The 144,179-nt window shown below is 49.6% G+C and overlaps 1 protein-coding gene across 3 annotated transcripts; it reads left to right on the top strand.

Annotated features, from left to right (window-relative positions):
- Positions 1-69,713: 69,713 nt before the first annotated feature.
- Positions 69,714-129,715, top strand: LMCD1 (LIM and cysteine rich domains 1). Of its 3 annotated transcripts, none has more exons than XM_059077752.2 (6): positions 69,714-70,208; positions 100,851-100,939; positions 107,612-107,867; positions 114,292-114,621; positions 126,974-127,189; positions 128,953-129,715. In XM_059077752.2, the coding sequence occupies exons 1-6, from the start codon at positions 70,167-70,169 to the stop codon at positions 129,109-129,111; spliced, it is 1,092 nt and encodes a 363-aa protein (XP_058933735.1). In that variant the 5' UTR covers positions 69,714-70,166; the 3' UTR covers positions 129,112-129,715. The 3 variants fall into 3 exon arrangements, with proteins under 3 accessions (XP_058933735.1, XP_066899673.1, XP_066899674.1); XM_067043572.1 differs by having other exon boundaries at positions 69,809-70,208; positions 128,911-129,715; XM_067043573.1 differs by lacking the exons at positions 126,974-127,189; positions 128,953-129,715 and adding an exon at positions 123,973-124,294 and having other exon boundaries at positions 69,810-70,208.
- Positions 129,716-144,179: the final 14,464 nt, after the last annotated feature.

Raw genomic sequence — 144,179 nt, 5'->3', positions numbered from 1 at the left:
AAATATCATTTACAGCAGACATTACTCCATTATCGAGCAATGCTCCCCTCTTAAATGCAAGCGATTTTTCTCACCTCAAGATTTCAATTTAAAATGTACACGAAGGTGCAATTTTGTTAAGCGAAGGCCGTGAATTCAAAGGTATTGCCACAGTGCCACCTGGTGGTGGATGCTGACTCTGCACATTTTTCTCCTGACTCAGCGTGGGTATAAGGAGGAAAGGGACTCTCGCACCTCAGATTACAAAGTGTGTGACATACGCGATCTTATTCGAGATGCAATGGTTTGACATGGGTAATATTATTCCCGTGTCACGGAGGCTGAGAGAAGGGAAGGGACAAACGTTGATTGATACCTAATACGGACTGTACTACGTAAGGCCTTTTGAATCATTTTTCTTGTTTGATACTTGAAATAATCTCGGGATATTGACACCACCCTCATGTGAAGAAGCAGATTTGCAAACGCGCACCGTGATGCTCAGTGTCTTGTCAGACACCTAGTCAATGGACGTTTGGATCCGGGAACGCTGGCCTCTGAGCCTGTTTCCACTGGATTGTACAGCAGCGCTAAACAGCTTCCCTAAGTTTTCCAAGCCAGTAAATGTCAGAGACAAAACCAAAGCCCCCGACTTCTGGCTCCGAGGTTAACTCATTCTATAAACATTTACTGAGTGCCTACTCTATGCCAGAGATTGTCCTGGATACCGGGACATCCCTGTGACCCGTATCTATCATTGTGTTCTTTCTACAGCCCCAGAAAGCCAGTCATTGCCTTTTCTTTCAAAATGTGACCAACACATCAAAATCCAGCAGGCTCTAGTCAACTCTGGATAATACTTTCATCCACTCATTCATTCATCCAACGAAGTCATCAAACTAAATTTCACTGTGGGCAAAAGCAAAAGGAGTCTCTGCCATCATGGAGCTTACAGCTCAGTTGGGGAGACAGATATTAATCAAATAATCACAATAAAATGTAAAATACCCATCGTGGCAGAGTTGTGGGTAGGAGAGAGGTGGTGGATAAGGGCATATAATAGGGAGAGTTGACAGTCCAGATCATCAGGAAGGCATGAGGAAGCCAAAAGGATAAGTAGGAGTTATGGAGGCAAAGAGGAGAGGAGAGAATTCCAGGCGGAGGAACCTGCATGTGCAAAGGCCCTGAGGTACTTGACGGATATGTATCATCCTAAATACAAAACTCCTTTCCACCAGGCTTCTGCCTGACATCAGAAAATAGAAGTACATTCTACCGACCTCAGATGCACTCAGCAAACCTGAGAAAATTGAAACAATCCCAAAACGCCCATTTTGTAACTATCAACTAATTAGAAGAGCCTCAAATTTGTGTACTACTTTCAAGTTCCAAAACACTTTTACGCCTAGATTATGTTTACTCTTTCCCAAAGAGACACGTATGGTTATTCTTGCACACACAGAGGAGAGGGAGGCCCAGAAAAGCCAAATGCACTGTCCACATGAGCCAGAAGCCCTCACAAAACTTCACAATCCCAATCCAATTATGTTTTCACCACACTTCCTGGTGTTAAATGACAATGTAACTGACTCCATGGTCACTGCTAATTTACCAGGCTGCAATCTGAGAGTAACCATTTGACAACTAAATCAAAATTAATTCTGACTTTCACATGATTAATGTTCTTAGCTTTCTAGACAACAATTTTGTTACACGTAATTCACTGGTCAGCAGTACTTCGGTTAATATTATGGTCTAAAAAACAGATACCAGTCTCATGTCTTCTTGGCTATCTTATCAACACTCAACTGGGGAATTTAATCAACTGATCGATTTCAAACGAGTTTAGTTAATTTTTTCCACTGAATTGCTAATTCTTTAAAGGGTTTTTAGCAAATTGATCAGTTACGTGAGAGTTGGGAAGATATAACAGGATAAATCAATTAACTTTAAACTTAGTAGGAGAGTGGGAAAGGAGGGAAGAAAAGCTGTCCTTTGGATCCCACAGATAAAATTCAAACCCGTGGTAAACTGCATTCACCAAAATAGCTACCAGAAAAAAGCAAACCCTGTCATTCATTTATTTGTGCACGCACACATGCATTTATACCTTCTTTCAGTCATTATCATTAATTTTGTATCTACTAAGTGCCAGACCCGGGCCAAGTAGGATGGTACAGAAATGATTAAGAGGAGGGTACAATACAAGAGTATGCCAACTACCAATTTATTGCCTTTCAGCTCCAAATCCATCTTTCACTGCCAGCTCGGTGAAAGTATCTTCCGAAGATGATAAGATGCTAACTTTTGTCAGTAGAGGGCGCTGGAGAAACACTGCAAGAAGAAGAGGCTTCTCTTTCCACTCCCATGCTTTTCCATTTGCTTCTTCTGGTTTCTACCAAGAGCTGCTGCCAGCAAGCAGTGTTTGGGGCGGCGGCGGAGGGGTGGATGGGTGGGCGGGGAACAGCCAGTGACTCTCATCCCCACCAAGTTTCAGTGACACCTCCAGGATGGATCTCCAGGGAGTCCCAAGCACCCAGCAGTCAGCTCCCAGCCTCAGCCCATCTGCACCTGGAAGGGGTTTCTCCTGCCTGCTGGTCTCTGCCTCTCCTCCTGTTGTTTCCTGCTTGCCCTGCACCTGTAGACACCCCCCCACACACACACCCCCGCCCAGAGAACATCCCCCCACAGTGGCTGCAGGGAAGGGGGTCCACCTTTTCTCATCATGTCCCTTCCTTCAGACTCTCCCTTGGCCCTACGGTATTCTTTGGGGGTCTCTTTACTCCTCTCTCGATAATCTCTGATATAGGCAATAATTCTTTTACCAGTGGTGATCAAGCAGGGGTCACTTTCAGACCAAGGGACAGTGGTGATTGTCTAGACATGTTTTCAGTGGTCACAACAGGGGAAGGAGGAAGCAGTGTTCCCGGCAGCCAGTGTGCAGAGGCCAGGGACGCTGCTAAACATCCTCAGGGCAGAGACATTCCCCTGAATTCAGGATATTATCCAGCCCCCAATATCAACAGTTGCTGAAGCTGAGCAACCCTGCTTCGTGGTCAGCTCTCCTTGTGGAGACGACTGTGTGGGTTTTTTTTCTCCTCCTGGACAGTAACTGATGCAGAGGTTGAGAAAGAAATGCAGAGAGATAAATTAAATCAGACCCTGGAACGTCTCCTCACCAGACTTTTGTCTTAGCAGCTCTGGCTTCCCTAAAGAACCCTGCTATGTTTTCAATTGTATTGTTTGACCTGTCGTTGCTGATGGAATGAGAAAAAACACAAGTGCTGTAGGAGAAAAAGAGGAGTCCTGGGAAATTTCTTTTCCCTTTAGCTTGGCATGGAATTTTCTTACTGATGAATGGGGAACACATACTCCACACACCTCACCTGCTATTCCCTGCCGAAAACAGATGGTGGGAACAGTGCATTAAGGACACCACGAGATGGCAGCTCAGGTGCTCATTAACAAAGAGAATTTAAACATGAAATACTAGAGCACAAAATCACCTCCTATCAGAGTGAGAAGGGCATTGAAAGACCACCAGTCCAATGGTTCCCAAATCAGGAGGAAAATCAGAGACATCTGGAGATTTTCTGAAGAATACAGCTTCTGGGGCCCCAGCCCATAATGATTAAAGCAGAGTCCCCGGGAGGCAAGAGAGTCTAAGGCTTTCATTTTAAACAGAGCCACTGCTGGCCTATACGGCACCTTTATGAAAAGCAGAAAAGGCATTGTTCTCTGCACCAGGTACATGACTTGGCAGGTGGAGAATCTGGGTGTTAGTCCCCTCCCATCTTCTCAGGCAAGTTCACTTGTGCAGTGCACAACCTGCACAACTCTACGTGGGAGGCCTGATTTGCAAAACGAAGAAACTGAGGCCCACAGGATTCAATTTCATTCTTTTGCTAATTTATTCTCTGGCCCATTCATTCACTCGACCATTGAGCACTTGATACAGGCCAAACTCTGTGGGAATAAGATGAATAAGACATGGCCTCTACCCTCAGGGAATGTACAGTCCATCTGGAAAACAACTTGAACAAACTGCTTTTGCGTATGTTATTGCATCAGATCATCCAACAACATAGAGAGGTAGGGAGTAGTATTATGATCCCCGTTGGACAGGCTGAGAAACAGAGGGTACGAGATGTGCAAACTCACACACAAAATCCGGTCCTGGGATGGAATCAGATCCCAGACCCTCAAATCTCAGGGGAGTTCTTGTCCCTTAATTCAATGTTGCCTGCTCTAGGAAGCCACGGCGTTGCCCCAGATCCCAGCCTCGCACACAGCCTATCCCCCAAAGGTGGGCTGTCAGGAGTCATTTTCTTCCCTAGTCTCACATCTTTGGGCTTTCTCCCTGATGAGGGAGACCTGTCTGTCAGATAGACATCCACGCACACGGATGCCCTCTCAGTTCCAATGACTGGATCTGAGAAGGAATGAGAAACTGCAGGGGAAGGTGGGACCATGTGAAGGTAGAGTAAATGGATCTCCTGTTCCTGGAAAACGTACCCAGGGTTCATCTCTCCTCTAACAATTAAGTTTTTTCTTCACGGCGCTAATCACTAGACGACACTAACGCTTAACTCTGGATTTGCTCCTGCCGTACAAATGTCAGTGACTGGAGGATTGGGATTTGCCTGTCTTTTTCGGCTGCACCTCCCGGAAGGAGGACAGTATCTGGCTCATAGAAAACACGGGCTGAATAAATGCATGAAGGAAGGAAGGAAGGAAGGAAGGAACACAGTTTATAGAGCTCATGAAGCCCGGCCAACCAAACCTTTATCTGCCTTCAGGAGAAAAGCCAAAAGCAACGTGACTTTGTAATTTCAACAAGAAGCCATAAAACCCTCTATCTTTAATAACGCAGTGTCTTCTTTGTCAGCAAACTTGAGTATTTCCCTTCCAAACCCGTACGTTTATAGTTAAGACATTTTTTTGCTTCACCGTCAGTAAAGGAATTTTCTTCAAGTGGCACTAGCCAGTTTATGGTCTCTTTCTTTTTATGTGAACAGTTAAAAAAAAAAAAAATCCATCTCGTCATCTTGTGCCACCCAACGGTCCAGAAGAAACCATCCAAATCCAGTGTGGACAGGCTGAACACCATGCTCGGGATGCGTCGCAGGGCCACAAGATGCTAGAGGTGGGAGAAGTCTTACAGAGCGTGTGCGTCAGTCGCAGGTTCCCAAGGGTGCAGGGACTGCAGGCCGGACCGGTTAAAGGAATTACTGAACACCACACGGCAAGGCGGTGTCAGGGCTGGGACCAGACCACAGCCGTCACTGACGGTTCATTTCTTCTGTCAAGGTGATCAGATCAACTACACTTCAATAAAAATTTTTTAAAGATAAAAATAGGTTAAAATCAATACATAAAAATTTTTAAAAGATTATTAGAAACAGAATCACAGCATCGGGCACCTGTGACGCCAACCTGCACGTTCACGGAGCAATGAGAAAAGGAAAATGTGGCTCTAATGCAGCTGCCCTATCTCCATCTCTAGTCTCACTACCCAGCTCTGGGAGGAATGGGTGTGACTTGAAGTTGAATGTGTCAGGGAGGTTTCGCGGCCTACAAACTGCAAACTCGAAGCCTCGTGGCTTAAAGAAGTGACCATCTATATACGGCACATGGCTCTATGGGTTGGCAACCTGGGTTGGACTCAGCTGGAAGATTCTCCTGGCCTCAGTTCACTCGTGAATCAGCCATCAGTGGCTGGTTATAGGAAGCCCCGTTTCTGGGGGCAGCTGGTATATCCGCTGCGGTGATCACAGAGATCGGGCTGCGCGTCTGTCATCCCCTGGCAAACTAGCTGCGCTTGTCAACACGGCAGTGGCGGGGTTGTGAGGAAGAGAGAAAGCCTGTGGGGCCTCTTGAGGCCTAGGCTGGAGCTGGCAGGCCCCTCCTCCCAGTATTCCACTGGTATGTCAGACCACAGGCAGCCTACCTTCAGGGGCAAAGACAAGACTCCACCTCTTTATGGGTGGAGCTTAAAGTCACATTGCCAAGGCATGGGGGCGAGGCAGGAATGAATTAGGGACCGCTTTTGCAATCTCCCATGTCAACCAACAAGGTGAACACACCCCTCCCCCACTGCCCTAGAGTCTGGCGCACCCTGCTTGACAAGAATCTCCCAGCCAATCAGGACATTCATGCACATCCTTATTGAGTATAAGCTCACGTCACTAGTAAGAGATAGTAAGAGGACACGATACTTGAAAGGGAGAAAGTCGGGGAAGCTGGGTGCCCAGAGCTACCTTCAATAGTTACGTTACACGCAGGAAGTTTACTTAAACAGTAGTTAAGTGTGTGGGTCCTGGAGACACGAGCCTGGGTTTGAACCTCAGGGTGACCATGTGCCAGCTGTGTGAGCCCACACGAATTACTGAACCTCTCCAGGCATCAGTTTCCCCGTCTGCAGAATGCGATGACCATCACCATATGATTTCACAAGTCTGGAGTGCAGAGTGGGCGGAGAAACGCACGGGCCTCACACACAGGAGGCACCATAAACACTGCTGACCATCAGCTTTCCTATGACTGTAACAGAGGAAGAGACAGACTTTCTCTCCCGCACCCCTGGCGTTTTTGTCTTCTGGGTCCAGGCAGAATTTGGTGCCTTGCAGCTCTACCGTCCACAAAGGGGCGAGGCCTCGGGGGAGCAGGAGAGGGCAGTGGCGCAGCCCAGGAGAGCAATCAGATATCCCAACCCTAGAGGATGGAAGAGAAGACGGCACTGGCCTCCCTCCCGTGCTGCAGCCTCAGAGGGGGCAGGACCCCCCAAAAGGTATAATGGGTAGAGACGGGGGGTCCACCCTAAGCTCTATGGCATTCAGACCCGCACAAAAGGTCCCAGGAGAAACCAGCCCCCGAGAGGCCTGGGGGACCACGGCAGCCAGGAGCGAGACCGAAGAGGCCTTCCCGCGTCCTCTGGGCCACCGGAATCCCACGGGCCCCTCACACAAGCCTGAGGATGGCGAGGGGCTGCTCGAAACATCAACCAGTCTGAAGCTCTTGCCCTTTCTGACAAGTGGGGGAAGGGCCAAGGCAGACTGATTTGGTTTAGAAACACAGAGAACGTGGATTGTTTCTGGTGTCGTCTTCTCCCCAGCTCCCCTCTCCCTCCTCCCCCTCCTTCTTTTTCTTCTTGTGATATTGGCGCATGAGTCCATTTCAGCCGCCCACAGGGCACAAGCTCAGCTAACAAACAAACGCCCCTGCGGCTGAGGTACCAGCTAAGGACCACGGCGAGGCTCCAAGGCATCTCTGGGCGTCTTCTACCAGGGCCACGGCCAGGCCACACCCAACACAGCAAGAGAAAGCCGAGGCCACACACCCACTGGTCCCGCTTCAGGGGGCAGCGCCCTCGGGCCACATGGGGACAGAACGGGCTGAGAGGCAACAGAGAGGTCCCGTGCGAGACCTGTGTTTGGGGGTCAGGGAGTCCAAACCTCAGCTCTGCCCTTTGCCCACATCAGCCTCCACTCCGGGCTCACCTTCTGTCCAGTGGAGACTGAATCCACCTCGAAGGACCAGAGGGAGAACTAACTAGGAGAATTCATGTCAGGAAGTTGGCCCATCGGGGCTTGTGATAAACCCCATGGGTCTCTAAGTAGAAGTGAGTCCCGGTGCCGGGGTGAGCAGAGCTCCGTCCTCTGCGCCCCCTTCCGGAAACCGGACTCACTCCCAGCACAACCTCCACCCCTTGGCTTGCAGACCCGCCTCCCCAACAAACTGCACTCTCACCCTGAGGCCTGGATACAGTAGGTGCTCAGGAAGTGGCAAAAAAAGTCAAGGAACAAATGCTCATCTGTCAGTCCAGGATTTCAAGTTCATCGCCTACAAACAGAAAATGTTTATTTGGGGATCACCCCCTCCAGCTTCACAGGGTTGATGTGATGGTCAAAAGAGAGGACGTCCAGAAGGGCACGGACCTGGGGGCCCTGGGATTTCCCAATAAATGGCAGCTATTATTATGAACTATTCATCATTCATTTTTAACGCCATTTTCAATGCTGTTGTGAATTAACATTGTCACTATGAATATCGTTGCCCCCTCCCTTTCACACCTCACTCCCACCCCTTTTGTGCACATTATTAACCTCACATCCTGGTGTTCAGGACATAAAGACGCACCTTCGGTACACAGAGGTCAAGTAAAATTGACCCTCAGCTTCTAATTCCTTAGTGTTTTTATCTACAAAATAGAGATAATAAATGGTTGGAAGGCTTGGTCATAACATATGGGAGTGCCCAGGAGAGCACTGCAAACGTGTCCGCTCTCAGCATCTGGATGATCCTTTTTAATCACTGGGACTCACCCACCAGGTACCGCCTTCCACGTCCCTGGGTTTCACTGACGGGCAAGCCCTCCTCTCTGGGCAGTGGCTCTGTGACTCCCTGTCCCACCTCGTTTTGCTTTTCCATTATTAAAATAAGCCGGGCTCGGTCACCCAGTAGAACCCTAAGGTCCCCCACGATCTCTCGCGAGGCTGGCAGCGTCTGGGCCAGCCGTGGGCACAAGTGGAGCAGGAAGAGAAGTGCCGAGATCGTGGGGTGTGATGGGGAGGTGGGGATGGCCAGCAGGGACCAGTTCCAGGAGTCCCAGAGCGAAGGGGCTGGGAACCACCTGGAAGGGTGTATAACCGAAGAAAGGAAAACTGGCGCAGTACCTTGGAAATAACCATTCTCTGGAAAAGTCGCAGGCTGATCTGACTCAATTTTGCCGGAAACATCTTTCTGGCCTGGGGGGGAGTTTTCAAAGCCCTTGAAGGCATGTCTCAGCTTTCTTTTGCTGACTGGCTCCTAAGAGGACTTCACCAATCTTCTCAACATCACCAGGGCAAATTTCCTGGACTCCAGCTCTGATTTTTGTTTTTCAGGTTTGAGTAGGAACTAACGCTCCCTCCCAGGCTTGCACCCATCAGCCCCTTGAGCCCCTCCCCGAAGCAGCTGGCTGCCACCCTGAAGGAGGCATGGTCATAAATCCATCAAGAGCCCCCTGCCAGGGGCTTCCCTGGTGGCGCAGTGGTTGAGAATCCGCCTGCCGATGCAGGGGACACGGGTTCGTGCCCCGGTCCGGGAAGATCCCACATGCCGCGGAGCGGCTGGGCCCGTGAGCCATGGCCGCTGAGCCTGCGCGTCCGGAGCCTGTGCTTTGCAACGGGAGAGGCCACAACAGTGAGAGGCCCGCATTTCACAAAAAAAAAAAAAAAAAAGAGCCCCCTGCCGAGCGGGAGCAGCTTTTCACAAGAAGGAAATTAAGGCACTACATTCTGCTTCAAAATGAGAAAATTCTCATTATCAAAAAGCATACCGTTTGTTTTAATTTTCATTCGTTAATTTGTTCTTGTTAACTGTTAAATAAAACGAGATGCAGCAGATTCCCTCCACCTTCTTTCACAACACCTAGTTATTCCACTGGGTATTAAAATCATAGCCTCTGCACTCAAGGTTACAAGGCCACAAAAACCCACCAGTCTCAGGTAACATGAGACATCAACATCTCCTAGCTTCAGTTCCTGGAGATGCACGTTTATCTATGAGGGATGATTAAATATCTTAACAAACACATCATGCGTTCTATGTGCAAGGCACTGCTCAAAACGCTTACAAGCACTAATTCCTGTAACCCCTGTAATAACCCTACGAGATCACTGTTATTAGGATTAGTCACCTTTTGCAGATGATGAAAGCAAAGCACAGAGAGGTCGAGTTACTGACCCAAGGTCACACAGCTGGTCAGCAGCAGAACAGGATTAAAACGCAGGCAGCCTGGCTGGCTACAACATTTGTGCGCGTCGCCACTACACTATGCTGCAGATATTGTAACTAGAACTTTCCACTACACCTGGGAAAATGTGAATGAATGGCCACCAGGTCAAATGGTGAAATCTACCATCTCAAGATACCAAGGTCTGAGCGACCCCTAGTGGCCACTCTGAGGTAGCACTACCTCAAAATTGGGCTTAGCCTTGAACCTGGGGTTGACCCCTGTTCTTGATCTTGGCTGAGTGACTTCACACCTCTAAGCCTCAGCTGCTGCTGCTGCTGCTGCTGTTGAGGATTAAAAGCATAAAACCTGCACAGCATTTAGAGCAGTGCCTGGTGCAACTGAAGAGTTCAATAAATATCGGCCCCCATCTTACTCTCACCTTGCAGATGAGAACAGAGACACGCAGAGGACTCTGCCAGAGCAGAGCCACGCTCGTGCGTCCGGGGCCAAATCAGATCCACGTGGCCAGCAGGTGGTCGTAGGGCAGCTGTGGGTCCATTTTACCACAGGCTCTTCCTGCCCCACCAGCTGGGATACCCGCTTGTTCTAATGACACATCAGGGCTCTTCCCTGAAGGCACCCCGGAAACCCATCAGAGAGGAAAGGGATTTGGAATCGCAGCCTCGGCCCACAAGCCCTGCCCTGGCAGCTCCTTATGAAAACAGTCTCCCCTCACACGCCAGTGTGCTCACGGGTGCTGGCTTATTTCAAGGTAGAGCTGCGGCCAGCGCCGTGAGGGCTCGAGAAAGAAAATGGGAACCAACAAGGGAGAGATGGTCCCAAAGGCAAGCAGACAGCCAGCGATCGAGAGAACTTATCGCTCGGCAAGCCGGACACCAAACTCAAGCGGGTCTGCTGAAGTCCGAAGCATTTATCTTGAAGGCTGAGATGCAGTGGGTGTGCTGAGAGAACAAGTTCGCATTTCAAAGGCGTCTCGAGGAGAAGTGGTACCTGGCCTGCCAACAAGGTCTCTGAAGGTTTGTCACCTCTCAGCATCCAGCAAAACAATCACTTTATAAAGGCGGCTTGACTCTGTCAGAGGCTCCGTTGGGTGACGTGGGGCATTTTCTCACGCTTGCCCCCCAGAAACCCCGCGAGTCTCTCCACCCACGTGTTAGACGTCAGCGGGTCACCCCAGCAGGAAATCAGATGGTGACCAGAGGCTGGTCAGTCACCCCTCCCTCCCCGGTACATTTCTACAAGGCCAACTTATCCATTAGGCATAAGAGGCAATACTTTTAGGGGACCTTGAACATGCTTTAACTTTTTTTAAAGAAAAAATGAATTTTTAGGGTGAAGAAAATATTTCACTATAGGATGTTAATATGTTTGTCTTTATGCCAACATATTTTTTTTTCCTTAATGGAGGAAGGGACCAGTGGCAGTGAAAGTGCCTGGTCCCATGACCTGGGTTAATCCAAAGGCCATATGGACATAAAAAGTGATGCTTAAAAGGACAAAGCTTTCACTTTGAAACGTTAAAGTGTCCCAGGAAGCAGCAAGCTGATGGAGAAATGGCCCTCGGCTACTCAGGGTCAGGGCCCCTGCTCCCAATTCCTTGGTTTTCTTGAGCTCGTCAACGCCCCCTCACGTGAAGGCTGGTGCCACGTGGTGCCTGCGACTCAGGCTTCGGGACAGTGGGTGTCCAGCTTCGGCATTACCTGATCTGACTAGAAAGCTTAGCTGCTGTCTCACTAATCCTTTCAGACAAAGGGCTTCTTGAAGCTTCTAAAAGCACCATGGGTCTGTTTCTGTTTTGTAAATAAGTTCATTTGTATCATCTTTTTAGATTCTACATAGAAGTGATATCGTATGACATTCGTTCTTCTCTCTCTGACTTATTTCACTTAGTATGATCATCACAGGTCCATCCACGTTGCTGCGGGTGACACTGTTTCATTCCTTTTTATAGCCGAGTAAGATTCCACTGTACATGTGTATAACTTCTTCTTTATCCATTCGTCTGTCGATGGACATCTAGGTTGCTCCCATGCCCTGGCTATTGTAAACAGTGCTGCAGTGAACACTGGGGTGCATGTATCTTTTCGAATTATAGTTTTCTCCAGATATATGCCCAGGAGAGGGATTGCTGGATCATATGGCAGCTCTATGTTCAGTTTTGAGGACTCTCCATACTGTTCTCCATAGTGGCTGCACCAATTTACATTCCCACCAACAGTGCAGGAGGGTTCCCTTTTCTCCACACTGTCTCTAACAATTTACTGTTTGCAGACTTTCTGACGATGGCAATTCTGACCGGTGTGAGGTGGAACCTCACTGTAGTTTTGATCTGCATTTCTCTAATAATTATCGATGTTGAACATCTTTTCAGGTGCTTTTTGGCCATGAACTTATTTACAAAACAGAAGCAGACTCACAGACTTCGAAAACAACTTATGGTTACCAAACGGGAAGGGGGGGGGTGGTGGGCGGTAAATCAGGAGGTTGAGATTAACATACACACACTACTATATATAAAATAGATAATTACCAAGGACCTACTGTATAGCACAGGGAACTCTACTCAATACTCTGTAATGACCTATATAGATAAAGAATCTGACAAAGAATGGATATACGTATATGTATAACTGAACCACTTTGCTATACACCCGAAACTAACACAACGTTGTAAATCGACAATACCCCAACATAAAATAAAAATTAAATTTAAAAAAGACAAAATAAAACAAAAGCACCGCAGGCTGCCAGTTCATGAGCCCACAGGACAGCGTGGGGCTGTCCCCGTGGCCACCTGCTCAGCAACAGGTGCGTGTGTGCACGGCTCGGCGGGGACAGGACACGCCACCCAGAGGCGAGGCGGCGAGGGGACACCCAGAGCCCACGCCTGCCTCCAGTAAGTGGACGCTCCCGACAGACAGTCTCCAAAAAGAGCTGGCCAAATCAGCATGTGCCCACGTGGGGATGGGAGGGAGAAAGGAAGGAAGGAAGGAAGGAAGGGGGAGAGAGGCGAGAAAGGGAACAAAGGTGGAGCTGGGGGAGGGGAAGAGGAGGAGGGAGGGGACGCGGCGCAGGCGCCGGGCTCGGGATGAGACGGGGACGAGAGGGGCAGGAGCAGGTTAAGAGGGGCGCTGACGCCGCTCTGGCTGGCCCCGATGCTCGGCCAGCAAGTGAAAATGCGACCTGCTGCTGAGCAGCTTCTGCTGCCCCTGTGGTCCCTTCCGCTGCCGCGAGCTGTCTTGTTTCCCAGACAGAGGTGGCTTCAGGAGGAAAAACTCCGGCCTGTGGCTAAATAAACACAGGCAGGAGCGCCGAGTGGGACCAATATGAACCGAGGTCCGGGGCAGAGAGGGAGACGGAGGCCCTGGCAACGGCGCAAGGGGGTCCTGAGTCCCAGGGAGCAGAATAAAGTTAAGCGTTAGACCAACCAGGGCCCCTTCCTGCTGCAGCAATTGGGCACCAGGGACCCTAACAGCAGAGAGGAGGCCAGTCAACTCCTTCCGGTTTCTCCAGGAAACAGCAGCTGGAGTCTCTCCTCCTCCAGGAAGCCATCCCTGAATGCCTCGCCCTTAATAATATTTTCCTCCACCATTTGCCTTCCCTGCTGCTTACATATAACACTTTTAGGCACTGCGCAGAGCACGGGGATTTGGAGACAACACGGTAGTAAGATACGAATAATAACAGTGATCATTACTGGTGACCCAGTATATGCGTGAAGCACTCACCCTGTGCCACGCTCCTCGACAAGCCCTGTACACACTGTCTCAGCCAATTTTCACCACACACGACACAGGGACTCTGAAAATCCCCATCTCAGTGGTGGGAAGATAAGGAAACTGAGGCGCCAAGGAGCCAAGCATCTTTGCCAAGGTCACAACCAGTGGGTAAGGAAGCCAGGATTCAAACCCTGAATCTGACCCTAGCACTAGACACAGTGAAAAAGAAAGGCAAGGACACGGGCCACGTGTCAGTTCAACAGAGAACACACGTGGGCGCAGGCGTACATCACGCCTCATTTAAGCGTGATGAGAATTCTGCCAAGCCGGTACTCTTGTCCCAATTTTACAGATAATAAAACTAAAGGACAAAGAACGTATTCACTGTTGTGATCGTAAGAATCACTATCATTAGTCAAGTGCTTGCCATACGGCGGGTGTTGTACTAAATGCTCATACAGATTAATTCAGTAGATTTCACTGATTCTCACGTGCCATCACTGATCAGATGAATCATTAACTTAAAAGGAAAAATACTGCCAATTATCATAGTAAGACTTGTTATGGGTGGAATCGTGTGCTCCCCAAATTGCTATATTGAAATCCTAACCCCCTGGACCTCAGAAGGTGGCCTTATTTGGAAACAGGGTCACTGCAGATGGAGTCAGTTAACATGAGGTCACGATGAAGTCCAGGGGGCCCCTGATCCAGTAGGACTGGTGTCCACGGGAAGAGACCACCGTGTGAGGAGACAGACGTGTACAGGGAGAACACAATGTGAAGACTGGACTTAACGCTGCTACAAGCCAAGGAAGTATCAGGAGCTGGGAGAGCCGCCTGGAACAGATCCGCCCTCCAGCCTCCAGAGGGAGGGCGGCCTGCCAACACCCTGGTCTAGGACTTCTACCCTCCTGAGCAGGGAGAGAACACAGTTCTGTGGTTTAAGCCCCTCAATTTGTTGCACTTTGTTGCAGCAGCAGCCCTAACACATTAAGACAACACTGCTGCCTGGGAGAGGCACACGAATTATGAGATACTGAGATGTCAGCCGTCCAATCGTGAAATAAGATAGTTCGGTCTTCAAAACAAACCCACAAGTTACCTCCAACTTACGGATGGAGCAATCCAGGCACTAAGTACCTTACCCAAGGTTCGTGTTATGCACTGGTGGAGCCGGGACGGAATTCCCCATAGCTGCACGCACGCACGCACACCCCCCTCTAGATTTATGCTTAGGTCCTCAAGTTGTAGACCATTCACAATCACTGCCAAAGTTCCATCCCCGAAGAGGGAGGGCCATCCGCCCAAGGGCAGTGTTCACCGAGCATCCCTTTCCTAACCTCTGCGGCCAAAGCCAAACCCAAGCTTGCTCGGTGCTCAGGCTGCTGTGGGCCTGCACCTTCACCTCTTCATCGAGTCGTGGGGACTCTCCAGCCGCGCCCTGGTACACTTCTAGCCATCACGCATCACATGGGAACGGAGGCCTCCTCGAGGCACCCAGCAGGGATGCTGACCGAGGCCACGGCTCGCCCTCTCTGCACAACGAGTGGGACACAAAGTCCCCAGAAGGTTTCTGAAGTCTCCCGGGGGGCCTGGGGGACATCTGTGTCATGGCCGGGCAACCCTACTGAGTTCTGGGCACGCCTTTCAGTCCCTTCGTCATGTTCCCTATGTGCTTTCGGTTCTGAAAAGCATCTTGAGAGAAGGGCATTTTTAACACCCCTCAGAGATACTCCATTTAAGGACGAATAATTCCAGGGCTTTTGTTAAGAATGCATGAGAGGGACTTCCCTCGTGGTCCAGTGGGTAAGAATCCACGCTCCCAATGCAGGGGGCCCGGGTTTGAGCCCTGGTCAGGGAACTAGATTCCACACGCACGCCACAACTAAGACATGGTGCAGCCTAAATACATAAATAAATGTTAAAAGAAAAAAGAGAGAGAGAGAGAGTTCACGATGAAGTGCCAGGGCCCCACGCACACAAGGGGGTCAGAAATTGGCATTCACCAGTCTGCCCGCAGGAAGGTGGGCTGGCTCTGTTTGTTCCCTGCAGGATCCCTGATCCCAGCCCAGAGCCTTGCACACAGCAAGCACGCAATAAACCTCACAGAATTAATGAATGGGGAGAGTCTCTGTCTCAGAGGTTTTCCACAGTCCCCTTGCTGTGTCTAAGATTTTGTCATTATAAATTCATTCCTTGAGACTTAAATAAAAAGTCACCTAGTAAAACGCACAATTCCCAGGAAAAGACAAACCTTCAGCACTGAGGAGTTACCCTCTTAGCCAGGATCAAGTCAAACATCCTACAAGAAGACAGAGGGAAGAAAGAAGAATCAAGGGTGCAAGAAAACAGAAGCCTAAACAGAGAAGGAGACGGACACAGCCTTTATGGGGCACCTCCTACGTGACAGGGCCTCTCCAGGCAGCCTTCCGACATTTAAGGTGACCAACCATTTCCTGGACTGCCTGGGTTTCTAGGATGCAGGACTTTCAGGGCTAAAATCAGGAAAGTCCCAGGCAAACGGGGGCAAGTCTGTCACCCCACTTTCACGATCTCCTTTTATCCTCACAGTGGTCCTATGACGTAGACAGACGCTAGATGCCCCAATTAACAGATGAAGAAACTGAGGCTCAGACAGGTAAGTCTCGCCTAAAATCATACAGGAAGTCAACTGTCTGGGCAAAATTTAAATCAAGACTCCTCTGGTTTCAGAGACCAAGCTTACCCAGTCAGACCACGCCATGAAATCCAACTGACTTCATACTCGATTCAAATATCTTTTCAGCCTCCAAATACTTCAAGGGCAATGAAGCCCGGCTCGCCAACCTCTGATAATTCCCTAGACCAGAATGGAGCCAGGTTCCATGCCGGGCACGGAGCAAGTCTTAGATAAATACCTGTCGCGTGAATGAATGAAGACGCAGTTGGTATACCTGGGTCCGCCCCCCACCACCACTCCAACCTGCACCGTCAGCTACTCTCTTGGGTCTCCGCTTCCCAGAGGGGTTCTGAGATGGAAGTGGATTTTGACTGGGCAAGGAGGAGACGGGGAGGAGGGCCCGGGAGGGTGGAAAGGCAGGAACCGGGGCAGGGAGATGGGGCAGGGGGTGTGAGGCAACCGGATGAGACTGCAGAAGACGGTCTGCGTCAGAGCGAAGGAAGGGCCCAGGGGACAGAAGGCTCTGGATGCCCAGGGGGATGGAGACAGAGGAAAGCAGCAGACGCCTACTCACGTTCACTTTTTCTCTTTATTTTTCAATTTCTCTTTCTGTATGCTCTTCAACAAAAATAACACATTCCTGAAGGAGGACACATAAATGTCTAAGTACCACCCCTGCACTACTGGGGCTTTTCGGGGTTTTTCACAGCTGGGACATAGTAAAAAAAAAAAAAAAAAAAAAAAAAAAAAAAAAAAAAAAACACCTGGAAATCACTACATTTAGCATAGGGGAGCCTATTTTTTTTTTTTTTAAGTAGGGAAGTGAAGCGGTCCAAGTACCTACCATAACCTCCTATTCCCCTGGGCTTTACACACCCCGAAAATACATTTTCCTTTCCCTCCAATGATCCAGTTACTTACTTTGCTATGCTGTCTCAGGTTGCACAAGCCATAGATTTGTGTCCGTTCTGATTACTGCTGAAATACATATCAGCTGGGGGATAATCTGAAGGCCAGTTCCAACTGGATGAAAATATTACCCATCTCAAGTGCCAAGGGAAGGGACATTCTCTGCATTCATGACTCTTGGGTCTAAAACCGAACAAGGGTATTAAAAAATAAAGTGTCATCTAGAACGCGCTGTGCGCCCACTGTACGCTGGTGCCGAGAACAGAGAGGAGCAAGAAGGCGGGGGGAGGGGTGTCTCGCTGCTGAATGGCAGACACGGGCATGTGAATGAATTTCTACAATATTCCACGTAACGAGGGCCTGGTAGGTACTGCATTTTCAATAAATAGTTTCAACTAAATGAGAAGACGAATGGAGAGCAAAAATAAAGAGAAATAAGAACTGTCTGGAAACCCCAGAGGAGCAAGTGCCCAGCGTGGCAGGGGCAGAGCAGGGCTGATCCGTGCAGCGGGTGGCTGTGCGTGGCGACGTACGAAGGATGACCTTGCCCGGCTGCAGAGAGCACGGATCACAGGGCTCCAGGCAGAGGGGACACTCAGCCTCCCGGCATGGGAACCTTAGCTCTGCTCCTCCTGGCAAAGCCCCTCCGGAGAAGAGGGGATGGGACGGACCAGTTCGGTTTGACTGCTGAGGAACGTTTGCCGGGAAGATGCTGCCTGACTCCACAGAGATGGAGGGACGAAGACAGGAGACAAAGGGATGGCGGGGGCGGGCGGCTGGGGAAAAGAGCGGGGAGGGAAGAACAAATCTGAGGGTTCGCACTCAGTTTTGACAACTACCTCATCCAACCACTAGGGGGGGGTCACCAAACGCAAAATCTGCTCGAAACAGGGCTAACGAGGCCAGGGAATCTCGATCCTAAAAAAATTCCTGAACTAAGTCCCAGAGAAGTCTTAAAGCTACGGAACGCTATACCCAGGTCACTCGAGGTCAAGGAGGACTGATTTTCCTAACGATGCCAAAGGAGATGCCACAACTCTAGGGTCCGGCGTCTGCATCTCAGGTACACAGGGTCTCAGTGAAGCCCCTGGAGATCCTGAGGGGCAGGGCCACTACTAGCCCACTTTACAGGTGACAACGCTGAGAGGCTCTTAGCGACTCAAGTGCACACAGCTAGGAAGTGCCTCAACTGGGACTGAACCCAGGTCTGTCCGAGTTTCCACGTGGGCTCTTTCACCTGTACGATGACATGCACCCCAGGGACGTGACGCGTCGTCGCCAGCACAGTGCGTCACCGGGCTCGAGCACTTCTTTAATTCACTAACTCCATCTTTCTAACACAGTCTCTCTCCTTGATTTTACAACAGCTAATCGGTAGAGCGGGCGGGGGGGGGGTGGTAGCTTGGAGGACCCCAAACGGCAGAGCTTTTATTTATTTAACTTCTGACATACGTGTATGCGTTGCACTTTATTGGGGGAAACGGGGGGGGGGCGGGGCGTGCGTACGTTTTTAAAATCAACCTATTTACCTTCCCCATGCTGTCCGAGTGGGATAACATTCATCTGTGTGGTGTGCTGTCTGATACAGGAAGTAGATGAGAATTCAGATCGAAAGAGAGAAACGGCACGTAAAAGGCCTGGGAAGCTCAGTGAGGTTCACGCTTTACCACTCACACGTCACAAGTCGAGGGAGAACAAGAGTTTGGAGTGGAGCGGGATCCCGCGCATTTCCTGGGAGCCACGGGAGTGGCCAAGGCACGCCTCTGTCCCTTCAGGACTGGTTCCCACAGGGAAGACCTCGAAGTGAGTAATCACGATACAACACACCCAGGGCTCCATTTGAGACACACGCAAAGCGGAGGGAGAAAAAGAAGAGGCTTGCAGGGAATGACATTAGGAACCATGGGATCCGGGTTTACAAGATGCACAGAAGTTCAGGTACACAGAAGGGGATGCCGATCAACAGGAAGGGCAGGTGCAAAGGCACACAAGGTCAAGGGCATGACAAGTTCACAGGATGGCAAAAGTCTGGGGGGGGGCAGGGGCACTAGACTTGGTGCCACCAGTTGCTGAGAACCTGAAACGTGACTGGTCCAAACTGAGACGTGCTGCGTGTAGAATCCAGAGCAGATTTTGAAGATTCAGTGGAACCAGAGAAAGCAGAAGACCTCATTAATATTTTTATATTGTTTGCCTGTCGAAGTAATACTATTTGGGATGTACTGAGTTAAATAAATAAAATATACTACGGAAATGAATTTTGCCTGCTTATCTTTACTATTTTAATGTCGCTACTAGAAAACTCGAGATGGCAGATGCAGCTTGCCTTGTCCCTGGACAGTGCTGGACTCATTCGAGCATGAGGGCATCCAATGCCATCACAAAGGGGTCGGGGCTCATCTAGTAGCAAAAGGGAATCACCAGAGGTTTGCAGCAGAGGAGCGATTCAATACACTGAGGGTTTAGAAACACCGTGCGCGGGTGTAGACCGGAGGGGGAAAGCCATGGTCTGGGAGCCGTCACAGTTTCCTAAATCAGGAATGCCCAGATCTGAAGAAGGCAGAGAAGGGAAACTTGGGAGAGCTATTCAGGAGGAGAGAAAACCCCTGGCAGGTAAACTTCAGATGACTGCACCGTGAAAAGACACACGATGCAATTACGGTCCTCCGGAGGAAAATCCTTTCTCATCACCCAATCACATCATCAAACCTCCCTGGCTGATGTCCAACACAAAGCTGAGAAGATAGTTTTCAGGGCAAAGGAAAATACAGCCGGATGCTTAAGAGCAGGACCTAACCCACTTTCCTTGTTAAGGATCCAAGAGAAAACTGCGACCCCATTAGTCCCCAGAGAGCAACGCCTAACAGTGCACTCTTTTATACCTCCCTTCAAGGCTGCTGAGAGGAAAGTCCGTTACCATGGAAACAGGCCCAGCCAGGAAGCCCAGTGGAGCAAACACAGACAGTCTCACGACCTGCTGTGTCCACAGAGCCGACCAGTTGGTAAATATTACACCAGACACATACCAGAGACCCAAAGCAAACAGTAAGTCATCCCAACGCTGTGCTGGAAGAGTTCCAGGAAGAAATGTTGAACTTGGAAGCCCTGTGGCTTGGTTCCCAGGCTACAAAGGACCATCTTGCAATACAACGGGGCTGGTGATGGGGCATCCTGACAATTTACTATAGTTAGAGTGAGTATCTTGTAGCATGTAGCCATCCCAGACTAGAGGTACTGATGGCAAGAGAGATGCCAAGGTATTCTATACAGAAGGAGGAAATGAGTGGGCAAGTTACTTCCCCTTTCTGGCAGACTCAGTTATGCTTACCTGTAAAATGGGTATAACCTACATATCACAGGATCACTGGCAGCACGTGTGGAGACAAAATAGGCTAATGAGAAAAATGTGTAGCTGGCATATAGTAGGTGCTTAATAATACATGTTAGCTTCACTTCCCACTCCAGTGTATCCATATAATGCGTGGCATCTAGAACTAAAGAAAGTCTCTGTATCGTCTGCACGCTATATCAAGTATGGGATTATCACTTCCCTCACTTTAGAAACAATATTTCTCTTAAGGAAGCCTCAAGCTGCCTTAGCTTTCTCAGTACCTACCACTGAATAAAAGCACAAAGTGATTTTTTTTCCTTTTTTTTTACATCAACTGCAGCTCAGCCACATGTCCTGCATTTTCTACTGACATAACTGAAGATTCGGATTCAAGTCCTGGACTTGTCAACCATCCCAGTTAATCCCATTTATTAGACTGAGGCCAAAGCTCTAGCCCAAGAAGATCATTTAAAAGCTGTCATCTGTTATAGAGAACAAACTGTGGGTGCTAGTGGGGAGGGGGGAGGGGCAATTCAGGGGTGGGAGAGTAGGAGGTACAAACTATTAGGTGTAAGATCCACTCAAGGGTGTATTGTGTAACACAAGGAATATGGCCAATATTTTGTACTAACTAAATGTAAAGTAACCTTTAAAAACTGTGTTACAAATTTGAAAAACCTTTATTAATAGAAAAACATTTTATATTTTTTTAAAAAGCTGTCATCTGTCCTCAAAGAGCTGTCTGGAGCAGTGTTTTTCAAAACGTGGTCTCCTAATCCCCTGAACCAGAATTAACGGAGGCGACTGTTTAAAATGCAGGTTCCTAGGCCCCATGCAAAAAACAAAGAACACCCCCTTTTTTGGAGAGGAAGAACTTTATCGGAGGCACGGAAGAGACAAATCCTGGGAAAAAAATTCCAGGTCAATGTCTCCTAGGAAGATGATGTCTCCTGAAGCAACAGATTGTTCTGTAGCCAACGGCCAGTGAAGTGAAGAAAGAGGCTCTCCTCGAGGGGACTGTTGACTCTTCTAGTTAACGAATCCAAGAAACGCTGGAATGACAGGAAACTGTGAAACAAATCTATGCGAAGGTTGGAAAGAGGGAGAAGGTGGAGGTTTAGAAACAAGGAGAAGTGATCTTGGTCTAGCAGAGTTTCCTACTCCATTCTGAGTCTACGGACACTTTCTATTTCTTGGTTTAGTATTATCATGTCATAAAATGTAACCGATTAATCACTGCGTCCGTTAAGAGTCTTTCATCAGAAGCTACAGAAACTGATTCAGGTTAACTTCATCAGAGAAGAAATATATTAAAGGATGTGGGGCGACTCATAAAGTCAGAGGAGAAAAGTGGGAGGAAAGGAAGAGCCCTCAAAAAGCCAGAAACCAGGGCATCTATGAGCATCTAAGGTAGCAAGAAAGGAGCCAGGCCCAGTCTCTTCAGGAGACAGCATTCTTGGTTAATCAACCCCAAACACATATGCTCTTGCTCCATTCAGCAAAACTCCTGGGAGGGAGAGTCTGGCTCCAATGTGCCCCAGCCAGGGGATGGCAGACCCTCCTGACCAGTGGATTTTGCACACCCAGCCCGAGACATCTGACACTGTCTGGAGACATTCCGAGGCATCCACGGGTTGTCACCCTAGGGATCTGCTAAATAACCTACAATGCACAGGACAGCCCCCTACAGCAAAGAACCCCCCTCCTCAAACACCAGGAGTGTCAAGGTTGAGAAACCCTGATCTTGACTGACTGGTCCAACAGGAACGCCAAAGGGACATGTCCTTAATGGAGAGTTGAGGGTGTAGTGGCCACACCCGCCGCCGTCCGCTCCACCCAGATCCCCTGAGTCCCTTCGGCCATTTCTCTTTTCCCCTTGCCCAGCATGGCTGCTTCCACCTCCCACCTGCAACCTTCTGCAAAGGACAGTCCTCGGATTGTTGGACTCACCTGTAGGCTCAGAAAGCTGAGAGTGCCTGGGAATTTCCGTCTCCCATGACGACCCTTAGCTGGGGTGGGAGGGGTAGGAAAACCCAGCTCTCTTACCTCAAGTGAGGTGCAATTTACACCCCAGAGCACCCACAGGATCAGGCTGAGGTTGGGACCTTACTTGCTTGGTACTTTCTACTTCCCCACTGTCTTCCAGGGTCTCCTGGGAACACTTTCATAACAACTCATTTGTACCCAAATCCCCTCTCAGGTTTTGCTTTCAGGGAACCTGGCCTAAGACAAGATGCGTTACCAAAAGAAAGGGCGGGAAAGACTGTCAGACAGTCAAAAACAACAGCGATCTACCAGGAGCCCTCCTGCAGAGGTTTCCAGCTCTCCCCTCGCTACATGACAGGTTACTGGGTGGCCAGGGATCAAGTGCGTGAGCTTTGCAGTCAAACCTGGGTTTAAACCCTGATTTTCCTATTGTGTGGCTTGAAATGAGTCGTTACCTCGATTTTTCTCTTTGCATCTGTAAAATGGGCATAATGTTAATACCTACTCACAGGGTGGTCTTGAGGATTAAAAGGAAGATGAAGTGTTTATTCTGACGTGGAATCCTTTATGAATGTTCGTTAAAGGCAGCAGCTATGGTTACTAATAATCAGACCAAGAATCTTTAATTTACAGAACAATGAAAGCTATTCCTTTAAATTAATTACACCTAAAGAAATTCACCTTTGAATGGGAATCCAGAAAGTGAGGATTTGTAGAAAGGTAAGCGAGACCCTTACCATTTGTGAAGTAATGAGTGCCTTTATCTTATTGGTTTTATTTATAAGGTACACGGTAGCCTTTTCACAGTCAGTAATAGTTTAGAGAGAGAGAGAAAGAGAAACAGAGGTGGGGGGGGAGGGGGAAGGGAGGGAGGGAAGGAGGGAAGAAGGGAAGGAGGAAGAAAAGGTCTCAGAATCTCAATTAGCTAAGAAGCATTGCCCAGAAACTGACCCAACCTTGATGGAATTCCAACGGGTGGGTTGCAGGCCATCTGTTACCTACAATTACATCTTCATCTTCACGAGCAGAACCAGAGACTTAAGGCTCCAAGACACTTTCTAATAACGAATAGCAGGTTGCCACTTTCTGATCATTACGGGTACACACAACAAAATCACCGCCGCCGCAAGGCACCAGGCATCATCCGTGCAGACGGCTGAAGACGCAGCCAGCGTGTCCAGGCGGGAAGAGGAGATTATGTAGAGGGAGAATGATGATGGTTACTCACAGAAATGAGGTGGGGGAAAGCAGGGCAGAAACCCAAGTGTGGACCCCTGAGGAGCTAAATTGTTAGGTCCCTGTGTAAATCAGGGCACCTGAGGGGTAAGGTTGCGACAGGTGCCTTATGAATGGAATATAAGAGATCACGAGTCTGCCGCTAAGAACATGAGATATTGGCAAGCAGCAGAGAGGAGCAAAGCAGAGTAAGCAATCTGCATGACCTGCAAACAAAGCCTTTTCCAGTGGACTGAAATCAAACCGAGGATATTAAGAGAGCTTGAGAAGAGGGGCAGAAAACTGGTCTCAGTGCAGGAAGGGAAGAGGGTTCTCAAACCCCTTGTGTGTCTGCCTTCTTCGCAGCTTGTCTGGTAATGACATTAAGGGCCCCCTCGTGAGATTACCAGGATGCCTTCTGCTAGGGCTACGGGCACTGTCTGATGCAGCAGCCACTCGCCACATGCGGCTATGAAATAGGTATTATTTAAAATCAAATTAAGTTGAAAATTCAGGTCTTCAGTTCCACTGGCTTCTAATCCCAGCTCAGGGAACTTGGTTTAGGCAAGTCCCATGCCCCCACCTCAGAGGCCCCAACGGAAAAAAAAGGGGGAGCTGATGAGAAGCCTGCGGGGACCTCTTGCGGCTGAGGTGCTCTCTGCTCTGGGTCTGTCTTGGATGAACTCAGGAGGAACCCCATATTAGGTGATCGGTAGACCACGGAAACCTACAAATCCAAGCAGCACGTGGCTCCGCAGACCCAGAGCTGTGCTGCCCAGATCCACCTCGGGGAGGAATTTGCTTTCTCTGGCTCCTGGCTCTTGGGGGTCCGCCTCAGCTGCAGAGCACTGTACCCCCAAGCTCCGGCCTCCTGGGAGCAGCCCGTGACTGAGAGAGGTGGGGCGTAAAGGCCTGGCCCTTTCTCCATCACAGGGGACACCTCCTGAGTCCCCAGAGACTCGAGGCGGCTCGGGGGGGCCTACAGAGTCGTTCAGCTTTCCTCCCGGCCATTCCTGCTTCCTGCCCACCCTTTCCCTGGTGTTGGCCCCAGAGAAAGGTCATGGGCACTCATCAACATCTCCGAGCCTGCGGCCCCAAAACCCCAGCCTGCGGCAAACGGAACAGTGTGCGAGGCAAGGCAAAGTCAGACAAGTTGGACGAACGGACTCTGGGAGGTTCGGTAAGATAACGGCACCAATAAATAACGACTGTAACAGCTGGCGGCCACAGGGCACTCACCAAGCTCCAGGCGCTACTCCAGGCGCTTCACGCGCGTTCACACGTTCAACGCCCATCACGACCCAGCGAACTCGGTGCCGTCGTCACAGATCAGGAAACTGAGGTACAGAGAAAGCGCACAGCCGGGAAGGAAGCCGGCAGGGCCCGAGCCCAGGCAGGCTGGCTCCAGAGCGCGTGCTCCTAAGCAGCAGCTGGTCACTACTCTTACTGCTGGTCTTAGCTCACTGGCCTCCCTGGGCTTCACTTTCTTGGTCTGTGACACTTGCTTCGTGATCCCTGGCCACGATGAGCTCCTGGGGCTGGGTCCCCTTCTCACCGTGTCCACGGTCGCCCAAGGCCAGACATGGAGTCGGGCCCGGCACCCAAAGGCCACTGCTGCCTCCACCCCCGACGCTCTTGGCACCCCTCTGGTCTGCCCCCAGAGAAAGGGAGGTAGAGGAGGACCAGAAGAAGGGCTCTGACCCTGCTCCCTGCTCCTTCGGGGCACGAGAAGCTGCTCCAGAAACCCCAGCCCGCCCAGGTGCCATGCCTCCTCTCCCAGCATCGCAAGGTAGAACAGGTAAACGGCTAGGGAAAGTCTGCTGTGTCCGGGTCTCTCTCTTCCCCTCTCTCTCACAGACACGCACACACACACACACACACACACACACACACACACACACACACAATGTGAAGCGGGACTTTCTCCACCCTGGCACCTAAAATGTGCCAGGCACTATACTAAGAGCTTTTCACCTGTCCAGGTCTTTAACCCTACAACAGAGGTGGAAACCGAGGCTCAGAGAGGGGAAGTCACTCTCCCAAGGGCACAAAGTGGGCAAGTGTCAGAAGAACGATTTACACCCAAGCAGCCTCCGGCACCAATGCTTCTGGTCTCCGATGAGGCAGAGGCCTCAGGACCCCCAGTGGTGTTTATTCAAAGTAAAGAGGCCGCCCCCGAGCTGCACCCCAGCCCCAGACACACCCGGACTCCTGCAAAGAAGCAGGAGAGTAAGGGGGGGGGTAAAGGAGAGAGAAGGAGGGAAGGGGGGAGAGGGAGAGGGGAAAAGGAAGGAGACAGGGAGGGAGAGACAGACAGATGGCTGGAATTGTCAGCCAGCGGTGCCCACAAGGGAGGAACTACATCGGCTGCTTCTCCACTCTGACACCTGACCAGGCAACGGCTGAGTTATCCCTTACTTTTGCAGAGAAGGGAGACACCTGAAGAGAGAGAAGGCAGGCAGAGGGCTGGGACTGGAGGACAAGGATACACGGGCTTCCGGGTGGTTAGGAGGGCGCTAGGACCTGGTATACGCACTTCACACTTGCAGTGACTCGCTGGACCCCGGCAACGGCTCCACGACACAGACGCTTTATAATCCCCATTTCACAGGTAAGAAAAGTGAGGCATACAAGGGTTAACTGATTCCCCGACAGTCACAGAGCCAGTAAGTGTTCCCTTGAGCCTCCTCTCTAATTAGTTAACCACCTTCAGTTTCCAGGACTGTGACTCTCCACGCAGCACGGAGCCCGGCAGCGCTGGCCCACGGAGGGATGGGAGGCGCACAGCCCCGTGTGTCAGAAGGCCTGGTCTCCGTCCCATTTCTGCCCCTCGCAAATTCACATCTCGGGCACGTTCCTTCCTCTCTCTCTGCCTATGCGTCCCCATTTCTAAAATGAAACGATTGACTTAAACGATGAGCTACTGTGGTAACAGTAATAGAAGAAGTACTACAAGTATCACTAGTAGTAACATTAAAAGTACACAGTAGTAACACAACACTGCAAATCAACTATACGTCAATTTTTTTAAGTACATCATAGTAGAAGTAGTAGGTGCAGTAAGAGAAGAAGGAACAGTCAACACAACAGTACTAGAAGTACTATTGATAGAAGCAGGAGTATAATTAGTAAAATAAGTAGTGGTAATAGAAGTGGTGGTAGAACTTACGGCAGTAACCGATGAAGGAGGAGGAGGAGAAAAAGATGATCAGTAGTGATAAAGGAGGTAGTACTAATGGAAGAAATCACAGTAACAGTGGCAGTCATAGCAACAGAGGTTGTAGTAGTAGTGGAGACAGATTAGTAGTAAAAGAAATCGCGGTAGTAACAGAAGAAGTCATAGTAGTAGTTGTAATGAAAGAAGTAACAGTAGCGACAGACTAGTGGTCATCAAAGGAGTCACTGAGGAAGAGGAGGAGTAAACCTACCGACCCTGACCGGCAACCTCCTCTGCACCAGGCACTGTGTGTCTCGGACACTCACTCCTAACATCTCTCCTTAGGTGCCTGCCTATCCTTATGTCCATTTTACAGACGGGAAAACTGAGACTTGGAGATGTCAGCCTGGGCGAGGAGGTGGTAGGGTTTTTGGACTGTTCAGTCTGATGTGCCTCCCGTCACCCAAGCGCCTCCGCCAGGCCAGTCTCCCTCTCTAAGGCCCCACACACAGTGCTCCAGAGGCAGCGGCTGGGTCCTTTTGGCTGTTACGATGCTCGTTCCAGAAGTTTTGCTCCGTCTCAAGACCTGGCTGCCTCGCCCTCGGAATGAGAGGGGAACTCAGCACCACCCTCCCTCAGAGAAGGCCCTTCAGGACGATTTTCCGTGGGGCGCCCTCTTCGGTTGCTGGGAGGGTCTGCATGAGACCGGCTGCCACCCAACAATCTGTTGACGTTTCCTTTTTAAAGAACATAACATACATTCTTGGGCTGCACTCAAACATTCCTACATTCTGGTGTGCTGGGTTGTTTTTTTTTTTTTTTTAACTATTTATGGACAAACATAATAGTTGGAAATGCTGGGTGGAAGCCCCGAGTTCTCTCTTCCTCTGTGTTGAAGGGCAGCGAACGTCACCCCACAATCACCCTATAGGAGGGACACTCCCTCTCCAGCCCCAGTTTGAAGGAAGGGCACCAAGCTTCATAATAATAACAGAGAATATAAATTGAGCATTTAGTGTAATTCAGATGCTGTGGAAAACATTTCATATGCTTTTTTAAATTTAATCTTCACCATAACCTATGAGATAGAGTATTGCCATCAGCCCCATTTTACAGGTGGTGAAACTAAAGTTCTCAAGCATTAAGAACATCTCCCAAGGTCACAAGTAAGTACCAGAGGAGGGCTCTTAAAACACAGGTCTGTTTGAATCCAAAGCAGGACTCCCACACTGACTGGGAATAGCTGAAATTAACCAGCTGAGGGAATTTAAGTAACTACAGAAAGACTAACCCACCAAAAAACAGTCATCAGAGGCCACTGCCAATACCCACGAAGTAAGACTGGGGATGGGGTTGGTTCTGGGAATAGCTTCACAATTATTCACTCATTCATTGTTTATTCAACAAACATGTACTGATCACCTTTTGCCCAAGCAAAGCCCTAGGAACTAGGCATATAGGGGCAACCAAGCTGAGCAGGAGACACAAATCAGTAGACAATTACAACTCAACGGCAGAAATGAAACACTTAGGTTAACAGAAAGGGACTACAGCAATCTGGGAGGGGACCTGATACAGACTAGGAGGAGGGAGGGTACAGTCAAGGAAGACTTCCTGGAGGAGGTGACAGCAAACTGCTATTTGAAGGACAAACAGAAGGCCGCCAGGTGAGTGAGGCTGGCTATGGAAATAGTGTCCTAGGCAGAGAGAATGGCAAGCCTGGAGGAAACAGAGAGGGAGGCGAGAACGGGGAACTGCAGACCCGGTAGATGGACGGTGGCAACAGAGGCCTTGGCCTTGGGGGCTGGGTCATAAGAGCCAGTAAACTCACGCAACGGAGAACTAAGTCTCCTAGCTGTGGCTCCAACTCCAAGCTCAGCCAGCTACTCTCTTGTTATCATTGGCTTCCCATGTAGGTTTGTCTGTAGAGAGAGAACGTCCAAACAGGAGCTACATTTCAAATGCAAAGTGAAAAATGGACTCCGCAATTCTTACTTATGGGTCTCAAAGCAAATCTGGTTATCACCAGGAAGTCAGTCCCCCGGGCCCAGTCTCCCGAGTGTCCAAGCTCACATAATGAAAACCCAGACGTAGAACATGGTGCCTTCCACAAGATCGAAACAGACATTTCTCCAAAGAACACATACAGATGGCCAACAGGCACATGAAAACATGCTCAACATCACTAGTCATCAGGGAAACGCAAATCAAAACTGCAATGAGATATTACCTCACACTGGTCAGAATGGCCATCATCAAAAAGTCTACAAACAGTAAACGTTGAAGAGGGTGTAGACTAAAAGGAACCCTCCTACACTGCTGGTGGGAATGTAAATTGATACAGCCACTACAGAGAGCAGTATGGAGGGTCCTGAAAAAACTAAAAATAGAGTTACCATACGACCCAGCAATTCCACTCCCGAGCATATATCTGGAGAAAACTATAATTCAGAAAGATAGATGCGGGCTTCCCTGGTGGCGCAGTGGTTGGGAGTCTGCCTGCCGATGCAGGGGACACGGGTTCGTGCCCCGGTCCAGGAAGATCCCACATTCCGCGGAGCGGCTGGGCCCGTGAGCCGTGGCCGCTGAGCCTGCGCTCCGCAACGAGAGGCCACAACAGGGAGAGGCCCGCGTACCACAAAAAAAAAAAAAAAAAAAAAAAAAAAGATGCACGCACCCCTATGTTCACAGCAGCACTATTTACAACAGCTAGGACATGGAAGCAACCTAAGCATCCACTGACAGAGGAATGGATTAAGAAGATGTGGCATATATACATACGATGAAATATTAGCCACAAAAAAGAACGAAATGATACCATTTGCAGCAACATGGATGGACCTAGAGATTATCATTCTATGTGAAGTAAGCCAAAGACAAATATCATATGATACCACTTATATGTGGAATCTAAACAAAACTGATACAAGTGAAATTATTTACAAAACAGAAATAGACTCACAGACATACAACACAAACTTATGGTTACCAAAGCGGAAAGCGGAGGCAGGGATAAACTGGGAGTTTGGGATTAAAATATACACACAACTACCTATGGAATAGATAACCAACAAGGACCTACTGTAGAGCGCTGGGAACAATACTCGGTCTTGTGATAACCTGTAACAGAAAGGACTTTTGAGAAGGATGTGTACATACGCACACGTATAACTGGGTCACTTGGCTAGAGACCTGAAACTAACACAACACTGTAAATCAACTATATTCCAATAAAATTTTTTTTTTAAAAAAAAAGCACACGGTACCCTCACTCTCCACGGGCCCACCTGGTCGGGCACACTGCTGCCAATTCGTGCACCACTGTTTACGGAGCATCTGCACCTGTCAGAATCCTTTCGAGTGTGAGCAACAGAAAACCCAATCCAACGCCTTCAACGATAAGGCCACTTATTATTTCACCCACCGGGAAGTTCAGGGGACCCCGAGTTAATTCAGTAGCGCAGCGATGTCATTCCGTGGCAGGTCTTCACCCCCCGATTTGTGCTCTGCCATCGTCTCACTACGGCTCTTACTGACTGACGTGGAAATAATATTCATCAGAAGAAAAGGGACTTTTCCGGCCCTGCTGTTACTCCCCAAGGCGCCCCCTCCCCAGATGATTTCCCTTCATATTTCACTGACCAGAAATTGGTCACGTGCCCCTTAAAATTTGGCAAAAGTTGGTTAAACAGAAAAAATAGAAAGAAAGATTTGCGTGGGCTACATCCGTCACAGGGAATGGAGAAAGTGCCACCATGCCTGGCGCGCAGCTCTATGGAGAAGGGCAAGAGTGGAGAATTAGGGCACTCTGCCAGCCGGGAAAGGTGGGGGTGGGTGAGAGACGGATAAGGGTCATAGTCTGCCGCAGCGACCGCGCCCCTGGCGCACAGCAGGAGCTCCACACGTTTCCTGAATGAGGACAAGGAACAGGCAGATCGACATGGTTACCAGACGGGTAGCAACAGAGCAGCTGCGGACACGTCTTCAACGCAACGCTTGGAGTTGAAAGCAACAGGAACCCAATCCAAAAAAAGGCTCAGAGAACATTAATTGTATGAATCGGTCCTCATCATTGAGAAGTCAGAGACTGTACTGGCTTCAAGACATGGCTGGCTCCAGGTATTCAAATAATATTTTTAGGAATCTGTCTCAGCTCGTCTCTGGACTCCGCTTTTCACAAGATGCAGCTTCAGGCCCAAGTACCCCCAGTTCAACAACCCCAAGAGAGAGGGGGCCATCTTCCCCACCCTTCCAGCCCAAGTCCCTGATCTGACACTCAATGGCCTGGCTCAGGCCATGCGTCAACCCGGACCCAAACCCTGTGGCCAGAGGGCGCTGACTGGTCAGCTCCAGCCACGTGTCCAGCAGATCTGGGTCACGTGACTGGCTCTCTTGGGCATTTTCCAATGTTCCTCACAGCTTCCACCTAAGTTTTCTCTGGCAGGTAGGAAACAAGTGACCAGTCTGTGCCTTTCAATACTCTCCTCTCCAAGCTGAACAACAAAAATTACTTCCAAGAATCATTCCAAACCAAGAGCCAGGTAGGTGGCTGGGAAAGGAAGTTCATGTTTAACTAGTGGAAACTGACAGTCTTCAAATGATCTCAGTGGTAAAAACCTCACTCAGCCTAGGTTTGAAAAGGGAACACTTGGGTCATTATTAATGAAGTTTGTTTTTCATCGCCCCAGCGAAGAGACAGGGGGAAGTATAACTGATGCCATTTGGTTAAAATGTGGCAATTCAATCACTGGCAGATTTGTTCAGAGGGGCGAGGGTGGGGACGGGGCCAGAGCAGAACCCAGCAGGCACATGTGAACAGTGCGGGGCCTAAGGAATAATCCAAGCTGCCTGTCTTGGAAAAGGACTTGGACTGAACAGGTTAACATGTCAGTGGGTTTTATGCAGCTCAGAACCCACAATCAGTGCGCTAATTTCAGGGGAATTTCCAAAATGGGGCCGTCCTGCGCGAGCCTGTAAGAGGCATCAAGCGGCCCGGTGATCACGTGACAAACGTAAGAACACATGGCAACGTAGGTTTGGTTGGGACATATTCTTCGCCCCAATTTTCCCACCGAGAGGCCTGTGCCCTGGCTGACCTCCTCCCCAGATGCCCTTCCCCGTGACCTCTGCATGGCTGGCTCACACTTGGTCTTCACATCTCAACGTAAATGTCACGTCGTTGCGGAGGCCTGACCACAGGACCGATTTCCCACAGTGCCACGTGCATCCCCAGCATCTTGGCAGCTGATGCGTCTGTGGTCTACTGGCGTGTTCGTAGACCTGCGTTATGTCCTGGCTTAAGGATGGGCCCGTACGGGCAGAGCCCTGTCCAGTCTTGGTCACCATTACGTGGCCAGTATCCCAACCGGCGACTGGCACTCAAGATATGTGTTGAAAAGATGAATGAACTACCTCTGGCCCTGTCCCCCGACACTTAGCCCAGACAGGGGCCATGGCTGCCTCACTGCTCCTCTGTCCCCTCTGCCTTCTCACCCTCGCCTACGCTGTTCCCTACGGGGTGGGCACGTCCTGCCCACTCTCACGTCCTTGGCCAAGCTCATGAATCTTGGCTCCCGTGCTTTACTAGCTATGGGTACTCAGGAAAAGGGTTCATTTTTCTGGGCCTCGGTTTCCTCATCTGAACAATGGCGGTCAGAAGAGCATCAGCTAACAGAATTCCTGGGAGGGCTGAACGGGGTCAAGTACACAGAAAACGAAAGGTCCAGCCCTAGAACCTCACCCCACTGTTTTGGGATTCTAGCATTAATCACAGCTATCCGTCCGTGTGTGTACCAACAGGCTGTGAATTCTTCAAAGAGGGAAAGACATGCAGTTTCTCTTTGTATTCTCCAGTCTTGCATTTTGCCTCAAACACAGTAGGTGCTCGATAAACGTTTTTCGAATTAAATTGGGTGCCATTCCAACATGACCCAGGCATTCTAGTGGCTTCTGTACTCCTTGACCTTCAGCTCTCCAGAGAAGGCAAACCCATACAGCTCATGGCTGTAGCAAAACTTTAAGAAGAGAGGCTGCCAGCCATGAGAAAGTCAGTTTGCCCTGCATTCCCCACGTCAGACAGAACTGTTTTCAGTCAAACGTCTAGTCTGTGCACTCTGCCCTCCAAACCCACTTTTATTAGGGTGATCGCACAGGACGAGCAGGAAATAACATTTGGCTGCTACCTGGGCCTCTCATCTCTCTCTGAAATGCATGCATCTTCACATCCACTTCTCAAGCAGAGGTCTGTTCCCCCCTCCCCCAGAACTTCCCAGAAAACACAAGACCTAATGCCCTAGCCTTTTGCTGCCTCAAATAGCAAACCCTTCTCTTCTCCAGCCTCAAGGGTTGTGTCAATTTTAAGATCCTAACTACAGGGCCACACAGGAGCCAGACATGGTAACAAAACATTATTTGCTTCCCTGGTTTTTGGTGCGTTCGACAGGAGCCTTACAACCCCCAGAGACCCAAGACTCTGAAAATTCGTGTCCCAGCCCCTAACTTGACCACTCACCTGGGCACTGATCATTTTGTCAGACACCTAAGGTGGCTCCAGCATCTCATTCCAAGCTCTGACTCCACTCTTTCTCCAACGTTATGAATGTGCTTCTTTTTTAAAACACATTTTTCTGGGAAAGATCTGTACGCCCTCACTGCAGTCTTGCAGATTTCACCGGAGCATAATATGCCCCCGAAAAAGTCAACCACCACTGACTAACATCTGCAGTGCGTACCCTTAACAGGGAAGCAACAAGAGACGCTACATCATCCCAAGATGGTACTGCTGTTGAGAGGGGAATGTGGTGATGGATGTGAGACCGCGGACGTGCCTTCCGGAAACCATCCTTCATTCAGCAAGTCGTCGTTTACTTGGAATATCTGTTCCACGGATTTAAGGCATGTTTTCTCATTCAATAGGAAAATGGAAGGAATAGGTCGAGACCTTTCATTTTTCTCATTCCTGTCATATAAACATGAAGAAACGGCCCTCTCTAAAAATGCTACTAAGTTAGGGCAGCCCGGGGATATTTCAAGCCTGCATTCTGGCCATTTCTCTGTTTTATGTGGCTTCCTGCTCTCACATCTGATGAAAATAGCTCTTTCCATGGCAACACTGCATAGAGATATGGTAGGTTTGGGTTTCTGTTAAGCAATACTGTTTATCTTGAAACTGAACTCAATTCTCCCCCTTTTTCTCTCACTCCACAATCACACCAGTCTTGGCAGACTCTTGAGAGCATGTGAGGACACAACTTTACCAAGGGATTGTAGTTCTTTCTCTAGTCCCCCGGACAACATTAATCCTGTGTACCTGTAAGTAGGTTTCAGTTTTGAGCGCTAGAGTTCAAGATCTTAGCTTGATGTTCAAGACCATTTACAACTGGCCCTGCCTGCTTCTATATTTTCATATCCTAACAGCGCCTACATTTTACAGTACATGTTAACGATGCCAAGCTGCTTATGTGGGACCCAAACGTACCCGGACTTTCACAGCCAGGTCACCACTGCACTACAGTCGAAGTTCAACATATCACCTTCTCCCACACATACACATGCTTACACACACATACACACAAAAACAGAGACACACAAACCCATCCCCTAGAGCACTCAGACCATAAAGTGTAATTTTACTGACGGTCTGTGGAGAGAAGACTGAAGAAGGGGATAAGGCTGTGCACCGTTTGGCCAATGTCCTTTAACAATTCCTCCTAAAATATTTTCTCAAAATCCCTTTCCCTAAGACAACTGTCAACTGTCTCTCTCCCCTCTTGACGCAGAAACTGTTCTCCAATTGAAGTTAACTCTTTCTCCTCATCCCACCCTCAGCTCAAATATCGATGGAACAAAAAAGGGGCTGAGGGGCTTCCCTGGTGGCGCAGTGATCGAGAGTCCGCCTGCCGCTGCGGGGATCACGGGTTCGTGCCCCGGTCCGGGAGGATCCCACGTGCCGCGGAGCGGCTGGGCCCGTGAGCCATGGCCGCTGAGCCTGCGCGTCCGGAGCCTGTGCTCCGCAACGGGAGAGGCCCCAACAAGGAGAGGCCCGTGTACCGCAAAAAAAAATTTTTAAAAAGAAAAGGGGCTGAGAGGTTGAAACCAGATCATTAGGCACACCCTGATGACCCAGCATTCCGGGGGAGTCCCGGGCTGCGGCGCGCTCCATTCACTCACCGTGCAAAGTTTACAAACATACCAGACAGCTCTGGCTCTGTGAGTACACATGCCACACCCTCTTCCCGGCATGCGCTTCCCACGTTGCCTGTCTGATGAGCCATTCAAGGTTTCAAGACCCAGGACAAGAATCGCCACTTCTGAGACACCTTGGGGATTTCAGACTTGCTTCCTCATCCAAAGGAAAAAATGGAAGTCCAGAGCTGACCACTCTGACTTAGCACTGTTACACAATCCTTGGGTTCTGCACCTGTTGGCACACCCTTTTGCCCTATTGCGCCACCAATTCCTTCAAAAAGAAGTCTTCCTATCTGAATGTCAGCTCAGCACAGTGCCTGGTACTTAGTATATGCTCAGTAAACGTGTGTCAGGTGGAATTTTACTTTTACCACATAGCTGGGAGTTAAGTGGAGTGGACGTATATAAAAACAGGAATCCTAGGCAGATTCCTTCTCCTTTCTGAGCCACGGGGTATGCTGAACGCATTCTCTAAGCACTCCCCCTGCATTAATTCATTCAATCATCACAATAATCCTATGAAGTAAATGTTATCATCATCCACATTTCACAGATGATAAAGATGAAATTTAAAATTTCCCTATTGCAGATTTTTAATAGTGTTCAAAATACCTGTTGTCTACCCCTTATATAATCCTATAGAGGAGGATTATATACCCATGCATGGGTATGTGACCTACTTTGTCCTATGAAAACTAAGACGGGAGGCGTGTCATCTCCAAAGCTTTAAGAACCAGCACGTGGTTCCCCCTCTTCTCCCTCCGTCCTATGAACGGCCTGCATCCTGTCACTCTGGGTCCCAGAGTGAAGAGGATGTGAAACAGAAATGCAGCTGACCGCTGTGGCCAGACAGGACAAGCAAGTCCGATTTTGTAAGCCACTAAGATTTGGGGGTCATTTGTCACCTCAGCATAACTTAGCCTAAAACTCACTAACGAACTCCACAAACCTGGAAAAAAGCTTCCATGTTCCCATGTAAAAGAGACGAACATCCACCTAGCCACATAAACTATAAACCTGGAATTTATCTCTGCTACCTCTTCTTCCCCCACCCCCCGACAAAAAACCACCTTTCAAGTCCTGTCAACACGCTTCCTAACTCTCCCTGGGATGGAATGTCTTCTATTTCCCCCTTCATCTGCAATGCCACCATCTCGGGTCAGGTCACCATCATTCTCTCCCCATGGCTGTTGAAAAGATGCATCTGAACTCCCCGGCCCCGCGCTCCGCCCACCTGTCCCTCCTTCCACACTGTCCTATAAGGACGGCATCAATCATGTCACCGTGGTGCTTGGAAACCTCCAATGCCTCCGCCCCCACCCCACCCCCCGCCTCATTCTCGGGAGACAGAGCAACATCCTTAACCGGGAGACAAGTCCCTCCATGACGTGGCTCCTCCCCCCGCCGCCCCCCCCCCCACCCCGTCTCAGCTTATGCCTCCCCGCTACTTAATCTCACTGGTCCAGCCACTCTGCCCTCCTTTCCACCCTGAGACGCGCCTGTTGTCTTCGACCTTCAGGCCTTGCACATGCTGTTCCTTCTACCTGGGGTTCTCTCTGCACTTCAGCCATCATTCTCCATCGTGCTACCCAAACGTCACTTCCGGGCTTCCCTGGTGGCGCGGTGGTTGAGAGTCCGCCTGCCGATGCGGAGGACGCGGGTTCGTGCCCCGGTCCGGGAGGATCCCGCGTGCCGAGCGGCGGCTGGGCCCGTGAGCCGTGGCCGCTGAGCCTGCGCGTCCGGAGCCTGAGCTCCTCAATGGGAGAGGCCCCGACAGTGAGAGGCCCGTGTACCACAAAAACAAAACAAAACAAAACAAAACAAAAAAACAACGTCACTTCCTTGGGGAAGCCTCCCATGGCCCCCATCATTGGGCAAACAGCCCTTTATTAAGGGTTTTCACTGGACCATATACTTCCCTTATATACTACTTTTCACAGTTGCAGTTTTCAATGTATTTATAGGATTGTTTTCTGAAGCCGCCTCCCCAACTAGACCATGTTAATGAGGGTCATGCCAAATTCGCCTTTTAACCTGGACACCCAACAATTTCTGAAACATGGAAGGTGCTCAAATGACAAGTGATGAGTGAAGGAGTGAATAAACACGGGAAGCGGAAACCCTTTCCATTTGGACATTCTAGGGTTCCTTGCAGCGCCTGAAAAATAACACGGGCTTGCTTTCCCTCTCAAGCCGGAAAAAGAGCAACCCTTTCCATTCAATTTGTTGGGTCAGGAAATCCCAGACACCACAGTGGTAATATTTTTGTCCGTGCTTCCAATGGTACTTTCTCATGTAATCTCATCCGCTTAGCCCTCCGGCCATGAAAATAAGAAGTTAAATTCAGGCCTGCTCTGGACGCTGGCTCTGGACCGAAAGCCAAGACGTGAACGTGAGTAGTGACAAGCAGGGCTGTCTCTCTGCGGTCTCGAAGTTAACTTGGTCATAAGCTGAAATGGACTCTGCCTGTTTGGGGAATGGGTTACAGATGGTGACCAGAAATGGAGCAATTGCTGACATTTTCCCTCAAGAATAAGCCAGAGCTCGGGGGCGCCCCTGGGGGGTGGACTGAGCGGTTCCACATGAACAGTATCAGAGGGCCACGGTGTGGCCCCTGTATTCTCCTAGCCACCGACGGTGACACTGGCCGAGCTACTGCTCTTACTGACGGCGCCCAGAGGGAGGAGGGAGGGGCCAGCTGCCAGAAGATGCTCTGTAGCTGGCAAGGCTCGATTTGGTTCACAGAGTTCCACTCTGAGTCCTAGAAAGTACAGCCTTCAAGAGCTGTGCAGACCTTCACACAACAGGTTAGCCCAAGCATGAGCAGCATGCTAGGATGAAAAGAACCAAGGCTCCCCCATGTTCGTGGGTTCAAGTCCCAGCATAGCTACTTCCCATAATGTACAGCTGGGCAGCTCACTGCATTTCTCTGAGCCTTAGTATCTTCGTCGGTTGAATGGGAAGCACGGCAAGGATAATTCTCTCTACCTCTGGGACAAGTGAACGCACGTGAAGCACCTAGCAGGTAGAAGGTACTCAATAAACATCCGCACCTTCTCTCCATCCCTAACCCTTCTGCCAAGTACGCAGCAAAGTCGAAGCTTCAGCGTGTACCTAAATAATTAAGACAGCAATTCTTTGAACCTCATACTCTCATCTTTAACGGAGAGAGTGAAAATTTTTAGTTCCTTTAGAAGTATGACAATTGGGGGGGACTTAATGCAACCCACTGGAACACTGCAGAAATGAGTGCATATGAAGAAGGATCTCTCCTTCCGTCACAGAAACAATTACATCAACGTCTGTCTCTTCCTGAGTGTCTCCCAGGGGTCAGACACTGAACTGAGCGACTGGTATCCCTGCCGGAGGTGTGACCTTGGGTAAATCACCCATCTAGGCCTCCATGGCATCCACTGTAGAATAAAGATCAGAGGGATACCTTCATCATAAGGTTGCTTTGAAGTGAAATATTCTCTTGCACTTAGGTCAGCTCATAACTGTATGCATGTTAAGCATGCAGTAAATGGCAGATACTGCTTTCACTAGGAAACACACAGGAGCCAATATGCTGCTCCACGAGCAGACTGTGTACATTTCTTCCCAACTCTGTGCTTAGGGCCCTCACATAGATAGCCTGGAGTCAGCTATAGGGGGTGTATTTACTCCAAAGAAATCAGCAAACTACAAATGAGGGCTCTTTATTTTCAGAGAACTCGTCATCAACTATCTACCAGCACCCCACTCGAATTATGCTTTCTGTTTTACCGGTAAAGAAAACAATGCTTCTGAAGAATTTTTAAGTGACTTACCCAAGGTCACACAGCCAGTAAATGGCAGAGTTGGGGATTCAATCAATTCCATGTGACACCAAATCTCACATTTTTTCCCCATAATAAACGTGCTAACATCTAAAGTAAAGGAAGAGGAATCAACTTGCGTTTTTAACAGGTTCCTTATACATCCTGAGGGTCTTCAAGACAACTGCAACGTCTGACTTATTGTTTTTAATGTAGCAAACACCTTTACACCATTTACTTTTATTCTGCAACGGTGCTTCACAAGTGTGAATTCATTAAATTCAACGAGGTTGGTTTTATTATTGTCCCACTTTACAGATGAGATAACCGAGGCAGAGGGAAGCTAAGCAACTTGTTCAGAGTGATGTAGCGGAACAGGGATTCAACCCAGATACTCTAACTCCAGAATCTGTGTCCTTGGCCATGACGGAGACTATGCTTCTATGTTAACAGGAAGCACTGGCTTCAAGCTGCGGCACAAAAGCTGTTCCAATCCTTTGCCCTGGGAATTCAGCGGCCCTTTCCATTTTCCTCCTTGAAGCACAGTGGAAATATTTATGGATGTCCCACAGCCACACCACGGGGGCAGAAGTCAGTTTGCACAAGGGCCTAGCATGTGGAACTCTTCAGTCAGTGAAGTTCTAGTTATTTCTTGAGGTTCCACTTTGGAGCAAGCCCTCACGCGGGTGAGAGCGGACGGCTGGAGCCTCTGAGTGGGCAGCCAGAGGTAGTGCGTGGGAAAGATCTCCATCACCTCCTAAACTTACTTACTTCCTTACTTATCTGTTTCGCTGCGCCGGGTCTTAGCTGCAGCATGCGGGATCTTCACTGCCACTTGCAGGATCTCTAGTTGTGGTGTGCCGGATATAGTTCCCCGACCAGGGATGAAACCCAGGCCCCCTGCACTGGGAGCGTGGAGTCTTAACCACTGGACCGCCAGGGAAGTCCGTCCTCAACTTTTTATTATAGGAATTTTCGAACAAAGGGGAAAGGTGGAGGGAGGGCTAAATTAGGAGCTTGGGATTAACACATATGCACTACTATATATAACATAGATAATCAACAAGGACCTACTGTATAGCACAGGGAACTCTACTCAACCTATAATGGAAAGGAATCTGGAAGAGAATGGATATATGGATATGTATAACTGAACCACTTTGCTGAATATCTGAAACTAATACAACACTGTAAATCAACTATAATATAAAATAAAAATTAAATTTAAAAAATTTTTTTAATGTTCAAACATTCACAAAGCTAAAGAAACTGATCATTTTCAATTCGAGGACTGATTTCTTTACTGACTGAAAAACCAGAGCATGTTCGACTCACGTGTTTCTAAGGTAAATGAGGCAAGTCCAAATGTATTCCAATTCCCATCGTTGCTCCCCAGGTCCACGGCTGTGACCTTAGCCCAAGCTGAAGGTCTCACTGCCTGGAAAACTGAGGTAGAGTCCTAAAAGGTCTACAGTCTCCCATGCCTGCTGCCCTAAACTCTGCTCCCTTTAAAGCAACCACAGTGAGCTTCATAAAGTATAGATTACGTTACGTAACATTCCTACTGAAGGCCCCTCAGTGGCTGCCCATCATTCAAGAATCAAATCCAAACTTCTGCCACGGCCCTTAAGACCCCACGAGATCAGCCCGCAGCCAATATCCTCAACCTGACCTCCCACCAGCTCCAGCCAATGGGCTTTCTTTCAGTTCCTCAAACAGGACAAGTTCCTTGGAACCACAACACAGGGCCTTTGCACTTGCTCTTTCCCTACCTTAATTTTTTTTTCCAAATGGTGATATGGCTGGTTCCTTGCCATCATTCAAGGCTCAACTCAGACACCACTTCCTCAGAGCACCTTGCTAGATCACCCCCATTTAAAGCACTCCTCTGGCATGTTCTAGTCACTTGCTTATGCATTTCTTGTTTAATTGTTTATTGGTGCTCTCCGCTAGCTGGAATGCAAACTGCATGAGAGCAGAGACTTTGTCAAGTTCACAACTGTCTCCCCAGTGCCTGGAACAGTGCCCAGGGGCTGTGTGATCAATATTTGTTGATGAACTAACAATACATGACGAAAATGAAATATGCAAGGGTGATGGGCTCCCACTCCTACGATTACACAGCGTCATGTAAGGCTCCACCTCAGGGCTGCCCTGGTGGCACAGTGGTTAAGAATCCGCCTGCCAATGCAGGGGACACGGGTTCGAGCCCTGGTCCGGGAAGATCCCACATGCCGCGGAGCAACTAAGCCCGTGTGCCGCAACTACTGAGCCTGCGCTCTAGAGCCCGCGTGCCACGACTACCGGAGCCCGTGCTCCACAACAAGAGAAGCCATCGCAATGAGAAGCCCGCGCACTGCAACAAAGAGCAGCCCCTGCTCGACGGAACTAGAGAAAGCCCACACGCAGCAACAAAGACACAACGCAGCCAAAAATAAATAAATTAATTAATTTTTAAAAAGAGAAAGTGTCCACCTCAGCCGACCGGCGTGAGAGAAGCTCCCTCTCTGTTGTTGGCTGCAACGCTGTGAAACAGACAGGGGAGAGTCATGTGGCAAGGGGCCCTCCAGAAACTGAGAGGGGTCCCCAGAAAAAAGCCAGAGAGGAAACGGGAACCTCAGTCCTACAACCAAACTGGATGGATTCTGCTAGCCAGCCAAGGGAGCTCAGAGGTGATTCCTTCCCCAGCTGAGCCTCTGATGAGACCACAGCCCTGGCTGGCACCTGGACTGCTGGTTGATAAGACTAAGTGGGGGACCCAGCTAAGCTGTGCCTGGACTCCAAACCCACAGAAGCTTTGAGGTAATGAACCCCTGTCTTGTTCTAAATCACTAAATTTCTGGTAGATGGTTTCACGGCAATAGAAAACTAATACAAAGGCGATTAAAGTCATTCAGTCACTTACAGAAACAAAGGTGCCTTCACTAAAGGTGCCTTCTGCACTCAGGCCAAATCGGAAGCAATTAGAATTTACAGAGCCTGCAATCAAGAAAATAAAGAATATGATGCTTTTATTTACTACTTCAGAGACAAAATTTGTAAACCAATGGCCAATATGGTTGTGATGTCCTCTGGTAGTTAGCATTAAACTAAGAAAAATGTCCCCATGGGCTTGTGTTCTGGAGCAGCAGGGAAAGGAGAGACTTATTGCACTCCCCAGCCAGGGCTGGGGGCAAGAAAGTCCCAAAGGAGGATGTGATGTACGTTGTGGCCAAGAACACAGCCGACTGAGACCCTGAGGTCTACAGGAAAAAGAAGACAGAAAACTTTTTGCTGTGCACAACACGCACCCCAATTATACAGGGGTGCTTCACCATAGAGGAGCCACTGCTGGGCCCCAGGGTAGAAGCTGCCCCCTCTTTCATCTCTCTGTCTCTCTGGGAACCGGCTAGAAACATCTTCAGATCACTGACTTGCTCAGGGAGGAGCTTAAGGACACGCTGGGGCACCCATCATCTTGGTCACCGTGCACTCCCGCCCAGGAGGCTGACCTGGGCTCACTGGGAGCTAAATGATGGTGCTGAACCAGCGCCAGCACTGGGTTGATTCTGAGCATGAGCTGGGTTTTAGGTCCAACCACTTCCCGAACTCCTGGGTAAATTTCATGACACACCTGTTCCGGTCCCATGGGGATCACCGTCATCCCGCAGAAGTCACTACAGTCAGCACCCTGTGATGGCTGACGCCAGGCACCAAACGTACACGGCGGAGCGCAGAAGCAAAAAAGGCAAACCGCCATAACCAGAACCAAGGGACCCTCCTGGGACACTGTCTTCATACTGACTAGTGATCTGCATCGAAAACATGGAGTGTTTTCCTCCAGGAGGCTGTGACTCAGCTGCCAGGCAGTGACGTGTGTGTGTGGTGGGCACACTCCAGCCACACAGGTACCCTGGGTACTAGCATCCTCTAGGGGCAAAGAGAAGGGGGACACATGTCAAGGCGTTAGGGAGCAGGAGGAGGACTGAGGAGCTCTCTGGGAAGAAAAGGGGGCACAGAGTCAAGAGGGAGGTGAATGGGAATGAAGGACAAAGGTGCTGAAAGAGGACTGGCAGGAAATCGGAGGGGAGAGGAATGCGCATCCCTGGCCTGCGGTCACAACCACGTCCCTTGGGAAGCGGTCCTCGCGGCGTAGTCCCTTCATGAACGGCATCAGCATTACCCGGAAATTTGTTGAAAGTACAAATTCTCTACTACCAGAAATTCTGGGAGCAGAGTGCAGCAGTCTGTGTGAACAAGCTCTCCAGGTGATTCTGATAAATGAAGTTTGAGGACCACGGCTCTTAGTTACCCAATGCCCTCACACTGCCTTCAGGCTCCAAATCTCTGCCACATCTGGAGGATAAATGGGCTCTTTGTTCTTCTCACCCTCCCTCGTGTAACTGTATGGGCCCTATCTGCCAGGCCTTCCCATCACTACTCCCCCTGGAAATAAGCCACCTAATTCATACTCAGGTGTTAATGGTTGTCACAGATTGAATTATCAGCCCCAGTTCTTCACCCCTCCCTGCATTGGGTGCCGTCTGCAATGAAGCCATGCCATTCCTCCACAAAAGGCACATTATATAACCCTCTCCCTTTTCTTTGGGCTTCGTCACGTGACTTGCTTTGGCCAACAAGACGTTAGCAGATGTGATACAATAAGGGGCTTGAAATGTGCTTCTGCAGTGGAGCTTACCCTCTGACGCCTCTGCCATCCCCATGAGATGGGCTCCCCCAGGGACACACGGCCCCCTCAGCCTGATCCCAGAATGAAGCCACGTGGAGCACAGCCAACCCAGCACAGCCTAAGCCAATGCACAGACAGAGGAGCAAAATCCTTCTTGTTCTAAGGTTCTGGGTTTATTTCTTATCCAGCAGCAGCTGACCAGTACATTGCACATCAGTGGATTTTGGTGCTAGTCACCTGGCTGATCTGTTTCACCTACGACTTGAGCCTCCTGAAACCCCAGTGTCCTACGGCACAGTAGGACTTTCAGGCCCTTGAAGGGAGACAGTAGGGAATAAATTTTTAAGAGGACCAGTTTGGTCGATGGCAGCTCTCCGCTTCTCTCAAGCAGACTGTGAGCAGGGCTGCCCTGCAAGACGCCACTGGGTCAGACGATGAGGAAGATACATAAGGCAGAGTGGGAAACAAGACTGGACGGAGAGACAGGGGTGAGTTTGAACGGAAAAAGAGACCGCGGGTTAGAGAGAGAAGGTGGTGACCAGCAACAAGCATCATGTTAAAGGCTCACCATGTCCCACTGCTGAGGGCCCCCAAAGGGAGTCTGTAAGTCTCGCAGCTCCAGGCAAACCCATCTTCCCCTGTCCCTGCCTCCGACCGGGCTTCCCCGTCACCTGGCCCTTGCTTAGCACGCCCGGTTGCAGCCGTGCCCGCTGAGAGGCAGCATCCTGTAGGTGGGAGGCGGCCGGGCACTGCCTGTATTGCGAGGACTGTTCACTCTGGAAGCCAGGAACTCCCAGCCGGAGGCTTAGACGGCAATAATTGGTCCTGAAGTGTTCTCTCCGCTGGGGTCACAGCACTAAACCGCCACACGGGCTCTCAGAGCTGCCCAGGAGCTCACATGGTGAGGGGGGCGGCCCGTGGAACATGCTAGCTGCCACAGGACCACCCCGGCCACGTGGGAAAGGCTGGGGCTCCCCTCGGTCGGCGTCACACACCACCTCCCCACACGGCGAACGATCCTCGCCACGGGCGCGGCGGTGGCCTCCGGCCCGTAAGTCAGACTCTGTCAAGAGGGGAAACAGTTTAACAAGCGCTCCCTGCAGAGCCAGGGGCGGGCGCCTGGCGGCCTCCCACACCGGGCTGCCGGTGTCCGAGACAGGCCGTGAGCACTCTCTCTTCTCTACCCCAGGGAATTCAGCTGCCTCGTCCCGGGACATCAGCCACCGCCCCGCCCCCCGGCACAGGGATAAGAGGTGACCCGGCTTCTCAGAAAGCGAGGGAGGTTAGGGGCGCCGCCGCCCGCTGGGCACACGCTTTGTGCCAGGCGCCGCGCCAAGCGGTTTTCATAAACTGCTTTCATCCCCGTCTTCCCTCTGCGAGGCGGTGCCCTCACCCCCCACTTTACAGACGAGAAGGCTAAAACTCAGGGAGCTAAGGTCGCGTAGCTGTTAAGTGGACAGCCAGGGATGGACTCCAGACTGAGCGAGAGGCCACCACTGGCATTCTTGCTGTAACGCACTACAGGCGCTTGTCTGCTGTGTTAATAATCATTTCACTGTTAACTCCCTGAGGACGAAGACTGGGCCTGTTCTCTCCCTGGGCGAAGTTTTACACAAACTGTCTCATCCAGTCTTCTCAACGCTAGTGTTATCCTCACTTTACAGATGAAAAAAGTTAAAGCTCAGAGAGGTTTAAGCAACTTGCCTAAGACCACACGGCTAGTAAGGGGTAGAGCCAGGGCCTGAACACAGACCGATTCCAGCCTCTGAATCCCTAATCACGCGCCCGCTCCTTAGGTTGTGGGTGTCTGCGCCTTACCACCGAATCCGGCCTGTTGAGAAGTGCTTACCAGTGAGGAAAAGAACTGTCTACAGAATGTAGGTTTCTCAAAGCCACAAGACACACCCCAGACCTCTTAGAGACATGTGACCTCGCTAACTTCTGCATCTATGGCAACCCTGAAGCTTCAAAAATATTTTGGGAATGAACTCTACCCCCTCACGCGAATGCCCTGACCCAGCCTTTGGAACTCACCTTTGGAAACAGCAAGAACGAAAACAATGAGAGCAGTAGGTTTGAACGAGTGGCTATAAAAGCAAGGCACTTCTTGGATGAGAAACAATATTAAAAATGTATTCCAAAGGGTCACATTTCCCCAGCCTGAAAATATCCAAAAATGGAGATAAGAGAGACAAATTGGAAGAAACAGAAAGAGCCACGTTCTAGGACAGTTTTCCCCTCGTTAATCCCAGTCTCCATGAGCTTGGAAAGAGACGCATAGGGTTTTCCACATGGACACATCAGAGGCTCCCTACCTGAGCTCATACCATAGCAGACGGAACCATTTTTCTCTCTCAAAAGCTGCCTTTTCGGTTTGGTCTGGCCTCGCCTGCCTACCATCTCTCCTCTCTTCCGGGAGCATCACCCTCATTTTCCTCGAGGGGAACTGCCATCTCCCACGCGGGCTCCCGGGTTTCAGGAGGGGAGAGCGCCACTGTCGCTCCCAAGGGCACCTGACGTAACCAGGTCTCGCCAGTTGGCGTGTTCCATGGTCCTGGCTACAAGGATTGGCTCAGGACGTGCTGGCAGCTCAGTCTGGGCCACTCAGAAGGTGGCCGAGGCTCGTGGGGAAGCTCCCGGAAGAGCACCCCTCCTCCCCTGCCGGTGCCGGCAGCTGCAGGAGGGGACGGTGCAGGGGGAGACTGTCAGGGGGACCCTGCCTGGAAGGGAACCCGTGAGATGGGGGGAGACTGACTCCTGACTACGTGAGCTCATTGTGCCAAATGAGGGGTAACCTCAAGTTCTCCCTGCATGGCCAGATTTGAACGTGAGAAATGCACAGCTTGGTTCTCTGTCAACAGCTACCCAAAATCCTAGCTCCCAGAATAATAATGAGTAGAATCCAGGAGAGAGACACAAACAGCCTATATCCTGGGGCACTGGACTGGCGATCCAGCGTTAACTGGGTATGTCCTATGTCCCACACCCTAGGCCAATGCTCTTCTTACCTTGAGGGCAACTATACTTGTTTCTACTCAAGTGGTCCTTCCTGGAATAATCTCTGCCCATCTCCACCCAGCGCACTCCTACCCATCCTGCAAAACCCTCCAACACCGCCCCCTCTAGAGTATGACACCACCTCCTCTGGGCTCCCACAGCATGGGTCCACATCTCTGTTGTCACCTCTGTCATACTTCCTTGTTTCATATCTGCCCATGTGGCGATTTTTTTTATTAGCAGTGTAAAAATATTCAATGTAAAAATAAATAAAAATCCCAACTATACACAAGGGAGTGAGATAAAAAGCAAGATAAATTCTCTTTCAACCCAGTGTCTCTCCCCAGAGGCAAACATCATCAACACTCAGTGTGAATCCATCCAGGTGCTTTCAATCGCACTATGTTGAAATGTCCTAGGACATGCGACATTCCAAGGACAGGGATTTGGCTTCCTACGTTTTGTAATGATACCATGGTGCCACTCAGCCTGGATTCCACCCTGACCCAAACACGGACTATAATTTGGGACCTGGGACAAGTTAAGTAAACTCTCTGTGCCTCAGTTTCCTCATCTGTAAAATGGGATTTGTCTCCTGTCTCATCAGGTTCTTGTGAGCGTTAAATGAGTTGACATATTAAAGCACACGGAACAGGGTCTGGCACATGTACAAATGTTTCCTGCTACCATTAGTCTCTCTCTCCAGCGTCTAGCCCTAAATAAAAAGTTCTGACTAGGTGGGGATGCATTTCTCTCAGTCTGTGTGATTTCAAGTGTGCCTGTACCTGGGTGACCTCCAGGACTTCAGCTTGTCCCTCAGGCAGTCTTCTGGAACTTTCTCACTGACATTTCCTCCCCTTGGCAAGATCCACCTTCATCACCACTACTATTTACTGAGTTCTTATGTGCCAGAGCATATCGTATCTCATTTTACCTCCCAATATTCTTATTTAGAGTAAGTACTCACCATTGTTCATGGCATTATTCACCATAGCCAAACTATGGAAGCCACCCAAAATATGGGAGAACTTGGTCAAAGTTCCCAGAACTAGTAAAAGGCATTGAACTCAAGTCTCTGTCACCCTAAGTATACTATGCACCCAGTGTGCCTGGTCCATTGTCGGTGCCATTTTCAGTGCTTACTAAGTTATCTCTTGGATGCAAAAGAGAAGTGAAAGCTATCCTGATGATTAGCCTTGATTTTCCCCCTGCTAGGTGTAGTCAATGGCTTCCTGGAAACAGAGAGACAGCAAATGGAATCAAGGAAGAGTTCACCCCGGGACCCCCAAACCCCAAAGCAAGGAAATTCCTCGGTGCTGCCAATCCAGACACAATTTTCCAAGATGACCCACCCCACGCTGTGGACCAGACAAGCTGGAGAGTGGGCTGGCGGGGGATGGTCCCTCCCAACGCATCAGCCACACAGGTACTACAAGCAGAAGAATCAAAGAGGCTGGAGGTAGGTCCCGAAGCTTTGCTGGAAGAAAAGCTATCGTGGTTCCGAGGAGAAACTGAAGCCCAAAGATGGAGGGACCCATCCAACGACCTCCGGCCCATGGGTGGGACCACAGGGCTGGAGCCAGACCTCGCATTCTAGGCCCACAGACTTTGCAGTAGGAAGACAGCATGGCCCTGAGATCCTGGATATACACTGGGTCAAACAGGTCCTCCACGGATCACTAGGTGACCTCAAGCAAGTCACTTCACCTCTACTACACTCGGTTTCTCCACTGATGAAGTGCAGATATTAATTCTTCCGTTTGGATTAGTAACAACCCCCCCCCCAAAAAAAAATATCAGTAAGTAAAATACAACCAACGCAATAGAAAAAGCAGGAAAAAGCAACAGACAGTTCACAGGAAAGGAAACATAAGGCCAAAAATAAATAAATTGATATTCCACGTCATTAGCGATCGAGAAATGCAAATCAGTACCACAACAGGAGACCAACTTTTGTATGTCTATTAGCCTGGAAAAAACATTTTAATGTGACAATTCCAAACACTGAATTGGATGTAACCTGAAGGCTCTCTTCTGAGTCGCTGGTACGTGTGTAAATTGGTGCAACCGCTTTGGAAAACTGCGACACAGTAGAATGTTCAAAGGCCACAGTGTTGACAAGAGCAAAAGTCTGGCAACCACCCAAAAGCCCGGAGCGTAACAGGGACTGAATCAACTGTGGGCTACTCCCCCGTGGAATCTTCTAAGGCCATGTCTACAGATCTACCACGAGAAGGGCACCATACAGATGATCTCGGCCACGGCCCGCAAATTACGAGTCCCTCGATACAAAGTTAAAAAACCTAAAAATGAAATATACACATTTAGTATGAATGGACACACATGAGATACAAGTGTATCAAGAGGAAAAGCCCGAGGTCCGAGGGAATGGAGTTCAGGACAATGGCCACCTCGGAGCAGCGGGTGGCAGGGAAGAGACGGGGGAGGGGCCCCAATATACTGAGATGTAGTCAGTGTCTGCACTTGAAGTCCAGGCCATGAGTGCTCACTGCATTATTAAAATATGTAAGTTTTCACATGTCATGAGCTTAGAGTCGTTATTAATTTAATCCCGTGAAGCTGAGGACCAGTGACAACAGTGACTCCTCCTGGCGGGCGGGCGGGCTGGTGGCTGGCACACGCCCATGATCCGCATGTGGCTGGAAGACAGCTGCAAGTGAGCTAAAGAAAATAAAATCCCTTTCTCTCTGACTTCCCCTGCCCCAGGGCTGCACCGACCCTGTGAATCATTACCACCTTTCTGCTCTCCTGGGCCTGGTGCTTTTAAATATCACCCAGCTCTTGCCCAGTAGATGACAAGACCCGGTTACTTCCAAAACCGTCAGCTGACATTTCTTTGGATAGCAACCTCTTTAAAGCGCGTGATGTGCCCGCGCTTTCCCTACCGAAAGAACTCTCACAGTCGAGTCTCTGGCCCTGTGCTTTGAAGGATTTCACCCGGCCTGGACTTCGGGTTAAAAGAAAGCTGGCTTTCAGCAGAAAAGGAGGGTGTGTGTGTGTCGGGGCGCTTGTTGACACCGCGCTCCCAGTGGCTGCAGGTGAAGAGTTTTTCCTCCCACGTAACACAAGGGACAGAGAAGTCATTTAAGCTTTAAACATACTGGCAGGCTCAGAAAGCAAGGCACCAGCCTTAACAACATGTCTCTGTTTCCTGCGGCTAACGCGCAAATGCAGTCATGTTTTCAGCTAAGAAGGTAAACAGAGGGTGGAGGAGACGAAGGAGACCCATCTTAGGCCAGTGCCTTTACCGAGAGGCTAGGAGGAGAAATGTTGCTGGAGTCTTTCTTTCCCTTTCAGGGAAAAGGAAGGCAGCCAAGCCCACAACAAGCCCCAAACCCTGGAGTGTAGCTGAAGTAGGCATTTCTTTCTGCCCCTTCAAGAAAAACATGAGGACACCAGTGAATACGGTGGCAGACCTATTTGTCCCAGATCCCAGTCTCAGGGCTTAGAGGCAGGGAATAGGGTCGAAGAAGAAACTGTTCTGCAGTCCACAGAGTTCTAGAATGGAAAGGGCTGCCTGGAGAGGTAGCAAGTTCCCATCTCTTAAAAAAAAAAAAAAAATCCATACCTTCTGATAAGCCCCTCTTAGCAAGGATGCTGAGGAATGTGGAATGTTCTGGTAGAACCAGACCAGAAGCTGGAAGCTAGAGGTAGAGAGGATGAAATAAAACCCTCTGAAACTAAAGGCAGAAGTTTGCAGAACTGGAATGCAGGTTCACAGCTTCTACAATAGTCTCAAAAAAGCGTGTGACCCAAGATGGCTGTTCTCTTGCTCTCTGTACATCCTCTGCTGGACCAGGGCCTGCTTCACCTACACCCTACGCACCTGACTGACCATCCTACATACTTGTCCCAGGCCCCATACAATGACTGGTCTAACTTTAGCCACCGTGATAGCTTATCAAAGGGGCGGTAAGGAGCGTGCCCCTCTGCTGGTTTCCTTGGTAACTGATGAGCCAACGTGACATCAATTCCCCTGTAACTGGTAACCTTCCCCTCCCCGACCCCAGAGCAAAGACTGCCGTCGTGTCCTGCCCTCTGTCCGTCTCACTCCAGGACCCTGCTTCAGACACACGAGCTCCCCCATTCATTAAACCATGGATGTCTCTGTTGCTGACTCCGGGCTCACTCTTCCGGTCTTAAAGCTGAGCAAGTACAGGGTTTGTATGCCTGTGGGGTGCAGCCCAAGAGACCCTAAGAAAGATAATGAGCCAAGAGACCAGATAATCTTTAAGGTTCCTCCCCCAACCAGGCCCCAGGTCCTGGACTCCTTTATGTCTCTGAATTCAGGCTGAAGAAAGCAGATATGTCCTTAGACTCAAACAAGTACCCTAAGTAGAATGTGGGCTCCATGAAGCCAAGTCTCTCTGCATTTCCTTCACGGCTGTAGCACCAGCATCTCCACCTGTGACTGACACGTGCTAGCTACTTGGGGAACATCTGCTGATGAATGCAGGTGAATGATCGCCAGCCAACGCCTCTATTTCTTCTCCTAAGGTGACCCATGGACCACGATGTCTCCTCTGGCTGGCCGTGGAGGAGGCAGGGCCCCAGCCAGTGCTCATCCTGGGACCTTATCTGCACTGATTCAAAGAGTCACCTCTACACGTCTAGGGATGACCACATCTGGAACTTATGTCAGCTCCTGATTATTTCATCTGACGGGCAACCCTGAAATGTCTCCTCCTCCCATCTAGAAAGGAAGGTGTTAACTGTGGCCCCGGACACCAGATTTATAAAAGGCTTCCGCTGCCCTTGACCTCCCCGTTGCTGATATTGAAACCTAATTGTGTTGATGTTGGTCTCCAAGGTAAACAAAGCTTTACAGGCGAAATGTTTGGACCTAGAGATTCCTGTGTGCTCCAAGTTTGGGCTAACAGCCGGAATCGTGAGCATTTCCCTTCATTTCCTTTTAAAGGGCTGTGTTTAGCCCAGCCGAGTGGACAGCCCCAAACCATGCCTACCGGCAATTTGCAAAACCAGCCTCCGGAATACAATCAATTCTTCCCACCTCTGTGGAATTTCACCTGGAGGAAACGCCAAGGGCTGTACTTCAGTGAAGGCCCCCAGAGCCTAAGCCAGGAGAAGAGGGGAGAAGACGGCAAGGTCAGCAGAGAAGAGAGAAGAGAAGGACAGACAGCAGCAGCTAATCTGAACTGCTCATCTCCACCCTTATAATGTGCCCCTTGCAAAATAAAGCCTTTTGATTTTAAATGTGCAATGGCTCGGCGACTCTTTTCCACAACCCTGAGGAAAAGGTTTTACTTTCCCCATTTTATTGATGGGATAACTGAGGCCTCAACACTTGCCCAGGGTCACACAGTTGAGGTACAACCAAGCTGGGATTTATACCGAGATAAATCTGCACTCTTAAGCGCCAGTTTGCACTGTCTCTCTTTATGCCCAAATCCTGCTCCTCTCTCATCACTACAGATATCCTTCTCTGGGACATGAGGGATGGTTTCTGAGTAAAACTGTGACTCCTCGGGCCTAGAGAGAAGAGACAGTGACCATATGAAATGAGGAACTAATATATGGGTGGGCGGTAGAGGCTGGAGATGGGAGTGGAGCTTGGTGGGGAGACCAGGGAGCCTGACCCTGACCAAATCCGGGCCAGGGCAGGGTTTGAACCGGGGAAGGAGTGTGGCCAGAACTGCGTACTAGAAACAGCAAGCTGATGATGGCGAGCCAGGCCTCGGGAGGCCCCAGGCAAGAGGGACACCGCTGCCGTGAGGAAGTCGTCTGGCCCACGGTTCTCCCGGAAGGGGAGAGGCTGGCAGACCTCAGCCTCGTAACCCAGTCTGGGAAGCTGGCCCCTGTTGGGCTTGGCAAGGAGGCATCTATGAGCTAAGCAGGAGAGAATGCCCAGTGTCCCTGGTTTCGAGAAGAAAAGGAGCTGCTGCATCCCCATCACAGCCGGGCCCTCACACGGGAGGGCTTGGCCGTGCGTCCGGCTTACCTTTGGTTCCGATAACATGCAGCGTCGCACCCAAATTAACAGTTAGGCTCATCCTTGGCACACAGGGCTGAACACCCTGAAAATGATCCCTGTATCGTGCTATTCCAAGTGTGGTCCAGAGACCAGCAACAACAGCCTCACCTGGGGACTCGTCAGAGATGCAGAATCTCAGGCTGCACCCAGATCTGCTGAATCAGAATCTTTAAAGCCCGAGAAGCCCTGCCTTAGACGGTGCCGCAGCCTCGGATCGGAACCTCTGCAGCTATACTTTTCGAATCTGCTTGACGTACAAACTCCCCGCGTGAATCACATACATGCTGAAGGCTGAAAACCAGGACAGGAGAGCTTTGAAATGTCATAAGGACACCATCACTGTGGCATTCAAACCACATCTTTCAGATACCTCCTGCACCCAGGAGCAACACAAAAATGTCCTTTGAGCTGGCAAGGAAGGTATCATCAGTTGATTTGTAGCCCATCTACTTCTGGAAAAGGACTGGCGATAGCTTACAAACAGAGCAGGCCAGCTAAGCAGCACGCCACAATGGACTGTGGGGCAATTCCCCAGGCCCAGAACCCGCTCAGCGCCTTTCTCCACACATGGACCATTAAAGAGCCTAAAAGCCCATCACGGTGTTCTCCTTGCGCCTCCTTCTAAAATTATAAGCTTTCCCCAGAAGAAAAAGCACATCTACATTCAGACCCAGCCGGTGACGAGCCTTTTCAGAGCCTGCTTCTCCCCGTGGCAATCTGTCAGCAAGTCTTGTCACTCGAACTACCTACCTCCAGAGAGAACCTTGAAAGCCCCCCTCCTCTCCACCTCCACTGCTGCGTCACAGCTCACGTGTGCCTGCCAAGAACCTCCCAGCCGGTCTCTCCGCTTCCACTTCTGCCTGCCTCTGCTCTCTGCTCCACAAAGCACTCGAAGCGGTCCCTGAAAGACGCAAATCCCATCGTGTCACATCCCAGCCTAAAGTTAAGAACTGCCTGTATCCATTTCCTTTGGCTGCTGTAACAAATTACCATAAACATGGTGGCTTATGATACAAATTTCCTGCCCCACAGTTCTGGGGAACAGAAATCCAGATCGGTGTCATGGGGTTGAAATTAGTGTGTTGGCAGAGGGCCACGCTCCCTCTGGAGGCTCTAGAAGAGAGCATGGTTCCTCGCCTCTTCCAGCGTTTGGAGGCTGCTGGCATTCCTTAGCTTGTGGCCGCACCACTCCAGTCTCCCCCTCCCTGGTCACACTGCCTTCTCTTCTTCTGTGACAACTTTCCCTCTGCCCCTTTCTTCACAGGGATACATGTGGTGGCACTTCGGGCCCACCCAGATAATCCTGGATTAATCTCCCCAACCGAAAGATCCTTAACTTCATCACATCACATCTGCAAAGTCTGCTTTTGTCCTATCAGATGACATTTACAGATTCTAGGGACGAGGATGTGGACATCTTTGGGAGGATCACCGTTTAGCCCACCACACTATGTTTCCATTGCCCTTGCTAAAATCCAAGATCTTCACCGTGGCTCTGAGGTCCTCTGTGATCTGGTCCCTACCCACCTCTTAGACCCTCAGACCCCATCTTGTTCCATATTCCCCCTCTCCCAGCGCACCCCTCTGTCTGCTTTTAGATTTTCAAGTAAGCATGTCCCTGCCAAAGGGCCTTGGCTCCTGCAGTCCCTCTTGCTTGGAGAGCTACTACTCTTGGCCTCATCTGATGGATGAATGAATGTCTTCTTCCCAAGAACTCAGGAAAAGTAGAAACAGCAACAAGAGGAGGGACAAACTCTGCCTACCTCCCAATATTGCCTGGTTAAAGATGCTCCCACCTAGTCTTCCTTCAGGCTCCAAATGCCCCAAAACATCCACAGCCCTTGGTTACCTTTAGACTCTGTCTGGAACGGAGTCACTTTGGACAGCAAGGTCAGAACTGGGATAGGGATAATGCCAGGGGCACCAGCCCAGTCTCCATGTTCTGGGAGAAAATAAGACTGTCCAAGATGTAGAAATCTATTTTGATTTCCTTTTTATGGCGTGTCTTCTTTTAGCGGTCAATAAACTCTCGCTGTTGATTCTGTAGGAATTCTGCACAGGCCACTGCTCATGGCAGCATCGTGCTATGGAGACAAGAGGCTTGCCTGTGGTTAAATGACCTTTAATTTTCTCCTGACTCTGAGAACAGATCTCTCATTAAATGGAATTTCTAGTGTGCTATTATGATGAAAATGTAAATAGCTTTTTCTTGCCCCAAAAAGGAGTTTTGTGTAGTTACACAAATCAACAGCAATCAGTATATTACAGATAGTGGGTGGTCTCAAGGTATCAACTCACCTTGTTCTAATGTGCCTGGGTCTTTCTCCATCAGCAGTGTCAATCCTGCATCCTGGGAAACCCCTTAGTCCCAGATAAACCAGGACAAACTGGTCACCCTAGTGGTAGCTAAAGGCCTATCCCTAATACTTGAGGAACCCCGGAGAAAAGGGTACAAGCAGAGGCCTCTATACGGTATGTCTAAAGACACAGAATTCATAAATCAAGCTGACACACTGCTCAATAAAAATATGGTCTATCTTCCTACCAGGATACATGTCTTTAAAACTACCTGGAAGGCCAGGTTCGAATTCCACGCTCTTGGATTTTCCTGTGACTTCCGTTTCCACCTTCTTCATCCACTCCGAGATCGGCCCCACGGTCTACGGGATCTTGCTCCCACACGTGCAGATTCTCAAACATCATCCACATGCCGTAAAGAGCCAACTCTTGGTTCTCCATCAGGCCTACCAGTACACTGTGCCAAGGTCCATCCTCGGAGGAGAACGGTCCCCAGAGAAGAGGACCGCTCTGCTCTGCAGGTGGCATTAGGGTCTTTCAAGCAGGAAATTCTGGGGTCTGAGGAACCTAAGCCTGGCCTGGAAGGAGTGGGTGACCAGAGGGCCAGGGTGGGGTCCCCAGGACAGGAGCCACTCTTGCCCTTGGAGCTCATCCCTCCCTGGAGGTCCCTTGAAATTGAAACCATGGAATGCTTTCCAATGTCCAAACACACCAGGTCCTCCTGGGCAGAGGTCAGAGTTGACCAACCCAGGGAAATAAAGTTTACACAAAACCTTTTAGATGCCCTTAGACTATTCCTAGAAAGAAGGAACTTAGGTTCTCTGTACAGGAAACAAAAGTATAGTATGATGAGGGGGAAAAAGTCATGAGGCAACAAGGAAGTTCTTAGAGAAAGGCTCCCTCGCCTGGAGATAGATAAGGAAAGTATCGGTGACAGAGAGGAGACTGGGAACTTGCCAAGCTCTTCCTGCAGAGTCCATGCCAATCCAGGTTTCTGTTTTCCTTCGTGGGATTCACTTTGATGGGTGATGCAGACTGTAGTGCAAGTATCGGTGTATTGAAAGCAATGCACTCTGGAAATGACTCTGCTGCTTTTGCAGCCTTGTTCCTCTGAGAGTGGTGAGCGCCAGGCCACCCCTGTTACATAAATAACAGCACAGAGGTGATTTGATATGAGGTGGTGAGAAGGATCATGAAGGTAGAAAGCACTGCTGTGCTGCTTAAAGGACAGAGTCAAACAAGTTGCGTTCAGATAATTCCACGTACTTGCGATGAGACCTCAGGTGGGTAACTTTGCTTATGTGAGCCTTGGTTTTGCTTCTTCAGCAAAAGAGGGATCCAAATAGCACCTACCGTACGTGATTGGTACAAAGATGAAATCAGACGCAGCACATAAAGAGCTCAACCAGTGGCTGTAACACAGTGTTACGAAATATCACCTGCTGGTACTAACAGGAGTGCTGGTGATAGGTGCAGCACTGTGTTAGCAAAGCAGTACTAGTTGTCAAGAACAGACAGTACCATTATAATTATGTGGGATTTAGGCAGACTAGCTGGATTCTGAGTCTCACTGTTTGTGAATCTGGAAAAGAAGGAGCCGTCTTTTTTTTTTTTTTTTTTTTTTTATTAAAGTACAGTTCATTTAAAAATGCTGTGTTAGTTTCAGGTGTACAGCAAAGTTTATATATATATATGTTTTTATATATATATATATGTTTAGGATTTATATATATAAATCTTTTTATATATATAACTGCTTATATATATGTTTAGTTTATATATATAAATCTTTATATATATATAACTGTTTATATATGTTAGTATATATATGTTTAGTTTATATACATAAATCTTTATATATATATTAGTGATTCAGTTATATATATAATAACTGAATATATATATAAAAATATACTCTTTCTAATTCTTTTGCATTATAGGTTATTACAAGGTATGGCATATAGTTCCCTGTGCTATACAGTAGGTCCTCGTTGTTTATCTCTTTTACACACGGTAGTGTGTATCCGTTAATCTCAGACTCCAAATTTATCCCTCTCTAATGATGGAGCCATCTTTCATGATAATGAGACATCGGGTAAAAGAATCCCTTTGGGGAAGGGATGATGGATGGACTAAGCCTGTGGTAACCGCAGACACCGAAGAGAAAGGACAGGGAGACGTGGGGAAACATGACTCACTCAGGCCTCCGCTGAGAATATGCCCCCGTGAGCACAGAGTCAGCTCAGACCACGTGGGGGACACCAAGAGAAGCTGCCGGGCGGGCGCGCTCACCATCACATTCACAGCTGTACAGACTCAAGCTGAGTCATCAGAGCAGTTCAGCCACATCTCGAGGGACAGAAGGCTGACCACTCCCTGGCAAGCCGGAATCACCACACACTGCGACAACTACCGCCATCCCTGGACAAACGTAGGTACTGCTCACTGTGCGGAGGAATCACTTCCAAATTAAGCGTGAAGATTTCCAAATTAGCTCACAGTTATCTCACATCTGGACAGGAGATACTTATTACTGAATTGGACGAGAGAGGACATAAGGAGAGAGAAAAAATACAAGGAAGGCTATGTTCTCTAAGAAAACTATTTTCTTTTGAAATATAGGACCTATTTATACAAAGATGACTGACTCATGTTCTTTTTCTGATCATTGAAAAGGAAAGGGAGCGCGTGTAACGGAGTGCTTTACAACCAAATAAAGACGTCATGTGGGCAGTAGGTTCTTAACTCAGTTCGTATTACCCTAGCTACATTTAAAGTGCACGTATGAGTATAACACTGAGTTATTTCTGGGTTGCACTGCCTAAGGTCTTTCTACTCTTACGGGTAGCTTCCCTCAAAGACTTCTCATGCCTTCTGGGAGGCAGGAACACAGCTCACACCAAGATGCTCTCTTGACCCGGTCACCCCAAGCTCTTGCTCTTGTTCCCGTGGGCTGCCAGCCTCATTGCAGAGCACTAGGCTCTTTGGAAGTAAGCTAGGAAGGTCCAAAGATGCTCCCCTTGCCTCGAGTTCTCTGTGCCTTTGTTACAGGTTTCCCAGTTCCTGGGTACAGGGAGGAAAAAAGCATCTATACTTATCACCAGGAGCTCTGGGAGCAGACAGAACAAGGTTCAATCCTGGCTCTGTCACTTCACTCTGTGCAACTACGGACAAGTTGCTGATCCTCTTTGAGCCTCAGCTTCCTCGTCTGTGAAATGGGGATAATTAGAGTCCCTACCTCAGAGTTATTGGCAGGAGTAAGTATGACCATCTCTGTAAAGGACTTCGTTCAGTGCCTGGCCACGTACCAAGAGTTTCATAAATGTGAGCTCTAATTCTTTCTAATGGAGGACTGTCTGGGTCATTTATTTAGACACCCTGGAAGTTAAGCCACTGGCCTCTGGTGTTTTAGGTAACAGAGAACTGTGATATCCAGCCAAACTGATCTTCTTTTCCCTCAGGGCCCATATTTTTCCTATCGCAATGATCCCCATTCATCACCTTTTGCTGTAACTGCTTGTTTAACATCTGTCTTCCCCAGGAGAGTAGACCTGTGAATTTTTTTTTTTTTATCACTGCCGCATGCCCCACACCCAGCAGAGCTTTCGGTACAGAGATGTGCAGTGGTTGTCTGGTGAATGCCTGAAAGACTGAAGAAATCAATGGACCAATGGAATGAGACCATCTGACCAACTGAACCACAGACCAAATGTCTGAATGACCCACTGAGTGACTGAACGAATGGATGAATGACTGAAATGAATCATCTACATTCAACAGATGATCTGAAGATGCTTCCTAGCGTGACAAAACACCAGACTACTAAATATAGGGTTTTAACGTGGACAAGTAGGATCTTTGGGGGGCTATAAAATAGTTGGTTTTCAGTACTTTAAGGAGTTCCATTCTTCCTCCCCGCTATCAGTGATGGGACGGGCGATAAGACCCTAGTGGAGAACATTACTCACTCCTCACTCATGCGGCCCTCAAAGTGCACATCCCTCCCCCACGTCAGCGTAACCCAGGATGTGCTTGACAGCTTCTGGCCTCGGCGTGGCTATCTGTGTCAGATGACATCACGGCCAAACCATGCAGTCTCGGGCTGTGAGAACAACTGGGAGAATGAAGAGGAAGGAAGCCCCAGATGACTGCCTGATTTCTGAAAACAAAGCATCTTCCTTGAAATCGCCCAGCCCTTCTTCTGGGGGAGCTCATCCAGTCTTTCCAGAAAGGCGGCTCAGGGGCAAGGTCTTGCTGGACTCGATCGGGGGCATTTGGTGTCTTCATACCTTGTTCACCAGCCACAGGACATGCTCGTCTTTCAGAAGCTCAGGAATTCTGCCCACGGACGTCTGGACATTGTGCTGCATTCCCAGAGGGCCTCTCAGGACATACGCAGTTAGCCAGAGAAGATGCAAATTGTTTTTAAATGATAACCTGCCTCAAACCAACTGACTGAAAGTGACCATCGGACGGTACTTGGACTATCCTGTCCTCCTGAGAATCTGTGATTGTAACGAAATAACTGAAACACTTACTTAAGGCCATTTTCCTGCTGTGATGGAGGAAAGGACCCCCACATCCAGGCTGAGCAAAACCTGGAGGGTCCCTGGGAAGAGTTTAAGTGAATGAAGCATGATGACTACCTACCTGAAACTGAGCAAACAGTAACCGCATAATAATTACACAGCCACCAGGTATCAAACACCTTCCCCATGCCAGGCACCACACTGCATGCTTTCTAGACATCAGCACATTTAACCTGCGTGGCAGTACTATAAGATTGGTATTCTTGCTTCCATTTTACAGATAGGTAAACTGAGGCTCCCAGTAGGTGCCCAAGCAGGGATCTGACCCGAATCCGTCTAACATCAAAGCTGGTGCTCCTACTCCTCTAGAGGCTGCACCACAGCCCACCGAGATGGGAGGGAAGGGTGACCACCGACAAAGTGGAATAGAAGGGTGGGATGTAACTTAGGCAGGATAAAGTGGTACCTAAAATCTGGAGGGGAGAAGGGAGAGAAGATCGTGAACACAGGACCACAGTTTTCTAATAGATCAACCGTCATCACGTGAGAAAAGGAGAGCCCTCCAAAGAGATCCCAAAGTCTGGAAAGAACAGATGGGTGACATCCTGGAAGGCAGACATCAGCCCAAGGTAACCAAGCCCCTAGTAACAGTGAGCGCTGTCCAAAACTGCTGGGACTCTCTGGTCAGAGAATGAGCTCTTCGACACGGAAAGCATTCAAGCACACAGTAGGAAACACCCTCGTGGGCGCCACAGAAGTGGGGATGGGGTACCTTGGAGGTCCTGTCCAACTCCCAGGCCCTCTGTTTGCTCTGGGGAAACGCTCACTAAGCATCTGACAATGTCACCCTTGTCTGCACCCGACCACCATCTGCCCCAGGGCACGCAAGTAAAACAATCTTTGCAGAACCGGTCCATGGCAACACTTTCATCTCTCTGGGGACCAAGGAAGCAATAATGGGGAACCATTATTCTGAACCTATTTGTGATAAACAAGGAAGACTTGGGTGGATGTTAGAAGGGACAGGAATCTTGGGAGAGGAAGGCGACTATGGGTATTCCTGTACTGCTTGCAATGGGTTGGGCACGTTCCCTTACTAAAGCTGGGTACCACCCTCTTGAAGTGGGACTCATCGTTTCCATCTTAAAGCTAGAACAATCTAAGAGAGAAGTTCATTTGCCCATGCCGCCTCGCTAATAATGGGTTCAAACTCAGATATGCCTCATCTCAAAACCATCCGTCTTTTCTCCAAAGTACATGCTGAATCCAGGGAGGGGGAGACTGGGCAGGGCCCTGAGAGCGCGGCACTGAGGACAGGTGGAAAGCAATGATGGGTCCGCAGCGCAGGATAAGACACAGGGAGCGAGCAGGTCAGAAAGGGCTGCTCAGACACGTGACTCACTGAGGAAAGACAAGAGACACGAAATGGACCAAACCAGAAATCACCTCCTCCACCATTCAGTCTAATTTTGGCCTAGAGCCCAAGCTACAAAACTGGTTCCAAAGTGCCCGTGATGCAGGTTCACGGACGGGACCTCAGACATTTCAATCTGAACAAAACCCACACATGTCAACTCTGCCCTCAAAGGTAACATATAAAAGCACCAGCACCATTTTTTTTCCAGGGTACAGCATAATTTCAACACCCCACGAGGAGATGTTACCAGGTAACACAGGTTCACAAGGCTTTGGAAAACTAAAATGCCAACATGGCAGACAGAATGGAAAACGTGATGACGAGACAGGATGTTAATGACTGCTTCAACTATACTGATTTTTATCTCCTCTCTGTTCCTTAAGTTCTCCTGGGAAACCGGGGTGCTACAAGGCTCCCCCCGACCTCTCGCTCATTAGAGATTTCATGATGGGTTGAACAGGCTTGATTTTCCCCATTATCTGGTGTCTAAAAGTTATTCTAAAATAGATTTTACTCTAAACAGTTGCTATAACTAGCTTGTTGAGGGTTACCTACAACTGGACCACAGGTTTTTTTTTTTTTTTTTTGTGGTACGCGGGCCTCTCACTGTTGTGGCCTCTCCCGTTGCGGAGCACAGGCTCCGGACGCGCAGGCTCAGCGGCCATGACTCACCGGCCCAGCCGCTCCGCCGCATGTGGGATCTTCCCGGACCAGGGCACGAACCCGTGTCCCCTGCATCGGCAGGCGGATTCTCAACCACTGCACCACCAGGGAAGCCCCTGGACCACACCACAGGTTTTAAGTGTGTGTTGCGGGCACAGAGGGCTGAAATGCTTCTTACATGTACGCTAGGGATTCAGACCCTACACTGTAGGAATCAAATGCGATGAACTTAGCCTGACACATGGAGAACAGCCCAAGAAATGGTTGCTGTTGCTTTAGCTGTTGATTTGTAGTTTTTATTCATACCATCTTTGGAGTTTGACACATGTGGGTCCAATTTCAGGCTCTGCAACCAGCTATGTGACCTCAGGGAAATTATGTAACGTCCCTAGGGCTCAGTTTGCTCTATTGTAAAAGGGGGACAAGACCACCACCTCAGGAAGCTGTTGGGAGGGTGCAGTGAAATCGCTCAGGGACAGGGTCTGGCAGAGTTGTGCCGATGGGAGTTCAGAAAGGGCACTTGGACCCAATTATCCTGAGCACATCCCTTGAAGCTGGGAATTCTCCCTTGGATAGGCCACTGAAAATCCTCCACCCCACCCCCTGCTAGCTAGTCCACCCCTCCCACGACCCCCCTACCCCCAAGATCAAAATCGTTCTCAGGCTAGGAACTCGGAGCTGCACGTTTGCCCCTTAATCCCATTCACCCACCTTTCTCCTTAGTGAGTCATATCAACACCTTGTGCCAGTGTGCCAGGCCAAACACAACAAGCATCAATATTTTGCTACCGCTTGGTTGCAAACTCCACGCAGGTCAGCAAACTACAGTGATTCCAGTTTAGGAAGAGGGTCCAACTCAGCAAATTGCTCCGGGTTCCCCAGTGTCTCACGCGCAATCCTCATCCTCAAAGACTCAAGACTAGCACCCTGTTAGCTGGGGCATGGCACGGGAATGTTTCACGTTTGGAAGGGCCATCGGGGCCCAGACCCAGCTGCTGCACACAGCCCCGCATTCACCCCTCACGCCATTTTCAGAAACCAGGGGACCGAGGCACAAGGGAGTGAGAGACCTCAAGTCACCATCACTGCCCGAAGTCACTCCACGGTCAGTCTTCTCCTCGAGACTCAAAAGCAGCCGGCAGATCTGCCCAAGAGAAGGCTGCCAAGTTTCTGTCTTGCTTTTCCTAGCATCTCTATCTGGTTTTCCTATTCTAATTAATTGCTTAGCCTCAGATTCTTTTAACTAACTCACACGCCAAGACCCAAAAACACAATATGAGAAACCACACGGAAGCCCATATCTCCACAACCTAGGGAAGGGGTCCTCTCTAAAGCCCACTTCAGCTTCTGGATGGGTCAGGGGGCTAGCTGCAAACACTCGAAGGGGTAACTGAAGGGAGTTTAACAAAAGGGCAAATCAATGAAGGAGAAAATAGCACCGTTCCATGAACCCACTTGGGAGGAGCAAGCGTCCCGGGGCCAGCGACCACGAGAGGCAGGGACCACACCTGGCCGGAAGGGGCAGAGCTGTCCCCAGGCTGACAGGAGCTGTGGCCGCAGGTGGAGGAACACGACCACCTCCAAAACCCAGGCCAACAGGGAAGAAGCGGGGAGATTAAAGACACCCACCTCTCATCTCGCACCGGGGCCTCCTGCGCTGTCTGAGCTGTGCATGGAGAACGTGGGTCAGCTTCCCAGGCCCAGAGCTGGAGGCGACGGGAAAGGGGGATCTGGAGGGGTCACAGGGAACATCCCAAATGATGCCCAGCTGCCGGGAGTCCTGTCTCTACGCCATCATCCAGGCTGAGTTCCTACCCCAAAGCCAGGCATCTCCTGAGTGGTCCCTGTTGGGTTTGGATCCCAACTAGCCCTGAGGCTTGAGCAGCTCACATAACACAGCGGAGCTTCATTTTCTCATTTGTAAATAGGATTAACAATACCTACCACCTGGGGCGGTCTTACGGCTTAACCACGTAAAATGCTGACGGGCACAGAGAAAACACCGAGCACCTGTTCACTTCCTTCCTACCACGCACACATGCGCGCGTGCGCACACAAACGCACGTGCGCACATAAACGCATGCGCGCACATAAACGCACGCGCGCACATAAACGCATGCGCGCGCACGCACACAATATACGTGCGAGCACACAAACGTACGCATGCGCACACACGCGCGCACACACACACACACACACACACACACACACACACACACACACACACGCGGAAGGTAGCAGTAAATACTACACCTATGGAAATTAAATGTGGATATGGTTCAGTCCTCCAGGACCATAACTAGAAAGTTCTCGCTGGTAAGAGTAACTGCTGCTTTCCAAAGGACACACTCAACTCATGTAACTTATTGTCCCAGGGAGCGTTAAGAATTGAGGGGAGCAGATGTATTTCTTTTAAAAATAGGTACCAAACATCTTCTCCCCAGGAAGTAGCAGAGAAGTAAATCTTTTAACCAGATCCAAGAGTGAGGAGGATGACAGTATGTTGGTTTTCAATACACTGTGTGATAAATTACCACGAATTTAGCAACCTAGAACGGTACTCATTTATCATCCTGCCACGTGGTTGTTGGCAGAATTCACTTCCTTACAGACGTGGAACTCGTGGCAGCTCACTTCTTTAAGGCCAGCAGGACGGAGGTAGAGATTTCCTCAGTCTCTGACTTCTGGCTCCTCCTGTGAACAGCTCACCTGATTAGGTCAGGCCCACGCAGGATAGTCTCCCTATTAGGGACCTGAATTACATCTGCAAATTCCCTTCACTTTGGCCATAAGACTCAACATCATCACAGGAACGGAATCCCATCACCTTTGCCACAATTCTGTTCGTTAGAAGCAAGTTAGGTACCGCCCACACTCATGGGCAAGGGATTATATAAGGGCCTGGGTCATTGGACAGCATCTTAGAATTCTGACACTGCAGATAGTTACAGATGAACATATGGATATACCTTGTATGGCAAGAGGAATAAATATTGTTATCCTCCTTTTTTTCTAGGAGTCAGAGACTCTTAAATATACTGCCCAAATCACTGAGCTCACCCCCGCGTGATGAAGCTGAAACACACACGGAGATTTACTGGGTCTCAATCTCGTGCTCCTTCCACTCCCTTGTCAACCTGGCAAAGAAGGGAAAGGTTCCATCGCATCGTCAGGTGCAATACATATCTGATGTTCAGAGGAAATTGATCACGTGCTCCCAGGAACTAATGACAAATTTGAGTTGCAAGTGGCCTTGTGGATGACAGCAGCCACACCGCTTTCAGCAGAGCTAGAATCAAATGCAGGGCTCTGGACTCGTGACCCAGTGCTCCTTCGCAATGGACAGATCTTCTTGTGCGTTTCACTGTCCCTGTCAAAGACAGGCTCTAAGGCAGGAGAATAGCTGGGTCCAAGAATCATGTTTTGTTTTCATCCAGATGCTTTGGCCTTACAGGCAAAGCCTTTCTCGATCTAGAAGTCAGTCCATCCAAAAATCTGGAGAAAGTTAGATAGTTATTCTAAAATTAAAGTTACTGTAAGCATGGCAGGAAAGGAACCAAAAAATTCAAGTCATGAACACGTCACATATATATGGTACAAATGATGGTCCAAGCTGATACATATTAAAATATATGATGTAGTTCATGGTATATTTATATCAATTAATACACATTAAAATATACTATGTGGTTCACGGATTATTGATATCTACCTACTCTTAAGCGTTGGGTGTTTTTAATGAAAACAACATGTTAAGGAAAATCATAACCAAATAGAAGCCGTCGTGCATGTTTGCATATTAAAACAACTGAGCCACATTTGCTACATTATAACAGTGAGAACATCATCTTTGCGAGCCATGATGATAGGGGATTTTCTAAATTGGCATGGAACTAAAAGATCTGGGTTCCAGGTTTTGCTTGGCCTCTTGAAAGCTCTCTTACTTTGAGGAAATCACTTTACCCTCCCAGCTCAATGCTTGAAACGCACCTACGAGGCCAGAAACTCAGTTATGGGTTCCCAGCCCCTCAGCCTCACGCTCTGATAATCAAGGGTTGTTAGTTACCAACTGGGTTTCTATTAGAAGCTCCTGGGTGTCCTTGCTGTGCGTTAACTAGCAAATCAGATACTGCAACTTCCCTACTTAAAGCTCTATAACACCCTGTCCAGTGTGGTAGCCACTGGCCAAGCACAGCTATTAAGCATTTGCAAAGTAGCTGACCTTAGCTGAGATGCCCTGTAAGTATAAAACACGCACCAGGTTTGTTTCAAAGATGTAGCACAAAAAAAGAATATAAAACATCTCAATAATGTTTTATATCATTCACAAGTGGATATGACACCATTTCAGATACATGGGATTAAATAAAATAAAGTTTACCTTTTTATAACTCTTTTTTAATGCGGCTATTAGAAAAATTTTAATGATATATGAACTCACATTATATCTCAGTGGGAAAGCACTGATCTATAGTTTCCTACTGTCCTCAGAAAAAAATTTAAATTCCTTGGGACTTCCCTGCTGGTGCAGTGGTTAAGAATCTACCTGCCAACACAGGGGACACGGGTTCAAGCCCTGGTCCAGGAGGATCTCACATGCTGTGGAGCAACTAAGCCCGTGCTCCTCAACTACTGAGCCTGCACTCTAGAGCATGCGAGCCACAACTACTGAGCCCTCGTGCCACAACTACTGAAGCCCTTGTGCCTAGAGCCCGTGCTCCACAACAAGAGAAGCCGCCGCAATGAGAAGCCCGGGCACCGCAACTAAGAGTAGCCCCGACTCACTGCAACTAGAGAAAGCCCGTGTGCAGCAATGAAGACCCAATGCAGCCAAAAATAAACAAATAAATTAAATTTTTTAAAAAAATTTAAACTCCCTATCAGAATCCAAGGTGATCCAGTTCCCACAAGGTCTCCTCACAAATTCTCCTTGTCCCTCATTACTCTCCAACTGTAATGACCCTATGATCCCTCAGACACATCAAGCCCATGCCCACCTTAGGGTCCTAGCACTCATGACTCCATCCTTCTGGAATGTTCTTTCTGTGGCAACTCTGCTCATCGCCATGCTGACTCGAACTCCCTCTTTAGATTTCATCTCACACATCACCTCCTCAGTCAGGCCTTCCTGGACCACCTGATCTCAAGGGACCACACATCCAGTGACTCACTCCTCCATTTTTTTCCCCTGAGGCCCTCATTGCCATTCTTAGTTCGTTCATCTAATGATCTGTTCACCTGTTCCATGCCAGTCTCCCCCAACCAGAATAGAAGCTGTATGAGGGCAGGAACCTTTCCGGTCTTATTCAGTCCATGTCACATCTACAGCTCAGGGCCTCACCTATTAGAGTTCTCAGCTCAACGTTTGTTGAATGCATGAATGAACAGTGAAAAGAGCATGAAACTCAGAGTCAAAAAATCCCACTTAGGACAAACCCAGTGACAAGGATAATGACACCATCACCTTGCCCTGAATGCTGACTCTTGTCCTGTCATCAATCCTTGACAGTCACTACAGGAGTCAGTGTGATAACTCAGAGGACACAGTCTGGAGCTAAAAGCCCTGAGTTGGAATTTCACCTCTGCCACCTGCTGGAGTATGACCTTGGATGGAGCCCTTGACTGTCCCAAATCTCCATTTTCTCCCAGAGATATAATTAGAATTATTATGGAATAATTAGAACGATACCACGGTTGTCTTGAAGGTCAGGTAAGATAAGAGCTTTGTGAAACAAAAAGCCCCAGTGATATTTATCAGACCAAGACATTCTTGAAGGGGAAGGATTCTTTTATTTACCTGGGTGTCCCCAGCACCTAAAACAGGGCTTGGCTTAAGGCAGGTGCCCCCCAAAACTACTTGATGGATGCATAAAGCTTCTAATAAGCCCCAGCCCCACCAAGCAATGAACCTTGGGGAAATCAGATCTCTTTGCTGTTCCAACCTGGAAGAGATATCCCATTTTCTCCCAAAGAGAAGCAAAAGGACCCCAGAGATGGAGTGAGGCAGAGATACAAGGGGCCCTATTGCCTCCATTTTCCAGAACAGTCTGGATTATAAGACTCTGTCGAGGTGTCCAGTCAAAACTCTGACTACAGGTCCCCTGGAACAGTTGGCTTGAGAGTAGGATTTAAAGAGACAGAGTCAGCATCCTCAGCCGAGGACAGACTAAGCACTAAAGGAAGCAGGGAGCAGCTTTCTGAGTGCAACGGGTTCTTTTCCAGAAAGGAGAGACAAGGCCATCCAAGCAGTTGCTTCTTTATTTATTTTTTTTAAAAATTAATTCATTTATTTATTTTTGGCTGTGTTGGGTCTTCGTTGCCGCGTGCGGGCTTTCTCAAGCTGTGGCGAGCAGGGGCCCCTCTTCGCTGCGGTGCACGTGCCTCTCACTGCAGTGGCCTCTCTTGTGGAGCACGGGCTCTAGGCGCACGGGCTTCAGTAGTCGTGGCTCCTGGGCTCCAGAGCACAGGCTCAGCAGCTGTGGCACGAGGGCTCAGGTGCTCCGTGGCATGTGGGGTGTTCCCAGACCAGGGCTTGGACCCGTGTCCCCTGCCTTGGCAGGCGGATTCTTAACCACTGCGGCACCAGGGAAGCCCCCAAGCAGGAGCTTCTGATACTCATATTGTGAGAAAGAGCCACAATACCTGCTTCCTTCATTGAAACTGTAGCCAAGGGTAAAAATAAGAAGAGGGGAAGACCGTCTTGTTTGGAGCTAAACGGTGTTACAGTTCATAAAAGTCAAATTATTCCATGGAACAATGATTTCTCAAAATGGGGCAGGGAGGGTGGCTGAGAGTGGGAAATGACTTCACTGGGTAGGCTTCTGCCTAGCTTGCAAGGGATAAAGCTTGCCTTTGTTATTCTCCTGGCTTCTGTTCCCACAGTCTAAAGGCTTCTGGCAGGACATCCCAGTTCAACACCATTGTTTCTAGGATTTGCTACTGAAAGGGCTATTCACGTGGAAACCTCTCCCAGTCCAGGCTTCCTTTGGCCACGGTTAATTTACACCCTGGTTTAATCATGCAGCCCACCTAGGAAGTTTGGACGAACCAGACCAGGGGTGGCACTGAGCCATCTCTCCCAGTCCCACCTTGCCAGCTCACTGCCGGTTCAAAGCCAGAACGCAACCTCCATGCATTTCCCAGATGTGTTCTGAGCATCAATCATGGGCTAGGTGTCGGGGCTACAGGTGGGAGCAAGTGAGACACACACCGATCAGAACGGAAATCCACGAAAGGAGAAAAAGATCATCCCGCGTCTTGGAAAAAAAGGAGTCATAGATAGAAAGCCCTTTCCAGGAATGTGAAAAAAGAACCACAACTTGGGATCATGGGTCAAGACTCGGGATCGCTGAGGACGATGATGTGTTAAGAACCAAACTGGAGGAGGCTTTAAGGAGGAAAGCGTCTCCAAAAAGAGAAAAAGCCCTAGAATGTGACCTGCAGCTTCCCTGTGCCCTCACAGCAGTCCCACACGATGTACTTTGAAACCACCCTGCATTCTCCTTGCAACTGGGTTTTATTTTAGCCCACTTGAGCCCTGGTTTCCAGCAGGGGGGCACTGCCAATGTGGGTTACAGGATGAAAACCTCATGACAGAGTACTCTCCTGTCTGGGAAAAAGGTGAAAACGGGCTGTGTTTAATCCTCTGTCTAGGCTGGGAAAATGGCTCTGGGAACCCAGGTCTGTGGAACTGGCTTAATAGCTGTGGATTATAGGCAGACAGCGTGACACAGTGAGACCTGGCCGATTTTGTCTTCTAGGACTTGTGATGTTAGATGTTGCAAGAGACTTCCTCCCAAGGATGTGAGAAATCCACAGATGGATTCTTGCTTGTCCAGACCTCCGTGACTCAATTAATCTAAAATATATGAATTTCCTGGTTTATGGCTTGTTATCCTGTGTCCCTTCTCCCCAGATGAGCGAGCTCTCACGCTCCCTCTCTCAGGTTAAAGCCTTGCTGAAGAGTTCACCTTTGGCCCAGTGACCCTCTCTGATCCTGTTCCCTCATCTCTTAAATGGGAGTGACAATCATCATCATTATCATGGTAGCAATAGCAATACCTGAGATAATTATTAGATAACAATGAGAAAATAGGACTCCAGGAGTGAAGATGTACACGCTGCCGCTTATAAAATCAGGACAGTGTTCTCTTCCTCCCCGAATGCGGAGGATTGACACGAAAGCAAGTTATATAAAAGGCAGATTAATACTTTACAAACATTACGTTTGAAACACAAATCCCAACTCACTGCAATCTCATCTCCTCTCCGATGATTGGAAAACTCGCCCAGGTTTGGGAAAAGCTAGCCAGCTTAGTCAAAGCTGCTGCATACCACCTGCCCACTCCTCTACGACAAGGCAGAAAGGGTGGTGAGGGGAACACAGCTCAGCATTTATTTTTGGACCCAGCTCACTAAAAATACCCGAGCCTTCCTGTTTGATCACTCTCCCTTTTGACCTGAATGGATCGCGGGGCCCGGAGGCCCGCCCCACCCTCTGCCCATTGTCCTTTAAAGGAGAAGGGCGTGGGGACGGATTCCTACCGCTCAGGGACAGATGTGCGCCGCCCCGGCAGGCAGGGGCCGGGGCCGCGGCCGCGGCCGCACTGACGTAAGGGCAGCGCTCACTCTGCTGCACCCTCCCGGCCTGGCCCAGACCAACCGAAGGGAGGGGGGAGCCGCGCGCTGGGATTGGCTGGCCAAGCGCGAGCGCCCGCGCCGATTGGCTGGCGAGGTTTTAGAGGGAGTCCCGCTCTCCAATTAAAGGGCCCCGCCGCGCCGGGCTGCGAGCAGAGCTCGCCCTGGGCCAGCGATCCTGGCCATTCAGCCACCGCTGTCCCCGCTGCGCGCCGTCGCGCCTCTGCCTGAGAAGCCAGGCGCTGTTTGTCCACCCCAGAAGAGGATGGCAAAGGTGGCCAAGGACCTCAACCCAGGAGTTCAGAAGGTGAGCTGCGATCTGTCTGTACTTACCCAGATTCTTTCTTTCCCAGTTTTCCTCTCCTCTGTGTTTGAGGCGGCTTACCTAGAAGTAAGGAGAAGGAAATTCATTAAATTCCGAGACTTAACAGAAAATAGAAAAGCTGGGAATACATGTTTGAGCTAACAGGCACACACCCCAAATTTTACTCTTAAAGGCCGTCGTGTAAAGTTTTTGCCAAGGATCTTAGTTCTCTGATGATGCTAATTAAAATTTAAATAAGGTAAACCTTTTTCTGAAATGGTAATTCGGTCTGTATGGGGGAAAAGACCCTACCTTCCCCCTCCTGTGATTGAGGTGAAGGTCTGGGGAGGAGGTTACATTTACTTACAAGGAATCTCCCTTTTTGCTGTCATCCTAGCGTTTTGTGTTTTTCAGACTCACACACAGACACACAGAGAGAGAGAGAAACGAGTTTCTTTAGTTGGTTATATTGGCATTGGCAGCAATTCCAGCACACGGGAACTAATTTCTGTCCCCAGGGTCTGCACGTTTCCCTTTCAAGAAGGGCTGGCCGGGAGCCCAGAAGGTCACGGGGGAATTACTGCCTGAGGGGCCTGCAGCTGTGCCCTAGCTCCAACCAGCACCAGTTACGTACCTGCAGGCAGTTGAGGGGGGCACAGCAGACCGGAGGCTTAGAGGACCTGTGAGCTGGAAGGAAGCCTAGAGACAGCCTAGACCGGTGGAGAAACTGAGGCCCAGGGTCACAGACAGTTGCTCCCAGCAGGCAGCAGAGCCTAAGGAAAACCTTAGACATCGAAACCCCAGCCCTGCCACTTTCCAGCTGCATCACAATGACCGAGTCCCTTTTCTGAGCCTCAGTTCCCTTGTTTCCCATGGGGGGAGGATAAGTCTCACCTCCCTCAGAGAAGCAGTAACAGCGATGGTACCCTGTAGGGTCATCTCCCAAAGAGAACTTGGTCTTGCAGGGCAAAGTCCTCTTTAGACATTTGCCATTACCGGAGGTGTCGGGGGGTGGGGGGGGGGAGTGCAGGGGTAGAATGAGAGGGGGAAAAAAAAAAAAAAAAAACTATGTCAGAATCAAAATGCGAGCCAGCCACTTAGAGGTGCAGGATTCACACATCTCATTTACAGCTACGCCACTGCATGGCTGGCCTGCCCCAGACTCGCATACACAGAGGGCATCAGATCCTTCTGAATGTGTACACCAGGGCAGACTTCATCAGGGCATCTCTCTGGAATGTACCTGCCCCCACTGCATTTGCCAGACTATCTGCAGAATCCAGTCATCTCTCCTCCTTTGGAATTCTCACAGCATGTTATACCTTCATAAGATACCTGGTAATTTCTACCCACTAGTGAGCCACGCACACACTGCTCTCACTTCTCTACCCACCTTTCTAAACTCCTGGAGGACAAACCTTTCTCGCTCATCGCTGTCCTGACGCAGCGTGCCATGCACAGCAGGACTCAATCAACTACAAGTGAACGGGCTAAGACCACGGTGTTCTCGGACGGTACAATTTGTGCGTTATTGTTTTCTAACTTGTGGCGGCAACCGGGATATCTGTGTGTCTGAACTGCCTCCCCGAATTCAGCCAAGGTAAAAAGAGTTCAGAGCGAAAGGGGCAGCGTCTCACTGTCCACTGGAGAATCAATGGTTCGGGGTGGTTTTACTACAAGCGAGTGGACGGTTAGTGGGTGAAGGAAAACAGGATCCAGGGAACACCCCTCCCTCAGCACAAGCCCCAGCCACCACTGGGAGGAAGGCTTGCTTTTATTTTCCTTTGCATGGAGAGTGTGATTATCCGGATTAGAGGTGGAACACAGTCTCCTACCTGTCACCCTCTAGTGCCAACTTCCTTGGCCTGCAAAGCGTTTACTTTCCATTTAGATCCAGTTACAGGCTTAGCGAAAGAATGTGGTGGGTAGAGATGAAAGGGTGGATATTTTTTACCCTTCGGGACTGTGAGAGTCAGGAGGAGGATCACCATTTGGTTGATTAATCCATGTCATCAGCTCAGAAAGTCAAGGGAAGGGAAGGGAAGGGAATGTGGGGAAAGCTCCACTTGCTTTTGTATAAGCTTGTACTTGCTGAGCTGTACAGCGGTGATTAAACACTGGGTCACATCAACAGCATGCTGCAAAACTTCTATTGCATAACTTACTTTTAAAATCTGCAACAGTGGAGGGTTCTCTAACGTTTGGCTTCGGGAGGCATAATCACACTTAGGCATTTTGAAACAACTTCACAGCCCCTTAGAGCTTCAAGGGACCTATTTACAAAATGAGAAATGATTTCAAATGGCCTACAAGCTGACTCCACTGCCCTGCCCCCAAAGGGTTGGGCGCTGCAGGGAATCCCTAGCAGCTGGAAAGTCAGAAAAAAAGTCTTCGAGAGAGAGAACATACAATCCCAAACCTGTAGTAGCCTTTGAGACCATCTATCCACTTCCGGGCAGACAGGGGCACTGGCCGTGGGTCACATCCATAGTTCGTGGCAGGGTGTAGAAATAGTTCCCTACGTCCTCTCATCTGTGCTGATTCGGATGCTCCCGTTGGCGGCTCTTGGGTCACGATGTGTTTTTCAACTGGGAAAGAGGTTTCCTAGCATGGAGAGTTTCCCTGAGAGTCAGGAACTAGCCACCATACCCTGGTAACAAAAAGCCTGGAAGGCCAAATGCCATTTCTCTTGGTGGAATCAACCACCACTGTGGATGTGTTCTTCTCTTGTTTATCAAGCTGTTAGTATTCTTGTAACCAGATCTGGGTTCAAAATCCCAGCTCCGCCACTTACTCGCTGTGTGCTCTTGGGCAAGCTGATTAACTTCTGAGTCTGCGTGGTCATCTGAAACTTAACAGACACTAAAAGCATCTCCCTCCCAAGGGGTCCGTGACCATGAAATGAGCTGATGCATACAAAGGGCTCAGCACACGAGCGCAGACAGATTTAGCCACTGTTATTGTCAGTGGTGGTTGTGTATTTCAGTGCGTGTGTGATTGCTGAAAGGAGTCTTTTGGTGAATGAAGGACAGTGCTTTTTTTTCTTCAGCTGACTGGCCCATCTGACGAGTAACTAATTTTCATTCGGCTGAGCGAAAGCCAGCTGCCCAGCCTGGAAAACCTAGAACGGTCGACCGATGACCTTGTCTTCATTCTAGCCCAACAGATACAAAATCTGCTTACACAACAGAGATCATCAGTCACTGAGCATTATTTCACTCTGAAGTGCTGGAATGCTAGGCCTGGAAGCAGGCAGGCATGGTGCTCTTTTCACTTTATAGATTAGGAAACTGAGACCCAGAGAGGTCAAAGCCCCTTCTCTGAGATTGCTCAGAAGGTGGGCCAGGGCCCATTAGGCTCTGTAGGAATACAGGCCCCTTGGCTGCCAAAGAGCCATTTGCAGGAGTTTGGAAAGGACTACAACAAAAAGATCAGAGAGCATGTTCACTGCTGACTGTGAGTCTGCCAGTGGACCGGCTCTGGAGGGCTCTATGTCTCACCCCTCAGCACCATGTCGGAGGAGCGTGAAAAAATGGTTCGTCCTAGTGCATTGCCAGGTTCAGCTGGGCGTCTCCCTCCACGCTTCTCCACATCACGTCCCTCTTGGCTTTCCCGTCCTCCAGCTCTGCCCTCCCCTCCATACTCAGCCCTTCCTGCTTTCACCTCCAGTTCCTGCCGCGTGCAAAACTGCTGGCACACTGCCTGGGCAAGCCGATCCAACATCAACACGGCTCCTCGAGAATTGTCCTTGGCTCCCTCCATCTTAGAAATATATTAAGCTGTCACTTAAAGACTTGAATAGCCAAGCCATTGGATACGTGCCCATAGGTGTATAAGCAACTTGGCCCAAAGAGAGCCATATTTTAAAAAAGAGAAAAAAGAAAGAGAAAGAAAGAGAGAGAGAGAGAAAGAAGGAAAGAAAGAAAGAAGGAAGGAAGGAAGAAACAAACAAACAAACAAAGAAAAATTATCCAAGTCCTTCTTAAAGATCTCCCCAGACAGATGCTGAAGCCACTGCTTGTAAATTGCAGATTCTTTTCATGTTGTGCCGACACGTCCGAATATATGGGGTTGCAGTTGACAGCTGATTTTCACCAATGCATCCACCCCCTGAGGTGGTGGAAGGCAGGGAAAGGTACCTCGCAGATCATCTCTCGGCTTTATTCTAAGCCATCTCAGCTCCGAGCCCTTCTCCCGGCCCAGGGCTTACCAACAGTTCTACAGGCAGGACAGGGGCACATGACTTGGGTATTCCCCTCTGGATCCCGTGGTATCCCCTACGGATCTCCCCATAGTTTGATCTTCTCTCCAGGTTAACTGACTAAAGGTGACGAGGGAGAAAAGGAATGGGCTAGATTCAGCAAAGGCCTGGGGACCAGGAAGGAGGGACAGGTGCACAGACTCACATGTGCATCTTCCTTTCCCACCCCTGCTCCTGCTACTTCCGGTGAGGGTAAGTCAGGAGCAGAGAAGTCAGGGAATAGTTCCTCCTGTAACCCACCCACTAGGGTCATCTGGGCTCCACAAGACGTATTCCATTTGCCTTTGGCAAGGAGAATCTTTCCTTCCAACTTGCACATTTCAAAATAGTGTCTGTATAATAAAGTGGAAATCTGTCCTGATAAGCACTGACCCTGGGAGTTCTTATCTCCCCAGTGTTCATCCGACACCATTTAAATATGTATCATAAGAAAAGTTTTCTGGCTGGGGCGGGGGTCGAGTCATCACAGTAACTGCAGGCACTTAGCGGTGACTTCGGATAGGTCACTTTTCCTAGGAAGTGGCCGACCTTGCATGAGAACTGGACTTCGTTCCCCCTGCAGTCCACTGACCTTTCCTGGATACCACACTGTCTCCCAAATAACACATGATTATGGGAAAACAGGACTAAAACTCAGTTCCGCTGAAAGCAGAATTGGGGAACAGCTTTTCGGGACCTCCAGAAAGAAGAGAGAGCTGCTGCTCTCTAAGTGGCTTTGTTTGGAAATATCTCCCTCTTCCCTTTCATTTGCTAATAGGAAGAGGATTTGGCTGGCAGCTGCCGTGACTTCACCAGGTGCAGGGCCACCAGCTACTTGTACAGGAGACCCTCAAGATCGAACCATTTCCTTAACTTCACATGCAACATTGGGCCTATCCTGAACCCATTCTGGGAGCTGAGCACGTATCCATGGCACAGATCTGCAGATGCTCCAGAAATGCTGTCTAGATAGCTTTTCTAGAAAGAGTGAAACAAGAAGTCAGGTCTCCTATGTGGACCAAGACTCTTTTAGTGGCAGAAACTTGTATTTGGTATCTAAGCCTAAATATTGCTCACTGTCTGCTCTTTTATATGAGAAGTGTTTACATGTTTTCTCAGAAAGGATGTGCTGGTCTTACTTTCATCATCCATTTAGACTCTTGTCCCCTAAGGATCTGCAGGAAGACTCATCGGTTCTCTGTTAGGATGGACAAGTTTGGGGAAAGGCACAAGGAAGGAAGGAAAGATGTCTTTTGAGTACACTCAGGATGCTTGATGTTTTCTCACATCCTATCTCTCTTAGCCTTTAGGACTACTGTGCAATATTAATATCCTTTTTACACATGAGTCAGTTAACGCTAAGAGTGTAAATGACTTGCCTAAGATCATATGATGACAAGTTAAGAACTCATACCCGGTCTACTGTGATTCCCGAACTGAAGCTCTTTCCACTACAGGAAGAAACCAGAAGGCTTTCATCAGAAGCAGAAATCTGGTGGAGAACGACTAGGGGTATTACTACAGGCTTCACACAGACATCAAGGTCTTCCCACACATTGATAGTGCGATTCAGGAAGGGTCCAGCATTTGCCACAGGTTACCAGGCATCTGTGCCTCTCTGATAGTTCTTGGCCACGGCCAGGTGTATACCATCACCCACACCAAGTCAAAGCTATTTCCCAGGTAGAGAAGAAAGACTTTCTAGAGTTCTCCCTTCCTGGGTTTCTAGAAGTCTGATAGAACTGTCTAGAGAGAAGGCTGATAGAGAGACAATCTAAAGAATCATATAATATTATCCAGAAATTACTGAAGAAGCAATGATACTTGACAAAAAAAAAAAATCCTAGAGATCCAAGTTCCAGAGCTTCCAGGAAATTCTATCCTGGGGATAAGCTTGGCCTCTGGAATGTGTATCTCCACATGCCTGGTCAGCCTGACTCACGGTCTACCCAATAACACGGGAATCAGGACCAAGCAAAACAGCCCAAGCCCCCACCAGGACATGCTTTAAAAGGAAATAAGATTGCCGAGGGAGAAGAAACCAAAGGCTGTTTTTGGCAAGTCACACTTTTGAAGGACAAAGTTAGTGCCACGGTCCAGCCCATGGCAGCTGTTTCAAATCCACATGATATGTGTATGGACTGATTGTTTTTCCTCCTCCTATTTTAAAACATGGGGTCCCTAAAATTAATCTTTGGAGAAAATGTGAAGGAATCATTATATAAAAGAGCTGAGACAAATCTAGTGATCTGCTTGGTCAGTCCCTTCATGTGGCAGATGGGACATGGGGGGAATATGTCACATCCAAAATTTACATGTGACATAGCAGAGATGCACTGACTCACAGCATCTTTTAAGAGTGAAGGAGAAAAGGGTATCTTCTCTCTTCCATCACTTCCATGGCCATGGTACCCTGATTTCATGTCACCCTCATACCTTCAAAGTTCAGAAGGTCAGGTGAACATTTTGGCTGTGAATGTAGCTTTGGCCACATGGTTCAGAGGCCATTTTGAGAAGTGGCTAAACATACAGCCTTTGCAAGCATGGAGATCTAGATGTGACACGTAGTTCTGACATTTTCTAGGTCTGCAACCAAGTTGCTTATCCTCTCTGGACCTCTAGTTCCTCATCTGAGAAAGAAAATTAATAACAGTGCTATATTTAAGCAGGAGTCTAATGAGATAAAGCAGGTAAAGTGCCTGGATGCATGGTACGTTCTGAAAATAATATTGCCTCCTGCTCTTATTGGTATGCCCTCTCATCAGCCCAGTGCAGAAATCCCATAGGTAGTTAAGTGCTAGAATGTGGAAGATGAAGTTCAGCTTACTGACGTCACAGGTGGCTTCTAAGGTATCAGACTGCAGGACCTTCTCTTTGTAGCTAAACTTAGACCTGGCCATAAATAGACTCTGGTCACATCATCTGCAAAAATCATGACAATGGCAACAATTTTCCTTGGGTGTGTGGTTGGGGCACACACCCCAAGGGCAGCCCTCCCCTTTGCTGACACCACTCGTTGACCCCAGCTGGGTGATATGACCCAGGCACTTACCCTCACCAAGGCCTCTTGGATGTCTTGCTTATAAGACAGGGTCATAGTCACCCATTCCTTCATTTAGCAGATATTTATTTAGTACCTATTATGTGCTGAGCAGTCAGTACAAGGCAATGAATAAGAAAGTTTTGGTTCCTGCCCATGTAAACTTGAGTCCAGTGCAATGTGTTTTACATGACGGTAAGAGAAGAACCAAATAATGGCAGTGTTCTTTCACTCCGTGTGTTCATTGACCTCCCCCATCACACACACACACACACACACACACACACACACACACACACACACACACACACACACCTCTTTCTCCTCTTTTGCTGTCTACCCTCAGATTTCAGCACTGCACACATCTGAGCCACTCGCAACCTCAGTCATCTCTACAGTGTAACAGTGAAATAAATACGACAATTCTGCCCCCAGCTGTTGCATTTTTAACAGGGCATTGAGTGAAGAGAACTCTGAGGCAAGGGGGCTACTGGCAGCTCTCACGTACCACCGGTAAGCAGCAGCCCCGTCAGCCCCCTCGCAACGGGTGGTAGACCAGTTGTCTGTGCTCAGCGCATGTTCTCAGGCAGCTCAACACCCCAGGCTCTGTCCTTCCTGGTGCTGGTGTCAGAGGCACCAAAGGGCAGGAGCACAGGGTAAGAGCTCTGGGCTGACTAATGCCCCATAAGAAACCTGCCTTAAGAAGGTAGCGTCTATTTGGGCTATATGACTAAGACGCATTTCCACGTACTGATTCACGAGGCTGCCCACCAAGGTGACTGACCTGGCTAATCTTCTGGCTGGAAGAGGTGGAGGGAACGTGGGACCCAGCCCCGCACTCATCCTGGAGGAGAGCCACCCACCTGCCAAGGCACATCTGTGCTCCCCACCCCAGCTTTGGCCCTATGGCCACCAGTGTCCTTGTTAAGGGGGCTGGCTCTGATGGGGGGAGGGGTCAGCATTTGAGGCTTATTTTAGAGGAAGTCTGGGAGGGAGATTTTTGTTTTTAATCTTGTTAGTAGATAGAGGAGAGGTTTTTTAACCCAGGATCCGTGGATAGAATGGAGGGACGTAAATTAAGAAAACTATTGCATCCTTATATACCCAACCTCCAACTGAAATATAGCATTTCCTTCCATTATAAATGAAGACAAAAGCCCTGGCAGTTTAGCATCCCCTGTGCCTTTGTGTGTGTGTGTGTGTGTGTGTGACATTTAAGTTAGAAAATGATAACTGGAAATAGGCCCCGTTCCCTTCATACCAATGGAAATCTGATGTTTTCATAATCCTATTACCGCCAAGAGAAATGCCCGGCATACCACTCATGCTTGTCCGTATTCTGAAATAACAGTAATTAAATCCACGGCTGGTCCTGTTAATTAATTTAACAAAGGCCTGTATGTTACTAAATTATAGATTTGTTTTTATATATTGATATTATTTCAGTAATATTCATTTCCTTTCTAATCCTACATAGTTTAAGTTGTGCATTTAAAACATGGTTCTGAGAAGGGACACTTCCATATCAGACAGTCAAAAGGGCTCAAATAGATTTTTTTTTTTTTTTAAAGAAGATGTTGAGCGTAGGAGTTTATTAATAATTTATTTTTGGCTGTGTTGGGTCTTCGTTTCTGTGCGAGGGCTTTCTCTAGCTGTGGCGAGCGGGGGCCACTCTTCATCGCGGTGCGCGGGCCTCTCACTATCGCAGCCTCTCTTGTTGCGGAGCACAGGCTTCAGACGCGCAGGCTCAGTAGTTGTGGCTCACGGGCCTAGTTGCTCGGCGGCATGTGGGATCCTCCCAGACCAGGGCTCGAACCTGTGTGCCCTGCATTAGCAGGCAGATTCTCAACCACCGCGCCACCAGGGAAGCCCCTCAAATAGATTAAGACTTCTGTCGACATAAAGCTTTAACAGTATTCTACACACACGCGTGTGCAAATATACACATGTATGCATATATAAACACACATGTACACACACAACCATAGTGGATTGAGATCTCAGGTCCTTAGAATGGACAAACTGGGTTCAAATCCCAGCTCTACGATGTATTTCCTATTTGGATAAATCACATTACCTCTGAGCCTCAGTTTCTTCATCTATAAAGTGGGCCTAAAAATTGTCGTCACAGCAGTCATCTATTAAGTTCTTAACACAGTATGTGACAACTAATGAATGTGTGCTACACAAGAATTATCATCACTATTGAAAGAGCCAATAAGAGTGAAATGGTAAAGAGAATGAAAACATTCGTTTGATGACACTTATTACCCACCTCTGATTTGGCTGACTTTACGAATTTATTCTGTGCAAACACGTATTCCATGTAATTATTATAAGCCAGGGACGGAGCTGGGAAGCGGAGAAGTAAAAAGGAAAGAAATCCCAGAGGCTGATGGTCTGAGAGACGGAACAGCCAGTCTGGCCATCAGAGAACCAAAGCAGTGCCAAAGGCCTTGATCAGAGGTACAATTGAGGGAGTGAGGGAGGTCAGAAGAGGAAGTACTTAACCTCACCTGGGGAGGTCAGGGAACGCTTACCGAGGAGGCGGCATCTGAGCTGAGTGTTGAAAGACAAAGATGAATGCGTATGAGGATCGGGTCACAGGCCAGTTTTATGCGTTCCAAGTCTGAGACGCATATTCTCCATCTGATCTGACTTCTAATTTGCGGAATATCATCCATCTTGAACTACAGAAAAATACATTCCTACGTATCCATCCATCCATCAGGCATGTCTTCTAACTTTCTCGTATGAGAACTTGTTCCTCTCGCCTCTCAACCAAAACCCTTGGGGGTGATAGGATAGCAGAGCCTGCCAGCTGGCATGCTTGAGACTCCTAAGCTCAGCAAAGGAGTTCCAGCAAGCTCACCCCTAGTCAGTTTGAATTTTTGCAGGGAGATGGAGATTTGTGTTGTGATCAAAGGAAAAAAAAAAAAAGTTAACTGAGGATATGCAACATATATGGAAAGAAAGGAACACACAGAAACACAGACAGACAGACAGACAGACACACACACACACACACACACACACACACCCTCTGCAAAATTCAGCACGCTGTCCTTGTGAGCAGAATGTGAAAACACAATTCAGAGGACCGCAGGATGGTGTGTCCACCCCAGGTTTTATTCACCTTCCGATTCTCAAGTCATTTAAATGGTAATTAGAGGAAAAGAACTCCTACAGAGGATTCCTTGATAAACTGTGAAGAGGAAAATCAGCCTTTCGAAATAGGGAGACTTGAGTAATGAGATCCAGACTCCTGCATCAAAACAATTCCATTTGCACCGTTCTTCAGATTTCTGACTTGGTCTGAGACTGTGGGTCTCTTCTTGCCATGTTTTTGAGCAGGTGATGCCTCAAAATGAAAACCATATGGTTTGGATATCCAAATGCCACTGGGATGATTGTTGTCAGTTGGTTTTTTTTCAGTTGCTTGTGGTACGTTAAACAGAGGGGGGATAAAAATCCCAGATGATTCCCTGCCAATTATCTGGAAAATAAAATTCTGGGGACCATCCCTGTGTTTGCAAGGATCTGACAAAGAGGTGAGGTCTGACGGAAAAGGTGTGTTTCCTCAGGTCTGTCCTCATTCACAGCCAACAGGCTCAAATAGGCTGTGGAGAAAACACACCTTGCACTAAGATTCACCCTAATTAGAAAGGCTCTTGTCACCACCATGTACCTTTCCTTGGACCCAGCCCCGGGCTGAGACCGTCACAAGGGAAATCATCATATCCTTATTTGAATAATTATTATACTGTATATTTCAGCAATTAGAATTAATTTTTAAGAGGCAGAACGGGCCTTACAGGTTCCCTGGTCAACTTCCTTGTTAACAAACAAGGAGAGAGATCCAGCAGGTTAGGTGATATGCTCAAGGTCACAGAGGTAATTAGTAGGAGAGCTAGGATTAGAATTCAGGTTGTCTTAGCATCTCAGGTTCAGAAAGACTTAAAAACTATTTTGTCCAAGTAGCCTATGCAAAACCTTAAATGGGAGATGAACCAGCAGGCCAGATGATGTAAGAGCCACTGACAAGCACTGAAACCTCGTCAAGAGATCTGGTTTTTTTTTATTTTTTTTTTTTGGTACGCGGGCCTCTCACTGTTGTGGCCTCTCCCATGGCAGAGCACAGGCTCCGGACGTGCAAGCTCAGCAGCCATGGCTCACGGGCCCAGCAGCTCCGCGGCATGTGGGATCCTCCCGGACCGGGGCATGAACCCGTGTCCCCTGCATCGGCAGGCGGACTCTCAACCACTGCGCCACCAGGGAAGCCCCGAGATCTGGTTTTTTGAACCCCTTTAATGATTCGACAGTTCTTTCTTATTTTGAGCTAAAATCTCTCTCTCTCTGCAACTTCCCGCCACTCCCCATCGGTTCTCTCTGTTTCCTCAGTTCCTTAGTTCAAGGATGCAATGGCCACGTTTCTCTAACATTCTGGTTCTGGTTCACGGACCAAGTCCTACACCTTGGTCAAGACTGAGGTCAGAGCATCTATTTCCTGGGTTACTTCCTACCTGCTGGGAGGCCTAGAATATGCTTTTAACTGAGTGACATGGCCCACAGACAGCCCCCACTTTTTGTTTTGGCATCAGTTTTGGGACATGTGACTCCTCTTCCAGGTAGGTACTTCCATCCTCACCCAATAGGGAAGGCCACTTCTGTGCCACCAAACTATCCTTTTCCTTGGAAGAGAGTTTTTTTTTTTTTAAGTGGAAAGACATGTCAAGTGAAAGGAAATAGGAAATTTTAAATCACTAAGGGAAGAACTCCAAACCCATATCATAAACACTCATGAAAAATCAGCACTGTTTCACATGCAAAGTACCTGATTGATCAAAAGTAAGGGGGGGGGGCGGGTAATAGGAAATCAGAGGCAGCTATGAAGGAAAAGTAGAAAACCTTGGTAAATAGGGTAATATCTTTCTGAAAAGCTTTTAAAGATGATTTGCAAAGTTGTCATAGCTTATTACTCTATGGAATGCTAGAACAGTAAAAAAGTAGTCTAAGTTTTTTGTTTTTTTTTGTTTTTTTTTTTTTTTTTTTGCGGTATGCGGGCCTCTCACTGTTGTGGCCTCTCCCGTCGCGGAGCACAGGCTCCGGACGCACAGGCTCAGCGGCCATGGCTCACGGGCTTAGTTGCTCCGCGGCATGTGGGATCTTCCCGAACCAGGGCACGAACCCGTGTCTCCTGCATCGGCAGGCGGACTCTCAACCACTGCGCCACCAGGGAAGCCCTAGTCTAAGTTTTATATGCTTATGACTCTTGCATCTGGAGGGAATGCTCAGTAAATAAATATGAAAGCTGGTCATCAAAATTAACGCGATTTGGGCTTCCCTGGTGGCGCAGTTGTTGAGAATCCGCCTGCCGATGCAGGGGACACGGGTTTGTGCCCCGGTCCGGGAGGATCCCACGTGCCGCGGAGCCGCTGGGCCCGTGAGCCATGGCCGCTGAGCCTGCGCGTCTGGAGCCTGCGCTCTGCAACGGGAGAGGCCACAGCAGTGAGAGGCCCACGTACCACAAAAAAAAAAAAAAAAAAATTAACTCGATTTCATTAAAAGATAACACTAAGAAATCGAAAGACAACCCAGAGAGGGAAAATACTCATAGTACATATATCTGACAAAGGATTGTAACCCCAAATAGATAAATAACCTCTATAAATCAATCATTTTGAAAAAGCAATGCATTTTTTTTAATAGGTGAAGACTTCAATAGGCGTGTCGCAAAAAAGGATGTCTAAATAGCTAATAAGTGCAGGAAAAGGCGCTCAACCTCGTTACTCATCAGAGAAATACAAATTAAAGGCACAATGTGACAGCATTAAACACCCTACAGAATGATGAAGTTAAACACTGACAAGAGCAAGTGTTGATAAGGGCGTGGAGCAGCTGAATTCACATACGTTGCCAGGGAGAAGGTAAAATGACACACCCAAACTTTGGAAAACTGTTCGGTAACCTCTAGTAGGATTGAACATACACCGACCCCGTGACCCAGCAGGGTCTATATCCATGAGAAAGGAGCACAGATTCTACCAGAAAACTTGGACAAGAGTAGTCGGAGAAGTTTTATTCGAAATAGCCCAACTCTGGAAATAATTCAAACCTTCATCAGCAAGAGAATGAATAAATTATTTTACATCTACACAACAGAAAACTACTTAGTATTTTAAACACTACTAATGATATGCCTCCACATGGGTAATCTTAAATAAGTTGGACGGAAGAAGTCACACTCAGAAGGCGACCTGCTGCCTAATTCCATTTATGTGAGATTCAAAAACAGGCACAACCCATCTACAGTGACAGAAGTCAGAATAGTGGCTAAGGAGAGGTTGTTATTGACTAGAAAGGGGCATGAGGGAACTTTCTGGAGCACAGGAAGTGTTCTTTATCTGGATGGCGGTCCCAGGGGATATACCTATAAAGTACTCAAGTGAATACTTGGGATTTCTGAGTTTTTACTGCATGCAAATTTTACCTTGAAGCACTGTTAGAAAATAATCAAGACAATATTTGACAAATAATTGGAAAGGGTTGCATAGTCAAGCAGAAGGATGTGAGGACAAAGAGGCAGAGGGCTGACTTCCTGCTTCAGCCCTGGGGAGGTACCACTTTCACAGACAGCTCTGTCCCAGGGAGCTGCCACTAGGACACTTTAGAATCTCTCCGCTAACTTCAGTCTGGCATTAAAGTTTCTACGTGATCGGGCCCCTGTTCATCCTTATCCATCACTACAACATTTTGTTCACCCCAACCTGATCTGGCACTTTTTCCCTGAAAACGCTTGTTCTTCCTCACTTGCATACTAAAAGGCCTTCTTCTCTATGGGCCAAAGTCCCATCCCTTCCTCAGTGCCTTCCTCCATGAAGCCTGCAGTGCAGACAAAGATCTCTCTCCACTGAACTCCCAGCATGGATTTGCTCTCCTACTGAATGGACGTTTAGTTTCCCAAATGGTCCTGGAACACGTGCTATCACTGTCCCACCCGCTTAACTCCTGTCCCATAGCATCATTTTTGTCCCTACATCCTCCATTAGTAAGCTCCTTGAGGGCAGGGAACATGCCTTAACTCTCCTTTGTGTCACCTCGTGAAGGCTGGCAGACAGTAAGGGCTCAGTAATATTATGGACAGAAAAGGAAATGGGGTGGAATCAGGATACAGGAGAGAGAAGGAAAGGTATCAAAAGAAGTGAGAACAGGGCTTCCCTGGTGGCGCAGTGGTTGAGAGTCCGCCTGCCGACGCGGGGGACGCGGGTTCGTGCCCCGGTCCGGGAAGATCCCACGTGCCGCGGAGCCGCTGGGCCCGTGAGCCGTGGCCGCTGAGCCTGCGCGTCCGGAGCCTGTGCTCCGCAACGGGAGAGGCCGCAACGGTGAGAGGCCCGCGTACCGCAAAAAAAGAAAAAGAAAAACAGAAAGGAAAACAGAAGGGAGAACAAGTTGGTTCTCCTTCCTGACACAGACAAGGAATCCTGAGAGGACAGAAAGGGAGACAGAGAAGATGGACTAGAGTAGGTGAGACTATTAACCTCTTCCACAGCCCCAGACACGTTGCTTAATCTAAAACCTTCCGATTCGTGGACCACAATCAGAACTGGCAAGGTGATGGGAACGGGGCCAGAAGAGTAGGAGGAAGACCCCTTGGGAGTATTTAGGAAGGATCTTAAGATGAAAAAGAAATGAAAGTGAGGCGGATGGGGAAGGCACCGTTCCAAAGCAGACGCGGAACTTTTGAAGTCGGGTCCCAAGTTTTATTATCCTCCTTCAAACTCATCTATAAAAGGATGGATTTTGAGACGGCAGATGAGCCCAGCCTTCATGTGTTGCCTCTTCCTTCAGACAACAAACTGAACCCTTCATCTGAACCTTGAGGCCCCCTGTTTCTGGCTGGAAGTCTCCTGAGAACAAAGTCCAGTGATTTCTCTGGTCTGGGGAGAAAGTTGGCTGGGACCTCTAAACAAGGGCAGCCGCATCTCAGAAGGGTTGGCCCTCCTGAGAGATGAGATCCAGAGAGACGACTGAAAATTGGCTGAAATTGAGGCCAAGCCACTCATAGCTCAGGCTCATATCTACTTTAAGTTTCTGGTCCTTAATGAATATTTATACCAAAATAGAGCCAGTGGAAAAGTTCCATCTGTGTGGATTTTAAGAGTTTTGCCTTCCCTTAGCCACGTTAACAAACTCAGGAAAGTGGCAGAATCGCTGCCAAGCACATGCTCTTTGAAGTGCAAGAAATTCTGAGACGGCCCTGGACCCATCATATTTCTTCTCATCCTGAAGGCTCAGCGTTGGCATTGCCTTCTATATAAAAACGCTTCTTCATATCAACCCCTCTCGGTACTTCGCAGTTTTAGCCCAGCCTTTGACGCTGTGCTGACCGTGAACACTTTTGTGAAAGAGTAGGTAAGCCTATCCAAAGCTCTGCTGGGTGAAATTCCTTTGTTGGCTGCTATTTTCCCCATCTTTTGAACATCTGAATGGTCCAGTTAATCACTTGAATTCTCCTCTTTACTCTGCCAGTAGAAAAATGGCCCCAAATTTTCTCCTCACTTTTGTTAGGCATTCCATACTCCTCGGAACCAGATCACCAGAAACTTGAACCAGTTCTGCTCTTGGTGTGAGGGGCAAAAACAGAAGCGTTGCCCTTGCACTTGGCATATTCACTGCACTTCTCAAGCACAGGCTACGTGCCAGGCGTTGTGCTACATAGTTTCCTCCTCATCTTTACGCAAATCCTGTTTTACAGATGAGTAAACTAAGGTTCAGAGGAATGTAGTAAACTGCCGCGGTGACACAGCTCAAGTGACGGACATGAATTAAATGTTCAGCTCCCCCTCTTCCCTCGAAGCCATTTCTCATCTATACCGAACACGTTTACAGGGTTCCAGAACGATGGGCCGTGAACTTGCTGGTCGCAGATGAATTGAGTTGGTACCCAGACGTGCATTAACAATGTTGAATCACATTAGTCAGAATGTGTCTCCCTCTTCAGTTCTTTCATCCTGTTGATTATATTCCGGGAGGAAGTCTGCACCTGATGCTAAAATGGCTTTAACACCTGGATCACTTGTCCAGTGTCACTTTGAACAGATGGAGAGTGGTCCTCAGGTTCAGAGCTTGAAAACGGCAAGAGTATTAGCTAGAATTTAATGTTGTTGTTTCATATTTATTGTATTTTTTATGGCTACCTCCTAGTTTTTCAAAACAAACAACTTTTTATTGAAGCATAGTTGATTTGTAATGTATTAGTTTCAGGTATACAGCAGAGTGATTCAGTTATACACACGCACGTGTGTGTGTGTATATATATTCTTTTTCAGATTCTTTTCTATGATAGGTTATTACAAGATACTGAATATAGTTTTCTGTGATATACAGTAGGTCCTTGTTGTTTACCTCTTTTATATACAATAGTATATATCTTAATCCCAAACTCTTAATTTATCCCTCCCCCCCACGCCCTTCCGCTTTAGTAACCATACATTTGTTTTCTATGTCTGTGGCTTAATTCCTATTTTTATACATTTTAGGGATAAAGGTTTTTTTTTTTAATAAGAAATAGGTTTTTTAAACTGATTCACTTTGTTATACAGCAGAAACTAACACACCATTGTAAAGCAATTATACTTCAATAAAGGTGTTAAAAAAAAAAAAGACACCCACCAAAAAAAAATAGGTTTTTTAAAAGTGATCTGTTTGAAGAAAAATTTTAAGTAAACAATCACACGGATGGTATACTGAAGACAGGATTTAAGAAGAAGGAACATAGGGCTTCATAAACACCTAACACTTCATAATACCTGATCTCTACAGCATTTTCCAATTTCAGCATCTCTTATCTAAATTACCACATTGTATTCTCACAACCACCCCATGAAGCTGGTAGGAATTATCCATTTTAAAGATGATGCATTTAAAAACTCGAGGCTCAGAGATCAGGAACTGCTCACCACGGTCACACAGGCAGCGAAAAAAGCAGCCAGAGCTCAGGTTCAACTCCAACATGTGTGGTGCTCCGCCAGCACTACGCCGGTGCGTCGTGTCAAGGGCAGGCGTAGATGAAGGGCTCTTCCGAAGCAATGGGCCAAGGCCAGAAATGCCAAGGAAAGTCTGCAGAACTTGAGGACTCTCCCGATTGGCCTGAGTTTTCACAAGTTCCCCGTGCCTGGATATATTCTATTTCATGGACAGGCCTGCGTTTGCTCCATTCTGAGTTTCTCTAGAGAAGTCCGACTCTCTCTCCTTCTAGTGAGTTCCCTTCCAGAAGGTTCAGAAACTGGTCCCCCCATCAGGGCAACATCTCCTACCTTCTGGGGTCCACTACAGAAGGGGTGACACCAACTAGAAATGGGCCCCTCAAGGAGGAAAAGCCAGCCTCCGCCCGGTAAGAAGAGCATTTCTTCCAGCAGTTGACTGGGGTTCAGACTGCAGGTCCAGGTGACTGGATGAGCAGGGATTCCATAAACGTGGGAGAACCGGTAGATTTGGGTGGCAGAGGAGGTGAGTTGGCAATTCCATCAGCCTATCCACAGAGAGTTTGCAGGAGCTGAACAGACTCCTGGAAATGATTTCAAGAGCCCGAGGGAAGAGTTGAAGCCGTTTGAGCAGGTTGATGCGTAAGAGAGAAGCATCCTGAGAACCAAGGGGAGACCAGAGCCAGTGCTGGAACCTTGGAGGGGGGAGGGGAGCAAGTGAGGGGAGCAGAGAAGGGCTTGCCCAGGCGGGTTGGGTGACCAGGGGAGGCTAGAATTGTGGAAACCCCAGGAAACCAGGGTGGATCTTCTTCCAACATGTCCTGCAGACAGCCACCTCAAATGGAAGATCTCTATTATGTGTTAGCTTTTACAGCACGAAGAGGCATTGCTCGAAGGCAAAACTGAAATAGTTACCAAGGAAGCTAGTGAAACCCATGTTTATTGAGGAGCTACTATGTGCAAGGCACTGCCTTAGGCACTGGTGATAGAGAAATGAACTAGACACACAGGGACCCTGCCCCCATAAAACTTACGGTCCAGCAGGAAAGAATGACATTAAAGAGTTACATCCTTGGGCTTCCCTGGTGGCGCAGTGGTTGAGAATCCGCCTGCCGATGCAGGGGACACGGGTTCGTGCCCCGGTCCGGGAAGATCCCACATGCCGCGGAGCGGCTGGGCCCGTGAGCCACGGCCTCTGAGCCTGCGCGTCCGGAGCCTGTGCTCCGCAACGGGAGAGGCCACAGCAGTGAGAGGCCCGCGTACCGCAAAAAAAAAAAAAAAAAAAAAAAAAAAAAAGTTACATCCATGGTTAAATAATGACAATCGTGGTGGGTACCACAAAGAAGTACAAGATACAGGCTTTTCTAAGACCCTGAGATAGGGGTACCTAAAGGATGAACAGGAGTGTGTGAGGTGAAGGGAGAGAGATGAGGGAGATGGTCCAAGCAGAGAGAACTGCATATGAGCTGGCTTAGAGGTATAGAGGAATTTGGCATCTTTTCTAGGGCATATGGTTAAATGAATAATTCTAAATTTACTCCAGAGATCATTTTCTGGAAAGGAACTTGGCTTCAGTATCTCTGGTTTTACATATTCATTGTGTTCCGTGACCTTCAAAGGTGGCAAAGTGAATGACCATCTGCTAATTTCTGTTTCACAGAAATGAAAAACTTGGCCTAAACCCTCTCTAAGGTGTTTCCCTTTCTAAGAATCAGTGGTTTTCTTGTGTCAGGTTTTCGTAAACGCTGAATTCAACTCTATAGAGTATGGACACCTAGTGCTTCATGGAGGGGGAAAATCAAGGAAAGGATGAAATGTTTGAAAGAGTATTTAATGTTCGTTTTAATGGCAATAAAGAGAGAAGAGAGAAGTCATTTATAAGAAGGATACTTGATTTAAACCAAGAAAATGTCTCATGAAAAACACCGCCCAAAAACGCAAGTGCTTTTTCCCATCAAGCCACCAGTGTCGGCTGAAGGAAACGTGTGTCTCAGTGCTTCCCTTGTCCTATACGTTAACCGTGAGTTTCCCAGCAGGAATCATTTACATAAGCAAAGCCTTCAGACATTTAATAACAGTGTTGTACATTTACACGCACATTTCCTTTCAAGATATTAAGATTCAGATAGGCAAGATAAAAAATTCTCCAATTTGGTTTGCTAAGTGCCCCGCCCCCATTTCCAAAAGTACCTCCAATAACAGTGTGCTAGCCTTGGAAAGCTCAGTGACGCTGCCAGTTTAGAATTCAGAGGCACACAACCACACACCCCAAATTACATCCTTATAGGAAGCTGTTCCTGAGACATCACGTCTCTAAAATGAGGAGAGTCGTAGTAAAACTGGAGAGATATAATGAGTAAATATTGCCAGCCTCAAGCTTACAGATTTATACTTGAGGAGGGGGTCTATTAAGGTTCCAATCCTAAGAGCCAGGCAGCCAGTGAAAGGTTCACTCCCGAGGGTAACCTGGGGGCACCAAGCTTGCTGTCATTTGGGAAAGGGGTTGGGGACGGTAAAGACTCCCTGCAAGGACTTTATTTTCTTTTATCTCAACTCCCCCGAGCTACTTCGTAAACCTGTAAATAAGATTCCCAGGAGGACTGGATAACTTCTGGCGCTGAGCGAGGCTGGTGGCTTTACTTACATCTCCCCCAAAGCTGGCAGGGCCTATCTAAGAAAGAAAAAAGACAACTCCAAGGACAAAAAGATTGTGTCGGAGCCTCTGGAAACACTTAAGTTAGGCAAGAAATGCCAGGTCAGCTCCTGCCCTGTGGAAATGCCTTTCACAGCTGAAGAAACAGTGCGCATGCTCTGGGAAGCTTGAGTGTCTCAAAAGGTCCATAGAAAGTCTGGGGGGTTGGGCGGGGCAAGAGGTAGGAGGACCTCTCCTCACATTGACTAAGTAAGCAGCCAGCGACATGTTCAGAGCATAGGCGGGCTTTTCTAGAATCGGGCGATTCTCAAAAAACGGGAGAGAAGGGGTTTTGCCCCCTGGGCTCGTTTGATCTGTCTGTGCTTAGCGACGCGCTATGCACGGTACCCCGGGCGGCGTCTGCAGTTGGTTGAAAGGGAGCTAGAGTGAAAGGGAAATAAGAGTTCAGTCCTAAAAAATCCTATCACCTGAGTCCAGCAGGGCCCCTCGTGCAGAAGATTTGTGGACCTGCTTTGGATACAACCACATGTAAACATCAGCTATCAGCAAGAAGCTGGCAGCCCAAGAGGCTGGTTTGCTTTCCGCCCTGCCAAGAGAATGTTAAACAAAGGGGTCAGAGTCCTGGGCCGGGGCTCACAACTCCCTAGGTTTTCCATAGCTGTCACACGGATCCAGCCCCCAGCCGTCAGTGGCTCAATTTAGGATATGGGACTTCTTTGCCACACCCAGTACTGCTCTTTTTCGAAGTGACCCCAGCCCCATCACCTGTGAAGAAAGGTAATAAAAGATACTCTGTGAATATTTCAAGGCTGTTTCCCTTGCAAGGGCTCTGGCGGTGCCAGCCGAGAGAGGAGCCCGGCCACTCCAATTGGTTCATAGAATTGCTACAGCTATCCAGTCCAAGCAGCCTTCGTGTCAGGCCTTCCCATGAGCTGCCAACCCTTGAAAAATGTACTGATTTGAGTCTTGTCGCCTCTTGGATTATTTTTTGATGCAAGTGCTAAAAACACAGGAGAGTCAATTTATTGAAAAGGCAGACAGAAAGAAGGCAAAGAAAAAAAGGGGCAGATAATCCCCTGTCGTGGCTGCCTGAGCATTTGGTGTCCGCACCGTCCTGCCAAGTGATGATGTGGTACGTACGAGGCAGACATTACTCAGCCAAGCAGGCCAGAGAGCTGAGGCAGCCACGACGGCAATAGTTCGTTTTTCATCGGGGGGAAAACTTCCAGGATGCAGCCGGTTGAGCCTGGGGTCAGCTCTGGGGGTGGAGTGCGGTTTTAGAACCAGCCACCCCAAAGGCAGGGGGTCTGGGCATTCGTGCTTTTCTGGAACCAGCCTCAAAGCGGTGAGGCTTGTCTGACAAGGGTTGGGGGAGGGGAGGCAAAAGCAGGGTCTTAAACAGAGAAGGCTTTCATTTTCTATCTCCCTGTCCACATATGGATTTGTTTTCCTACTTGGTTTTCATAGCCAGATTAACCCTTTTCGTTCACACGTGGTGCAAACCATGGGGATCTCCAATCATTTCCTCCCCCGGAGGGGAACAAAACCAAATACGTGATTACAAGTATTAGAAATGTTCCGTAAACGGTCGTACATGGCGGTCAGGAACTTAAGGGGGGAGGTGGGAGGGGACCTAGTCTAGGAAGATCAAGGAAGCAAGAAGAGGAACTGGATGGTGGTTTCTAGAACTTTCCTGGAACATGCTCATCGAGGAGCCTGGGCGGATGATTGGGACCCACTTCAGGGACAGCTGGTGTGGGAGATACAGGAGCCAGCAGGCCGCTCACCCCACAAAGGGTCTGGGCCCACCATGCTTCCTGTTCACCTTTCACGTGCTCTAGAGCATCCGTGAATTCAATGCTCCTTCCTGGCCACCCTGATTTTAACTTAATTTTACCTGTTAAACATGATGTATTGAGAGAAAGGGGACTGTTCCTGGGGACATATCCAGAGAAAACTCTAATTCAAAAAATTAATGCAGCCCAATGTTTACAGCAGCACTGTTTACAATAGCCGAGACATGGAAGCGACCTGGGTGTCCACTGACAGAAGAATGGATAAAGATGATGTGGTACATATATACAATGGAATACTACTCAGCCATAAAAAAGAATGAAATAATGCCACATGCAGCAACATGAATGGACCTAGAGATGATCATATGAAGTGAAGCAAGTCCGAAAGAGAAAGACAAATCATATGATATCCCTTATATGTAGAATCTAAAAAAGAATGATGCAAACGAACTTATTTCCAAAACAGAAAGAGAGTCACAGATATAGAAAACAAACTTGGCATTACCAAAGGGGCAGGGGGTGGGGGGAATAAATTCGGAGTTTGGGATTAGCAGGTACAAAGTACTGTATATAAAGTAGATAAACAACAAGGTCCTACTGTATAGCACAGGGAACTATATTCAACTTAAAAAAAAAAAAAAAAAGGACAGCAAAGGAGAACATGGTATATTTTACCCCAAACCCAAATTCTCCTAGAGCTGAACCTGTACAAACTATCTTGATGGACAAAACAAAACCCAGATGAAAAAAAAGAAAAAAAAAAAAACCCAGATGAAACACCATTTCTCACAGGAGTGAAAAGTACTCTTGTTGGGCATTTGTTAACAACTTTCTTTGAGACACCAGACACTCCTAACATCCTGAGCTAAATCCATCCGACTAACTCTCCCAACCACAGCCAGTCCATGGGATAAATTTCAACACACACATGTAATAGGAAAAATAATTGAGTCTTTACCCTAAAATACTAGCTACTCAGCCACTTCCGCAATCAGTTCGTCGCCCACCCCGTGTTTTCTTTTTCTGTCACTTTAAATAGGATTGGTCTTTAAAACCAGAAAGAAAAAAGAAAAAGTTTTCCATGCACAGAATTCTAAGCACTAGATCAGTAGGGCTCATCTCAATTTGTTTAGTCTATGCATTTTTATCATCATTGCACAATTTAGGAAAAGAGAGTCTCTTTTCCTAATTGGAGAGATTTCTTCACATCCGTGCTTGTCCAGACAGGGGAAGAGAAATTCACAAGGAGCAAACGTGGGGGAGAAACAGTGGATTTGGAGACACACACACACAAACACACACGCGCGCGCACACACACACACACACACACACGCACACACACACACGCACGCACTCTGCCCCCAGATATGACCTCTAATGTAGACGAGGATGTTGCTCCTGCTTCTGGGACTTGCTGTGGTTTTAGGGGGCACTTTATCCAAACCTGTCTCCGTGGTGACTTACACATCATCACAGAGAGCGTGGGTCAGATGGCGCAGGATGGAAATTTAGAAAAGCAGAGAGACTGCCAGCATTCGGTTCTGCATACTCTTGTCTGTTGCTACCATGTTCTGAGCCAGTGCTCTGAAGGCGGAGGGAATAAAAGACAGAACCCGCCAGGGTCTGGGCTACACATCCCAGTCTTTCCTCTCCTATTTGCGAAAACAGGGTTCTCTTGGCCAAGACCTAAAGCCGTAGCCAGGCTGGGCTCCTCCGTCTGGCATGACCCCTGAGCCCCTGCTTGGCCCCGGTTGAGCAGGGGGAGGACAACCCCTGACCTCAGGCCTGGTAGAGGGTCTCAGGATCCGGGAGAGCCCCCGAGGGGCTTCAGGCAGCCAGTGAAACTTCAAGGAAGAGGAAGGGTGTGGTTTCCTTTCTGCCTGGCTGTTAAGAAAGTTACTGCATTTGGCAAGGAAGCCTGTGAGGCAGGCCTGTGCCAGGGCAGACGGGACCAAAATGAAAGGACAATAACAAAATTCAGGCGGCCTGTACAAACTCACATTGGAGGGGGGGGTGGTCTGCAAGTGGAGTGTGGGAGGGGGAGACCTTAAGCCAAGGAGCTGAGAGCCTTCAGGCCCACGTTGGACAGCTGAGGGCCCAGTGGTGAGGCCTGGATGTTCCCAAACGTGTCTTCACGTTAAAATCCCTTGGGGGAACTTCCAAAAATGCCTACAGCCCGTGGTCCATCCCCAGAGACTGGAGCTAAACGGCTCTGGGATTCAGCCTAGGCTTTGGAAGTGCGAAAAGATCCCCCGGTGATTCTAATGGGCAGACACGTCTGGGAACCACTGATGGAGTCCCTGGCTACTCAAAGTGTGGTCCCCAGACCAGCAGCACTGGCTTCCTCTGGGAGGGCGGGAGTACTATGGAATATCAGGCTCCTCCCAGACTTGCTAGACTAGAATCTGCACACCAGCCAGATCCCAGGTGATCTGTATGCTAATCAGAGTGTCTGATTAACTTGAGAAGCGCTGCTTCACACACACACACACACACACACACACACACACACACACACACACAGAGAGACGAGGTCAAATCGTCCTACTCAAGTATAATCTCATGGCCCATGCCTTTTCTCCTTCCTGGCATGTATTGCATTTGTAACTGTATATTTCTGTGAGTTATTACAGAAGTCAGTGTACGGGCCCCAAAATATCTAGAAGAGGTTTCTTAACATTGCCTACAGTGCATGGGTTACATTAAAATGTAAACTTCAGGGCTTCCCCGGTGGCGCACTGGTTGAGAGTCCGCCTGCCGATGCAGGGGACACGGGTTCGTGCCCCGGTCCGGGAGGATCCCACGTGCCGCGGAGCGGCTGGGCCCGTGAGCCGTGGCCGCTGAGCCTGCGCGTCCGGAGCCTGTGCTCCGCAACGGGAGAGGCCACAGCAGTGAGAGGCCTGCGTACCGCAAAATAATAATAATAATAATAATAATGTAAACTTCAGTCAGGGTTTCAAGGAGTGCCAGCTCCTTGGCCTGGTCCTATGCATTCGTGACCAGTAGTCATTTCAGGCTTCCAGGGCAGGGCAGATAAACTAGGTGAAGCCAGGGCCTGGCTTTCTCTCCCATAGGCACTGCCCTTGGTTCGGATTCTTTTTCTCCTCTGGCTGCCACCTCTCCCACTGAAGCCTGTCTGTTGCCTTGAACATCTACACTTTATTTATCAGAACAGGGTTAAATGGTAGAAATCCTGGAACCAAGGTGATCATGACCTTGTCCTACTGCCCTTGCCTCTAACCCTTCCTGGACCTCCCATCCCTCCAGAAACGCCGGCCATCCCCTTGGACCCAAGTGTCCCAAGGCCCCGAGTCAAGGCTAGGCTCTTGGGAGGCTGTCTGGGGTCTGGAGACGCCCAGGGTGGTAAGAAGTCACAGGATCTAGATTCCAAAGACATGAGTGTGACTCATGTCCTGAGCATCGTACCCTATCAGTTCTGTGAGCTTGTTTTTTCTCCTGAGCCAAACGCAAGATACTGACATCCTAGGGTTGCTGTGAAAACCAAGTGAGATAAGGGAGGTGAATACACTTTGTAAACTCTGAAGTGCTGTACCTGCGGTGGAAAGTGCCACAGAACGGTAGATGAGAGCATAGCAAAGAAGTAACACCTGCCTGGTTTCACTTCCTGGCTCCATCACTGACTGGCTATTGGATCTCGAAGTGGAGGCATAACCTCTCTGGGGCTGTTTCCTCCCCTGAAAATGAGGTTATACTGCAAGTGCCTCTCTGGCGGGTTCATCAAGAAGCTTAAATTAAATATTATGAAAACGCCTGGTGTACGCTCTGCACATAAGATGTACTCAGTCAATGTTAGCTACAATCACAACCATTAGGAAAGACAAAACAGTTTTGCTTAAAGTTATAATACGAATAAGGAGAGCCCCCTTCCCCAGAGGGGCTCCGGCCCAGACCATTGTGAAGAGGCAAGGTGCTTCTCCTCTCTCAGACTCACGGGCCTACATCACCTGTTGACTGGGAATAATGACTGTAGCTCACAGGGCTCTCATCATTGTTAAGGAAGAGAATGCTTTTGTAAAGTGAAATCGCTCTGTGGACTGTCGAGCTGTTTTTATTTGGGGGTTGTTGAGGGTAGTCAGGTAATTTCGGGACCATTTTTCTGTATATGATGTCAGTACTCTTCTGGACCGTCTCATAACTTCACCCCTCCCCCACCCATCTCCATCGTCTCTACACCTTCTCTCCTGGGACCCCGGGGTGGGGGGTGGGGGGAAGGGATGTGTTTAAGTAACAAAGCACACTGACCAGTAACACAGGTATGCTTATAGAGTTTACCTGTAAAAGACAAGTCAGAATACTTGGCTTGGAAGAGAGTTTAGTGTCAGTTCAGAACACCCCAGCTCAGAAAGCAAACCCATGGATAGTCAGGAGGGCATGTGATGGTGTTAAGATACAGTTTTCAAAAGGTAAAAAGCATGATTCTTGTGCAACTATGAAATGAAACTTAGCAAAGATTATATTCAACTCATTATATAGTGAAGGAACCAGTAAGCGATTTAGAGCAGTTCAAAAAGCATTTGAAGAGTTAGGGGTTCCTAGGTATATAACTAGTTAATGTCCTCCAGGACAATCAAACATAACCCAACCATACCTTTCTCAAAAGGACAAAAACTATTTGTATTGGTATCTCTACTGGACAAAAATCTACACGTTAACATGGAACTTCCCCGAGTCTAAGAATAGCAAGAAGTAAATGTCTCTAGATAATCCTTGCAGGGATGGGGTGGGGTGGAGAAAATGTCACATTGCCACCACCTGACATTGAAGGACGTGCCCCCCACCTTTCTGCTTTCCATCCGAGTTTTGGACTTTTTTTTTTTTTTTTTAAACAATGGTAAATACTTACCTCACTTCACAAACAACCTTTCCATCTTACATAAGGCTTACAACAGCCTTACTGAGGCAAAAAGGGCGGAGAAAACTCATTTCCAGAGGAGAAAACTGAGTTACAAGAGGAGAGAGAGAAGCTGGGCTTGGAGGAGAATCTCGTTTTCCAATTCCGAGCCTCTCGCTCGTCCTGAAACTCCATCTCACCCTTGCCCTTCTCTGCCCCCCTTCCGTTCAGCCCCCCATTGCTCTCGGCGGCATTGTTCCCCTTTGAGACTTCCCTTGGGGTTCACTGAAGGTAAATGCTCGGGGCGGGAGGAGACCCTGCCGCTCCCCACCCTTTGTATCCCAGGGGCTTCTGGTCTCATCCAAGTCCTTTTAAGTCCCCGTCACCATTCAGTTCCACAGCATCAGATGAACCACATCCTACTACCCCGAGCCAAAGAAAATTGTCCAAACACTTTATCCTCCCCTCGGGAAAAAGGACAGAAGGGATATGCTGTATTCCAAGAACCCAGTTTTTTAAGCGGTCGTCTTCTCATCTACTGTGAGCCACTTCACCACCTTTCATCTGAGATGGCATCCACATCAGAGAAACCCACTGTTTACAAACCGGAACATCTCATTTGAAACACCTGTTCTGCTTGATGTTTTCCCCTCGTCGATAAACAGGATGGTCATCTTCTGTGTCGGGGAGAGCTGGGTCCGTCTGCCTCCTTTTGCTGAATGGCACGGAGCGGACAAATGGCTGTTTACTGTGTTAAACTGTCAGCCAGGAAACGGGCAGCAAGGGTGGCCTGATGGCCCCAATCGGTTTCTTCCTTGCAAAAGGCCATTTATTTTTCTCACCCACGGGCTTCTGTTGCCATGGAAACCGTCCCATTAGCAGGACAGAGACTCAGCCCAATCCTGCTTCCTGCATCCAGTGACAGAGGCAACATTTCTAATCATGAAACAAAGTAGACAATAAGAAAGTATACGGGGTGTGCATTTAGAAACGTAGTTCCTCTGAAGTTGCCTAGAACTCCGAAGCTGGGAAAAAAAATTTTTTGAGAACATCTGATTCAGAGTATGTTTGTATGAGGTACACTGACAACAGCAAACACTCAGGGCATAGTAAGCGCATGCTAAGCCCTTTCCACGTGGCGGCCCATTGAACCCTCTCAGTGACTCCAGGGGGCAGGGTGGTTCTTATTCTCCCCATAACACAGATGAAGAAACAAGACCCCACGATGCACTCACCGGTCCAAGTCCAACAGAAGAAAGGGACAAAACTGGGGTGAAAATCCAGACCTCTGACCCCGAAGCCCGGACCTCTTAACTTGAAACAGCTGCCGTCCCTCTGTCTCTCTTGCCTCTGTCAAAAGCGAGCTCTTTTTTTTTTTTTGGTACGCGGGCCTCTCACTGTTGCAGCCTCTCCCGTTGCAGAGCACGGGCTCCAGACGCGCAGGCTCAGCGGCCATGGCTCACGGGCCCAGCCGCTCCGCGGCACGTGGGATCTTCCCGGACCCGGGCGCGAACCCGTGTTCCCTGCATCGGCAGGCGGACTCTCAACCACTGCGCCACCAGGGAAGCCCAAAAAGCGAGCTCTTGAAAGGTGCTGGACGCCCCTGTCCATCCAGCGTCCGCCATTTTTATCTGAGCATATAATCCTTCCCACCTCCGCCATAAGCTCCTCTGTAAGAGCCCACAGAACCAGGATTCCACGCAACAGGATACGGGCCACCCCGATCCAGGCCAGTTTTCTCATTTCCCAGAGGACCACCTTAGGCTGGGCAGGCAAAGGACTCACCTCCAGCTGCACAGCTAATAAACGTCGGAGTTGACACCGTAGGGCCAGCCCCCCGACCCACGGGCCCGAGCTCGGCTGTACTGGGCTGCCTTGCATCTAAACCAAACCCTGAGCCAGCAGTTCAGCTCTCCGGGCCAAGCATCGGGGCTAATCCCCTTGTAGGAAGGCTGTTAAGTCGACAGTCCTTAGAAGAACAGTGCTCCAGCGGGCGGGGCGGTTTGTCACTTAGGAAATTCTCCCGCGTAGCTCTTACGTCTCAGGCTTTGCTGCCTCTGGGTAAACCTAAAACCATCCAGTGATGAAGCCTGATTCATGAATCATACACCTCCCCGCAAAACTTCAAAGCACTTAAACATGAAGTGTTATGGGATCGTTGTATTTCAGCTAGTAGAATCCAGCGTGTCAGGAACAAGACGCAAGGTTTTCTATGCCAACAGCTTTAGGGAGCAAAGTTCCGCCCACGGATGAAAGCTCCCCAGCTCAGACAACGAGATGGCGGTGAGCATCGTCTTGGTTTTCCATTTTAACAGGAATCTAGCACTGAATAGGCACAAATATACACATGCACCCCTTCAAATCCGTGCCACATGGCTCTTACTCCCGAGGCTGTGAAGGTGTATTAGACAGAACAGCAAAGTGTCTGAGGACGTGGTATAAACAACGGTCACCAAGCAGGAGGTGTGGAGCTGGGTATTATCAGCGGGAAGACTTGGGCGGGAGAAGAGAAATACTGTGAAGGGTAACTGTTTCTTCCTATGTGTCCTTGTTTGAATTCTGACACAAGCGATGAGGACAGCCTCACGACTTGTCTTCTCCCCACTTAACAAGCAGAGAGAGTAGAGGTGTCATGCCCCACAGAGGATGCTCAGATTGTGACACCCTACCCATCCAGCCCTTTTGTGCCCTCCTGCCCTTGCATACCTCCTCCTTCTGCTAGGACCTCCTTCTCCTGCTTTCCTGCCTGCTCACCTTGCACGGCCCCAATCCTGAGTCACTGCCTCTGAGAAGCCTCTCTGGAATTCCCATTTGGGTTAGCACCTTCCTCTGTGCTCCTAAAGTGTGTGCAAGATAAACAGCAGCCACCATTTGTAGCGGCTAAGGTGGGTGGGCACATTACATGCATTATCTCTGTACCCATTTGACAGGTAAGGAAACTGAGGCTCAGTTTGTCCAAGGCTGTTACGTCACAAAGCTGGGTTTGGAATCCAGGTCTCTCAGGCTCCAAAGTCCATGTCTTTCTACTACACAACAGGCAGCTGTCCTTGCCTCCAACTAATCCCTTCCCAGGAAAGGGGATAAGTATGTGTTTCTCCATCTCCCCCTAGACCGTGCACTCCTCTAGGGCACCGTGAGTCTTACCACGTATCCCTGTGCCTGGCACATAGCAGATGCTAAATAAATGGTTAAAGGAATCAATAGTTTGTTGAATCAGAAGCTTATCCCTTTATCCCACAAGGTGATGGAACACTGCTTCTGATAAAATCCTAGTACGTGTGGTCCCCAGCCCAAGTCAGCGCCCACCCCCAGTGGAAAGTCAGGTCAATTTCTCAGCTGGCAGATCCATATACTAACCCACTGCTTCTCCAAGTTTCACGTCATATGAATCTCCTGGGAATTGTGTGAAAGAGCAGATTCTAATTCAAAAGGGCTGAGACCTTCATGGGTGGGGCGTTTCCTGCAGGCTTCTGGTGATGCTGCTGGTTTGAAGACCCCATTTGAGAGCCAGCTGGGTCTAAATACATCAGCCAGCCAACAGCCAATGCACTTTGGTTACCTTTGGCTGGTAATGAACAATGAAACCTGTCTCATGCGTTGCTCTCCTTCCAAAAGACGACCAGATTTCAAATGCTCCTGATTTTCCATGATTTAGCAAAATATTTAAGTTATGCTTTGAGCTATAAACATCTGGCAGCATGAACCTTTGTGCCTGTAGCTTTGGTTTAATCACACCCTATCAATAAATCACAAATAAATGAGAGACGGGAGGCACTCACTGGAAGATTCCATTCCAGTGACAAGCGGATCAGGGGAGTGGGTGAGGGTGGGGGAAGGCTCGGATGAGCCCCAGGGCATTTCTACTGGGAAAGTTCCACCCTTCCACACTTGCCTACCCCATGGCCACTTTCCCGACTGGTCTCCTCCATTCCTGGTAAACAGTAAAGTGATGGCTTATTCATCTCGAGACCTTTGAACCCCACACAATTGCTTTGCTGGCATGCCAAGTCTTTAGAGGTCAAGCATCCCCGGTCCAAGACATTTGGAAGGAAAACACCCTCTTTTCTGTCTCCTTTTCCAGATGTCCCTGGGCCAGCAGCAGTCAGCAAGAGGTGTGCCTTGTCTGAGATGCAAGGGGATGTGTTCGGGCTTCGAGCCACATTCATGGAGGTAACGGAGTTTGTCAAGAGAGGCTCTGCCTGCCTTCATTTCTTGGCTGTCCTTTCTGGGAACCCTGGTCATTCTCTGCTGGGACTGCTTAGGATGCATGTGTTGCTGGTGGACTGGCTCCGGGGTGAATGCCTTCTTGCTTGGCTTAATTCAGAAATGACAGAAAAGCCCTTGAGGGGCCAAGATGAAGATGGAGTTAAGGGCTTTATAAACCATTTCCAGGTGGAGGCTGCCAAGCTCAGCCCGGTGAGGATGATCTGGGAAGCGGTGGACAGTTGTTAGCTGGCGCCTGGTCCACGCTGGGTAGACCTGTCTGTCCTGGGGTTTGGTGTATGGGCTTCATCTCCCCCTCCTGCGCCATCATCCCCCTGGGGTTCTGACCAAAGAGTGCCCCTGGGACAGAAATAAAAGCCACTGTGTCCACAGTACTTAAAAACCAGGACCTGGGGGCTTCTCTGGTGGCGCAGTGGTTGAGAGTCCGCCTGCCGATGCAGGGGACGCGGGTTCGTGCCCCGGTCCGGGAGGATCCCACATGCCGCGGAGCGGCTGGGCGCGTGAGCCGTGGCCGCTGCGCCTGCGCGTCCGGAGTCTGTGCTCCGCGGCGGGGGAGGCCGCGGCAGTGAGAGGCCCGCGCACCGCAAAAAAAAAAAAAAAAAAAAACAGGACCTGGTATTCACATCCAGGCAGGAGGGCTGTGAGATCCAGCTGGACTTGGACTCGCAGCACCGTTCTTTTTTTTTTTTTTTCATTGAGGACTCTGAAAACAAGAGGTAGGGCTGCCCTCTGCACAGTCCCCAGGCAGCATCTGCGTGGATCGTATGCCCTGCAGGTGTGCAGGTCACAGCCTGGGGGGCCGTCCCTGCAGCCCAGGGAGAGAGAGAGGCTAAGCCCTGTAGGGCTCGAGAGCTAAAAAGGAGCTTTTGTCTCCACTGCCAGAGGGCTTGCCTTGGGCACTCAGCGGAAGAACAAAACCGGGGAGATGTTTGTCTCAGGGAAGTTGATTTCCACTGTGAGATAGCAGTTACAAAAAATGCTTATTGAGCTGAGCTACATCTTTTGTAATTAAACGCTAAAATAACCCTAAGCAGGAGGTATCAGTATGTCCACTTTACAGATCAGGAAAGGGAGGGTGGGTAATGGGGGAACGGCTACCAGAGGGCAGAATTCCGACTCAGGTCTGTATGAAGCCCCATGCCATGCTGTCAACCATTCTGCATGCAGTACTGTGGTCCAAGCACAAGACTGCTCCTTGATGCTATTCCCAGGCAGTCCCCACTTCGGAGGCGCTCATATGGTCTTCCGGACGCCAGGGACCGTCAAGGTCATCCAATCCTAACACCCGCCCCCTGCACAAATTCCTCCCACAGCTAGGATGTCCTTCCAGGGCGAAGAGCTCCCCACGCATCGATTTTGGCCACTTGAGCTCTTTCTGGCCTTGAAAAGGGTCCGCCTCCCTATCATTTCACCCCGTTGGTCCTGAATCTGCCACCAGGGTGTCACAGATCAAGGCTGGCCCCTCATCAGCTCTCTGAAGACAAGCGAGACTGCCTCCCTCAAGAGTTCTTGGAGCCCAGGGATAATGTTCCCTAAATGCACACATGGCATCAGTGCAGTAATGTTTCCATTCTCTCAAGGACCACAGTCCCGCGCTGTTATCTGGCACCTGAAAATGGATGTTTGATATATTTCGTCTGGTTTCCTAGTTGTTGATGGCAGGAGGGCAATTCTGGACCCTGTTCCTCTCGCCTAGGAACAGAAGCCTCTCAGCACGGTTTTTACCCCATTTCCTCACCATCCTACAAGTTCTCTGAACGTCAAGGGAACTTGTCCTTGAGAAACACAGACCGCAGCTTTTAGGTCCTGCCTATCCGGTGTCACCTTGGAACAACCTTAACAGGGGCCGAAATTTGAGGCTTCGTGGAGCAGTGAGGTCGCAGAACCTCAGCAGGGAAACCGTGTCAAACCGTGTTTATGCTTCAGTTCTCATGTTCTCACTAGCTTGGAAGATACTTAAAGGATCAGAGTGGCAGCCAGTCTGGTTTCATGGGAAAGTGTCCTAACTAATAATCACAGGACGGAATTCATGTGCTGACTCTGCTTGAATAAGACACTTCCCTTCTCTAAGCCTCAGATTTCCCATCTGAAAAATGGGAAGGCTGGAGCTGGTGGGCCCTAGGATCCCCTTCCAGCTTTACAATTCCATAGTTCCAGGCAAACTGTCTGGAATCCAATGACGGATTCACGCGGTTAGTAGAATCAGAATGGTCTTCGTATTCGCAGCACAGAATAAGCAGAATTACTTAGAGAGGAGGGTACGGTGTGAAGACAAGAGCAGACTTGCAGAACAAACATATCATGGAAACGTAAGGGGAGCCCCCCGCCCCCCAGCGGCCTTCAGCAGCCCGCTTTCCAAACGGCCACGCCGGACTCCCTGCCCGCAGGGGCCAACCTCACAGGATGCTGAGCTGCCATACGGGGCGGACAGAAGCGGGCCTCCAGGAGGCCAAGCTTCTCAGAGAGAGCCCAGGGCAAGGCTTCTTCCTCGCCTGCAGAGATTTCTCATCATTCTAATAGCTTTATGTTTTAAAGGCGCACCAACTGCAGTGAGTAGAGGGGAAAAAACCTGATCTGAGAGGGAAGCAGGGGACACACTATGAAAAATGGAAGGGAGACCACTGGCTCTGCAAATTACAAAATTTTACATCCTTCGGGGGTCTCTCTGGATGGATTCCCCCACTCTCCTCATCGCGGCACCCCTTTGATGTTAATCCTGCTCTTCTCGCCAGGGTCAGGATCTTCATAGGTGGCTGAGCAGTAAGACAACAGCTGGGCTTCCTGTCAGCCTGAGGTGCCTAAGCTCCTGAGAGGGCCATCCTCCTGCCTCTCGCGCTTTGGGGGTGCATGAGAATCCCCTCTGGAACAGGGTCGCTAGTGCCCGGGCCCAGATCCCACTCCAGACGCGTGAACGTAACTGGCGGGGGCCAAGCGGGGCATCCCCAAGTTCACACAGCCCCCCCAGGTGATGTGGGCGTGCAGCAAAGCTGGAAAACTCAGCAACTAGATCAGGGGTCAGCGAACTGTCTTTAAAGAGCCAGACGGTAATCGTTTTCGGCTTCACAAGCCGCACGGCCTCCGTCACAGCTATTCAACTTGGCCCTTGTAGCAGGAAATCATCCATAGACAATACGTAAATGAATGAACGTGACTGTGTTCTGTGAAGTCTTTATTTAGGGACACGGAGATTCAAATTTCTCATCATTTTCATGTGTCCCAAGAGAGTAAAACCTTCTTTTGAATCTTCTTCAACCGTGTAAAAACTATCCTTAGTTCACAGGCCATATAAAAAGAGGCGATGGACTGGATTCTGCCAGTGGGCTGTAGTTTGCCAACCCCTGCTAGAGACCGACCGTCTCATTTTACAGATAAGAAACTTGCCAGGGGTCTGTGGTGGGCTAGTGTTCAGGCTGGGATTAGATCCCAAGGCCCTGCCATTCCCACAATTCCAGGTTGCCTACAACAGACGGCAGAATGGCCGTTGTGACGCCACTGAGGATCTTTCCAGATCCCTCTGTGTCCCCTGCAATCTGGGTGCCTGGGAAGAGCGGGGTGGGCCCGAGGGGGTGTCCTCCTCATCTGTAAAGTCTCCAGAACGCGTCTGCTGACATGAAGAGCGTGAAGAAGGAAAAATAACGTGGACACGATCTCAGAGAACATCTATTTGTCAGCATCTTTCCATTTCAACGCGTTCTGCGTTCCCAACGCCTCGCGCAGCATCCTGAGCGTCTACGTGAACCAACAGGGCAAAGGGCAGCTTCCCCCCCCCCACTTCCACGTACGGAAGGTTTGGGGACGTCAGAGGACCCGGTGGGACACTGGGCTTTCCTTCACTTCCCTCCTCGTCCTCCTCTCTCCGCTTCCTGCCCTGCTGCTGCCCCCCCTCACCCCGCCCCATAAACCAAAAGTGCCCTCACCTGTCTTCTTCAAGAATCAGTTTCCTCCGTGACTGGCTCATCAAGAATATTACTGGGTCATGAATAAAATGCCCCAGTTCCGTAAAACAAGCAACCCTTTCTCATGAGAACGAAAAGAAAAGGCTTCTTGCATTTGCCTTTTAGGGTCCTATTCATCCTTAGAGATAATTTCTCTGGAATTATCATTGAGATCTGCGATCTTAACGTGTCTCAAATGGCAGCCCACTGAATGTGAACTTGGACTGGAAGCTTCTCCTCAAACAACGCTGGAAATGCTGCCTTCTCTTCCCCTTAATGTCACACTGCATACCCGTGCGTTAAAAACAAGAAGCAGGGGCTTCCCTGGTGGCGCAGTGGTTGAGAATCTGCCTGCCAATGCAGGAGACACGGGTTCGTGCCCTGGTCCGGGAGGATCCCACATGCCGCGGAGCAACTAAGCCCGTGAGCCATGGCCGCTGAGCCTGTGCGTCCGGAGCCTGTGCTCCGCAAAGGGGGAGGCCACAACAGTGAGAGGCCCGCATACCGCAAAAAAAAAAAAAAAAAAAAAAAACAAGCAGCCTTGCACTGAAGAAATGTGTGTAACCTTCTGTAGCCTGCTGACCTCCATCACCGCCGAGCCCTTTCCCTGGGCCACATCCTGACCTCCTGGGGGAACGGGTCCAGGCAGCAGAACCCAGCCCCCCCCCCCCCACCGCCAGCGCATATTCGACTCCCACCTCGCCCAGCCTGATTCTACCTTATGTTATGGTTTCCACCTGATTTTCTCTCCCTCTCCCACCCCAACTGCAGTCTCCTTGAAGGTTGTGATGGGGCCTCCTTCTCTTCACATTAGACTAGCATTTCTCAGCCTCAGCACTACTGACATTTGGGACTGGATAATTCTTTGCCGTGGAGGGAGTTGTCCTGTGTATTGTAGGATGTTTACCAGCATCCTTGGCCTCTATGCTACAGACGTCATAGCACCCCGCTGAGACTATCAAAAGTGTCTCCATGCTCAGCCTTAAAAAAGAACAAAAGAATGCCATCTGCAGCAACATGGATGGACCTAGAGATTGTCATACTGAGTGAAGTAAGTCAGACCCAGAAAGACAAATATTATATGATATCGCTTATATGTGGAATCTAAAAAAAGGGTACAAATGAACTTAACCTACAAAACAGAAGTAGAGTCATGGATGCAGAAAACAGACTTATGGTTACCAGGGTATGGGGGGTGGGGAGGGATAAACTGGGAGGTTGGGATTGACATATACACACCACTATATATAAAATAGATAACTGATAAGAACCTGCTGTATAGCACAGGGAACTCGACTCAATACTCCGTAATGACCTATATGGAAAAAGAATCTAAAAAAAAAAAAAAGAGTGGAATATGTATATGTATAACTGCTTCACTTTGCTCTACAGCAGAAACTAACACAACATTGTAAATCAACTATGCTCCAATAAAAGTTTTTTTTTTAAAGTGTCTCCAGACGTTGTCAAACGCCCTCTGGGGACAGTTCTGACCTTGGTTGGGAACCACTCACTGATGCAGACCATCAGGGCACGCGTCTGGTAGGCCCACAGTCAAAATTTGTGCTAAATGATTAAATGCATCAGTCTCCTGAGCTTAGAAGACAAAAGAAGGGTTCCTCCAGGCAGGCCTGGCTGTGCAGCGCTCATGCAACTGCCCTGACAGGTCTCTGGCTTAGGCCTGCCCCATCCCGCGGTAGGTCTTGATGTAGCTCCCTTGACCTAACAAGCTCTGAATCGCGTGTGTTCCAGCATCTGAGACACAGCACGCCTAAGGGGACACGGCCAGGAAGGGAGGGGAGGGGTTTTCCTCTCACACTGGGGAACACTCTGGATATCTAAACCTTAACAGCAGGACACAAAGCAGCCAACTGCTTTTGTTTTTAATTGTCAGAGGGACGTGTCAGGCTTCAAGTCACTGTGAAGCTTCCCCGGGACGCTTTTTCTTTTCCCAGCCCCAGGACAAAGCCTTGGCAAGGGACATCAATCTCTCCAGCCCGAGGGGTTTCCTAAATTCACTCCCTTCCCCCCAGGTCCTGTCCACCAGTGTCTTGAAGAAAATTCCCAGCTGTATTTTAACTTCAGCGGAGTGCTAAAGAGTTTACAAGTTGCTGAAGCTCTCTGGGGCTCATGAATCTTGGGAGACAATTTCAATAATTCTTTAGAGCAGGGATCAGTAGACTTGTTTTTATAAAGGGCCAGATAGTAGATATTTTAGGCTCGGTGGGCCACGTGATCTCTGCTGCAATTACTTATCTGCTGTTGCTGCCCAAAGACAATATGTAAATGAATGGGCATGGCTGTGTTCCAATAAAACTTTATTTACAGAAGCAAGTTGTGGGCCGGGTTTAGCCCACAGGCTGTAAAGACTCCTGCTGTAGAACATCTCCAGTGACGAACCAGCCTTTGCCACCCCCATGATCAAGAGGAAAAATGTGCTGCTCTTTTTACCCACGAGAGTCATACCCACATTCCCCACAGACAGACATTCTGATAGGAAGACGTGAGTTTCTGATCTCAAAGGCCTTTTGGGCTCCGGTTACCATTTGTCTGCCGCTAACCTTTTCAAGTTACTAAAGTTAAACTTTGAGCTTGCTTTCCAAAGTGTAGATGCTGCCAGCGGGGGAGATTCTGCCTCTCTTTTCTGGAGGTTGATCTCACTTGTCCCCATCCCACCCCCCAGGAAAATGTGCAAGTCATGCAAATGCAGTCAAGAGGACCACTGCCTGAGCTCGGACCTGGAAGACGATCGGAAAATTGGCCGCTTGCTGATGGACTCCAAGTATTCCACCCTCACGGCCCGAGTGAAAGGTGGGGACGGCATCCGGATTTACAAGAGGAACCGAATGATCATGACCAACCCCATTGCCACCGGGAAAGATCCCACCTTTGACACCATCACCTATGAGTGGGCTCCGCCTGGAGTCACCCAGAAACTGGTAAGCGAGCTTCCTGCAACCCAGTGGTTGTTTCCCTACCCTTGTAAATAGGAGCCATGCCATAGGTTCCTGGATGTCAAAGACAAGGTAAGAAGAGGGCAAGTTTGCAAAAATGGTAGGAAAATAGCTATGGTTTCGAAACTGCTCCTGCCTCACTCTGAGATCTTGAAGTGAAAACTGTCTGGGCCTCAGTTTTCCTCGTCCATGAAATGGGTAGAGGTGTTCACGTGAATTCTAAGGGGCCCTTCCAGCTCTAGTACAGGGCTGCTCATGGCTCCCTTTAGGTTCCCCACTTCTGAACAGAGGATGGTTTATTGTTCAGTACTCTCAGAGTGCTCATGTTCAGCCATAACTTCTTCATTTTCCCTCAAAGTGGCCTGCGATCTGCCCTTGGCAAGTCTCGGGGAGAGCACAGGAACACTCCTCTCTTCTCCCTAACTCCTGGGCTTAGAAGAGAGTAGTAAATTGGCTTTACACAACCCTAGGGAAGAGGCACCCAGAGAAGGACAAGGCCCAGAGAGAGCAGGTAACTTGCACAAGGGCACCCCGTGGCCGCCCACTAAAAGGACCCAAGAAAAGTCCCCAGCACAGGCCTCACCCCCGACCATTAAATCGGAAGCTCCAGATGGCAGGATCCGAATTATCAGACACGAGTATTTAAACGAAGCCCCAGGTAATGCCCCACGTGGGACCCCTTCAAGACCCAGAGCAGCGGACCAGTGCCCCTCAAATTTTTCCACAAGCGTATAAACCATCCGGAGAGCTCGCCGAAACACGTCGAGCAGGCTCAGGGCCTGCTGCTCAGGTTCTGAGAACCTGCAGTCCTGCCAGGCTCCCAGGTCACGCGGCTGCTGCCGGCTCCCAGCGCACACCTGGAGTAGCAAGGACCCAGATGATTTCTACAGGTTAGTGACACTAAAAACACCCTACAGTGTTAAAGATGCAAGCCTGACGTCGAATTCCATCTCTCCTGGGAGAAGAGGAGAGCCTTTCGAGACCCGTGTGTCCCTGTCCCTGCGGGCTCCCCCCACAGCTCCTGCTACGCCCCCTTCACTGAGTGCCTTGCATGGCCATGACTTTCCACCTCCCGGCCCTGCACCACTCTACGGCAGACCCGGGCTCTCTAGGCTCCTGCCGTCCTCGGGGACTTTGCACATGCTGTCCCCTCTCCTTGAAGCATCCTTTCCCGGCTCTCTGCAGGGCCGGCCCCGTGCGCCAGTCGTATCTCAGACAGGCCGTCCCCCACTACCCGCTCTGTGGAAGACGTCACCCATCCCCCTGCTACATTTCTCCTCCCTCCCAGTTCTCCGCGGTGTCTGGAGAAGCTCTTATTTCGAGCTGGCCTTGTCTCACGCGTGTCTGCTCTTCGTCATCGCCTCTCCCCTACGCTGGAGCGAAGCGAGGCCCGCGAGAGCACGCGCCTGCCCGTCCCGTGTACCGTCTCGTCCCTCGCCTTACACCGCACAGAGCACGCGGCGGGCTTGAGGGGTATGGGCGCCACGTCGCCGCCCAGCCAGGGACACTCCACGTGTTGTCTGCGGACGGGCACTGCTCCCCCAAATCCTTGTGACTGGTCCACAGTCGGAAGCAGAGAAATTGAGAATAAATGTTGGGAAAATTTGGTGGCACTTGACATCCAAGCGCGTGACGGCTGAGCAGAGCTCCTGCGTGGTCAGCCTCACGTGGAAATCTCACGTGGCCTGGGCTAGATTGTCATCACGTGCACTGAGCCCGCAAATCATCTTGCAATCCGTGAAAAAAAACACCAAACAAACCTTGATCCTTCACCATAGAAGGCTCGAGCAGCACAGTGCTAAGCTGGAGCTTAAGAGGGGGAAAAAAAAAATCCCTTCTAGATAAAGTGAAGCGAGGCAAAATTTTTTTCTTGTTTTTTTTCAAAGCTTTGCTGTTTGAGAAGCATATTTTAAAAGAACGCTTCAGCCTGCATGAGCTCAGACACCCTGTGAGGTGAGGGTTAGTTTACATGTGAGGAAACACAGAATGCTGAACTGGACTTCGGCAGCTCCAGCGGGTAGGCAGGGGCAGGTCGGGGGCCACGAAGGGTGGCACAGAATAGCAGCAGTGCTGGGTGGTTCCGAACGCGGCTCTGCCTTCCAGCACCCGGGCCTGGGTGAGCCATCAGTGGGTCTCCAAGATGTCAGTGGAAACTAAAGCAAGCAGCTCATAAAAGAGCCAGCTGTGGGCGTCAGGCACTGACTGGTGAAAACCCCAAATGCTTCAGCCCCAGACTAATCAGAGCAAGGCATCGTCGGGCCGTGATTAATGCCGGCTCATAAAACCACATGGGATAAAGGCCCCTCTGTCTGCCCTGCGTCTGGCCTGCCTGAGCAAATCGCATTTCTGAGATTGGACGACTTTCTTCCCATTCACCCTTCCGACTATTTTTTTTAATAACCAAGTGATCCGGACTGATTATATTTTGGAAATGGGACTGAATCTTGCTCACTGACACCCTTCCCAACCAGAATAGAAGCCAGAGAAATGCTTAAGCCTTCAAAGACTAAAGTCACAATAAACCTAATTGCTAGTTATGTATTGAGTACTAACTATGAGCCAGGCACTACGCTAAGACCTGCACACGCACAATCGCATCTGATTTTCCGACACCGTTAGGGCTGTACTATTATTACCCTCATCTACAGAAGAAGAAACTGAGGCTCAGAGAGGTGAATGGGTCTTTGAAAGCTAGCCGGGAATTTGGGGGGAGGCAAGACGGAGAAGATGAAGGGAACCGACATCCATGGAGTATTTGTATAGGAAGGATATCAACACCTCACGACTCCCTGTGCGCTGGGTGCGTTACTGCCCCACTCACAGCCCAGCCTCTGCTCCCTTACCCGTGGCGGTCAGAGCACTCTCTCTCACCGAGCCCTCATTGGGCCTCAGAATCCTACTCAACACAGCACTCCAGGCTGCGATGATTGACCAGAATTGACGTGTAGCGTGAAGCCCATTTGCTCTCTTTGTCTGACGGCTGGAGAAGAATCAGAAAGCACAGAATCAGGACTGGATTTTCTGGTTCCAGACTGTGTGTGTCCCCGCTGCCCAACCCTGGGAAAAGAGCATCTTTCTCCTCCACTTTTCTCTCTGCTCTTTTGATTTCTCTCCTGAAAAAGCCTGGTTCCAGGAACCTCTTCACCCAGTATGGCCGTGCCAGACAGCAAAGCACCAAACGATTCAGAAAGTCTCTCACGAAAAACGTAAAACCTAAACCAGTCTTTCCAACTGATCCTAGAAAAGGCATCTTGCTAAAGGTTTTGGGAACATGACCTTAGTCAGCTTCGTGGAGAAATACCTGAGAGATGCTCTTACAGGCTCTGAGCAGCAGCGGGCAGCTGACTGTGACCCTGCCTCCCTCCCCATCTTCCCCTTCCCGAGTCCATGCCCACGGATAGCGATTGTCTGAGGGCTGCCTTGAGGTGGGTTCTGAGACCTGCATCTGGGTTGATTAGCCATGTCTGCCATCAGTGTGTGCCTAGGGAGGGTGGGAGGGGTCTCAGGCTGGCCAGGCAAGGCCAGCTATCAGGAAACACATGCCAGTGGTAGCCGGATGCTGAGGTCTTGCCAATGCAAAGGCAAAGAGCCGGTACCCAGCTGGGGCTTTGAGGACACTGTGAGTGCAGGCGCAACCTCGACCACAGGGCTGACTTATAAAGTCGAGCAGGGAGGGGTGCAGGCCCTAGAAGACCAGAGCCACACACAGATCAAGGACTACAGAATCCTGGCACCAGGCAATGCTTCCACAGCCCCCTCACCCTGAAATGATGACAAAAGGAAATTCCCCAGAGATTGGGGGACATTTTTTTTTCTCTTTGCAAATCACCCAACTTGTAGACAGTCCGTATAGAAGAAGTTGAGACCCAAGCTGCTGAGTTCAAAGCTGTCTCTGCCGCATACTAGCTGTGTGACCTTCGGGAGGTTACTTAACTTCTCTGTGCCTCAGTTTCACAAGGGATAATATTAGTATCTTCCTACTAGGGGTGTTGTGAGAATTAAATGGGTCAGGCACTTAGAAGAAGGCCTGGCACGCAGTAAGCAGCACGTAGGTGTTAGATGTCCCTACCATTCCTCATACCACTCCACTGGGGGAAGAAAGCAGCCTTCCCAGAAGAGGCTGCTCTCCCCTCTGCCGAATCCTCTGTGCGACTGGGGCTGCTGCTTCAGCACTCGGAGTCAGTGCGATACTGGCCAGGTCTGGATGCCCGTTCTGGCAGCATGAGCAAAGTTCTTGTTTCCATTTCTGCAAAATGCTTCCCGAGATTCTAGGAGCCGCCGGGCAGGCCCCAGGCAAGAAATAGGAAGGGCTGGCCGGGGGATTTCCCCTGCCCCGCCCCTGCTGCATCTCCCCAGGGCCCTGTGCCCCACCCCAGCCTGCTGGCTGTTGGGCTGCTGGCTTCCTGTCCTCTGTGGGTCCCATCCCTTCCCCCACCCACTGCCCTCGGATGTCCTACTTCAGTCTCCCCCAGGAGGACTCACTTCCAGGCCCCTGCAGGCTCCTAAATCAGAGCGGGCCTGGGAAGCTTTCCCACAAGGTCACCAAGTGAGTCCTAGACACCCCAAAGTTTGAGACAAGGGTCTTCAGATCTACCCGTCTGGCCTGTTGTCCTTGGAGGCCACCTGCAGTTTCACACTGATCAAGAGAAAAGCCACGGTCTTCCCAAGATACAGCAGGAATCAGCCCCTGCCAGACGTGTGGTCAGCTGCGGACTCCCCAGGGCTTCTGGTTCTTCTGAGTGCTGGGTGAAGGGCCTGGGACTCTTTGGCCAGCCAGCCTACCTTGGCCCCTTTTCGCGGCTGCGGACTCGGCTGAGTGACACTGCTCTCCTCTTGATCCTTGAGGAGGATCGAGCGAGGTCGCCACTGACCTCTCACAAGGGCCCAGACCCTAACGATCGTGCTTTCTACCCTGAACTCTGCAGATGAGGAAGCGGAGGCGGGGGCTGGGTGCTTCCCTGATCTTACACACAGAGCGGCAGCGCCAGGGCTGGAGCTAGAAACCCAAATTTCCCGACACCCCAGGACTCTGTGCACCACCCAGGCCATTTCCCGTGTCTAGAAAGTACCCTGAGAGTATGAGGGGCTGTGCAGAAGAACAGGGACGAAGAGGGGGTGTGCGTGAGCCCACACGGCCGGGAGGTCTCAGCCGGGTCCCCCAGGATCTAGGGCTGAGCCGCCGAGGGTGGGGCGCTCACCGCCACCCCTCAACTGCATTCCCACACCTGCGTCTTGCTGTTCTAAAAGGGCTCTTACAGGGGCTTCCCTGGTGGCGCAGTGGTTGAGAGTCCGCCTGCCGATGCGGGGGACGCGGGTTCGTGCCCCGGTCCGGGAGGATCCCACGTGCCGCGGAGCGGCTGGGCCCTTGAGCCGTGGCCGCTGCGCCTGCGCGTCCGCGTCCGGAGCCTGTGCTCCGCAACGGGAGAGGCCACAGCGGTGTGAGAGGCCCGCGTACCGCAAAAAAAAAAAAAAGGGGGGGCTCTGCTGCCCACAGTGAGGCCGCAGCTGGCACTGCCCATTATGAATCGCATTCTCCAAGTTGGTTAACGCAACTCCAGTGAGTCCAGCCCCAAGGACGAGATATGGGGCAGGCAGACTCTAAGAGGGTAAGTACGCCATGGGGGCATGGGAATCAGGCCGTCTGGTGGGCGAGTCAGCTACGGGTCAGGGTCAGGGTCAGGGTCGGGCACAGCGGTGGAGAACAGTAGTCGAGGACAAACAACTGGCCTTTCACACTTTCTCATGCTGTGTGGCCTTGACCTTTATCTTCCCCTAATCTCCCCGTCCCTGGGACCCACCCAAGTGTAAGATTTCTGCTCATTTTTTAAAAGCAAGCAAGCAAACCAACAAAAGGCCATTGGACAGTTATCCATGGACATATTAATATTCAGATGGTCTACCATCTATGCCAGCCCTGTTGGTGTGGAAATGTTATTGACCTGAGACCTTGTCGATTCTACTATTAGAAGGTGCCTTTGCATATTTTTTAATTAATAAACTATGAAATACCTTCTGCCTAGAGTGATTTAATTATACTTTGCCAAGAAAAGCAATTTTAAACTAGATCGACTTTTTTTTTTTTAAATGAGAAGCATTGCCATGAGGTAAATGAGGTAAAAATATTCGGTTCTGAAGGAAACAAAATCCTTGTTGCAAAGCCAGCAAATCGAAAAGGAACGTCTACTGAAATTACCCGATCCTCATCAAGAATGTGAATCTGTGAATGTGACTCAGGGGAGAGTGGAAGCTTATTTAGGCCTCTTTCCAGTGTTCCCCCAATTCACCCCATTTCCTCCTTGAGAATAATCCTTGGGTTCTGCAGAGACCTGAAGAAGCCCGGGTCTTGCCGGGGCTCAGATCTCTCCGCCTGGTGCTTGGGAATCACGGTGCTGGGTCTCCTCTCCCCCAGGGCCTGCAGTACATGGAGCTCATCCCCAAGGAGAAGCAGCCAGTGACGGGAACCGAGGGCGCCTACTACCGGCGGCGTCAGCTCTTGCGTCAGCTCCCCGTCTACGACCAGGACCCCTCTCGCTGCCGCGGACTCTTGGAGAACGAGCTGAAAGCGATGGAGGAGTTTGTGAAGCAGTATAAGAGCGAGGCCCTGGGCGTGGGCGAAGTAGCGCTCCCTGGGCAGGGCGGCTTGCCCAAGGAGGAGGGGAAGCAGCAAGAGAAGCCCGAGGGCGCAGAGACGGCCGCCCCAACTGCCAACGGCAGCATCAGCGACCCGTCCAAGGAACACGTAAGTCCCTCCCATCCGCCCATCCATCCATCCATCGGGTCTGGCTGAAACCGCCCAGGCCAGGGCTGCAGGAGCAGGGCCCCAGCTCCGGGCTCTGTTCCTGCCTTCATTCTTGGTCGTGGTCCAGGAGAGGTCACAGACAAGCAAACCATCACAGTGCAGAGAAAGGGCATCTATCCTTGCTTGGGGGTGAGGGTAGGCTTTGGGGAGGAGGTGAGGCCCACGCTGGCCTTGGGAGAACAATTAAGAGTGCCCCAGGCTTTCAGGCTCTTCGGGGAAGACCTGTGTTGCCTTCAAGAGGTGATCATGTGCAAAAAAAGGTGAAAGTCTCGGACAGCACAACACAGTCAGAGGACTGAATGAAGTCCCAGGTGGCCGGAAGTGTGGTACCAGGGTGCAGGGGGGCCCAAGGCTGGCGAGGTCAGCAGGGGCACGCTTCCTGAAGAGTCAGGCCCCCTGTCCATCCATCACTCAAGCATTGATTGGCCTGTACTGTCCACCGAGCCCCAGGAAATCAAACAAGCAGAGGACACTGTCCCCGTATTGGGATGCTATAGATTTAGGACGTTACTCCAAGGGCCGTAGGGAGAGGTGGCAGGCTTGAGATTGGGGCCACGTGGGGCTGTTTGCTCACTTTCATGGGCCCCCAACCCCTGTCACCCAAGAGGCTTCATGCTTCTATGTGGCATTTGGAGCTAAAAGTGCCAATATAGAGGGTCCTCAAGCAAATCACCTGCCTTGCTGGAAAGAGGCTAGCCGTCACCCGTGTGAGCCAGACACCCCAGGGAAATGCCAGTCCGAACGACGCTGTCAGTACATCCAGAGGGGGCTGGGTCTTTCTTCCCTGCAGTGACTCATACTTGTTATCCAAAACCTGCACCCTGCATCTCCCACCCCCGCCCCGTGGGCACGTTCATTTGGCATCGTCGCCATCCAATGAAAGGAACAAAAAGACAAAAGAATAAAATTGATTTTCACTAGCACAAATTGATGATGGTCCTGAAAAGACCCATTTCTCAGGAAGAATTCACATGCCAGGAACTTTTGAAAACATTAGATCCAGTTACCATGTTTCATAAACCAGCCTCCTCCCCAGTCCTGCCTTCTATCCACCCTCCAGCAGCCATCGGTCTTTCACACATTAGTGCTGCGTAATTCCAAGCTGGAATGCAACGTCATCAAGTCTGTGACATTTCCCAGTTGCCATCCCCAAGAGAGGAATGCTGATCTGAGAACGTAGTATTTTATCCTGGACTCGGCCCACGGGTTTGGACAGCGTGGAAGTGGAGCAGAGGCGGCCTGAGGTCCCAGGGCCTCGGCAACAGTCAACTTTAGGAAATGGCTCTGACACTTTGGAAGCATTTAAATAAGACCAGGCAGTAAAGAGGGAATCCGAAGGAAGCCGATATTGGTGGGTTGGGCTCGCTGGGAAGACTTTTCCTTCCTGACCCTAACCCCAATCTTAATTAGATAACGAATTATGTCAGTAGACTCACATCCGTCACCCCCTCTAAATACTGAGGTCCTGTCTTGTCCATCTCTGTATCTGCAGCAGGAGCCATCTATATAATATAGAGAGTAGGCACTTGATAAATATGCGATCCATGAATGACTGAACAAGGGAATGAATGAATGAACGTTCAAACTAAATTTAGGTTTCGTTTTTGTCTGCGTCCGGTCTCAGTTGCAGCACGCAGGATCCTTCGTTGTGGCGTGCAGGCTTCTCTCTAGTTGTGGCGCGTGGGCTCTGTAGTTGCGGCATGCGGGCTTTCTAGTTGCGGCTCACAGGCTTAGTTCCCCCGCAGCATGTGGGATCTTAGTTCCCCCACCAGGGATCAGACCGGCGTCCTCTGCACTGCAAGACGGATTCTCAAACCACTGGACCACCAGGGAAGTCCCATGTTCGAACTAAATTGATCCTTGAAAGATGGGGACCACTTGGGTGGCCGTTTTGCCCGAAAGGACGATGAGATTTCAAGTTCACATGCCTTAAGCGCCTGCGGTGCGCCACGTGCTGGGCCCACTACTTCCAGGTCTTGGATTAATTCGAACCGTTAACGTGGTAGGTGGATTTCACCAGCCCCATTTTACAGGTGAGCAGTCAGAGATTCAGAGAAGAATGGTGCCTTCTCCGAGGCCCCATCGTTTCTAAGGGGCAGACGCCGGATCATCATACTCTTTCTACTGTGTGATTCTGAGTTATAAAACCCCGCTTGTTATCTAACTCCCTGTTTTGTCTCCTTGAAGCCGGGGAGCAAATTCTATTAAGGTAGCTAAGTAGCCCGCCAGGCCATAGACGGCTTGTCCCCGGCAGCCCTGCCATTGGGCCTGGCTGTGGACTCGCTGCCTCAACTGCTCTGCTCTACCCCAGGGGGTGGCATATCAAGGGGACATGGGTGCTGGCTGTCGTGTGTGCTGGGCTCCTCTTGTTCCCATAAAAGGGCAGGTAGGGCCGTTACCACAGACAAGCATCGGGCAGGAAGCCTGACTTTTGCTGCCCTGACGAGGGCCAGGAACTTTCCTAGAAGCAGTCAGGGCATTCAACCTGAGAACCCAGCTACGGGGAGGAAGCACAGGGCTGACCCCCCAAATCAAACAGTGATTAATGAAAGAAAAGACGGCAAAAAGAAGGACACGTGAAGTGTATGACACCGGAGCTACGACGGTGACATATCACACTTTATCACCCTAATGGTGACGTCATTACTGTTGTTAGCGGCTACCCTTTAGCGGCCTTTCTCTGGACCGAGGACAGCGCTAAGCAGGAGAGTGTCTGATGTAAAGCTCCCAACCGCCCAAGGGAGGCTATGGGATTCGAACCAACTCTGTCAGCCCCCAAACCCCTCTTTCCTGTTTCCCAAAGCTTATTCCTTGAAAGCTCATGGCCATGAAGCTATAAACGGGCCACGCGGCCATGTAAAGGGGACATCAGACCAAACAAAACGGAGTGGGTGTCTTTAGGGCTGGACTTCTCAGAGCCTTTAGGAGGCTACGGCAGTGGTTCTCGGCACCTGGAAGCTGGCTAAAATCCAGAGGCCTGGGTCTCACCCCAGGCTTGCTGGTGCAGGCGGAGGCGGAGAATCTGAATTTCTAACGAGTCTCCAGGTTGATGCCAACGCCGGGGACAATACTTTGAGAACCGCTGCTAAAGAGGGTTAAAAACGACCTTCCATTTAAGCTCAGCCAAAATGATAAGTGCCGATCTGGTACACAGGGAGGGTCCAAGAGATGCGAACAGGGGCATTTTCTAGACTTATGTGGCCCCCTGGCGTAGGGTGTCCAGCTTTGAGAACACTGCACAGGGGCCCTTCACTTACTCGGATCTGAGTAAGGCCCTCCGCCGGGCCTTCCCATGGGCCCCGTGACAGGACGGGCAACCTGAAATCAGCCGTGGCACGTCTGGGAACGAACCCCAAAGCTGCGGCCGCCCATGCCGACCTCAGGGCAGGTCCCTGAAAGTGTCATCCGGACCCTGAGCTCAGGAGAGGCAGTGGCATGGCAAGTGCCCCGAGGCTCATCCCTCTTCATGAGCAATCGCCACGGCACAAAAATCCCAGATACTAACCCACCGCTGGCACTCCCAAAGCAGGCCCTTTGAACCAGTGAGGCCAAGTAAAAAACCCCCAATAATTAGCCTGACTTGCCCCTCTGTGTGTGCGCGGTGGTTACTGCACAGCAGGCTCCTTCATCTCTTTGAATCCTCCGAACGACCGGCGAGACAGCTTGGGGTGGTTATACCCATTTCACAGACGTGGAGCCTGAGGCACAGCGAGGTTAACCGGTGTGCCGGTGAGGTTCCAGCCCAGGTCCTTCCGCGTCACCAGCCCTGTGGGGTCCCAGCAGGGTGGGGACAAAGCGAGGGCACGTGCAATTATGTTTGCTGGCGTGAGAGCCAGTGTGCAGAGTTACTCCCAGCCCAGCCTGCTGAAGAACTTGAGGGCCTCTTGCCTGCGAGCCAAGAACAAGGGAAGGACGTGCCTGCCCAACCCCAGTCCCACCCACCGTGGGTTCTCGGGGGTCTTGGGGGCTTCGAAGCGTTCCGTGGCCATGGAGCCGCCCACCCCTGCAGCCCAGACCATTCCACAGCAGCACGGCGGGGCCCCATATCTGCTTTCCAGGCCCCGGCTCCCGACCTCTCCCACCTGGATGGATCCTACGGACACTGGACCTCAATGCTCGGACGGTGACCAGCTCTACCAGACCATTTCCCTGCGTTTAGAAAGTTTACTGGATATTTTCTCCAAAATTAAATGTACCGATTTCCTGGGCGTGGTCACCCTGCCCAGGAATTTCCGCCCTTCCGTACACCCCAAACTTGTAACCGAAGAAAGACGAAAGAAAGCCAGGACATAGCATTTACTGTCATCTCCGCCCTTTCGTACTTTTCATCCCTGCCGGGAGACCCCAGCTCCTGCCTCATGGGCCAAGGCGTGGCCCCAGAGAAAGTGATTAAAAGGAGAACAGACTGAAAGAAGTAAAGACATTGCTGGAAGTCGTAAAGATGTGTTAATTTGGTCCCAAATTACAGTGTAACACCCCTGCCCCCTTTCCCCACAAGAATGCACAAAGGAGGGACCGGGACCCGAGGCGTGGGTCCCCTCCCTCCCACGAGGTGGGCGTCTCAGATGGAAACTTAAAAGCCGCTGGCGGCTCAGCCCGACTCCAGCCCCCCCCCGCCCCCCAAGGGACATACTTGTGGGCAAGGGACTTCCAAAGCTTGGTCCGAGCAGATGTTTGGCTTGTGGGCTGGCAGGCTGGTTTTCCTGCCAGCCCCTCTCTGCGAATTTGAAACCACCGTGCGCCCCCAGGCCTGCGAGCCCTGCCTGAGCCGGAGGACAGAGGATCAAAGGCAGCCCCCACCCCGAAATCACCATGGTTACCAGGTTCCTCAGCATCTGCCTGCCACCTTGTTAACAGGAGAGATATTTTAATGACATTAAAGGAGATTTTATTTTCCACAGAAAATTCCTTTTATCCTGCTTTTCATACTATAAATACTTTGCCGTGTTGCCACATAAGGCTTCACGACTATCTTTTTCTCCCCCCCCCCCCCACAAAGTGGGCTGCGTAATAGTCCATTGACTAAAACAGGGATTGGCAAACTTTTCCTGTAAAGGGCAGACTGTGACTATTTCAGGCTTTATGAGCCACGAGGTCTCAGTCATAACCACTGGCCTCTGTCCTTGTGGCACTGACGCAGCCAAAGACAATATCTCAAGAGATGACCAGGGCTGTGTCTCAATAAAACTTTATTTGTAAAACCAGGCAGCAGGCCAGATCTGGCCCCAGGGATGTCCTCTGCTGACCCTGGAACTAGAAGAACCATAAAAAATGGTTTTCACTGTGTATGAATGACCTGGGCCTTGTTCAATTTTATTACGCTACTGGAGGTTGCTTGGTGACTCTGATGATTCTGATGAGAGTGTCATCTGCCATTCGTTGACGACCTACACTGTGCCAGGCGGCACGCCAGAGGCTTCACACGGTTGTTTTATTCAATCCCAAGAACTACCCGGCAAGACATATCATCCCCCTCACTAGTCGTCTAGCTGGTGAGCCGTGAAGCCAGAACTGGAACTCAGGCCTGCCTCACCTCAAACCCCATACAGACTCCCAAGGACAGAAGCTCCTGCTTCCAGAGCCCCCGTGTGGCCCAGACACCTTGCGACGCCTCTGCCACAGAGATGACCACACGTAAGCCTTGTCCCTACTCGGCAGCATTCCGTTGTAGGGATACCCTTGTCGAACCCGGATTCGAGAACACCCCAGGCTGATGTTCTCCCTTCCAAGGGTCGCATTTGGGAAGACTTCCTGGCCCCATCCTCCTCCCCCTCCACCAGATAACCAGTGAGGGAGACGCGGTTAGAAACGCCTGACATTCTGCCTCGCTTGGGAGAGAGCCCCCTCCTCAAGGACCTGCCCCCAGAAGACGTGGGAGACACAGACAGCACTGGCGGACCCACAGCACTGACCCCACGTGCAAAGCACTTCCCACGATCAGGGCCCACCTCGTGTCACAGATGCGGAAACTGAGGCTCGGAGATCCCCCCAGGAGAAGCTACGGCGGGACCTCGCGCAAAGGCCGGGACCCTAACCGCAGCGCCTGCGCCCACCCACCTATTCTGCACCATAAGGAACCTCGGGGAGGTGCCCGTGTGGGGCAAGAGAACGCAAGAGGCTAAACATGCCAGCCGTGACCCTGCGCCAGGAAAGAGGAGGAAAAAAACCCAAAAAACTGCCGATAGACGAGGCTGCAAAGCAAAGATGGTGAATAATCGCCATAAGAGGAAATGGAGAGATGCTGTTTATAAATAAATTGTTGAGTATTTGTGCTGGAAAGAAGCCAGTGCCTGAATTCAAGGCCCTTGAGTCAATATTTACTGTATTGTAATGGTGAGCTTTTCACGAGGCATCTGGGTTTAGACTGGGGAGACCTTTGGATAAGGACCTTCCAGAAAAGAACCGCATGATTGGAACAGAACTGCTGACAACCGCGGCAGACGAATTACGGCTGGTTTACGGGGCTCTCAGTATCTGCAGATCCATCCCTGAAGGCCAGTGCGGCTCACCCCTGGAGACGGCTCTTTGGCCGCGGAACCCGGGGCCGCTGTCCTGAACCTGCTGCTTCCTGAAACACTTTGTGTCTTGGTGACTTCCATTTCAGAAGCCCGAATAACTCTGCGTGTCCACGTGTGCTTCTCCTGTTACCTGGGGCCGCACAGCAAACCACCCTGAGATGCAGCGGCTTAGAACACCTGTTCCAAGACGTCTGGAACTTGCTGATCTCACAGATCAGCCATCTGGGCAGAGCTCAGCGGGAGAGCTCGTCTCTGTCCCTGACATCTGGCCTTGATGCTCGGAAGACAGATACAGCTACGGCTGGACCAGCAGGGGCCCCGGCCTCTCCCTCTATCTCTGTGTTTTCTCCGTGTGGCTGCCCTAGGATGCGGGCCTCAGGACTCCCAAGAAAGAGCCGGTGGAAGCTGTGTTGCCTTTATGACCTACCTCAGGGATCTACAGCATCCCTTCCACCACATTCTGTTCTACAGAAGCGAGTTACTAAGGCGGGACCGTATGCAAAGAAAGGGAATATGGGTATTGGTTGGAGGAGGGTCCAAGAAGTTGCCGGCATCGTTTCCACACCTCATGGCAGCTCTGCAGGGTCTGAGCTTTGCAGGCAGCTGAATCTAGAATGCTCCTCAGCTTTCTCAGTGCAAGTGTTTACAAAGGCCCAAAGTACAGAATATACAAACTCTTTCATTTAGACGCTTGTGAAGAAGAATCTCTCACCATTTGAACAGGGCAAGACAGAACTTCAGTGGCACCAGGAGAAACGTCACATGTGTTCTACCCACGAAAGGTCTGTGCTACAGCTCCTTCCCCCGGGGGGGGGGGGGGGGACCACCGTCTGCAAACTAGGTTACGTGGCAAAGGCCGGACAGAGTCCCATGAGAAGGCTCTAGTCTTAGACAGCTGGGGGTCTGAATGAGAACCCACTGACATGCTAAGGATCAATGGTCTTCTCTGTGCCTTTTAGCCTAGTTCCAAAGGACTTCTACTCGACCAAAAGTGGCTCCTCCACAGGGGAAGTTGCCTGGGAAGGACCACGGTGGGCTTTCTTCAAACTAGTCTAGAATTCAGGCAGCCCAGGAATTCAAGTTGGCTTTTGCTGTAATGGAACCTAACCGGTCACGTCATTTTTGCTGAGTTTTTATATAAGGTCATGTTCAAACACGCTATGACAGTGGGTCTCGAAGTGCGGTCCCCTGACCATACCAGCGTCCCCTGGGAGTTTGCAAATTCCCCTGCCCCGTCCCAGACCTTCTAATCAGACGCTCGGGGTGGGGAGGTACAGCACGCTGCTGCTGGGGCAGACTCGAGGCTGAGAACGCTGTCTTGGAGGGGGTGGGATGGGAGAGGGAGGAGAGCAGCCCCACCAGGGCGGGCACGGATTGTAGCCGAGTCTGCGGTAGTGACAGAAGATGAAACTCACATGACTTTGAGATTCTCTGGCCTTGCACGGAGGGAAACAACAGAGATGGAAAACACGGAGCTCATGGGTGGGAGGAATGACCTCCTGCCAATCTTCGTGCTCGTGGTGCTACCGAAAGGAACCCAGGCCTCCAAACCAGAAGCAGATCCCGCCTTCGACATCCGTGTCATCTTGGGCAATGGATTTAGCTCCTCAGCTTTCTACAAGGAGGGCTTCGTAGGGATAACGGGAGATTTTCGCGAATTATCACGGAACCCTTGTAAAGTTCATTAATTCTATTATCTCATTTAATCCATGCAGCAGACCTGTGATGTTCTGAGTATTATTTGACAGGTGAAGAAACTAAGGTGCTAGCCCCCCTCTCAACCATCCACTGCAATTGAGAAACTGTAAACCTCCCTTCCAAGGATGCTAGGAGAATAAGTTTGTGCAGAGACAGGCAGGACCAGGCTCCCAGGACTCGGGCAGGCTGGGCAGCCTCACTCTTGGTTGTCAGGCTGCCCCTAGTGGCTGAGCGGCCACCAGCTGACAGAGCCAAGACACTGTCAGATCTCTTGTCCTTTGAGACCACAGGGAAGGGGGCATGGAAAAGAGCTCAGAGGCCAGAAGAAGAAATTGGTTCCTGATGCATGTTGACAGGATTCATTAGTCTGACAACATGTTTTCATAAAATGTCCATGACACTGTTTGCTTAAAAAAGGACTGGCTACTGGTGGTGACAGGGTGCACGGCCAGGGATGCTGGGGGACAACAAGGGAAGAGACACTCCCCAGAGAGGCTCCTGACAAAGACCATTGAGACGGTGCTCGCAGAGTTATCTCCCCTCAGTGCAAACCGCACCCCCGCGCTCCAGAACCAGCAATGGCTTCCCGTTACCTCCAAAGTGAAGTCCCCACCCACAGTTCGGAGACACCCATGATCACCCCCCCAAACTGCTTCCTGACCTCACATCCCTTTATTTCCTTCTACGGGTCGCGGGCGCCTGCTGGTACCCACCAGGCACATCCAGGTGCATTTATATCCCTCCCTTTCCCCACTTCTGGGGCACATCTGGAAACTTGGAGTCAGGCGCCCCACTGATGTATCCTGGTGATACGCCACCAGGGGTGGTGGATGGACAGTAAAAGCCCCTTGTGTGTGGGAGGAAAGGGGCCGGAAATTTCATTTTGTGAAATTCAGGAAGACCCACAGACAGAAAATTCACTTGCTTCTCAAACAGCCCTCACCAGACAGTTTACACTTCTGGAGATGTGACAGTCAATGAACGCGGATCCATCACCTATTTCTGGTTTGTTTTGTTTGCTTGTTTTTGTAATTTTTTGCCACACTGTGAGGCTTGCGGTATCTTGGTTCCCCAGCCAGGGATCGAACCCGTGCCCCCTGGTACGGAAGCGTGGAGTCCCGACCGCTGGACCACCAGGGAATTCCCCATCACCTATTTTTGGTTCGGACCCTCTGATGAGTTCCAGGTGAGCTGGGGCTCAGTCACATGCAGAAGGACAGGGTTTCACTGTGGTGAAGGACTCACACCCGTCATTCTTGTGGGCATAACTGAAAGCGAAAACCCAGCACGTTCTAAGGAGCAGCATCATGAGGCAGCCAGGAGCCGTTAACCAAACACGCTCCTCAGCTGAACACGAGCTCATCCACGACGGTGCTTAGGGACCACACTCAGTACATGGCCACATTTTGTCATTTGGTTTTCTTTCCCCAACTTCCATCATTTTAATGTTTATTTCCTCTTCATGTACAAGAGTATAGTAAGTATGCAGTTAAAGTATGTAAAGAATTCTAAGTGTTTAGGCTCTGAATATATATGCCTCTTCGTCTTTACATAGCAAAACAATAAATACCTCTATTTGGGCTGACACATAATTGGTGCTTAGTAAGACGGAGTGTTCCTCTCAAGCCAGGGATCAGCAAATATTTTCTGTAGGGAGCCAGGTAATCTATCTCTCAGGTGTTGTGGACCAAGAGCTGGAGTTGATGACATCACTTAGGTACTTTATGTAACAAGAGAGAAAAGAAATATGCACAATGGTTTTTTTGAAATTCAAAATACAGTAGTATCATTAAGACAGGTTTTTGTAATACAGGCCGTATTAGCTAGCATCAGGCGGCCATAACAGAATATCACAGGCCACGTGGCTTAAACAACAGAAAGGTCTTTTTCTTCCCAGTTCTGGAGACTAGAAGTCCAAGATCAAGGTGCTGACAGGGTTAGGTTCTGGCGAGACCCCTCTTTCTAGCTTGCAGAGGGGGCCACCTTCTCACTGTACCCTCACGTGGCCTCCCCTCTGCGTACACCCAGAAAGAGAAAGAGACAGCCATCCATCTCCGGTCTCTCTTCTTATGAGGACACCAGTCCTATTTGATGAGGGCCCCAGCCTAATGACCTCATGTAAACTCAGTTAACTCCTTGAAGGCCCCATGTCCAAATACAGTCACATCAGGGGGTCAGGGCTTCAACATGTTAACTGGGGGAGGGGCACCATTCAGTCCAAAACCCCGGTCTACTATGAGAAAAATGGAATTCTTTTTCGGGAGAAAACATTTCACTAAATGAAGAGTTCAAACGTAAAACCCATTCGACCCAGATGGTTCCTACGGGAACAGGCGGAGGCCGCGTTTGGCCCAAGTTTGCTGACTCCGATGGAAAGGCCGCACCGCCGAGCACAAAGAGCCCTGGCTTTGGGGTCAGGCTTGGCCTGTGTTCAAACCCCAGCTGAGCCTCTTGCCAGCTACTGCTGCTCAGCGATCACTGAATCTCTGTGAACCTGGGTTTGGCCATGTCCGGGGGGAAATACAGGTCTGCTTAAAAGGGAGATAAGTCTAGAAGGGAAAGTAGCTCTCTCGGGTTTCCGTAAGGGTGTCAGGCAGGAGGGAGAACACCCGAGTTGGACACACCACTGCCCCGGCATCATCCTCATCATCCGAGTTCTGAGGAGCAGGTGAGAAACTCCAAAATGGCTGGAAAGATTTTACACATGTTGGAGGTCGGTCGTGTGGATGGGACGTGATAAGAACGGCCATTCAGCTCTGTGGTCTTCCTCCCAATGCGGTCACGATAATAACATCAGGCAAATCCCAACTGAGGGACAGTCTACCAAATATCTGACTGGTACCCCCCCCCACCAAGGTTATTAAAAACAAGGAAAGTCTGAGAAACTGTCACAGCCCAGAGGAGCCTAAGGAGACATGATCGCTAATGTAATGTGGGATCCTGGATCCAATCCTACAAGAGGAGAAGGACAGAAGGTAGAATCTAAGCACATCTGGATAGAGTTGGGACTTTAGTGAAAAATAACATTTCAATAGTGGTTAATTGATTGTGACACCGTATTAATGGAAGGTGCTAAGAACAGACGAAAGCGGGTGCGGTGTATACGAGAATTCTCTGTACTATCGCCACAATTTTTCTGTAAGTCGAAACTTTTCTAAAAGTTTAAGTTTATTAAAAGTTAATTCTACATAGGTAAAAGATCCACTCGAAGTGCAAGGTGGACCAGTGTGTTTTAATGTAAACGGGATGAAGGGTTGGTTGATATGGTTTCAGACTCCACATTAACTCACTTTTGAGAAGCTAACACTTGTTTAATTTTGATTTAATAGTAAAGAAAAATATTCCACAGTTATCTAGAAAGGCTATTTAAAATGCCTGCCTCCCCTTTTCAATCTCTAATCAGTGTAAGGTCAGATTTTTTTCATATATCTCAAAGAAAACCACGTAATGCAAACGATGCAAAGCTGAAACAGTTTTAAGAATCGAGAAGTCCTCTACTGAGCCAGTCATTAGAGATTTGCAAAAATGTAAACAATGCCACACTCTGACTCAATTTTTCTGTTTTGGAAAATACAGTTATTTTTAGTTACAAATATTTATGTTAACATGCTGTTGGTTTACTATTTTTTAATGAATTAAGAGTTGTTTAATTTTTTTCCTCCATTCTAATTTCTTGCATGGTAAATATCAATAGCTCTTACCCACACGAACAAAAACTCTTTAGGGTTCGCAAAAATTTTTAAGAGTCTAAAGGGTCTTGAGAACAAAAAGTGTGAGAATGACTGTGCCCCACAAATACTGGGTTGGCCAAAAAGTTCATTCGGGTTTTTCCATAAGATCTTACGGAAAAAGCCACATAAGCTGTATGGCCAAACCGATACTTTACTGAGTTCTCACAACTACCTACTAGGTAGGCAGTATTATTATTATCCCACTTTGCCGATGAGAAAAGTGAGGAACAGAGAGGTATAGTAACTTGCTCAAAGTCACCCAGGAAGTAGAGAGACTGGAGTTGAAATTCCAATCCAGGTTACGATGCACTCTGTGTCCTGGGGGGCCCTCCCCCACCCTTCCAGGTCTGTGAGCTCTGCAAGGGGGTGGCCCCCGCCGACAGCCCTGTGGTCTACTCGGACAGGGCAGGCTACAGCAAGCAGTGGCACCCTGCCTGCTTCGTGTGCACCAAGTGCTGCGAGCCGCTGGTGGACCTCATCTACTTCTGGAAGGACGGGGCGCCCTGGTGTGGCCGTCATTACTGCGAGAGCCTGCGGCCCCGGTGCTCCGGCTGCGACGAGGTGAGGACCAGCGGGGTGGACGCCCCCAGACTGCAGGAGGGGGACCCAGAGGCCCGGGGGAGCGTGGCTTCGTGAGGACGTGATCCACAGATAGGAAAACTGAGGCTCAGATCCCCCTTCACGCTCTCAGCCTCTGTTTTCCCATCTGCAAGGTGGGGCAGAACTTAGTTCCCACCCCCGGGCCTGTCGGGATGGGTCAGACACAGAGGACCTGTCACGTCTCATCCTTGGCACAAGGCCTGGCACCAAGTGAGGGCTCAGAAGAACATTATGGGGTGCCGCCAGGAGGCAGACGGCCCACGTTCAAACCTGGCTCTGCATCCGTGAGGCATGTGGGTCCCTAACTCCCGTGCCTCGGTTTTAAAACTTACCAAATGGGAGGGTAACAGTGCCCGTCCCATGGAATTGCTGGGAGGGTAAACGAGATCACGCCTGAAATCGCTTGGCACGGGGCCCGAGTAACGAAGAAGTGGAAGCTGCTGTGAGTCTTAGGATAACGTAAGACAAGACGATACAATAAAATCATGTAGCATTAACGTAACACAATCCGACAGTCAGAGATGCTGTGAAAGGGGTTCAGCTCTCCAACAGGGATTTAGACTAGAGAACCTCTAAGGTGTACGAATAGAGACAATAACGGCTGTGCCGATCATAACTACTGCCTGCATGCCCCTGGTGACGAGAAACTCACTACCTTCATCTTTGGCACATACGAGGCTTAGAAATGTCTTCCTCACGTTAAGCCAATATCTGCCTCCTCCCACCTTTCACGTGTTGGTCTCTCCCTGTGAAGTTAAGACCCTGTAATCCTCCTACCTCATTAACTGTGTGAGCAAGGATGTTACAGAAGGAAAAGGGCTGTCAGCGGGCCTGGCCCCACCCACCTCGTTGCCGTGGGGACAGCAGTATGCTGGCCGTAACGACACCGCGTCCTGATGCACAGCAGACGTTGCACAGGATGTACCACTTACATCTCCCAACCGTCCTTCAGGGAGAGAGAATCATTACCTCCGTGTGACATTCGAGAAAAGTGCAGCTCGGAGACGTCGGTGATAACCACGAAGCGTTGACTTTGTCTCTGTTAGCCTTCTGAGCACTCCATCTGTAGCAACACACGCAGCACTCATAAAACCCCGTGGGATGGGTAGTGTTTATATCCCCAGCCTACAGATGTGGAAACTGAGGCACATGCAGGTTGAGTAATTTGCCCAAAGTCATGCAGCTGGTGTTTAAGTGAGAACACATACCTGGTCCCTGTGTGACCCCAAAGTCAGAAAGCACGTTTAACCAGCATGCTGTTTTGCTCTCCGGTTCCTCACCACGTTGTATATATAGATGTTCCAAAGTGTTACTTTATTCCAAGCCCAAGTGACTTTGGGTGTTCTTGCTCTTGAAGACTGGCCATTGGTCGCTCAGCTGCTCTTAGGCCATCTTCACTGGGGTAGGTGATTCCGTCTCAGGGCACAAGTGGGCTTTGGATTTGGCCCGGACAGCATCATCGATGCCAGGTACGTAAAACCTGACAATAGCGGAGGATTTTTTTTTTTTTTTTTTTTTTTTGATCCCAGAAGCTAAGATGCAACCATGACCCTCGCCAAATACGGTACTTACTGTCTTAGATTCATGTCAGATTTCTCCACTGAGGACCGAAAGGTCAAAACAAGAATGGGGGACGAGGGACCACCGTCTTATGGCTTGTCTCCCATGCCCCCGTCTACCAGGGACAGCACCTGAGCTGTACGACTCTCTGCTCCCCTCCCCAGATAATATTCTCAGAGGATTACCAGCGCGTGGAAGACCTGGCCTGGCACCGAAAGCACTTTGTCTGCGAGGTTTGTGAGCAGCAGCTGGGTGGCCGGGCGTACATCATCACGAAGGGTCAGCTTCTGTGCCCTACGTGCAGCAAGTCCAAACGCTCCTGAAGGGCTGTCCACCCACAGCTGGAATCCACAGGATCCCACCGAGAAGTAGAGCCAAGTGTGCCAAGGCCATCCTAAGGGTCTGGCGAGACAGCCAACAGCAACAAAAACAGTGATCTTTATTCAGTGGAGATACACACACACACACACACACACACACACACACACACACAGCCAACAGCAACAAAAACAGTGATCTTTATTCAGTGGAGATACACACACACACACACACACACACACACACACACACTCACTCACTCTAGATCGGGTGGGGAGGGATCCTTGAGGGTCAATAGTTTCAAAGCCGGAGACGTTCTGAGAAGTCTTAGGATGCAGTTATCTTGTTTTTGCTGCTGTTGTTGTTTCCCAGTTACCAACGAAACACATCCTGCCCGGGCTCTCTAGGAGGAGTTTCCCAGAATGCAACTCTGAGTGATCAAAGCACATAGCTGGAGGATGTGCGTGCTTTCTCGTGAACCTGGGGGCTCCTCCAGGAACAGCCTGGGATCCCAACCCTCGTTTGTTGCCTCCCTTTCAAATGCAATGTGCATTTTAAATAAACAATTGTTGGCATGATAAATATATCAATAAAAGTTTTACGAAGTTCGCACATGCCCTGATCTCATGATTTACCCGTGGCAGTCATTTCACGGCATCCGTTTTGCCCCAAGATCCTGAGTGCTGGTGCTAGCGGGAGCCACTGGAAATGCAGGCGTCCCTCTTCATCAATTGTGTCTCATCAGACCCCTCTGGGGACTGAAGGTCCTCGGGGCAGAACTCCCATCCCCCCAGTTCTGGCCACCCCGAGAGCACTGATGGAAACGAGCGTGTCGTGTTTCATGGGACACCTAAAAGCAGCCTCTTGAAAACTGGGGAGCAGCAACCCAGGTGTTCTCCAAGCCCCCACAGGTGATGAGTGAGCCCCTCCGGGTGTAAGACCAGGCAGGGGACTCAGAACAGCCGAACAGGGCCCCCTAAGCTCAACCAATGGGTGCCACACGGGACACGGTGACTAGTGCAGGCCAACCTGAAGAAATATGGATTTTATGAGAAATCTCTCCCTTTTTTAAACGTTGCCAAGGGAACACTGAATGAGCCGAACAGAACAGCTCTTTGGGTGAGACTGTCTCGCTTTTATGGCCTCTCAGTGCATTTACAGTCTCCAAATTCGTTTCCTCTCCACAATTTCAGAAAAAGACCTTTCTTTTTCTACTGCGGATATAAACATGGAAAAGACCTGAGGCTTAGGAGCTCACATTCTGATCACCACGGCCTCTCTTTCCTTTTTTCTTTTTTTTTTTTTTTTAGTCACGCCACGAGTTCCCCGAACAGGGATCAAACTCAAACCCGCGCCCTCTGCACTGGAAGCGCGGAGTCTTAACCACTGGACCACCAGAGAAGTCCTGGCCTCTCTTTCTTAAACGGCCCATCTATTGCCCAGTTTCTTTAATTTGACCACCCAAATTTTGCTCGCATTACCTCGTCTACAATACCTCCATTCATGTGCTTTGCAAGTTGGGCGAAAGCCATTGCCCTATCCTTCGCAGGTGGTTTTCTGCTTCCAGCTCAACTCTCCAGCCCCCGTGTTTCTCTGCCATGTCCACCTTCCCAAAGAGAAGCTTTCGGACCCATCCTTCCAGGATCCCTGTTGCCCCCTCCACTTAACAGCCAAGCCCTCACCCTGACATGTGAGTCCTTCCAACACTTGGCTTAACTGCCCTTCTGCTCTTAAAACCCTTTCTTTCTCTAGATTTCGATTTCCCTGTTTCACTTAAACATTCAGAAATTCCTTTTGTTCAAGACCGTCTCCCCTGCCACCACCGCCCTGGTCTGTGCTGGGTCCTTGAAGACCAATTCCTTCTACAGAAATTCTATCTGTCCTAGAAGGAGCTTCTGAAACGTAACCTGCTTCTCAGCAGCCCTCCCTGAAGCGCCAATGGAATATGCACTTGTTCATTCCCTCATTCATTCATTCCACAAATATTCACCGAGCACTACAGAATTCCAATTCACATGCTGAGTACAGGGGGTACAGTGCTCACAGAAAGAACAGTGCCCCTGGACGTTACAGTCTGTGCAGGAGATGGGCCTCGGGCAAATATTCCCACAAGTTGATGTAAAATTACTGCTTCTATGGATGGTATAAAGATGGGGGTGGGGTGGGGAATCGGGTCTCTATAAAGCAAATGAAAGAGATTGGACCTAATCAGGGATGTCAGAAGAGGTGCTCCTGGGAAAGTGACACTTGAACTGAGATCTAAAGGGCAGTAGACGCCTAGTAGCCAAAGAGGGAAAGGAAGAGGGTTAAAGATGGATGCATGGATGGCATGTGCAAAGGCCCTGTGGCTGAAGTAGCACCAGTTTATTCACTATCTACTTATTGCTGTTGGAGATACAGTGGTGATCATGAATGGGACTGAAAGAAGATGGTGTGGCAGGTCCACGTGGGGAGGATGGATGCTGAGGCACAAGAAGGTCACCAGCTTTGTGGGCAACAGAAAAGACCGGTTTCTGTCCAATGAGCAACCGGGAGCCTTCCGAGAGTTTTCGGCAGGGGTTGGTAATGGCGGGGACAGAGAGATTACGGGATACATGAACTCTCCTCTGTTGAAACCCCAGCGTGATGCCTGATCGATTTTGTCCTGGTGCCTCTGTCCACACCACAGTGGACAGGAGGAATGTCCCCCACAGACCCCAGTGGATGCCACCCAGGACGTGCTCCTGCCTTCCTGGTGTCTACTAATGACACCAACCTTGCACCTGGAACACCGAATCCTCTCTGACACCCCCCTGCCCCTCTGATGGCCACTGAGCGCAGTCCTCTCTCCCATCACCTCTTCCTTCCATCCCCAACGCTGTATTTCACCTTGAACGTCTTCCGCCCAGACTGACAACGATCTCCTGGTGAGTCTCCCTGGCACGAACTCACCCTGTCCACACACTACTCAGCTGGACCCTTCAGAAACACATCCTTGCCATGCACTCTCCTCTACAGAACAGGGGCTCCCTGTTCACACGTGGGAGAAAGTCAAAGCTTCTTAGCTTTGCCATCAAGTTTCTTAATTTTCCTGGCCCCCACCCACCTTGCTTACTGCTCCCTTTTCAGAAGCCAAATGCGTAGCACGCAGGTCCCTCCCCCCCTCTGCCCGCTGCTCGGCTGTTCCCTTTGCCTGGAGCTCCCCACACGGTGCCCTATTACTGCCTCTTCCACGCGGCTGCCGTAACTGAGCAGGAGGCTGCACCCAAATTGGAAAGACATATGCTCTACAATGTGACAGCGTTAATTCCTGCATGGTTTATCCCCCATGTCAGCAGGAAGCACAGCTGCCATTCTCATCACTCCCATTCTCCAGCCTCACCCTCCCTACAAGGGTATCATAGATGCCCGTACCCTTCATCTGTGCTCTCAAAATATCCCAGGCTGACGGCGATAACTGCACTGATTCTATTGTGCTATAAATATTAGCTTGCGAAAGGCTCCTCCATGCACTTCTTGAGAAAATACTCTCCTCATCTTTAGTCTCCAATCCTTAGAATAATGCCTAGCAACAAAATCAAAGAATAAACAGCCGAGGGCCCTTCAGTGATTCACTGTTGCGAATGGCACTGGGTTCCAAAAGGGCCTAAATCGACTAGGAAAACTTCAGAATGAGGCAGACACCGCTGACTGCCTATGTGCGGTCATTCTCCGCCCCATTTCCTTCTTCTTTGTGGGGAGAGCCCACTTCCCGCGATACAAACTCACTTTCCCAGCTTCTTCTGCAGCTGGAGTAACATCATGTGACTCAAGTCTGGCCAATGGGGCTTCCCCTTTGGGGAGCTGCTTAGAAATAGTCTCTTCCTTGATGAAAAGAGCTGCTCTGGAGGGAACAGCCCTACTTTCTTTTTCTTTTGATATTATGTCAAACTTAGAAAAAAAAACACAAGAAGAGAACAAAGAACTTGTCTTCTTGAACCATTTGAGGGTGTTGCGGACCCTATGCCCCATCACCCCATCAATATTTCAGTGCGTAATTCCTACAAACAAGGACATTCTCCTACCTAACCATGAAACAACCATCAGAATTAGGGATTAACATTCTACCACTCAGATTCCCAACACCAGCTGTCCCAATAAGGTCTTTTATATATAAAAAAAAAAATCCAGTCCAGGATTATGCACTGCGTTTAGTTAACCTGTCTCTTTAGTTTTCTTCAATAGGGAAGTGTTCCTAGTTCTTTCCTTGACAGTTATGATCTCAACATCTTAAAAGATTAAAAGGCACATAATGAGTAGAATGTCCATCAAATTGGCTTTGTTTGATATCCTCTTATGATTAGATTCAGGTTATGCTTTTTCGGCAGGAAGGCCATGGAAGTGATGCTGTTTTCTTTGCATTGCATCCTACCAGATAATACAAGATTTTTATTTGTTCCTTTAGTGTTGCTATTAATTTTCAACACTTGATTATACTAAATTTTTCCATTGTCAAGTTACTCCTTTACCCTTTGTGTTTAATGAGCATTTTGAGGGAAGGTACTTTGAGACTATGTTAATATCCTGTTCCTCATCAAAATTCCACTCATAGGCTGTCAGTATCCACTGAGGTTTCTTGACTGAATTATTACTATGACAGTTGCCAAATGTTGACTTTTTTTCTAATTCAATCACATTCTACTATAAGGAAAAGCTCTGTTTTCTCCCTGTTTATGTATTTATTCATATTTTATATCAGTTTGGAGTCATGGATTTCTATTTTATTAAACTGTTTATAATCTATTATTATCATTATTTATTTTGATGTTCAAACTGTCCCGAATTTGGCCAACAAAACCTTTTACAAGCTGGCTGTTACGTCCTTTTAACAGGTCCCCTTCATCCTTTGAACATAATTTTATATTCTGGCACCACAAGGAGCTCTCAGCTCATCTTACACTTCTCCTGCCCCAGTTTTGGATTCAGCCATTTCTCAAGAAGTCTCGTCTTCTTCAGCTGGGTGCTGTCCGGTTGGAACATCTTAGAACCTTGAAGACACAAGTGAACCAAGCTAATAAGCTGAGAGTGACGGAGCTGAGACTTAAACAGAGTCTAGATCCTTGGTTATATCATCAAGCCAGTGAACTTAGTTCTGGCTTTCTTGTTACATGAGACAATTTCCTTCTTCGTTATGCTGGATTATACATTTATTACTTGTGTAATACATCTCTTCACCATATAGGTTCTCTTTAGTGAGGTTTTATTCATTGTAGCCAGAAACAAGGGGACTAATACCCAAGATGTTTCACATTTTAGCTTGAGTGAATTAAACATTTCTGAAGCCATTACACCCCCTGGTTCATTTGGATGTTTAAACAAGTCTGTCTGGGGAGGACACAGGCGATAGTGACATGAGTGCTTGACTCACTGGGTTATCAGACATTGGCTCCAAAAGTTTGGCTTCAAATGTGAGACAGTTCCATGGAAGCTGAGAGGGTGCCGTGGCATGTATGCAGACCACCCATGCCTTTGGCGAGCTGAGCCTGGAGATGATGCTGTCGAAGGAAGAAGCGTGTTTGCCCTTCTTCTCAACCATGATCTGTGTTCACTCAGACGCTACTGGTTTGAAGCAAAATGATCTCCTGGACCGATCCCTTCGGTTCTATGATAATAGAATCTGCATGCATCAGCATACAGTGTTTCTTTGGTCTGAGTTTGGGACAACTTTGGTGCTTTTTTTTTTTTTTTTAAGATTTTTTTGATGTGAACCATTTTTAAAGTCGTTATTGAATTTGTTACAATGTTGCTTCTGTTTTATGTTTTGGTTTTTTGGCCATGAGGCATGTGGGTTCTTAGCTCCCCGAACCCACACCCCCTGCGTTGGAAGGTGAAATCTCAACCACTGGACCACCAGGGAAGTCCCACAACTCTGGTTCTTAAACAGCAGAAAGGATTTGGACTTGCAGACAGAAGAAATATTATCCAGGCCTCTCTTGTTGCAAGGGAAGGAAGTCCAATGCAAACCGTTTAAACAACAACAATGAAAAGAAAAACCTGGACGGAATCCACATTCTAGAATCTACATTCTCGTTGAGAATCTGCTTCCTTTCTCCATCTCTCGCCTCTGTTTTCCTCCATGTCAGCTTCATCCTCAGGTAGACCAGCCCAGATGGCGGCCCCCAGAACCCAGTAAAGGTCACATTCACCCTCGGAGCCAGTGAGCCCAATGAAAGGCGAGTGTCTCTTTCTGGGGCTTTCTGGGAATGACTCTGATTGGCCCAACATGGGTCATGTGCCTATCCCTCGACCAATGATTGTGCCCAGACAGCCGGGGTACCCTGATTGGCAGTGCTTGATCACGTGCCAACCAGCCAACCCGCGAGGGGAGGAGAAGGGATTTGAAAAGATAGCCATCCTTTGGTGCTTAAGAATCCATCTGCCATTGTAGGGGACACGGGTTCAAACCCTGGTCCGGGAAGATCCCACATGCCACGGAGCAGCTACGCCTGTGCACCACAACTACTGAGCGTGCACCCTAGAGCGTGCGAGCCACAACTACTGAGCCCACGTGCCACAACTATTGAAGCCCACGCACCTAGAGCCTGTGCTCTACAACAAGAGAAGCCACCGCAAGGAAAAGCCCGTGCGCCACCACTAGAGAAAAGCCCGTGCACAGCAATGAAGACCCAGCACAGCCAAAAAATAATTAATTAATTCAAAAAAGAAAAGAAAAGAAAAGACAGCCACCCCCGAATCACGTAAATCAGGCCCCTTGTAGAAGAGAGAGTCCCTGTTAGAACTGCAGGTGGCAAAGGAAATCCTTCTGGGCAAAGAGAGGCAGGATGGATGAAACTACAGGAGCAAAGCACAGAGAAGGAGCAATTCGAGAAGCTGGAAGAGAGCCAAGCCAAGGAATCTAAGGATAAGACCATCCCGGGATTGGGGAATGCAGGCTCCCCGGGGGGGCGGGGGGGGCGGGAGGGGAGCGCCGCAAAGAGTAAGGGTAGAAGCCAAGTCACAACACTCATCTTGAACTAATTATCACGCTACTAAAACTCTCATTTGTCTTGATTTTTTTTAATTACTGGCAAGAAGAGACGAGAGGGGCTTCCCTGGTGGCGCAGTGGTTGAGAATCCGCCTGCCGATGCAGGAGACACGGGTTCGTGCCCTGGTCCGGGAGGATCCCACATGCCGCGGAGCAACTAAGCCCGTGAGCCATGGCCGCTGAGCCTGTGCGTCCGGAGCCTGTGCTCCGCAACGGGAGAGGCCACAACAGTGAGAGGCCCGCATACCGCAAAAAAAAAAAAAAAAAAAAAAGAAGAGACGAGAAATGTTTTTAAAGGTCTGCAGAAAATGGTATTCCCTAAAGGATTTTATTGGGACCTTTTTTTTAATTATGTGAAAGATGATGCAGACTTACTAAACGGTCTTTATGGGAAAAGTTTAATAAATGTGAAGGATGTACTTCCATGAGTTCAAATATGGAAAGTTTTAAAATAGAAGAGTGACACAAGCAGCTAATGATCCCAATATGCTAGATTATGCAGGCTGCTGGCACAGGTTCTGGGTTTTAATCAAATATATAAATTATGAAATATTGTCGCAAGGAATTGCAAGCCTTTGCCCTACAAGGGAATGGTCTGTGCATCATCTGACAGGAGAGCTCTGTGGCGTTCATCTTCAGCTGATAAGGGGAGAGGGGGCAGGAGCCAACGGGGGGGGGTGGACATCTTTGGCCAATGCAGAGAGACCATCTGTGCCAAAGCTGGACAGAAGAATATGCTCCAGCCGGAGCCCCAGGCCAAGGAGGAAGGTGTTTGTTCAATATGTGGCCTGTGTGGTCCCCTCTGCAGGGGAGGTGTCTCTGACATCTTGGGCCACCACAGCTTGCAAACGCTGAGCTTTCAGCGCTTGTTCCCACCCAAAAAGCCACCCTTCAGCCGCCTCCACTTCAAGCCTCAGCAGGAACACTCCCTCTTCCAGGAAGCCCTTGGTGATTCCTCAAGATGTTCAGAGTCTCAACCAACTGTGTGCCTGATGGGGCCCTTGACCAGACTGTACTCATGTCAGACTCCACGTCTGTCTTCCGAACAACAGGAAACTCATTCACTGGTTCATTCTCTGATTCACTCATTCACCATGCTTTTACCCAGGGCCTATTATGCCCCGGGGCACTGTGCTAGGCCTGCGAAATACAATAGTGAACAAAGGAGACACGGTTTCTGCACTAGTGGCATCAAAACCTGTCAGAGGAGAGCAACCAATAACAGACCATCATCTACTCAGACACGCCTGCAGCCCAGCAGAATCCCAGCGTCCGTCCCTTCCCAAGGTCTCCCCAGCCTCCTCGCAAATAGGTCAGCAGGAGGCCTGGTCTTTCTCCCTTGCTCACCAAATAGATCCTACACGTCTGGTAGTGCAAGCACAGCCACTGACGGCACGGGCTTGGGCGCTAGGTACCTCAAGTCTAAACCCAACTCCATTGTGTCACTTAGATAAGTCATTTCACTTTGTTCCCAAGATTCTCCTTTATAAAATGGAGAATGGGCTTCCCTGGTGGCGCAGTGGTTGAGAGTCCGCCTGCCGATGCAGGGGACGCGGGTTCGTGCCCCGGTCCGGGAAGATCCCACGTGCCGCGGAGCGGCTGGGCCCATGAGCCGTGGCTGCTGAGCCTGCGCGTCCGGAGCCTGTGCTCCACGACGGGAGAGGCCACAACAGTGAGACGCCCGCGTACCGCAAAAAAAATTTTTTTTAATAAATAAATAAATAAATAAAATGGGGATGGTAATATCATTTCCTTTACAGGGCTGTTCTGAGGATTAAGTGGGCATATGCATGTTACAAGACCTAGAACAGCCCCTGGCACACAGTAAGTGCTCAGTAAGTACTGGCTTCCATCATCGCTGTGGCTGGTACTACCCAATAGCGGACCTTGGAACAGGGTGGCTTAACTGGAATCTCCTCTACTCTTGGAAACAGTGGTTTTCTTTTTCTGCGGTTGTTTTTAATTTTGTATTTTTATTTTAAGTTCATCAGCAAACTTCCTTTTCTTATTTCTAACCTCTGAGACCTTCTGGCAAATGCCCAAATATGACCAACCTACCCGCTGAGAGAGACATTTCAGCACCCTGCTCTACACACACACACACACACACACACACACACACACACACACACACACACACAGAGTTGTGGTTAACGATCTTGCTTCCCTGGTTCCAAGGTACACATGAAATGAAAACACAGCGTTCCTAGAACGGGGACTCATCTCAGAGTGACGACGCATGTTTGCCGTGGCTGAGTTTCGCCCTCCAGCCCCCTACAAAGTCGCCACTTAAGTGAATGGTACGTGCAGTGAGCTAAAATCCACGGATGAGGTGACATCACATCAACCGGAAACAACTCACGTAAGGAAATCTTCCTCCAGGGGGCGCTGCTCTAAGACGTGGTGCTCTCTGGCTTCTGTCACAGCGCGACACAGTATGACAAGCCGGGGTTCTAGGTCTGGGCAACAAGCGCTTTTCCGTCTAGGGGAAACCGCAGGGCTGGCTTTGGTAAGCGGGCGGGATTCTCGTGGAACCAGAGACTGAAAATTGCCGTCGACTTTCAGAAGTTGCACGTCTCCCTGCCACCACCCACCACAAAGCCCTGCTCCTGCCAAAGTGGTTTTCCCACCGTATACGACTGGTGTAACTTCCCTAAAAGAGATCAGTTCAGTACAGGCTGAACCATCACAAGTTCCAAAGGAGTGTGTGGGCCTGAGCGAACGGGCCACGATTGCACCTAGATATTCACATTTTTTTAAAGGAAGCATTTTTTAAAATCAAAAGATTGTTAAAATAAGGACCTGGAAGAAAATGCCAAATGCTCTAGATGAAACACCCGCATCCTAAAATGAAAACACCTGATGTTGGAAGGACGAACAGCAGTTTACATGGCTCCAGAGACGCGTCCGCTGAACGGGTGTGAAGTCAGAAAATACCTGGCAGCCCGCCATGGCCTTGGAGGCCGGCTTTTCTCCTAACTCTTATTGCTTCTTCCGTATTCAGAGTGTCAAGTGCCTTCTGCTGGGTACACGTGCCTGCTTCGGTTCGGTGGTTGAGCCGCTGTCCATCTGCCAGTGAGGGTGAGATCTTCCAGATTTTGCCCAAATTGTGACTGCCTTCTAACGCCTGGCGAGAGCATCCTGCCGGAGGACGCGCACACGGCCCTGACGACCGGCCATCGGCTTCATGCGGAGAGTGAATTGGGGTCAGGCTCATGCTGCTGTCGGGGGCACTGCTCACTGTAGGAAACTTCTTTCCATCCCAAAGGCAAACCCAGCTCCAAAGGTGTTATGACACCATGTGCTATCGTCCATGCTAGGAAACTTTCCAAGAGGAAAGGAATAGTATTTAGAAAGAGAGCAAAGGTGAACCTTATCGGTTCCATTTATAACGAAGAACTAGAGATATTTCTTCTAATTCTTTAAAATTAGACGGCTTTTATTCCAAAGGCTAAGTCATCTGCGGGCAACCGCGCAGTGACCTGAAAGATTATTCCAGGGACCATATTAGAAATGCATGCAGCGCTGGGCTTCCTGTCGGCGGGGAAGAAGAGGGGCTGTCATCCCCCCTCCCAGGTAACTTTGTAATAGGGAAGAACAGATCTGACTCTCTCTTAGATCTGTTTCTTTTAGTTTAACCTTTGTGCTCTATTGCTTTTGCTTCAGTTAAGAATGTTGCCTATGGCCTGAAATATATAGGATGACCCATGCTCAAGGCTCTGACCTTTAAGGTTGTAACACTTTTCCATTCATATAGAGGTAAAAAGTTGCAGAACAGAGGATAACATTTGTCTTATTGGAAATTTACAGGAACTTCGCGACCTGACCTACCACCTAGGTAGACAGCTGCAAGAACAAAGGATTCCAACACCGAGAAGTCTGCAACAACCAACCACGCCCCTCCCTTACCTTGCCTTTAAAAGTGCTTTGCTGAAACCTTCAGGGATCTGGGCTTTTCTGGGCAAGAGCCACCCCCACACACACACACCCGCCCCTTGCGTGTCCCTGCAATAAACCTTTCTCTGCTCCAAACTCCGACATTTCAGTTTGTTTGGTCTCGACATGTGGCAGGCACACGAACTTGCATTCAGTAACATCTGGAGGCCAGACATCTGGCTTCTCCTTCCCTTCTGCAAACCCTCTAGGCTGCAGTGTTGCAGGAAAAGGTTTAAGAAGAGGAAACACAACTCACAATATTACCCCAGCCCCAAATGACCCATCGGAGGAGTCAATCCCAGCTGCTACATACAGACAGGAACTTTCTGAGGTTCCTGATGCCGAGGACACCACTCTGCACCCGTCTCTCTGCTGGCCTGGTATCTGGGCCCTGCTGGCAGACTTGGGTAGGGCAGAGAAGAATTCTTTTCCCCTCTACCCATCTTAGGTTCATTGGCTGGGGCCCACCAATCAAACTGATGAAAGAAAGATTAACAGGAGGACAACATCTTTTCAGTTCACACCTCTGCCCAGGAGTTCACAAAGAAAAAAAACTGTGGCTCAAGAAGGCAGCCAGATGAACGAGGCTTATGGAGCATCTTAGACAAAACAAAGGGGTTTGGGCCTTGGGGGATAGGGGCAGGGCAGTTACAAGAAGGTAACCGGGACAAGTCCAATAAACTAGAGCTGTTTAGGAGGGTTTGTTAGGCAGGTTTAAGGCCAAGCTTTCTCCATTAATAACAGTTATTAAGAGTCCTCCTCTTCGGACTTCCCTGGCGGCACAGTGGTTAAGAATCCGCCTGCCAATGCAGGGGACACGGGTTCGAGCCCTGGTCCGAGAAGACTCCACACGCCGTGGAGCAACTAAGCCCGTGCAGCAGAACTACTGAGCCTGCGCTCTAGAGCCCGCGAGCCACAACTGCTGAAGCCCGCGAGCCACAACTGCTGAAGCCCGCGTGCCTAGAGCCCGTGCTCCGCAACGAGAGAAGCCACCGCAACGAGAAGCCCGCGTACCGCAAAGAAGAGCAGCCCCCGCTCGCCGCAGCTAGAGAAAACCCGTGCGCAGCAACGAAGAGCCAACTCAGCCAAAAATAAAATAAATAAATTAAAAAAAAAAAAAAAGGAAGAGTCCTCCTCTTCAAATTATGAGACAGGGAGCTATGTTTACAAATAGAAATTTCCTTTGTGAGTCTAAATGTCCTTCTGTGCCCTGTTTTCACAGCTTTTCTTGCATCTCTGCTTCTCCATGGCCTTCAGCTCATTTGCGGGTGGCGCAGTCCCACAAGCATCATTAACCTAGACTTGTTCTAGCCAGGGCCCTCTTTCTTGGGGGTTCTTAGATAGGGGACAACAGGGAACTGGCCCAGAAGGCAGAAAGCCTGAGCTCAGCCCTGGGCTCTCCTGCTCCCTGGCAAGTCACGGGAGCTCTCTCACCTCAGTATCACCTGCAAGATGGAGCTGAGCATCCATCAAGCCCCCGCCTCAGCATCGCTGGGGACCAAATGGGAGGTCGGATAGGAAGGATTAGTGTAAATCGTCAAGAGCCCTCTTCATGCACAGCCTGCTGATCTGATATTCTCAGAAGAAATACTGGCTTTCTGCTGCTCCGGTTTGAGATGAACATTCTTTCAGCAGCCCCTAATGGGCTAACTCAGGCGTGTGCAAACGTTCTTCGAACTCTTCATGTCAATGATATTTATACAGCTTCCTTGTATATGAAATACATTCAAGCAGGGCTGTAAGCATGACCAGGAGGCAGGCAGCCAGAGACGCACCCAATCCACTTATGCATCAAACTCATGGCAACAGCGGGGCCTCCCCTCAGACCCCAGGGCTCCCAGGAGGGAGCGGGAGGGGGGGGGGGGGGAGCTCTAGACCAGATCATGCCCTAAGGCTCATCCTTGAGAGGCGAGAGCAGTAGCCAGACCCATCTCCTTCTGGAAGTCCCTTAAGGAAGGACGTTGGAAGGGAAGAGAAGGCAAAACAGACCATTTATTTGACCACATGGCTCAAATCAGAGGGCCGGAAAGGGGTGTCGCTGGGGGAGAGGACTCTGAAACGTGCAATGGCCTGAAAGGAGGCTGGCAGTTTGGGCCCAGGTTGTAAAGATCACGTTCATGACTCCCCTTCAAGTCCTGTCAAGCTCAGCCTTTCATCACGCGCTGCAAGTGAAAACGACCACCCAAGCTCTGTCCAAACAACCCACGTGGTGATAGAGACCAGGGGAACCGAGGGAACTGTCCACATGTTCCATTTTCTTAACCAGCCAACCAGGTGGAGAAGCATCTGGGCCCTGGAGCAGCCGGTTCCCAGGCCAGTTTCAGGGTCTTGCAGGTAGAGGACTGGGGCCCCATCCCACCCAAGATGCTGATGTCAGGAGGGGAGCCAGCCTTGAAAAGGACCTGGAGCTACCCTGGGGGTCGCCCCTTCTGTCTGACCGACGTCGGACTCGATCAGGAGACAACGGATCCTAAACGGGAAACACGACCACAGCTCCTGGCCTCACATAACTAGCGAGGGCTAGCTCAGTCCTGTTTTTCCCAGAAACTGACAAACCCTGTGGCTCTTGCATAAGCAAGCTCCAAAGAACTGTGTTTATTTCCTTGACTGTGTCACTGAAGATTGCCAGATAACCAGTGTGGAGCCAAAGAAGATTGCACCGGGGAAAAGGTCAGGACAGTCCAAGTAGGCAGGCGTTACTGCGCTGTAACGCAGCCTAGAAACAGTGTTTCTGGGGACCCTCACACTGGTTCTGCCTACACCGCAGTAGGGGCGACTCATCTCCTTTTTGCAAATGATAAAACTCTGGCTCAGACAGGTTATGGAACAAGCCGAGGGTCACTTGGTGGAGAGCTGGCAAACCAGGAGAGGTGATAACTTGTGTAGTAGGGGTTTTATACATGAGGAAACTGAAGCCCCAAGAGAACTGTGACTCGCTCAGGACCACACGACTGGGATGTAGCAGAGCTGGGACTGGACGCCCGTTTTCCTGGTTCCTGGTCCTGAGATTTTTCACCTCCTCTGTAAAAGCAGTGCTCATAACCGGTGAAGCAAGTAGCAATTGTTCAGGACGTTTTTGTCACTATTTTTGTTGTCTTCCTTGTAATTTTTTGACCAAAGATCAGAGAATTTAATTGAGGTTGGCAAGCAAAGGAGGAATTGATCCTAAACACACACTCATTTTTCTTGTTTTATTGTAATTCTGCCTGCAGCTCAGTTTGGCCCTCTGCTCTCAAGTTAAAAGTAAACAAAATCCCACCACCCCAATTAGTTTCATCCACACTGGCCCGGTCCCCAGGGGCTCCTAGAAACCCTGTGTTAGCCAGTTTGACTGCAGTTCAATGAAGCGAGAGGCAAACATGACCTCCATTCTCACCGAATCCGCATTAAAATACTGGCCGGCCGGGCAAACACTTCTGAGCCTCATACTCCAATGAGGACGTGTTAACAGCTCACGACTCCGGCTGAGCCGCCCAGATCAAGGCGCGAGCCCAGGGTCCTGGACTCTGTTCACAGTTCACTCCAAGGGCAGTGGAGAGGGAAGCTCGGGGCCCAGAATATTCCATCATGGGCTCTTCCCTGGTAGTCAGGGAAGAGCCCAGATTTGCCAGGCCTCAAGAAGGCTCTGCAAGGGGCCACTTTATAAGAAGCTTTGATGGTTTCCCGGCAGGGGAGCAACGTTGAAGAGAAAGTGGAGCACTGGGAACCCCGTGGCCCAGTGAGAAAGACGAGCTCACGAAGCCAGCATGGGGTGGGGGGATGTCTCTGTCCCGGGTTTGTACGGGTCTGCTCCCTGGTGCTCTGTGCTCTACTCAGTCCGGAGGACCTGTGCTGGGGCACCCTCATCGTCCAGCGTAGCGCCTGGCACTTGTCGCCTCTCACCTGGTGACTTCAGTTGCCTCCCAACTGGTCTGTACCCTTGTGCCCCCATGACCCATTCTCCACAGCTGGTGATTGACATGCCTAAGTCCCTCCCTACTCACAGCCCTGTGGTGTCTCCCACAGAATCAAGTCCAGTCCCCGTGTCATGGCCTGGATGATCTGGTGCCCACCAACCTCCCCAATCTCATCTCCCACCACTCCCGCCCTTACTCACTATGCTCCAGCCACGCAGGCCTTTCCATGGCACTGAG

This window comes from Kogia breviceps, chromosome 10, assembly GCF_026419965.1.
Source record: "Kogia breviceps isolate mKogBre1 chromosome 10, mKogBre1 haplotype 1, whole genome shotgun sequence".
NCBI lineage: Eukaryota > Metazoa > Chordata > Mammalia > Artiodactyla > Physeteridae > Kogia > Kogia breviceps.
This window is presented reverse-complemented; position numbering and strand designations above follow the sequence as displayed.

Bases quoted from the DNA above. Each gene is read 5' to 3' on its own strand.
- LMCD1 (XM_067043572.1), top strand. From the start codon at position 70,167: ATGGCAAAGGTGGCCAAGGACCTCAACCCAGGAGTTCAGAAG. The intron at 70,209-100,850 runs GTGAGCTGCGAT...CTCCTTTTCCAG, and splicing joins TCAACCCAGGAGTTCAGAAG to ATGTCCCTGGGCCAGCAGCA. The intron at 127,190-128,910 runs GTGAGGACCAGC...CCCGTCTACCAG, and splicing joins GGTGCTCCGGCTGCGACGAG to GGACAGCACCTGAGCTGTAC.